The sequence below is a fragment of the Nyctibius grandis genome, chromosome 5, assembly GCF_013368605.1.
Source record: "Nyctibius grandis isolate bNycGra1 chromosome 5, bNycGra1.pri, whole genome shotgun sequence".
Classification (NCBI taxonomy): Eukaryota; Metazoa; Chordata; class Aves; order Nyctibiiformes; family Nyctibiidae; genus Nyctibius; species Nyctibius grandis.
The window spans coordinates 64,673,397-64,795,292 of NC_090662.1; the positions used below are offsets into that span (position 1 = coordinate 64,673,397).

Genomic DNA, 121,896 nt, shown 5'->3' on the forward strand with positions numbered 1-121,896 from the left:
GGGCAGTGGAGAACGATGCCCCATAGATTCTTCCACAGCAAGAGGAATGCTCCAGTAAGTTACTTAGCGGGTGCCTCACTTTGGTCCTCAAGGTCCTCCTCAAAAAGGAGATGGTGTTTTCTAACTGCAAACTACTCATTCCTGGGAAGAGCTTTGTCTCTACAGATGCTGGTCTACACCCTGCTGATGTACCTCACCTTGCATGGGAGGTCTTAGTACCACTGCAGTGGTATTAGCTGTGGTGTGGTTGAAGGTGGACAAAAGGACATTTGATTTTTATTCATCCCCCAGCAGGGTAATATGGAGTTTCCTTGCTTCTCATTTCTCACCAAGAAGGGGACTTTAACGACTTTTTAATTTACATCCGCACCACTGAGAACTGGCCCCTGGTCCAGCCTTTAGAAGAGTTACGCTGCAGCTGGAGAAGTAACTGGGTGATTCCAGACCACCCAAGAGCAGCACAGGCAGCATTGCCACCTTGTTTCAGTTCAACGAATGCATGCCAAACACGTAACATTAATTAAGACATACTGTACCTCCAGCTGTTTGGATCTTGATATGTTTATGTCTTTCTATTCTTAATTAGAAAATAAAAGGTGAAGATGGTTAAAACATTGTAACATACAACTGATTTAGAACACCATTTAAAAAAAACATGCAACAAAGGTACTACTGTTCCAAAACCAGCTATTATTATTATGGCTAATAGTGTTATTTTTCTTCATTTCTTTTGTTTTGCAGCAAATTTTGGAAGCACCAGTGAGTGACTAAACTCTGTGGTGTACATATGTGACAGCAGTATTTTGTTGTATTAAATCCAAACATTTATTACATGATTTTATAAATATATGTTTATGTCTTGTCTATTAAGTACCTAGAAACCTAACGCTTTTTCCCACAGTTCGAAAACATCACATGGAAAAGGAACAGTTTGCACTGGGTTTCATATAAGAACAGGAATAAACCTGAAAGCAAGCACTTACTAACTGTTATTACTGGAATTTACCACAATGCAAGTAAACACCTTCAAAACCAAAAACAGCGCTGAGGCTCTGCAAGTGCATCTATCACAGCCTCTTAGTCCTCACAGGGTTTTGTTTCCTTTGAATTCGCAGAGCACTCAGAGTGTGGAGAAGCTGCTCAGAAGACAATGTACCACATTGTCAGCATCTGCTCTAGGATCCTTCTGCAAAAGTAAGTGTGTTAAAATTTAAATAAATGGGAACAATCACTTTAACTATTATAAATGGCCCCACTGCCTTAAGAGGCTCCAAGGCTAGCAGGTCTGTCTGAAATAATTGATTTTTAAAGGAAATACATCCTACTAGATAAAATTAAACTGAGAAAGCAGGAGAAATGCAATACGCAACTTTCCGATACCTTTTGGTGCAGCTTTTGTCTGACTGGAAACCACGGCAGCCGCGTCCGACGGCAGGCCAACATACACACCGCCATAGTTCCTGATTTAAAGAAACAATTAAAGAGACATCACAGTTTAATTGAAACACTTCTCCCTATAACGTCAACATCACACAGCAGCACTACAAAGACCATAGATGGTCAGAGAGGAGGGCACCTCAGCATGAGCATCTGCAGAGGAGCCCTCCTTTCCCATGGCTATGGCAAAAGCACCTATTAAATGCCACCTGCTTGCTAATACAGTGCCAGGCAAAAAACCCTTGAGGCTAGCTGTTACTCTTAAGTGGGACCCAAGCCTGTGAAAGGAGCTATTCTTCACTCCAGTTCCTAATATTTTTCACTAAATCCCAGCTGTGTTGCGACAATAAAACCCACCTGCCCAACTTCTTCTAGACATTGAATATAGCCAACTGAGGACAGAGCCAATCTGATAGTAATGTTCAACACTGAGACAACTGAAGCACCTCACTTCAAACAACACACACCAATTAAACAGCACTTTGACCTCTCCTTGTTAATAAATAGGACTTGCATCCTCCTGCTTAGGGCCACACTTGGAGAAAACTGTTACTAGGAAGGTGCATGAGGGTATTAAGTACTTTCATAGCCCAACTCTCTCCCCTTCATGGCCTTGCAGAGCATATTTTCTGGCTCCAATGCCTATATAAAAAGCTGGGACTGATGCAAGGATGTGAAAAACTGGGTCCTTAAAGAGCCTCTGCCATGCCTGGAGCTACTTGCAGAGATTCGTGACAAATTAATCACACCTCCTCCAGCCCCCAGAGCTCTGAGTTGATTTCTGATTTGTTTGATGATAGTCACACTTCCTTTGATTTCCAGCCCAGCAGAGATCTCCCACAAGTACTAATGTCATCTTCTGTGAGATAATATGCTCTTCTTGCCACAAAGTTCCTCTCTCCCCAACTCACTAACGGAGTGGGTGGACTCATCAATACTGAGCTCTGTGAGAGATTTCCTACTCTCTTTTCTTTTTTTTTTTTATTTCCTCTCTGCTTTGGTGGTGTTGGTGGCAAGTAGGAGGAGGAAAGGAAGGATGTGCATCTCATGGTAGAACTCACTGCAGCCTGCTGCAAATAAAGCCAGTCCCAGTGGAGCACCTACCTCCTTTTGTCATCATCTGATACAGATTCTTCTGCTCTGTAACATCAAAAGATATAAAGCACATTAGCAGATTATTTCCTTCAGATACTCTGTCACCATCTGGGTAGATTCAGGAGCAAGGGAAGAAGGGAATTATTACTGATCCCAGTTTAATTCAGTTCATCCACAATTCAATAAAGTATTCACACAGGCACAAAAAGAGTGACAATTTTCCAATCTAACGTACAGAAGAAATAAAAGGATTGAGAATAGATGCAGCTTACTTTTCATGACCCCTGCCAGGAATGCCTGAAAGTAGGTTTGGGAGCTGAAACAGGTAAATTAACAAGTTTCCTGAGTGAGTTCCCACACTGCTCCACACGTAAGAGGAACATAAAGGCTCTGCATGTAACAGGAATGAGTCTGGGCTGCTATTCCACCAGAAGAGGACTGGAAGGGACTGGACATCCACACTAGCATGGGAATGAGGATGAAGAAAGATTTCACAGCAGTTGTGCCAAAAGACGTTACAGAGCCTGTCTGCAAAATGAGGTACTGCAATTCCTGAAATCAGAGCTGTTTGCAAACCAAATAACTGTTACTAATCCTTTATAAACGGGCAATTACTTCTCTTTTCCCTTTAGGGTAAAATCACAGGTCAGTCTGTAGGTCGACAGGGAGTCACTGAGGTTTGACTGTCCGGTGTAGCAGGGGGTAAAGTAATTGGCATCGATGTGAAGGCAAATGTAGTATGGAAAAGATAAAAACTTTACTCTTAATCCTGGAGGGTATAGTGCCTGTGCTGCAGTGTCAGTCTGTGGCCCAGCGTCAGTCTTCACACAAATCACTCACCCACCTTTGATTAAATATTTGGACTTTGAGCTCTGCTTGCGTGGCTGGGTATGGGTCAGGGCAGCAGTCGCACTTTAGCTCGGTCTGCAACCTACCCACCTAGCAGTAAAAATAGAGGCAAGATCTCTTGAGTGCTGTTAAATCCACAGACATCTTTCACCCCTTCCCTGGGGGGCAACTGTGACAAATGCCTGAGAAGGAGTCCCGCACCGCAGCTGCTCAGGAGGCCGTGAGATACGGCCACAGCAGTGCTCGGGGAAGGCTGCAAACAGCAAATGGGGCACCACGACCCAAGGAGGGCTCCGCTGAAATGTTCATGCACAGGCTGTTCACCCAGATATCCTCACCTGAATATTCCCACTGAAAGACCAATTGCCTGGACTATGGGGGCAATGCAAAGATGCTCCCCATCCTGAGCTGATCCATGAATTCCTGATCTGCTCCCTAGGTGATAAAACTGAGAGCCGGCCTTTACCCAGTGTTAGAGCTAAATCCATTCTGTAGCTTTGAAAGACATTTCTGAACTATGATATTTCACAATAATATATGACATTTCTTATTGTAATTTATTTATTCTAAGAGGTAGATGTGCCTACTGCTTAATCATCAGGGCTTTATACCATTACTGACCCCTGAAGTCAATGGCATTTTGGCCCAAAGTGCAGAGAGCTCATAGCAAGATGCAGCCTTAAACACAAGAAAACGCCCCTTAAACCTCAGTCTGCACTCTCCTGGGAGGGTAGCAAACGCCTTAAAAATACTGCTACAAGTTGGAAATTATCTTACACTTATATTCTTTCTAAGTGGTAGAACATTACAAACTATGCTTTCTGCGTCACCACAGTGAATAAGGGTACACAGGTCCTTTTAATACTGGAGGTTTGGGGTGAATGTAAGTATGCTGCAGTTTTGCTAAATGATATTCACGCAGGGCACAGCACTGAGAGGGGTGAGCCTCCTCATCTGCTGCCTTTGCCTACATTTTACCACTCAGGAAAGATGGAGCAATCAACTCATTCTCTGTACCTCCTACCATTCCTCCTTGGAGGAGCTAGTGTCATTTCAGAAGGCATCTCCCATCTCCTCTGACCCCACGTAGCCTAAGCCACCTCGCAGTCCTCACGCACGCGGCCAGAGCTGCTCTGTCCTAATGTGGGCCAATTCCAGCTGAAGAAAAGTGAAAAGCCTGTGTATATCAATCAGTGGAAATGAGCCCTGTATTTTTAGCAAAAAAATTGACAACACTTTAAGAAAGGGTCTTTGGGTGCCGAAAGATCACAAACAATCTTTTCTGTTGAACCAACTGAATGTGTCACAGGATTGATTTTCTCAAACAACGGGAAACACTTACTATAATCCAGATTAACCATTATCCAGAGAAAAGAATCCTTTAAGAGCATGGGCAACTTCATGTACAGCTCAAAGCCTCTAAAATGGAGCTGTAAGAATAATAATCAATATTGTCCAACAGGAAATTAATGTTAATGTTTAAAAAAAAAAAAGAAGCCTCTACTAGGCAACAGGGCTATTTTCTTCTGTTCTAGAAACGTTTTGTAACGGGGCATCACTGGACCATTACTGTCATTCTCTCACCAAAACAAATTATCCAGGTCTATGATTAAGCAGACTAGGGTTTTTTTAAAAACATTTGGCTTTCTCCCTTTCCTCTTAATAGCTACAAATCAAAGTCTAATTTTGCAATACCTTTTCCCTTAAATGCATAACAGGAAATACAATCTGGGATTGTACAGGCCCCAGATGGGGCTGGGTGATTGTAGAGGGGTTTTTGGAGCAGAATGGTCATGTAATGAGCCAGAAGTATGAGAGTATGGAGTGAAGGCCTAGCTGCGTGAGAAGATTCATGTAGCTAGTGTCAACAAGCCGACCTTCGAGAGATGAGGAAAAACAGCAGCTGAGCAAACAAGAATTGAGGGAGTAGCCGGTGGGAGCCGAACACGGAGGAGAAGAAACAAGAACTGATGGAGCCAATTAAGGAAGGACCAGTGGCAGAGCAGTGACCAATCAACACATCAAAGAAGAGTATGTTTAGTAATATTAACGAATAGCAATGCACATGCTTACAGCTAGGGAAAGTACAAAATGTATAAAAGGGACAGCTTATGCTTAATAAATGTCTTCACTTTGATTCACATTGGATTTTGTGGAGGCGTGTTCCTTCTCCTCAGGTGATGACTGGGTGCAATCTGTTGTAGTCCTGCTAGGAAACAGGAGGTGAGCAGAGACAGGAGGAATGTGGAAGCATGAGAGGGGAAAAAAAAAAAAAAAAAAAAAGAAAAATTCTGGTGATGCACTTAAGGAAAAAGCCATTTTCCACCCCTTTCTGAGGACTCCTTTCTAAGCAGCATGGGAAGCAGTGCTGCTCCAGTTTATGCATTACGCACATTCAGATACCTCTTGCCTTCACACACTGTCGCTTAAGGCCCCATTTTGAAAGGTGCCCACTAATTTCACACGTTCAGATTCCCAGCTGAGCCATTGCAGCAGGTGCTTGCTTGTGTGCCCAGGCTGGGTGAACACCGGTGGCTCCAGGAAGCAGGGCTGCAACAGCAACGCTCGACAGCGTGGAAATGAGAATGGAAAGAAGCTCCTTTGGTTTCGGCAGTGCTCCCATTGCCACATCTCCCAGACTCACAGAGAGGGTATGGCGATATGGGAGTCCAGTACATCCTTTCTCTCTCCATCTCTACCTCCAATGTGTCTCTAGCTTCTTCTTATGTCAGCGATGAAGAACCTTGTGATACCAGATGGTTTAGTAAAAGCAGGCCTCAAAGTAGGCCCTAAAAGGCCTACTCTGTGTAACCTTTGGACAGAATCAACTTTTCTTTCAGCAATTTTCCTTACAGCTATAATAACGGTACATTCTGAAGCTAACGGCATGTTTTGAAGACAGGGTCTGCTTCTGGGACTGATAACACTTAAGAGTTATAGTCATCACCGATTCTTGCTTGCGCTTAGTCTCAGAGAATCCAAGGTCTCTTTTAAATTCCTCACTAATTACAAAGAAAGGCCAGAGATATGCAAGACTGTGAACAACATCTTTGTAGTGTCTTAAATGACTTGATTCATAGCTCTGGCACCAGGAGTAGAGATAAATCCTGTAAGAATCAGAACAATTTCTTCTCCTTGGAGCCACCTGCATGTGTCAACAAAAAGGCCTCAACCACGCTTGCACAGAAGCAGGGTTATACAGCGGACAGCATCACTATGGGGGGATTACGACCACTAGAGATCACCAGAGCCCACACAAGACCCCTTCCCTAATTCAGTAGCATGCGCAAAGACAATTACATAATATATTAGCATATGCATAAGGTTTCTTGGAATAGGTGGGCTTTACTCGGAATTGTATGAATATTCATTTTTCTATAATGTATATAATGAGTGTGCTTTTGTCCCTCGGTGTGCATGCTAGGAGGAGAGATCCACCGTGCAGCCAGCGCTGCAATAAACCAATGTCGGCTTTCTAAACTATCATTTGGTTTAGAGAGTTTTCTTGGTTACTATTTTCCAGTAACACTAGCATAAAACAAAGCTTTAAATATCTCCATTTACAGAGTCCTCCAGGAAAAGCAAGATAGGATAAGCTTTTCTGCACCAGGAATAGACAGCAAAAGGAATTTAGCAGTCCAATGCTCTTTGTACTGATCTGCTGCCACGTCATTGTACCTTCCCTCAGATGCTGTGGACATCTACTGCAGAGGAACGGAGCGCACATTTTCCAGCAGGCTACCTGGTGGAAAGCATAGGTGGAGTCCTGTAGCCAGTAAGCGGATTTAACAGCAAATCCACGTAACAGTATTCTATTTTCAGCTAGAATAAATGTTTCTTTTGGTAAGGATTTGTCTGTCCCAAGAGGCTTTCTGTCACCCTCCTAAGTCTGAAAAATATACTTGATTCAACTGTCAGTTTTTACATCCATCAGTCCTATGTCCGTTTGATGGTAAAAGAAGCTCCCATTTTTCACACAATATTTTAAGTATCAAATGACAGGCATTCACATTAATTCATTCCATCCATATTTTTCTTACCTCAGCTTTTATGATTCTATTCGTGCAGAGCATTATACAGGCTCTTTCTAGCCGTGCTCAGTAGTCCCACCAGAAATGATTCACTAAACTTTGCACAAGTGACAGACTACTTCTCCTCAGTTTCTCAGCTTTTCTTGGGAACAAGGGCCTGTCATTTGTATTTGATGGATTTCTTCCCACTATTTTGAAACAGGCTTGAACTGCTGTGTCCTTTCCTTCCTACTGTTACTAATCTTCCTCTGAACTTAGCCACATTCTGAATATCACAGGCATCACATTATTTTCTAGTGTATACTTTACCCCTCCTGCATCTAAGCTTTTCCAGTTAGCAGTGATGTGCTTCTCTTTATTCGTGGGGCAGGAGCATTGGCTGAAGCTGGCCAACAGATTCAACATTGATTTGAGGGTTGGAGTACACAGGGAGAAATCACATTCCCAGACCATACGTCCTTCTTGTTGCTGCGCAGCCCTCAGTCTCACAGCACTTTGCAGAGGAAGATCATATCATCATCCCTATCTTACTGGTGGAGAAATTCAAGGCCTAGGGCAAAGCAGCTTCCCTGTGGTCACCCAGGAGGGCTCAGAGCAGGATCCAGACCTCCCTCCTTCCACCTGGCTGCTCACTCCAGGCGATGCTGGTGCCTTGGCAATGAGTTGCAGTCAAGAAATGAGAAATCTCTTGAGTTAGAATAACCAGATTCTGTATCAAAAAGTATGTTGTAAGTAAGGACACACCTAAATGCTTTTTTGGACCAGAACTGAAGTGACTGAAATTTGACAGCAAAAAAAATGTGGGTTTTTTAAAGAGAAGTTTTTAATATTTAGCTGATAAAAGTGAAAAGGTGTAAAATCAAAGCTTGTGTGGATCTATAATGTTAGTTAATATAAATCTGCTTTGTTCATTTTCCATGAAACTAAAATAGTTTTTCTGGTATTTTACTTGCTTTGTAAAAACCTGCTGTTAAATATTAGGGTGATTGATTTCGGACTTTTCAGGTCATCACTGCCGTTCCTCATTAACGGATCTGTGTTTCTAATGTCTGACAAGAAGGCTCAACCATGCTATTACTCACACAGGCTGTTCGGCTGGCTCCACTATACTTATCTGAATGAGTAATGGTTCCAGGACTGACCCTTTCACTTTGTTGAAGTCTGCACTAGTAATTCGTTTTTTCTAAGTTATCCCGATACTTTTTTGAAACATGACAGGTGATCCAACACTAATAAATAGGATGTTCCCAGTTTAACTCTTAAAGCCTGGCCCTACAAATACTTACACACACATAAACACAGTTCTCCATATACCCATACCTTTAAGCACAGAAACGTGCCTACTAAATTCATAATTTAACAGTGCTTGCAATTTTGAAATTTAAAACTACCGAAGAGCAAAGAGAGAGATGCAGTTCTAAGTCAGTCACTTAAATTATCTAAATTGAACAACAAAAAAGGCCCTAATATAAATAAAAAACAGTGGGTTTGTATATATAGAAGTACTGAGGGCATGGATGCTGCAGGCTGTATCAAGAAGAGGTTCCTCATAAGCTTTCCTTCTGTAATTTATTTATTGTCTGACACTGCAAACCCAGAAAACAGACTACACAGATAACACAGATCTCAAGAGTATCTGTGACAACAGTGTTCATCTGCCAAGTGAGACCTGTCGTTAGTACTCAGCTGTGCTCTGTAATAGCAAGGACAAGCCTGTTGTTAAGCTCTTGTCTACTTGTTTATCTAACTTGACAGCCTTCATTTCTACACCAGGATTCCTCCGTCTAATTAGAGTAGTTATTCTAAATGAGGTAAATAAAACTGAATGTTCCTATTGCATAACATGAAAATCTTTCCCAGGTCCCTCAGTCTCAAACTCTAGTGGCAAATACCAATTATATGAAATAGAATGCAGCAAGACCTGGGGGGACTTCTTTAGTGTTTCCTTTGATAGGAAAATAAATTTATGGCTGAATAAAGCTGTTCCTGCACATTTCTGCATCAGCAAATGAAAACTGGGCTGAGAAAGGCTGGTCTTTTGCTGCTGCTTTTCTGAAAACCAGAAGTTGGCAAGAGGCAACAGGACAATAGAGGTTCAGACCTTCCACATTTAGAGAAAAACAGGATGGGTAGGGCTGACCTCTGCTACTCAGTGTCAAAGATAAGGGAGCGAAAGAGGAGCTGATAGTATCTATCAACTTCAATGCAGACTAGAGAAGGTGGGTACTTTGAAAAGGAAGTCTGGATGGGTTACCGGGTCTCTTGCAAAGAGGGGAAACGTGCCTCAGTGGCTCTTTAAATCTCTCATAGGGCTTGGTGGAAATTTATGTGGTTGCTTCTCTACAATGACAAGGCCCTTTGACAGGGAAGAGCAATCTGAAGTAACATGACCACTTCTGGGACACAACTCTCTCAACAGAAGCAGAGAAAAGACATTTCTGTTAGAGAAATAACAAGGGAAGGAATCTGTAGAAAAGTAAACAAGACATGAAGTTGTTTTGTGGAGATGGAAGCTGTCACTAAAGACAATAAACATCTGGTGGTGTTGATTATACGTTAGGAGCCAGATGAATCATGTATGACTAAATCTAGTATAAGGCTAGTAGGACTGAAGATAAGTCCAGGGTTACATATTTGAAAGAGTTAGTACTTACACATCTTTAGTAGTCCCTGTGGCACCTAGAATGAAAAAAAAAAAGTCCATGTTTACAAGATAATGGCATAATCTTCTAAACCAACTGATAGTACAGTAAGCATTTTTCTGCCTTTCTGTCCTAAACAATGCAGAAATAGCAACGGGAGTTTTCTATTGTCAGAGAACAGGTTTCTCAAGATTGTCTAGCTTATCCTTAATGATTATCTATATTATCCCTTAAGTCTCTCACGCTTAGAACTGGGCCAGATTCTCAGTGGGTGAAAATGATGCTGCTGTGGAACAGTGCCCAGGTGCAATCACTCTGGCTGAGAGCAACATAAGATAAAATTAATCCTTCTGAATTTTATATGCTTCACTTTGCTCAGTCTTCTGTTAGTTTTGCCTACTACAAAGTCGCTGCAACTAACCAAGCAGTTACTCCTGAATGCTTGTTTATTTTGCCTTTTGATTCAGTTGTAGACTTGGCAAAATGCTGCTCCAGTCTTCCTGCCAGATCAACAAAGTTCTATAAAACAACTAGACAGAACTAATATAAACATTGGGACACAATCCATCCAAAGCCCCAGACATCTAAAAAGATCAACCACCCCTTAATTCGTCTTGCTGTTTAACAAAAAAGCAAAAAGACAAAAGCTACCACCTGGCTGCCTGATCTCAGTGATCAATTTTTTTTTTTTTTGGCAACTCAGATGCTTCATGCTGGGAGAGGAACGTTCACTCAAGTACAAACTCCTTCCTGTCCCTCCCAAGTTATTAATGCCATGTTGCTATTGCTGGTACATCATTCAGCTGAGTAACCAGCAAATTATCCCTTCTATTAATTACACAAGCTAGGGTAGACATTAGAAAACCTTTCACACCTCCTTTTCATCTTCCTCCCAGTATTTAGCTGGAAGAGGTTATCTGAGCTCACTCTGAAGAAACTACAGTTGTCAATCCAAAAGATTTTATGGGTTTGGAGGTAGGTTGGGTTTTTTTCAGCCATGCCACTTCATTTCTTAAAAAACTTTATTTTTGCTGCTGAAAAATATCCACAAATAGCAAATAACTTTCGTCTCACTCTGATATGTAAGAATATACCTTCTGCATCCTTATTTTAAATGCAGAGAGGAAGAAACAGTCCTGCAAGGCCTTCCAGCACTGTCTACCTGAATGGATGGCTTGCATAGCAGGAAACACCTCCCTTTACAGCTAACTTGAACATAATATCACTCCGAATTCCTGTGACTTGACTATCCCTCCTTTTCCCAGCAGCAACGCTGACTAGACTTGTATAAGACTGTACACATTTCTTTCGTTAGTATTGCTTCCAGAGTCAGCAAAATCTCAGTACAGCTACATATATCAGTAGAAACTCTTAATTAAGCTGGAGGGAGTACCTCTATGCACAATAAGCTCAGGTCCTCGCATTAAAACTTTATTCTACCACGCAGCTTTCTGAGACTTTTTGGTTTTATAGGCACATCTACATAGTACTATATATAAACCCTCCAAATTAATTGTGTCCAGGTGGAAGGCTGGCATTGCAGTGTTGCATGCAAGCTCGATCCCAGCCAATGTAGGGAGACGTTTTTTGCTACCAAGGTTAGTTCATCCAGAGTCAGCTCAGCTATGTACCTTCAGGGCACCACCCTGCACACCTAGACAACGCCTAGGCATCGGCAACACCTCGACAACATACATTTTTTAAAGCCTAGCTCCATTGCTGTAGCTAGTAGGATTTATTTTTTTTTCCCAGAAGAAACTATTCCCTTGCTGTGCCTGTTCTGCACCAGAACCACGACTTTCTCATTTTCTCAACCCAAGCTCACTGCAAACAAACTCAGTTTCTCCAGAAAGGTTCATGGTCCTTTGTGAGGCCTTTGCCAAGCCTTTTCTGAGTCTGAGCTGAGGTCTCAGCGCTTTGGATCCTCATTTGAAAAACCAATGCCTTCTTTGCAGGAAGTATACCAAAAGTGTTTAATATACAAACTGAAACCTCAGCCGAGTGAGAACTGTGTGCCTACAGCACCGCTACATTTCCCAGTGGAGATACTCATGTTCCAGTCAATCACCAGGCACATGTCAATGCCCTGCCCACATTCAGTGCCATACCTGTCTTCAATGCATTATGGTACACACCCATTTGCACTCTGGGGACAGGAGCTGTCTCTCAGACCCATCAACTTGGGCTTCGTGTAGAGCGATACAGCTATGAACCTGTGTCTGAGAATGGAGATGTGCCACCAGCACTCACCCCTTGCAGCACTTGTTTCCTTTGAATATTAGGGAGGGTACCACTGCTGAAAAATCACTGCAGCATTTTGAAATGCACCTCACACAAAAACATTGAGAATGAAGTATGATAAGAATAAATTCACTTTTTAAGAGATAATATGTACTATTTATAATAAATAAATACATATAATAAACAAACAAATACTTTGTTTTCTATTGTTTCTATAAGCACAATGAACCAGGTTATCCTCACTTCCATTGATGTGATTCCATTGATTTCAGTGCTGTTATTTCTCATTTTCACTAGCAAAAGTGACCAAGAGTTTGGTCCAAATTCACTTGAGTATCACTGAAGTACCTGAATATAGATCTGAAAGTATTTCCAGTTCACAAAGCAGTTTTCTCCCTGGAAGACTTCCAAGCTTGCAAATGAACATCACTTCAGTTAGGTGGCCCATAAGTATCTCTATGTAAAAGCTCATTAGGTTTTCTTCATTAAGGAGCCTGAACACTCCTTATACATAGATTTTATTTCACAAGGAATCCAACATCTCAGTTTGTACAGACATGTTTGTTTTTAAAGTCCAATCCATTCATCCTCACTCCTGTTACTTCACTAACCTATTTCTCTAACTCTTCCATGTTTAGTGAGTGACACATTACTTTATAGTTACTCAAGTTCCTCCTGCCAGAAGTTCAGCCAAAGAACCTTATTTACTACCAATTCGCAAACAGTGTATAGCTGTTCCACAGCTGCAAAGCTTAGTGCTCTTGTAGCCGTGATGTTTTAGATATATGACTTGAAAAAACCTCACATATTTGAAAGCTTGCCCATTTTCTCCCCAGTATATCAGCTTGGCCTAAAAAAAAGGCAGCACTTGACCCTACAAACCTTGTGTTGATAGGCCCATGTTGGTTTGGTTTTCCAAAACCTGCCTATCCTCAGTAACAGACTGAGGGGTAGCCAGGAAACTGCATCCACAAAAAGCAGGCAGTACTGGATTCTCCTGAATGACCTCTCTGCTCACACCATCTACTTAGTAGGACCATGGGTGCATTTTGGCATTTTAGAGCTGCAGGAGGAGAAGGAAGGGTACAGCCTGCAGAATAAACCAGGCCCATTCAGCCATACGTCACTCTGAGCCCAAGGGATTGCAGAAGAAAAACATTCTGTCTAGAGTAGTGGAGCTGTGACCCCTCAAAAAAACCCCACAGCATTTCAACAGTCACAAATGAAGGAGGACAAGAACGTATCCCAAAGCATCTTCCATTTGGTGAGAGGGGGTTTTGCACCTTCAAAACAACAGCAGCTTGTTACTGGCGACTCTGCAGGATTTCAGTAAATGCAGGACAAGTGCAAAAGATGGTTGAAAGAAATTGATAGCTACAGCTGATAGTCCTCTGTGCAGAGAAATGCATCATGAGTGAACACAGAAGACAAAAACTTCAGAAAAACATAAAAAGGACGAGAGGCAACCGCTTACATGAATAAAAACATGGATACCAAAAATTCCAGTATCTGACTCCAGAGCAGATTAGGAAACATTTTTCCATTAGTTTTTAATGAACAACTTCCTACAATATTTTCTTGCAAACACTTGAAATTGTTACAAAAAGCAAATAAAACCTCAAAATTACACATATATGCATGCAACAGTTAAAGATTACGAATGAGTTTTCTATTGTAAGCTCCTTTCTGATTTGCTCCAAAAGACAGCAATATGGAACCAAGTCCTAACATCAATGAATTTATTCTATTTATACCCCAGTGTAACAGAGGACAGAATTATATCAATTTACTTCAAATTGATTACTTCTTCAACTCTTCAGGTGGCAGTTCTGTACATAGTCTTGACCTGATCAAACATTAATTCTAAAAATTAGTTGGATTTTAAATAGAACCGCAGGATGGTTTCCTGGGCATTCCACCAAACTTGAAGTTAATAATCTGTTTAAATTTGGTGTGGAAGTTCTCCTTCAGCATAATTTGGCTGTCTTTGAAGCTCTCCACAGACTAACAGCTTCTCTGTATATTTAAATTAAAGCTAGACTGCCAGCCTCCACTGAATACCATAATTTAAGGTGCTGTCATTGCTACTACAATTGATACAGAAATGAGAAGGCAGTTAAAAATTGTTAGTGAAGCAACACTAGAATGAAGGGAAATGCCTTAACTCAGAAAAAAACGTAAATTAATGTTTAAGGGCATATTTTTAAAAGACAAAAAAATAAGAGCTATTTTTGAGCTTCTAAAACACCAAGAAATAACATGAAACAAGGATATGTAAAATGAGGTAACAAAACATCAGGAAAATAGCAACTTGTTAATATAACTTTCTATGGGTAATGGGAAATTTTAAAAATAAGTATAATCTATAGTTAACACATCAAATAGCTAGGTGATTTAAGAAGGATATGTATACATCAGTTTACTTGGATAACAGAAGTTGCCATTTCTCACTTGAGGTGCCTTTTGCCAGTGTCTGATGCTCTGGAAAGAAAATTTAAACTGTGAGTTATATTGGTGTTCTGGAGTACTGCACTACAGCCAGAAATGTTATTCTAGATCACGTCTATTAGTTTAGATCTCACAGACCATGGGGCTGATAGCTCCTCTGATATCATTCTAGCCATGCAACAGAAGATAATAGCATTAGCTGACCTATCACTACATATACGTCTGCTTAGGAAAAATCGAGTTAGGCTACAATAGAAATTTTACCAGAGCAAGAAAACAGGGAATAGCGTAACACATCTAATGTAGTCTGTGAAGTATGCTACAATATTATCCTTAGTCATACAACATGACAGAGAGTGTTACAGGTTAATTATATGTTATGTGCCTCTAGCTTTGACATTACTGACTGTAGAATAGTCATAACTTTAGCATTAAAGTTGTAGCCGTGCTGTGCAAGCCACAAAATTAATTTGTATTTACACGGTATTCACGTCTTTTGGGAAAATATTGAGTTACACTTTCCTTAAGAGCTCTAGAATTCCAATTAAAAATGGTACGTCTTCTCCTTCCCCTACGTAAAATAATTTTATTTTTATTGGACACATTTTGTAAGGAATGCTAGATGGAAAAAAAATAGTAGACATCTGACTTCTTTTATTACCAGTTGTTGGTTATTACAACACCATAGACTGCACAGAATTATTCCTAACTGACAGTGGTGAAAGTGAGAAGAGCACAGGACCTTTCAGAGCTGTATTTGCTTTGGAAAGGTCTATCAGGGCAACAGTAATAATTCCATTATATTAATTATGTGGTTTAAATGGCGTTGTTTTTCACCTGCACTAAGCCATTGGATATCTGTGGACTATTTCTAAAGAGTATGCAAAAGACTGCCACAAAACGCAAGTTCAAATGTATTATGAATAACAGTACAGGTAAGTTAAACTACCGAAGGGGCCGTACCTTCAGTAAAAATAATTTAAGAATCTACAAGCCAAAACCTGTTGAAAATAGCTGCCTTTAACTCAACAGTGGACACATTTATTTAAACAAACAAACTTTTAGTTCAACATAATTCACTAAATACTACCACTGTCAGAGTTAGTCTATTTGTCATTTACCCATTTGCATCCTGGTACAAGTTCCACAGGGTGGCCAGATCAACATTAATCAAGCTATCACAAAGGGACTAATAACCAACTCGAAATTTTCCTCTGAAAATCTCTGATACTTGCTCTGATGCTTTTAGTCCGGCAAACCGAAATGGGATGTGAACAAGCATCACCTCAGCAGTATGAAGCTACGTTGGCCATACACTGAAACAACTTCCAGTCACAGCAATGCAGGAATCAACTAAGCGGAGAGAATTAATGTGTGCAAACAGGAGAGCTCTAATAAGAGTGCTGGAAGTTGAAGCAAATTCATACAGTGCGTTCTTTATAGATGAGAGAGGCCTCTGATAGATACACATGATACTTAAAACCTAATTTATAATCATTTAATGGAAATCAAGTAAGCAATAATGGCAGAAAAGCCATTTAGTGGGTAAACCAGCAGCACACCACACAAACATACACACATACATACAACTTGGAGAAGGCATCATCAATCACACTTTGATGCTCAAAGGCATCAAATTCACACATCATTCACATCATCATTCAAAGATACGCCCAGGTCTTCAAATTGGGACTAGCACCACCCGAGGCACCACTGAAGCCCTGGATAAAGTAAGTCAAAACAGTAAGAGATGGAGACCCAGTAATTCTAACTGGTCCAGCCACCACTTTGCTGGGTATTTTCATGAGGTTACAAAGCTAACAAGTGCATCTGAAAGACAACACTGGTGCTGAAACAGGTGGCAATGTTTGCCAAGTGCAGTTAGGGTGAAAAACGACTGAGAAATGCTCATATTTATAATTACATGGTGAAGGTCCACTTATCAATTTCCATATACTTTCCTTTTTGCGGGGGCTGGGAGGAGGACGGGCACAACAGCATCATCTTCCCAGATCTTATCTCTTTTGAAAGTAAGAATGAACAAATAAGGGAGGCAGCTGGACGCACCAGCCAGCCGCACCCATTAACATGCAAGAAACCTCAGTCTTGGAATATCCTCCAACTTCTCCGGCAAGCAGAGAAGAAGTGGCACAATTTCATTTCAGAAGTGGCATTCGTGGCCTGACAGGGAAGCGGAGAGGATGGAGCTTACAGCCCCGGCGGGATCCTTACGGCCAGCTCCTGGCCTGGGCTCGCCGTGCCCAGGACGGCCACTGCTGGAGGAGGGGACCCTACCGACAGCCCGGCCGCCCGAAAGCCCCCGGTGCCCCCCGGCCGGCCACATCACCTTCCCTCCCGTGGGCAAGAGGAGAGGGTGATCAGCCTCGGGAAGGGAAGATGCTCCTGCAGGAGCGCGGGCAGCGATTCCCGCCGCTCGGACGGGCACCCCCAGAGCGGGGGGGATGCAGCCCTGCCGGGGGTGGGTGTGCGCCCACCGTCGCCCCCGCCCCGCCGCCCCCCGGCAGGGCTGCCCGCGGGGATGCCCATAGCACCGCTCACCCGGCCCGGCCCGCCGCGCGCCGCCGCCGCCGCCCTACCTCGCCCGCCCGCGCCGCTGGCCGTGGAGTTGCCGCAGCCCATGGGCGCTGCCCTGCCCGGCACTGAGCCCGGCCCTGCGGAGCGGAGCGAAGCGGCGAGGGGAGGCAGCCGGCGGCGGGCGGAGCCGGGTGGGAGATAAAGCCGCGGGGACCCTTCCTCCTCCACCTCTTCCTCCTCCTCCTCCTCCTCTCCCCACCCATCGCCCGGGAAACCGCCGGCCCCGAGCGCCGCCGCCCGGCACCGGCCCCGGCCCCGGCCCCTCACGGCACCCCCGTCCGTCCCCGAGGAAAGCCACCCCCCGCCTTCCCGGGCTTTTCCCCTGTCCCCCCGGGCTGGAGCTGGGAAGCCGCGATGAGGTTCAGCACAGGCATGAGCCCGCAGGACCCCTGAGGACCCCCCACGCCGGCATAGCTCGGAGCTTCCCCGGGCAGTGAAGATGCCCCTTGCTCCAAGCGTTTCACGGCAGCTTTGGGACACCCTCATTCACCGCGGGGAGACCGGTGTAACCGCAGGTGCAGGCTGCGAACCCCTACATCTGCGGTCAATAACATCCAGTTCGCTATTTTAAGTAAATATTTATTGGTTGCTTTCAGTATTTCTATTCTTATACAAACGTTATGACAAAACTGAAGACCCCCTGAGTTGGTAAGAGCTACAGATTTGCTTTTCCCAATTAATATCAACAGCACAGAGATATATGCAAGATGAGTTTACGAAGTCTGCAAGCAATCTTTTTTTTTATTCAACATTTGTATCATTCCCCAAAAAGAATTTGACATTCGGCTTATTTTCTGTTAACCCCAACCTTTCATCCACACAGAGAATTAAAATATTTCCAAACCTTGTTGGCTTACTCTTGCTCAGTCCTCTCAAATGACAAGGGAGCCGAATCCCAATGGATACAACTGGATACAACCACAAATACTCTAGCTAGATAAATTTTACCGCTACAACAAATCTGTTTAAGGGCTCAGAAAGACCTTTTAGGAGTGTCATATAAACACCAGTATGAGCATTGCATATGCACATGACTGATAACTGTCTTTACTACAAAAAGACCAGATATAAAAAGCTGCTTCCTGATCTTTCGGTCTATTCAGAGAGGGGAAAGACATCACAGTTCTCTTACAGACTTCCCAAAAGGCACATATTAAAACAAGCAGCTCCATAAGCAGCAGAGTCAATGATGTCCAGTCTCCTATGGATTTACGCCCTGGGGAGGCACACCTGCACGGGCTCGCTGATGTCTAACCAGCAATGAGCACACCTTGGAGCAGGGTGGACATTTGTAGGACCTGCCTACTCTGGCTGGACATTTGTAGAAAGTCAATATTTTTAGGGTCTTCGCCTGTACCTTCCTCACAAATTGCCTGAACCTGAACAATCAGTTCAAAATTCAACAAGGCAGGGCTAGCGGGCACATATGCATGCCCACACGCCTCCTTCACCACCACCAGCTCCCAAGCACACAGGCAGCACGACTGCATGCATTTTGCTTCAGGAAAAAAATCTCACAAAGGTTCACAGCCGCATCTTTTTGATGGCAAACTTCCTGAAAACCACATAGAGAAAAATAAATCTTCAGGCTGAGCTTGCTAGTGCCAAGCATCAGCCCAAAGTGAATTTTTTAACAGCAGAGTTTAAGAAGGAAGAAAGGGTGCTAGGAAAGCAAGGCTGAAAGACGTGCTGCTTAAGATTGCATATGGTTTTCTAATACAAAAACAAAAAATCCCAGCAACCCACACTGACCATAGACTTGCCACTCTGTGGAATGATCTATGAACATGGTTTTAATATATAATTTACCTGGGAGGAAGCAGTTGTGGTGAGCACAGAATCCAAGCCATCTCCTTACATATTAGAAGAGGTGGCTGTGAGGCAAAAATCCCTGGAGATGCGTTCACACCGAGCCATTGCCCTCGCCACAAGGAGAAGATACGCGACTGGTTCAGAAACCTGCAACAGTACTAAGGATACCAGAAGGATGCTGTCACTCCCTTCTAAGCGCTCCCACTCCTCACAGAATCACAGAATCACAGAATCACAGAATGTTAGGCATTGGAAGGGACCTCGAAAGATCATCTAGTCCAATCCCCCTGCCGGGGCAGGATTGCCTAGACCATATCACACAGGAACGCGTCCAGGCGGGTTTTGAATGTCTCCAGAGAAGGAGACTCCACAACCTCTCTGGGCAGCCCGTTCCAGTGTTCGGTCACCCTCACCATAAAGAAGTTTTTCCTCATATTTAAGTGGAACCTCCTGTGTTCCAGTTTGCACCCATTGCCCCTTGTCCTGTCAAGGGATGTCACTGAGAAGAGCCTGGCTCCATCCTCATGACACTTGCCCTTTACATATTTATAAACATTAATGAGGTCACCCCTCAGTCTCCTCTTCTCTAAGCTAAAGAGACCCAGCTCCCTCAGCCTCTCCTCATAAGGGAGATGTTCCACTCCCTTAATCTCTTCTAAGTTTGGTGTATCGTACACAAGCTGAGCGCCCTGTGTGCACAAACTAAGGGCTGCATTGAGTTCAACAAGGCAAGAAACTTCCAGCAAACCCATCCAAAGCTGGAGCTAGTAGGGGTTCCAGGGGACTTAGGACAAAGGGAATGTGATATACTGTCTATATACTGTCAGCCCCTCCTGAACCTTTTAAAAGAAGGGCCCTGAGGCAAACTTTATCTGTTGGCAGCTGTATTGTAGGTGCCTCCTATTTCAAATAAGAAGACATGCTTTAGTTTCAATTTTACCTGTGTTCTACACAAACTGAGTATTTCACTTTATTACTGAAAATAACTGGTAGCAAAATACAGTTGCATAAGTTAAGTTAATTAAATGAATGCTTTACATTACAGAAATGGAGTCCTCAGAGCAGTACGTTCCCTGCCTTAAAGAACTTTTGGTGTCTGCTCTCACGCACTTGGTATACTCCATCTCCTCTGAGAAAGATTGGGAGATGTATGGACGTGAGCTTCTGTAAGTATTTCAGGAGGTGTAGTGAGAAAGGACTTTGTTATTCTTTCCCTAAATCAACCTAAAATTTACCCAGCTGGGAAAACAGGTTAGTTAATGGGATTATCCAAATCTGAAATTCCAGTGATTTTCTCTTTTTGGACATTTTTGCTAGTCTGAGTGTTTGAAAGCCAAACAATCTACTTCTGTCTGTCAAGCTGGTATGCAGGTCCATGGGGAAGGACTTTTACTTCTGGGTATTAGGAAGCAGCCCATATTTGTACAAGAATGTATACTTTTCCGAATTCTTTTTTATCTAAGCATCCACATAGAAACCTTATTCACCCATGATTTTTTTCTGACAAAATACTTGCTTCCAAAGGCTTGTATCTCAGCTCATGCAAGTATAGGAAAAAAAAAAGATAGTGCTAATTACCATCTTCTGGGTATTTTATTTTGAAGAATGTCTTTTAGATATGGATGTTCTCAAAAACACAAGTGTCCCAAAGAAAATCTAACTTTTTAATCAGCAGTTAGCATCCAGAGATTAAATTTTTTCAAATTTGCAACACAATTCAATTTAGACCAAACTTTCCCACTTTAAGAGTTGCACTACAAATCAGTTGTCAGAGTTAAACAACACAACCACTTTGTTCATGGTGCATTCTCAATTCCAGTGTTTTCAAGTTCAAATTTCAGTGTTTTCAGGCTACTGTGTATTATGTTTCTTCCTGGACAGTTTTACAGTCTTACTACAGCACTGTTGTTTTATAGCTAGCAACCCAAGCTAGTCATTTCCACTGACTTGTTCAAATATTATGGTGCTGCACAGATGGTGGTTGTGATCCCTTATCCACCAAAGGTCAACCAGTTACTCCCCAATTTTCCAGTAAACCTGCAAGGATGATTCTGCTTGAAAAATTCGTTAGTCCAAGCCCCAGTCTACCATGGACAAACACACTCTTGGGTCAACTCACGGTTGTTTGCTTTTACATGTCAGTAAACAAAGCCCAATGCATCAAGATATTCAACTATTTTCATCGATACAAAGAGGGGGAAAAAAAACCAACCCAGATCAAGAACTTATTAGAAAAAGCTACCATGATTCCACAACCGTTGAAGGTGCCCACTAAGTGGCAGTGGGAAATGCTTCATAATTTTATATACAGAGATGACCTCTGCATTGCTGTGAACATTTTCAGAAAACCCATTGCATTCTTAACAAAAAGTGTTAACAAATTTGATTTGGGGAACAGAAGCCAAACAACAATTATAACAAAACCTGTAGGCCGACAAAAAGAAAAAAACTTACAACGCCCATGTTTCTATAGTATTTCTCAGTAATGCTTACACTGTGATAGCACTTAACGGTCACATCAGCCTGACCTCACCTGTGCAAGGTACCATCTGGACATATAATGAATTTCCATCTTTAATGGGCAGTGAGAAAGACAAGAAATAGCTGATGGGTGAGATAACAGAGAAGACAAAGTAGGAAGCAGTGGGATAGGATTACTATTTAAAAAAAGGTTGTGCCTAACAAGAACATAAAAAAAGCTGTATCAGAGCAAAGATCCACGTTGCTCAGGATCCTGTCTCTGATAGCAGCTGAAAGAACAGAGAAAACTCATATGATGTCTCTCCCCCAAACTCTCCCATCTTCCAGCATTTGCAGTTAAGTGTCTTCCTGAGACATGTGGTTGCTATATATTTAGCAACCCTTAACACATTTCTCTTCTACGACCTGTCCTGCCCACCCTTGAAACCACATAAACCCTCATCACCCAAAGCATCCTGTGTTCCACTTCTCAGCCACACATGAAGAACCTCCTTTTGTTTGCTTTGAGCCTGGCTCCTGCCCACTTTAGCTGTTAACAGTTTGTTCCTTGTATCAGGATAAACATTGAAGAATCAATCTCCCGCTCCATGCCATTCATGATTTTTGTTCTTCATGGTAGAATAATCAGCAGAGAATCGATATGCCATATCCCCTATACTAATCTTTAGTTAGCAGCAGCGATGGTAAGCTGTCATTTCCTGGCAGCTGTATCAATAGGTAGTTAAAATACTTCAAAAAGAGATTTTCTGTGAAAGGATTTAAAAACCCCATTCTACAAACTAAATTGTGCTAGTAATACCAAGCTTACACAAGAAGCATTGCAGGGACCCCGCACAGAGGGAGCAGCCAAATTGCTTTGCCCATCATAGACTTGCTATAATCCACGCAGTGTGTCCCTCTTTGCGCTCCTTGTTAGCAATGAGAAAATATGGATAAAGAGCTTTCTATACCATCCCCCTCTCTTCCTTCTTCTGGCTGCTTGGGAGCCCCACACTTGCTGTTGGAGCTTCTCGGCACCAACCCCACACTCCTCTGAGCCCTGAGCTGTTCTCGCCTCACCTTGAGCCCACTGCTGAAGTGACCAGCCCAAAGATGGACCAGCTACTAGCTAGCCTTAAATCATCCATGCAACACTATTTATCATGGCAACACAGTGAAGAACAGAATCAAACTGCAAGAATTTAAGAGGAAAAGCAATTTCCTTTTCCTTGCAGAGACAGCGGAAAAATTGACTTGAGTGTTTCTTTTAAAGCAAAATGATGACTCTCTTTAAAAAACAAAACCCAGTAGAACGTGTTGGTTTATAATGGTCCATGGAAGCCAACTTAAAAAATTATCATTTAAACTCCTCAGTTTAAAGAAAAAAATAGGTTTTGCCAAGACCAAGGGTTTTTTTCTTCCTAAGGCAAGAAGATTTTCATTCACCTATCTGTTCCTGCTCTCATAGAAGTCACAAATAAAATTGTCTTTATTGGGCCAAATCAGACATGGATTGGGACAAAATCAATTACATCCATGAAACTGCAGCATCCCCTGCAACACCTGGCAAGAAATGAACAAGGAACCCACTGGTCAGCCAGGGAGAAACACCAAGCGTATCACTGAGTAGAGGGCAAATAAGTGCCAAAGAAACGTGAAGATTCTGTTAGTGGATATACCAGCTTTACAAAAAATCCCCCCCCAAATCTCTGACAGAATAAATAGTAATTAATTTTGCAATAATCTTTCTGAATGTGATTATTGTGCATAGTCATTAAATCCCCTTTGTTTTTAAAAGCTAGCAGTCCAGGGCATATGATTCTTAGCTGATTCACAAGGTAGAAATAGAGTTCAGGAGTAAAACTTTCAAAGGTAAATTCATGGGGAAGAAATAAGTCATAATTCAGTGCTACCATGTTCACATCAGTGTCACATCTGTTCCTAAAAATGCCTAGATTTTAGCACACAGCCCTGCACAGAGTTTTTGAAGCATTTGCTCCTGAGCTCAGCTGTTCAGTTTTGGGCCGTGTAACCAAGCATTCTCTGAGCACACAGGATCCCTGTCTGAGTGAGGATTACTATATCAATCTCCAAGCTGATTCAGAAGGTATATTTTATCAGTGTCCTTAAACAGCTGCATTCATATCAGTGGCAGTGAAATACAGTTTCAACGTCTGCAGCATGTTCAGGCCTAGGAGAGTGAATTACCAGCTTTCAAGAAATGGTTACCTTTGAGACTTCAGAGTCCTCCCTGGGAAAGGCAGAGGAAAACAAGAAAACCTTCCTGGAGATCTTTACCCAAATGCAAATTCAGACCTTACACGTCTTATTTCTTCAGAATCAGTTAGGTAACTACCTCGCCTTTTCCCTTTCCAGATACAAATAGAGGATCCCAGCGACTTTTAGTTAACAAAATTCTAAATTCGTGGGCACATTTTCCTTAATTCCCCTCCCTTCCATTTGAAAAAGATGCTTGGCTTAGTATTGGTGAATTTGCTGCTACAATCCAAGGTAGGTGCCCTCGAAAATAACAAATGGCCAAATGCTTACATTGTATATTCAGAAACAGTTTGGAATCGTTTCTGTGCCCAAAAGGTTGATATATATGCTGTATTAGATCCTTCTGTTAGAGGTCTTATAAAAATATAGAAGATACATAACAGTGCTTTCTACCCCTGAGGTCACTCAACCTTCATTTTACTATTGCTGATAACAGTCTCCCAAAGCTCTATTCTGGAGCAGAAAAGCACCTTACTGTCTTTTAATATGCAATGCAAACAGAGTAATCTCTTTCCCCTGACTCTCACTACATAAATTAATTTGGAAGACGCAGCTAAATCAGCTTTTACAAACAAAGAAGGGATCACAAAAATGAAAAGATAAAAAAAATGGCAAAATGTTAGAGAAAGGACCTTTACACTGAGATGTCATTGAGATGCCAGCGCAGCAGTGCATCCCTTCGAAACAAAGCATGGGCTTCACCTCAGGCATATGCTTAATCCCACCGATGTGTACTTAACACACACTTGCACTGTTTGATAAGCCTAAACTAGTACTCAAGTAGTGTAAGACAACCTGATCTAGATCCCTGGGAGAAAACTCTCCTTGCCTCAAAACTGTGTACGAGAAAAGGCACGTGTCTCAGGAGATGGTCCTCTGCACAATATACTCATCTGTCTTATGGAGTGCCACGCTTTTATTTCAGGAGAGGCCCTTCTGCACACAAGGCTCTTATTTGCTCAGTATCGTGGGAAGATGGTATCCCTGCTTTATTTTCTTTTCATTTCCATACACTTTTTCAGATGTAAATTCTTCCTCTATTGTTGATTTAGATTTTCATCACAGTTTTCCACACATAGTAATTGCTTTTGCCTTATATTGGTAATGAAGCCAAAGAGTACAGTCACTGCCTCATTTTTGTATGCAGAGTACATGCAGATTGTAGAAACAGGAGATACATCCTCATGACAAAAAATGTCCTTATCAAATCTGCATATTTATCCACCTCTGACTATTTAACACCTTATCTTTTGGAAACTTAGGTAGGCTACATATAATTCACTCTGGATGGGACTTTCATAACTTGCATGTGCCATTTCATTGAAAAAATGGAATTCTGCTTCAGCAAACACCAGCCAGGTTAAAAAAGAGAACAACTCCATGTTCATCAAAACAGCACCTCTTTATCTAAATATACATTTAATACGAGATGATGCTAATAATTTTAATTGAAACTTCTGTCATACTAGGCATACGGTAAACAGAAGTTGTTCAGACAATTAGCAACGTGGAAGCCGTGTGTGTTAGGTTATTCAAAAAAGACACCCACGTATGCCAATTATATTATTTTGCATTGACAAAGAGCACAAGTATGTTTTTAACACTGAATTTTTATCAGAATGTGACTTTTGACAGATAAAACACTAGTAATTTTTAAGCACTTAGAGAAGGCTTTTGTATACATCATTTGAAATATTTGTAGGAGCAGAATATTTGTACACACAGAATAAAACAAACTGTAAGCAATCAGTATGTGTAGTTACATTACGTTCTCATAGGAGAGATCCTTTTAGTACCTATATGAAGGTTACAATCTCCTCTCACTTATATTAATAAAGATGAAGCAATTCACCTTTGTTCTAACATGGAAGTCAGCTTCTGGATCCACAAGTAGAGGCAAAGGGTAGAGAGAAACACAGAAATGGACCAAGTTTGGGAATCTCTGAATTGAACACTTTATCTAGTTTCATTTAATCCAGGTTTAACAACATAATGCACCAAAACCCAAGAGCAGCTTTTCCTCAATATATCCATGGCACTACTCCCAAAACACTAGTATTTTGTTTACTAGCATTTGCATCTGTAAATGCATCCAAAAATCATGACTTGGGGCTCTTAAAATGCATGGGATTGTGTAAAAATCATGAACTTAGCTTAAAATAATTGCTGTGGTGATTTACTACTTTGATTTCTGATTAGTCAGCATTTAGGATTTGAGGACTTGCATTTGCTCTTTCCTCCACAATAATAAGGACTAGCCCTTTTCCAGCAAAACCAAAATTTCTCTCATCTCATAACAAGAAGCACAAGTCACTCGAGGAAGTGCTGACGGGGAGATGACAGCCTCGGTAGCCCCTCACAGCAAACCTGCCCCAGAAGGCTGTGACAGGGTGAAACCACACATGCCAGCAGCACCGATCCAAATGTACAATGGTGTAAATGAGAAGAGCTCTGGACTCAAACCTAACGATAACCAGAGCGCTTCTTTGAAATGAAGCTGCTCTGCCTCGATGTAGTTATCAACGTACCGAACATTGTTCCTTTTGGCAATGCTGCGACACAGTGTAAATCAGATGTCACAAGACCTCCGAAGGACTGTATGCACAAGCAGTCTGTTCGGGCAAGGGCTGAAAAATTCTGCAGATTTTTCTTTTGTTATGGATTTCTTTCGAAGCAATTAAGTTAGCTTAAATGCTGACGAGAACATTTTCCATCGCATTATTATTCATGTTCTCCCAGTCGCAGATATACATTACTATTCTGCTTAGGGCTTTTTTCTTCTTGCTATTTCACACAGGTTTGATCTGAAAGGGTGAAAAACTAATTAGGAACCTCTGGTCCCTTCTAAGAAAAACCCATGTATATTATTAGAACATATTGGCTCTGACCGCTGTACATGTTGTCTGCACGCTTCATGATTTTCACAAAGACAGATGCTTGCTGACCTAGGATCTTGTCAGCACTTAGTTTACAGAGTATTTAAAGATAATGACTGTATGTGACCCTTGAACTAAATGTTCTGTTTTTCAAAAAGTGAAAGAAAAACAAAGATAAGCAATGTGTTACCATAAATGAATTTGAAAGAACTGGAAAACTATTTACTGAGCCAGCCAACATTTATATGCTTGATTAATCTCTAGGAATTTGACAGGCTAAACACAAGTTTACATGTTTGCACGACTGGAGCCAGACAGTCAAATGCACAGGTATCATACGGCATCGTTACAGATGTTACAAAACATCTGCTGCTAACAGTGGCAGTCTGGACCTGCTGCCAGCCTTCCTAGGGGCCATGTCCTGCAGCCTTCCTAGGGGCTCTGCTCCTATCCATGTTGTAAGACCAGCACATCTCTGACAAGACACTCTTAAGAGCTACAACACTCGGAAAGGCATTAACAATACGTGGCTTGCGACCTCTACTATAATCATTCAAATCTCTGCTTGTCCTCCTGACTGGCCCCCACAAAAGCAAGTCACCAGCGTGCCAGGCTGACAATCCTGCCACCAGCAGCAATGCTGGATGGAGCGTCTCAGTGCACACACTTCACAGTCCTGGCTTTCTGGCAAGCCCTGCATTTACAATAGCAGGTCCAGTCATATGACAGGAAAGGGTTTCCAGTATTTCACAGAATCACAGAATCAACCAGGTTGGAAGAGACCTCAGGGATCATCGAGTCCAACCGCTGCCCTGACACCACCCTGTCAACTAGACCATGGCACTAAGTGCCATGTCCAGTCTTTTCTTAAACACATCCAGAGATGGTGACTCCACCACCTCCCTGGGCAGCCCATTCCAATGTCTAATAACCCTTTCTGAAAAGAAATTCTTCCTAATGTCCAACCTGAACCTCCCCTGGCGAAGCTTGAGGCTGTGTCCTCTTGTCCTATCGCTAGTTGCCTGGGAGAAGAGGCCGACTGCCACTTCACTACAACCTCCCTTCAGGTAGTTGTAGACTGCAATAAGGTCACCTCGGAGCCTCCTCTTCTCCAGGCTAAACAACCCCAGCTCCCTCAGCCGTTCCTCGTAGGACAGACCCTCCAGACCCTTCACCAGCTTGGTCGCCCTCCTCTGGACTCGCTCCAACACCTCAACATCCTTCTTGAAGTGCGGGGCCCAGAACTGGACACAATATTCAAGGTGCGGCCTCACCAGTGCCGAGTACAGAGGGACGATCACTTCCCTAGACCGGCTGGCTACACTATTCCTAATAGAGGCCAGGATGCCATTGGCCTTCTTGGCCACCTGGGCACACTGCTGGCTCATGTTTAGCCGGCTGTCGATCAGCACCCCCAGGTCTCTTTCCGCCAGGCCGTTTTCTAACCACTCTTCCCCCACCCTGTAGCGCTGCATGGGGTTGTTGTGGCCAAAGTGTAAGACCCGGCACTTGTTCTTGTTGAACCTCATGCTGTTGGTCTCGGTCCATCTATCTAACCTATCCAGATCCCTCTGTAGGGCCTTCCTACCCTCCAGCAGATCGACACTCCCACCCAGCTTGGTGTCATCTGCAAATTTACTGAGGGTGCACTCAATCCTTACGTCTAGATCATCTGTAAAGATATTGAACAGCACCGGCCCCAGAACTGAGCCCTGGGGAACACCGCTAGTGACCGGCCACCAGTTGGACTTTGCCCCATTCACCACCACTCTCTGGGCTCGGACATCCAGACAGTTTTTAACCCACCGAAGAGTCCACCCATCCAAGCCCCGGGCAGCCAGTTTGTCCAGGAGGATGCTCTGGGAGACAGTGTCGAATGCCTTACTGAAGTCTAGATAGACTACATCCACAGCCCTGCCCTCATCTACTAAGCAGGTCACTTGGTCATAGAAGGAGACCAGGTTGGTCAAGCAGGACCTGCCTTTCATGAATCCATGTTGGCTGGCCCCAATGCCTGATTGTCCTGCATGTGCCGTGTAATGGCACTCAGGATGATCTGTTCCATCACCTTGGCTGGCACCGAGGTCAGGCTGACAGGCCTATAGTTCCCTGGATCGTCCTTCCGACCCTTCTTGTAGATGGGCATTACATTTGCTAATTTCCAGTCAGCTGGAACTTCTCCAGTTAACCAGGACAGCCGGTAGATAATAGAGAGTGGTTTGGCAAGTTCATTTGCCAGTTCCTTCATTACTCTGGGGTGAATCCCATCCGGGCCCATAGCCTTGTGTGTGTCCAACTGGCACAGCAGGTCACTAACTGTCTCCTCCTGGTATTTGGCTTTCTCCAGACAGGAGAAGAACCTCTAAGTGGCCATCACAGGAAGAAAAATTGGAAACCTCTGATCTCATGAAGCTGGAAGCATGTGAGTACTGTGGAGGAACACAGAGCTCAGTGAGATGGTTCCTGCTGAGCTAGATGAGGTGTGACCAAACCTCCTGCCTGGGCAGCCATGCAGCAGCTTACCTTCCTGGTATGCCAGCCCTTGCTTGTGTATGTGTGTTCCCGACGTTGCCTTGGTAGCCTGCCCGGAGGAGTCACTCCCCTTCAGGAAACAAACAGATTGTGATATCAGTGCCCATTTGCGCACTGCCCTGAGTTTCCTTACGGATTTCTGCCTCATCCGCTGGCTTTTCTGCTGTTTCTCTAAAAACACAAAACGACACCCTGTTACACCACCACATCCTGTTCTGCCTTTGCCTTGGGCAGTGCAGGCAGTCTCCACCCAAGGGGGGAGCAACCAGGAGAGTTGTTTGGGGCCTCTGTAATCTGCAGTAGCCTCAAGTTATGGGTCAGGACACCCTTTGTACACAGAACAAAACAAGCCCAAACAGCAAGCAGGATATAATAATGCTAGCAGACTTTTGTGGACTTCTAATAGGCCTTAGGATATGTTCTACTATATGTAAGTGTTATGACTTTATCTTTCAGCTTTTTTAGCCCAAGAAGCCATAGAAAGATGCCAAGGGAATGTGAATCAAAGGGAGTGATCAAAGTTAAGACAACATGAACTTTTCAATTCTGTTGTTCAGAAGCAAACACAAGAGTGCAGGGCCTGGTTGGTTCAGGTGATCTCACTAAATTGACAATCCTACCTGCAGATCCAACCTGCATTTGCAACATGGTAGTCTCACCTTTGGTAACCTTTATACCTAACAGGTTACTTATTAGCATTTTGTAAAACAATTATATGCCAGGCATTAGGTGTCTTTTATTTTAATCTATAGAATCATACCACATGTGCATCTCTTTGATGAAGCACTTGCATTATTCTTTCTGTTACTTATTGTATTTCACAGTAAGATTTTCCACTGTACCTCAGATACCTCCAAACTTCACTGGACCATCACCTGAAACAGAGGAAGTATCTGCTAGGCTAGTTTAGAGAGCAACATACGTTATAAGAAGCACAGCTAAAAGGAGAAAAGAGCCTGTATCTTAGCATTTGCCCAAGCACTGCAAAAACTGTAGGCAAAAGGTAATAATATTAGCTTAATTATTTCAATACGTCTCCCCACCAGTGAGCCACCCATTCTCTGCTCGCTCCTGTTCCTCGCAAAGCAAATGCAAACTGTTAAATCAGATGGCCTTCACCAGGCAGGCTCCCAAACAAAGCGTCGTGCCAACAGGACTGGAGACCACGCACGGCAGGGCAGAGGCAGGTGAGGGGAAGTGGTGGCAATACTTCTAGCCGGTGTTGCCATCAGAGACTCCAGCTTTTGAAACCATATTCTTATTCTGGATCTAGATGGAGGCTGCTGTACTTGGTCACATGAGGGAACTTAATTGTCCTTAAATTACATGAAATTAAAGATTGTAGTTACACCCTTCACCTTCAAAGAGATTTTAATTCGATCCATCCCACTAGCAAGTGTATCTCTACATATCCATTCTGGCATATTACTAATGTGTTTAATGGAAATAAACAAAGCCATGTGTTTTACATTAAAACAAAGAGCATGAGATCTTGGTTACATGGCAATTAATAATTTCAATGGAATTTTATTTCAGCCTGGTATTATCTTGTGGGTCATACATAAAATCACAAGATACTCCATTTCTATGTGTCCAAGAGCCCTCCTGTATATTAGATGCCCTATTATTAATTTAACCAGTAATTTATTCAGATACTGTTAAAAAATTGTTTTGGGATGCTTCTGGTAGCGAGAGTAGTGAGATTCTTTTTCAAATCTTTCACCTGTAAGAATTAATTTGAAGTGATTTATTGCTGCTATCATTTAATATGCGCTCTATATTATGCAGGACAGCTGCACAACTTAGGGTAAATTATTACACCTCAAAAGTCATTCGTAGTTCAAAGATTTCTTTGTCACTGAGTACAAAGAAGAATATTAGACGCTGTGTTAAATGCATAAATAGACTCAGCTGACTCAGCAAACATGTGACTAGCACACTACTGCTCAGAAATTTCTTGTAAAGTATAAGGTATGAAGCCAAAAAGGAAGTATAATGCAATATGTTCTTCAAAGTTATAATGGAACATATGAGAAAGAAAGAAAACTCAATGCAATATGACTTACTCTGTAACTAGTCTAACCAGAAAAAAATAATTATAGTCAGCTCTCCATTAATACTGGGTGGATTATCAAATTTGGAAATAAATTATGCTAAGGATGCACAACAGCTGCCTTGTTTCCAAACAGGCCAATTAAAGCTGGCAGGGCTTATTAACTCACGCATGGCACCATTCAGGTTCAGCACTTCTGCTTCCAGCCCTGAGCTGGCGCTGGGCAGTCAGGGGAAAAAGCACTGGGGCAAACCTGGAAGCATGGCACTGACACCCTCCAGTCCTGCAGAAGGCACAGTCCCCAGCTGCCATTTCACACTATGGTCCCTTCTGTCACATGAGCAAAGGCAGTCTGGGGAGGACCACACTTGACTGGCTGGGTACCAAGGGATATTCCTGATCAGCCTCAAATGGAACAAGACTGTCACACGCAAAACCCCAAATTCAAGTTTGAAGATGAACTAATTTCTGTGAAACTGCAGTAGATTTTACATCACTGTGCCAAGACATTTATATAGCAGACAAATCTTGAGCTCACAGATCAATCCAAACTTTCTTATTCCCTTTAAAATTGTTCATTCTCTCAACTATGAGATTTTTGGGCTACATTCAGGCTTTTGCTGGAAGGAAGCACTATCTTTTCTTAGAAACAGTACAATTAGTTCATGTAATGAATTACTTCATAGTCAATGCTCAATTATTTATTGATTTTATTTGATACTATTAATTCTTATTAGTTTTATAAGCTGTATGTATCAATTTAATTTTGCCCATTAAGGTTTTTACCTTAATTTTTCACATTCCCAGAGGCATTTATCTTGAGATAATCAAGTCAGCTGTGGGTTACAGAATATACACATAAGAATTAATTGGACTGCTTACTGCAAGTGTTCTCCAGCTCAGTTCATACTGTCATGACAGGTTTTTTGAACATTGAGGTGATTGATTCTAGGTATTGTGTCTGCTGTTTCCCTGTTCTCTTTCCATACGTACAATGTTCCCATTAAATTTGACTTTGAAGAATAGCTACGAGAGTGCTTTTTCACTAGCAAGACTTTTCGTAGTAACTGAGTATTGCATTCAATACCTGGATTTAGAAGACGGGGCTGAAGTGTTAGTCCGCTGCTAGCACTGCCCAGGGCAGTGAGCAGCTCCTGGACCACACGACAAGATAAATGCTGCTTCTCTTCCAGACAGGGATAAAATACTGTACAATGTAAAGCTACTGAAACAGCTCTGAAGAAGCTACCTTGGGTACCAGAGTGCCCCAGAAGCATGCTACCTGGAGGTGAGCTGGCCAGGCTGCTTCCAACACACTGCCTAGGCCTGGCAGCCCAGCCCTGCAGCACTGGGGCCGTGCACGGAAACCCGTGAAACACAGAGACAGCGTCTTCTCGCGTCAAAGGCTTAGACACCCCCTACCCAAAGGTCTGCCTGTACACAAACGTACCTGATTTTTTTATAATATCATTACTGTTGTATAAATAAATTGTTTAAATGTTTGGTGGTAGTACTATGGGTTATTTTAGTTATTTTAGAAATATTATTTGGAGTTATCAAGACTGAAGAATAATTCTTGAGACGTAATACAACTAGGTGACTGGAAAATTAATTTCAATTATCAGTAATCCAAGGAAAAAGTAATTTCAATTATTAATATGCAAGATTTTTTTTAAAATTCAAAAACACTTGGGCTATATTGGGACAGTTTAATAAAAATGTTTTCATCACTATAAATAAGCAATCCACCAAGTTTATAGCTGTGTAAGGAATTATGCAAAAAAGAATGACAGGTAGTAAAAGCATCACCCTTCAGTAGTTATTGCAGTGCTTTTTATTTAAATAAAACTAGTAGAACCTGTTCTGCAAATAGCTATCCTCAATTTTGGAATGACAACAGGCTTCCACACTTGAACCTTAGACTGAACAAAGCCATCAAGAGGAACAAGATAAGAACTTAAAGGTTATAGTTCTTGGGAGGGAAGACAATGTGAAATAAAAATGCAAACCATGCCAATGTTTTCTCGGTGAAGGAAATACTTCAACCCAATGGGGAAAAACTGTTGCTGAACTATTTCAAGACTAGGGGGGGAAAGAAAAGGGCAGAGTTATAACAGAAGTATTTGAGAAATATTAAAAAATGCCCTGAAGCTACTTTAACAGATACAGAATATCTGATAAAGCATGATCTTCTCTTCCTCAGTGAATTTCAAATGATGTTTTCAAAATCTCTGAAGAAAGAAAAATAAGACTTTAGCACAGACTGACAACATTGGCTCAGAAGCGTCCAAGGATTCTTAAGTCTAATGCCTAACTAGTGCCTTACTTCACATTCTGTTGGCAAAAAAAAAAAATTCTGATCTCTTTCCACCATTCTAAAATTCTCTGAGACAACATTGTTATGATAAAGCCATATCTATTTTTGTTTTCTCATTATGTAAATATATACTGTCATACTTGGTATTTTTGGTATTAGCTAGTGATTTTTATTATGGCTCAGTGTTTTTATTCAGGCAGGAAAAGTGGACTGAATGTGAGAATTCTGTTCTTACTCAAGGGCCTGGAACAGGGAGTCCAGCTGCAGGACCGGTGAGCAGAGTCATTCCAAGGCACGCTTGGCACATTGGGTTAAAGGTCCTATCACGAGCTTCAGAAGCAATACCAATCAATGTCAGACCCACAGAAATATCTTAGCCAAAATTACAGGGTTCAATGATCATTTCTCATACATAATTAAAGCAAACAATCATCCAGCTGATCTGCAAAACTTTCCTAAGGCCACCTACTTGTGTGCAGTCTTTTAATCAGAAATAAAACCCTGTATTAGCAATCACCTTTCTCGCCATATAAAGTGTTCGCTACTGCTTAAGAATGAGAGAAGTGGAAAAATCCACCGGGACTTAGATGCAAAGAGCAGACACTTACCATAATGGCAAAGCAGGCCAATGCTAATGCTTGGAGTTCTTTTAGAACCCAAGCTGCATTTTTTAAAAATCATTTTTCTTCTTAAAAGAGGGCAGCAACATGAGTTACCTGAAGACTGTGAAATTTCTTCTAAGTGGGTAACATCTTATCATTTTACAGCCAGTATTTGTTTGCATATTCTGTTTAATTGGCAGGATTCTTCCTAAACTCTTCAGAAATGTTTTTTTCTTAAATGGGATTCTGGTTTTGAGTATCTCCATTTTGTCTTGAGTCACACTGGAACAACAAAAGCTACAGCTGAAAAGCACAGAGCAACTAATCTGCAGATCAGTAACTCTGGACTTTCAGAGAAGCTGAGGCATCCAAAAGCAGTGGCCACCCTTCAAAAACGTGAACATAATGAAATACTGATGGATCAAGCAAGACTCTGCTTGCTTTGAAAACACTAGCTTTGTTCAACTAAGCATCTGAATCAATGTCCAAACGCTGAAGTTACCCAACGCAATTAAAACACCATTCAAAAGATAATAAAAACATGGCTTCGTATATGATGGACCAGTAACTTAAAACGCATCCCCTCCAACCACGCCAAGTGTAGGGATACGGCTGAGGGGGGATCAACCTGTCAGGAGCACTCTGTGGTGCCCCAGTTTCGCTTAGTTGTCCATAAACACGAACACATGCAGACACCACAAATGAGAGCTGCCTGTAAGCAGGCCCATGTTAGCAAGCAGCTGCACTGGTCCTGGAACGTGGCCAAGGTGCTGGGGTGCTTCTCTGAGCCACCCAGGGCTCCCGTAGCCTGGCTGACCCTGCCTGCAGCCCTCAGCCCTGCGGTTGCCCCTGAGGAGAGTCAGGACGCTCCGAGGGGCACAGCATTGGGCTCACTCACAGCTGGAAGTCCTTCAGCCCCACAAGCCTAGGCTGGAGGATGCCATCTTCCCCTTGTTTCCATCACACTCACGCACCCTCACAGCCAGGGCGATCTCCCTCAGCTGAGAAGGGATCCCACTGCCCCGCAGCATCCCCCTTCCTGCCACCCGACTGTCCAGGGGTCAGAGCCAAGAGCGGGGCTGCAGGAGGCGACTCCAGCCTCCATCTGGGCCCTCCGTCCTCACGGGCGGTACGGCCGCGGCGCCGGCCAGGCCCAAGTAGTTAATGGCGGCAGGAAGCCACCCCCGCCTACCGCACTCCCTCCTGCCGCCGGCCCTCCCCGTGACTCGCTTCCTCTGGCCGACGGGAACTGGGAGGAGTGATCAGCCTCGGGCGGCCGCCCCCATCCCGCCAGCGGAGCCAGCCAGCCAGCCGCCGTGCCCCGCTGCCCGCGGAGAGCCGCGGCCGCCCCCGCGGGGAGGGACGCCGCCGAGCCCCGCCGCCGGGGCGTGCCAGCGGGCGTCCGACGCCGCCGCGCAGCCAGCTCCCCGTGCCCAGCCGCCCCGCCGCGCCAACATGCCCGCCGTCGGTAAACTCCTCCTGGAAGAGGCTTTGCAGGACAGCCCGCAGGTAGCGGCCCGCTGCCAGGGTCGAAGCTGGGGCGGGGGGCGCAGCCGCGCCGCGGCCGCTGCCGGGGAAGAAGCCGGCCGCCCACTCGCTGGCGTGACGTACCCCAGCTGGCGGTGCCGGCGTGCAGCCCGCTGGGTCCGGCCGGGGTGGTGCGGGGGGCTGGCACCTCCGGCGGGCCGGGGAGCAGCCGTCCCGCGGCGGGGAGAGGGGGTCGGCGGGCGGTGCAGGAGGGCAGGGCGGCGGGGCAGCAGGGCGGGCTCCCGACGGGCGGAGAAGGGGCTGAGGGTGACTTCGCCTGTCGGAGCCGTCGGGGAGCGGGGATGCTGTGAAGCAGGTAAACGGCACCCATGTGGCGTCGGGGGAAGGTTTTGGCCTCCTACGGGGCATCTGTCAGGGAAAAACAGTCTGTGTCTGCTCCTGGGGGCCTCTGGAGAGGAGGGCTGCACCCCAGCGCGGAGGGGCAGGGTGTGAGGGGGCTGGGGCACGGCGCCCGCTTGCCTCACCTCCCCCGGAGAAACCCCTCCTGTGGCTTTTTCCTCTCGCTGTCCCATCTGGATGTGCGCTCGCTGGCTGTAAGGGTTGCCCTGAAGAGGTGGTGTGTGTTGGGGAAGGATAGGTGGGTATGGCATAGCTTCCTGGGAGGTCCCTGGAGGAAAGGGAGACTTCTGCACCGAGTCACCTGGCCCCAGTGACAAAAGTGGGCTGAAGGAATGTCACCAGCAGTGTGCCTGCTCCTCCCTGCTCAAGGGTGCTAGTTCAGATACAGGACCTTCCCGTGAGGATAGATGAGGTGAGGTGGATCCCACCGAAGATCACCTCCTTCTGAAGGAGTCCAAGAAATGAGGACAGCCAGTTGCCGCCCTTTCCTTTCCAACCCCTGCAGACAGGGTAGGACATTTCTCCCCTTGCCCCCATGCTATGCCCTGTGCCACAGTGCTGGGAACCATGATGTGACACAGCTGCAGAAGTGACCCCTGAGGATTGTGGAAACCCCACAACGAAGAACATGCCATGTTGTGATGTTTTCAGGAGGGAGAGAGGTGTGAGGCCTGGAGAGCTGAGGAACGAGGATGGAAGGAGGGAAGTTTGGGTAGAAGAGAGAAGTAAGGAAAAGGGGAAAGAGTGGAAATTTCACAGAGGGCTGGGGAAGGTGCGCTTGAGGACAAAGTGTGGTACAGACAGAGATACTTGGTGAAGCAGGAAAAGATGAAAGGAGGGCAGGGTGGATCAGCATGGATCCTGTTCCCAGGTAGCCCTGTGTTGTAATCCTGACTCATCTGCTGATGGATCAGGAGGAGGAATGAATAGGTAAGCTGTGGAGCAGATTGCTGAAAGGTGTTAGAGTCTGTCATGAGATGTTTTGAAGGAAAGGTTGGACATGCACCCGTCAGGACTTAATGAGTCTTGGGGCTCATCATGATCACCTCTTCTTATCCTGTTTTCCTGTGATTCCATGAAATCCTATCTTAGTAAGAATGATTTTCATCATCTGTTTGATACGGTATATGTGGAATCTCCATCCTTGGAGATTTTTCAAAACTCAACTGGTAAAAGTGTTAAGTAACCTGATGTAATGTCAGAGTCAGCCCTGCTTTGAGCAGGGGTTTGGACAAGGTGACCTGCAGAGTTCCTCACTAGCTGGAATTGTTCTATGTTCCACAGTTTACCAAAATGTGCTAGATTTATTATAAGCAGTTATTAACATCTTTAGCATTAACCTCCCCAGTGCATTCTGGAGCTGAAGAACTTGACATGTAGGATAAGTGAACTCATTTACTTCTTCAGTCAACACTTTCTTCAATGATTAAAAATGTAACACTGACTGAAAGCAGCTGAACAATGCCCTGAATTGAATTTGTAGGTTTTCATCTTTCTTCTGACCTGAAATGAGGGTTCTTAACATCTCCTTTTCAATTATTGGAAATACCAGGCTGTGCATAAACCTGAGTGTTAGCAGGATGTTTTGGCTTGATTTGGTCATTACTTTTTGTTCAAGTCCTATAACTTTGGGAGGGAGTGGCATCGTTTAATTTTTTCATAACGACCCAGTGTGGCTAAAATCTATTTTTTCATGTGAGGAAACAGATCTTTTCCATGTCTCTTTATTACTTTTTTATTGGGGAGAGCTTTAGATCCACAGCACAACAGGGCACCTCTGTGAGCTGGGTGCTACAAAATCAAAGCAAAAAGGCAGTCTCTGTCCCACAGAGCTTACAGTATGGCAGCTTATATGATCATTTACTTCTGCATAAAGTGACTTGGTCCTCCTCTGCCCTGTGCAGTCACTTACAGCAATGCAGAGAGGTGGTAAAATGAGGATGTGAACTCACTTTGTGTAAACTGTATGAAGTATGTAAATTACATGCCAGATAGAAGACAATTAGGCCAAAGTTATTTCTTCATTCGCTGAAAATTGATTTCTCTCTCTGCAACAGTATAGGACTTTTGTCTTTATTTGTCTCCAAGCACTGGCTGAAAACGGCTGTAAGAAGTGTCTTAAATTTTGAAGTGTTTGGCCACCAAATAAGAGAGAAATTTACGCAAGCAGTCATGCTAAAACTGGGGGAAATACGTGAAAGTAGAAATTTTTTCCGGTGTTTCCAGAAGTCAAGATAATGGTGCTATTAATGAGGCCTCCTAAATGTTAGCTTAATATTTGGATTACTGGGTTATTTCAGCAGCGTCAGCTGCTATGCCAGAATTTGTCAAAACAGCAACAACAAAGATATACACATGCTCATATTTTGTTGCAGTGATTTAAAATGGTGTTCTTAAATATAAACTTTTCCAAGGATAACTTCCAAACTGCTTGAATCATTTATTGTTTTTATTATTTTTGAACAATGTGCTAATAACTGAGGCCAAGACATTCAGAAGTTATTTCCCAGAGCTGTTCTACCTCAACCCATATATAGACATCTGAAAAACTAAACCTGCAAAAATTCGGTAAGATTTAGGAATCTGGCTGACATTCCTGTGTTTGGAAACCTTTTCCAGGATGCAGAAACATGTGATTTGTAGCCTACTTCAGGCAATTTCTTTTTAAATTTTGGGTCTTGGCTTGAGATTTGTCTTGATAAACGTTGTTTTATCATTTTTATCTTCCCTAGATTTATTGTTTAACCATCTTCATACCCTATGCGTTTCATGTGCTGTTGTAACACAAAACAAGGAAGATGAATGCGGTATAGATAGAAGATAGTTTGTTGGCATTAGTTTTGCTTGTTTCAATGCATCATTGAAGATAAAACATTTAAAACCAGATATTTTTGAAAAGCAATATGTTTTCAATTACTGAAATAGCTTAGTGTGGAAAACTCAAAATCATGCTACTGTCCTTGTAGGGAAGTTCTGCACAAAGGTCCTTTGTAAGTTTGGGCTCTCGGTATCCATTTAATTGACTTGACCTTCTCTCCATTCTTTGGTTTTTATGTTCTCTTTATTTGAAAACAGTACTTTGTATTACGTGTCTCCTTACATGTTAAGATCTCAAACTAGTTTCCCAAATGCATTGACTGCCTGTCTCTCTAAGGTAGGAAGTACTGTAGCAGCTTAGCACATTAGCACACTGAAATATTGAGAGCTTTAGAGTTACTCACAGTGTGGAAGTACTCACCTGCAATGTCTAGAAGAGAACCCAAGGACTGACTCCAAAGTCATGTACTTTAACTGCTGAACAATGCTGATTTCTGGCTTAGATACTTCTCAGCGGAGATGAAATGATAGTTAGTCTTAGGCCAGGGTTCTTGAAGGATGCTGATTTCGAGTTTTTCAAGACAAACATAAAGTCTAGGCAGAGGGTTTTGCAGAGAAGAGTAAATGCCTTGGGGAAGTACATGTGCCTGGATACTTCAGGTACATTAGAGTTTACTCTACTAGGAGGACAGGTGAAGCACTTGCTCTGTTACAGGACTGATGTGATTATTAAAGTACTGGAGTTTGTGTGCCCCTCACATAAGCAGATGAAACTAATTAATGTCATAAATTAGCTGCACAGATGGAAAGGCATTGCCAGTTAGCATCAAAGAGTTTGGATTTACCAAAGTTAAGACTAAGGATGGATCATGACTTTGTTAAAGGGACAGCCTTCCCTCTTTGATAATTGTCTTGATCTAGCAAATTCTGGAGCTCGGCATTATTCTGAGATATCTTTGTTTCCCATCTCAGGAGTTGTGTCAGCAGCATAATTCTTTGTTCCTGATGATTCCACCAAAACAAACCAAGAGAATTCAAGATAGCACAAGTCATTATGCTTGGGTTTTCCCCCCATTTGCTGACAAGGATGAGCTAGCAGGATGGAGAAAGCATGGTGTGTCTCTGAGTGGGTGTATGCTTCTGTGCCTGTTGTTGTAGATGAACACTAAGTTTTTTGGTCCGATTACGTCAGCCAGCTTTGGCAGTGGCCCTTTAAGAGTTGCTCAAGACAGTTGAGAGTGAACATTACTCTGTAAATTATATCATGGAAGGGGTGCTCTTAAAGCAGTCTGACATTACAGAAGTAAAGTGAGCAAGCAGTGGTGTTTGACCCAGAGTCCTTAACGTGGTTTGGATTACTGTAGTCAGCAGGCAGATATTCAGGATTTTTTACATTCCTGATTATGTTGGAAGGAATGTCTGTTAGTTAGAGCAAGAGACTGGAAGTCAGGGTTTGGCCATAGCCTTTTATCACTTTGCTTCCTTAGGCCTCAGTTTACCTATCCATAATAGAAGGACTAATCTCTATATGCTTTGAGATTCTGAATAAACAGAATAATGCAAAATTAAAGGCTTATTATTTCTGATTGATTTGTACTTTTTGCTACCATTTATTTACAGTCACTTATGATTCTTTTTAATATTTTCACTTGGGACTAAAACCCCTTGCTTTTTTTCTTTTATTGAAGACTCGGTCTTTGCTCAGTGTATTTGAAGAAGATGCAGGAACCCTTACTGAATATACAAACCAGTTACTTCAGGCAATGCAACGAGTCTACGGTGCTCAGGTAATTTTCCATTTGTGTTTCTTTTGTTTGATGTGCAGTAGAAGATAAATTGCTATTATGATGCTGTTATTTACATGAAAGTTGCCAAGTACCTGCACCTCTTGTGGTTTAAGAGGAGTTGTGGGTGTTTTCCATCTGATATCTCAGCCCCTTAGTGCCTTGATGTTCAGAAGTCATATGCATGAAAAAAATCTTATCTGCTTTGTCTGTCTCCAGACAATTAATAAAAGAAAAATTGTGGTATGTCCTTACCTTATGGTACATTGGAAGCCCAGTGTTGACAAAATTGCTTGCCTAAATGTAGACAAAATACACAGATAATTATTCACACTGACTTTAGGCATCTAACTTAGATGCTGTGACTGACCATTTGGAAGGAAGTGTCTTATGTCCATTGATAACAGAGAGAATGTACCCTTTGGGTCATACTGAAGTTGAGCACCTAAAGTCATCAGTGTGAAAAATGTGGGAGCAGGAGCAGAAAAAAATAGCACTTTCTAGAGCGCTTACATGACGTAGATGACTAAATCCCTTTGAAAGTAAAATTTGTGAGGTAAGTTCTATCCAGTGCTTTGGAAAATATTATTATAAATCTGAGTGATTTTCAGTGAAGCTAGGATTCCCATATGCATAAAACTAGATATTTCAAAATACTGTATCTAGGTCTTCAAAGACATACACAGTATCTCATGGAACTTTTGCAAGTATTATGTAGGTTAGATACTTGAGTTCCTTAGAAACAACAGGTTTTCTATTCTTAAAACGGTAAATCAGAGGACACAGGTCAGGAGATTGGAGGTATTTTTAATTTACTGGAAGACGGAGTGCTTGATTCTTATGTTACCAGGAGTCAGTTCAGCTATAAAACTACTGCAAGTGTATGTCCCTTTGGTGGGATTGCTCTTTTGGGTGACTGATAGTATGACTTGGAAGAAAGAGCTGTCTGGCCAGGATCTAGCTACCTACACCTGGAAGACCTGGCTTTGGAGAGCTTCAAAGTCTTCAAGTCCTGGATCCTGTGCAAATGCAGAGCAATCAGAGGCTTACAGCACAGCTCAGATACTTAGCAAACAATACAGCACGTAGCCAGAGGCTGGAGAGGTGACGTGAAATCGGCACTGAAAGTCGATGATGGGCATTTTGGTAGAGTCACTGAGCTTTAAGAGTAGCAAGAGTGTGGGCACGTTGGATGGTAGAAATCTGAGACCAAAGAGCAAGTAGGATTGAAATAGGTGAAAGAAGAAAATCAGAGGATAAATATGGCTTGATTGTTAAGTGTCCGGCTTGTGGACTACATGTCCCTTTGCCTGGCTGATGACTTTTCAGGATGGCATTTTAGGAAGTGGTTACTCTGGCCTGTGATACATGAAAAAAATGCTTTGTCTGCTTTTGTTGACCCTTCCTTTCCCTCTCGGTTTTTAGCCTTCTCCATTTCTGTTGCCCCACAGTTATGACATTTCCTCTTTCTTCTCACTGTCTCAGTGCATTTACCCATCTGTACTTTGCAGTACTACTGAATCTTCTTCATTTTCCCAGCACTTCTTGGCCGCTTTCTTCCTGCATGCTTCCTCCTGCTTTAGTTTGATCTAAATATTCAGTCACTTGTGAACATTGGATGTGTTTGTTCCTTGAAATACCTCATCAGATGTTTGATGCCATTTTGAGGCAGGAGGTGCATAGCAGTTGTTTAAAGTCAAGCTTCGTAAGGATGTGGAGGAGGGGACGCTACACTACCATTGACTTCAGAAAAGTCAGGTTTAGTGGCCAGTATTAGGGACTTTACCAAGGACATTGGCTCAACATTTAGTGCTCTTAGTGTTGCTGCTTCTGCCATTTAATTCCTTGGGAATCACTGTGTGTTTTGATTTCAGTTTGGGTTTGTGTTTTCTCGGAATCCAGTAGCGGCAAAAAAATGACATTGCACTAACAACAAAGGATAAGTAGATCATAGTAATTACGTAAGTGGAGAAGAAAACTGAAACTTTGTGGGGTTATTTTTCTACATACACTTTAAAAAGTCTTGATATTTTTGCGTAAGACCTAAAAGAATACATTGAAATTGAGGCAAAATGCTGTTCTTTAAATAAAAATTAATGGAAATAATTCAGCCATATAGGGTGATTAATTTCCAAGAGAATGTTAGCGTTTTATAGGCTAACATTGATTTCTGACTAATTTCCTGAGCTTTGCAAATGTCAGTATATCCTTTTAAGGTGCTGTTTCTGTATATTTCAAAGGAAGACACGCTTTCTGACTGAACTCGCCCTCAATTTTTGAGAGGCATATGCCTTACTACAAAACTTCTATGATTTCACTTGCCATAAAGAGAAGTGTAATGCTGAATTGCCCACTAAACATAAATGAACAGTTAAGAAAAATCTGTGCATGATATTTCTTTGCTGCCTAATACAACTTGAGAGGAAATCAGCTTTTGCTGATGCATTGTTAGGAGACACATTGGGCCTCACTAGCAACACATTAGGAAGTGCTACCAACCCTTTTCATTTTGAGAGGGAATGACATTTAGTAGAGAAAGTGTAAAAGTTGACAGTAGTGTGAAGCTAGGTTCTGAATTTGCCTTTTTATTTTCCTGATTTTTTTTGTCTTTGCAAAGTCATTGTCATCCCCTGCTCTAATTTCCTTATCTGTAAAATAGGAATTACGGTTACTGACCTACTTTGAAGCAATGACACAAGTTCTGTTTGCACAGCCATAAAAATGGCTGAAATCACAGTCATGGCAGTCAGACAAAACAGCAGTGGGTTGTGTCAGTCCACGGTATTGAAAAATCGGGGTTTAAGCCCCCTCAAAACAGTTATGACAGTTTAAAAAATGTTAATCTTGTTTTCTTCCTAACTACATACTGAACTTTAAAATTTCCAAGATGTCTCAACCATATTTTCAAGATTTTCTGGAGTAGTTTAGTAGAAGTTTGGTGTTTCTTATGATGAAAACTCAGATTTTCATCCCACTGTGGCTTGTGATCAAATAACAATAGTTAATGGTTCTGAATGGACGCAGTGCAAAGTCTCAGGGGAGTAGCAATTAGTACCAACTGCAATCTGTTAATTATCCATGTGGTTATATGCATATATTTGTCCCAAAACACTGCTTTGTGTGCAGAGCAGCAGTAAATTTGTCAGTTGACAGCTCAAGCTGCTCTAAACACTTGGATCCGTGCGTTTGAAAGGAATGTGAGAAAGAGCAGTATTTGCCCAGAGCTTTTTAAAACACTTAGGACCTAAGTAGGATTCTTTTTGAACGTTCTTCTTTTTTGCCCCCCTTTTTTAAGCTACAGATTTCTGCTAGGTGCTGGAGACCTATTTTTTCAGCCTTGTATGTATTCAAGCGGGACTTCGTTTTTCATGCCTTTAACTTTTCTAATGACAGTAGAGCAATTGTTGGGATGGGTGGATTCATTGGGATGGACTTCAGTAAACGATGTAGGTGGACCTTTGAAATGGCTTGCAACTGCTTTTGTCCCAAGAGTGGAAGGAAGGAAGGATGTGCAGCATCCTATCGCAGGGTGGAGGCGTTGCAGGGTGTAGCAGTGGATATGCAGCCTAGGTACCTGGAGCCACTTGATGTGGAAGGGCTGATCACACTAGGCTGCAGCTGAGTGATGTATTGCTAGCAGATTGCATTTGGGTGCAAGGCCCTCGATGTGTAACAAGCCCCTGGTTGCTGTGCAGGATCAGGACAGTGCTCTCACCCCTTCAGGCACCCACACCAGCTGTGATGGGGTGGTGACTATTTCGCACACGGAGTTGTTGAGTGAAAAAGAGACTGCGGTGCTACAAGGCAGATGCAGTGTATGATGCCGTGATTAAGGAGAAGTCACAAGAACTAAATGTATGAGCTGTGCTCAAGGAGTGAGGTTTGGTTGATATGGCAAGCCCATGTGTGTAAATATAGTGAAGCATTTTTATATTTCTTCATCAAATAAACCACATCCGTGTGAGTACATATTGTACTTCCTGCTGTAGTTCTCCCATCTGTGCTATGGTACCCTGAAGTAATTATCACGTTAGTGGTCTTATAGAGGAAATCTTCCTTACAGAGTTTATTCCTGTAGTTCTTCCTCCTTGCAAGCAAGCCCTGATGCTGCATCCGGCGTTACTGCTGTCAATGTGGTGTTCATCATTCTGGATATTTTATTACCTGAGCAATATGTAATGCAACAAGCAGGGAGTGTTAGAAACCTTCATTTACTTAAGTTGCATGCTGAGGCTCTTGCAATGGTGTATGAGCAAAGTGTGCCCAGTCTACATTCCTGACTTCCCGCTGCCATAGTAAATTATTTTCAGAGCTTTACTGTCATCTCCACTTCATCATACCATAGAAATGGCTCAGCTGGGATCTTCACTTGAAACAAAATGCCATTTAGAAAGTCAGGAGACTGTTGTGTCTCTACTGACTATTAGAAGGGATAAACAGTTAAGCAGGTTAGAGGAAAGTAAGATGCAGTATTTTGTTATTGGAAAGAGGTTTAATCTCATTATTCCTGACAAATCTGTCTGGATACTAAGAGCAGTGATGGCAGAAGAGGAATAAAAAGGAACCCATGTTGTCTTTATCAATATATGCAGAGAGAGAACAGCATGGGAATTGTGAAGTGTAATTCTGCTCAGCATCTGTGTCTCTGTGAGCAGTCTTGTGATTCCAGAGTCACATGGGCAAAGCAGCAACAACCTCTTGGGTTCACTGCCTTTTTATGTGCAGACTTTTAAGGAAACTCTTGACCATTATGGAATAGTCTTGGGTTATGTGTACCACATTACATGGGTATCAGGAGAGCTTGTATCTGTCCAGGTCTATTTTATGTAATGCTTTATACCAGTGTTATTTCTTTCCTCAAATTCATGACACCTCATGTCTGCATTTTTCAACAGTGCTGCTTGTTTCATCTTCCTATGTATCGACTTGCCTAGGTTATAACTCAGTGGATAGGTGTCAAACTCTCTAGGGTATGCATGGATTTTCATATTTCTTATGTTGCATAGCTGACCCCAAGTATTCAGAATTCTTAAATTAGTTCTTACTAAACTATCAAGTAAGCACTGATACAGTTTTTCTTTTAATTGCTTTCTTTTCATGTCTGGGGGAACAATTCTGTTGCCTTTTCAAACAATAAGACTTTTTTTCCCAAAACCTTTTGAAACGATTAAGTTAGCATTTTGTAAACTTTCAGTGCCACATAGAGAAGCTTCAATAGAGTATTAGATAGGACAAACACTTGCAATAGATTACAGTTGTCAGCACTGACTTCTGTGAAATACCGTATATATTATTGTTCCATATTCATTGTAAGCTTGTATCATATACCTCTGCACTTCCTGAGGCATATTCACCATATGTTGCTAACAGAGGTAAGCTGAGCAGTATCACGTGAAAACTAATGTATTTACAAAGCCATGGGAGTTGGTTTTAATACTGCCTGTGAAGTTGGAGTTGTCACCATGCCTGCACGCAAGTTAACGTTGTGCTAAGCAGGATCTGGAGATTTGAGTACTACAAGGATGTGTAAAGGTATGGATGCCCTGCTGATAGTAATTGTTTTGTAAGAAACTGAAGAGATTCTTTCCCTACTAAACTAGCCATCCTACTGTAGCTGCTTTCACTGTTTTACAACAGAGTTTTGACTAGTATCTTCTATTTATGAAACTATTAGATGATTTTTTGCTGAACTGTTCACGTTTGTGAGGACTGAATGCCATGCTGTGAATCGGCAGCAGGGCAAGCCGTATGTTCGCCTGATCTTGTAAAGTGCTGGCGGCCTGAGCACACTGGTGAGGCTTAGCTTCTCTCAACCTTGGGTTCATGTTTCCAAGCCATTTAATATGCAAACCTAAGCCTGTAGGACTGTAACATTTACTAGATTGCTCGAGGATTCTATTTTGTAGGAAGATGATGTGCACATATAGACAGAGCTGCATAAAGCTGTTGTATCAAGACCCAGTTCTTTCTGTGCTGTGCCTGGTTTTGAAGGTAAATGTGTTCCCTAGTTCTGAAAGGATGAGGAGGGTGCAACTGCCTCATGGACTGCCTCCTTCAACCACCTACCTGGTATTTTTTTTTCATTTATGAGGCGTTAAGCTTTCCCAAATGTAAGCCAAATTTTATTACGTGTCATTCTGCACGTACAGGGTGCATGAATAAATATCTTTACCAGTATCTTGCTTGTTTACGTGAAGAAGCCTTTGGCAGTTGTGTGTGCTGGTTACTTGCAAAGTTTTAAAAATGCCGGCTTTAGCTGGAGTAGGAAAGGAGCTTTGCTGAAAGCTTCATTATGTTGGGATTGGAATTGGACATGCTGGAATAGTTCTCTGTCTTTAGAAGTTAATTTATAGCTTAACTTAATCCTTTACGTGCCCTCAAATCTGGAGTCTGTTAGAGGACTGTCTACAGAAATATCTTCGGACTTGAATGTATTGGCCCTCAGAGTTTATTTTGGAAAAATACGAAAAGAGACCCTAAAAAGGGATGGACTGCCTCACTGATAAATGCTTAACAGCATGAAGATTTTATTACAAACAGGTTACAGAAAAATCATGCTGTCTTCTGATGATATGAACAGCTTGGTGAGTAAAGGTGATGATAAAGAAGGTGGAATCAACCCAGAAAAATCACATGCCTTTGCTTCGGCACTAGATCAGAAAATAACAGTTGGACATTTTCTTGCTGACTTATTTGAAGGCAGGGTGAGTTACTGAAATAACTTGAGAATTAAACAATGTTTTTTTAATCTGTTGTTTTTTCAGTTCCGGTAGATTAATGCTAGATTCAAGACACCACTTCCATTACCTTATCTATGCGAATGGGTGTTAGTGAACTTTATAAAAATCTATTCCTAGGGCTAGTTTGCTCTAGCATGCCAGCCAAGGTTAAAAAAGAAAAAGAAAAAAAGTCAGCACATCTGTAATCTCTGGTTGCTTGATACCTATTTGCATACAATCTGTCCTTCCTTCCTTCCTTCTAGTATACTTTTTTTACATTAATGCTGCAATGATGTTTTCACTGTTAAGTACATTATCATCTAATGAAAATGAATGTATTTGCAAGGCCCAGTAGTGGTTAATTTTGCCTTCATTTAGAATACTTGGATTTCTGTTCAGGATTTTATTGACTTCCTGCCTGATACATCATCTCCTCAATAGCTCTCCCACTCCATAAATGCTTGATGAATTCTAAAATGTCAAGGTAATGTGGAAGAGACGTGGAACAGGCAGTCAGGATTGTATTGTAGCTTTTCTTTTGCTGTGGTATACTGAACTTCAGTCACTTAAAGATAAAAGAAGTGAATGTTGGTGTATTCCATAGGAAAATGTCCTGGCAATAGATTAAAACCTGTTGTAATAATTTGCCTGGATTTAGTGGATCTGTCAATTGAAGCAATGCAAATAACTTTTACGTCTTGAGACTGACTAGTACTGGGGGAGAGGAGGGGGAGGAGGCTGGTTAGGAAGAAATGGGAGGAGGATTAAACCAAACTTTCCCAGATAGTATGTGCTTAGCAATGCAGTATTACCACTAGGTGAGCAGAGCATTTTGCCTGCTTCCTGTTCCTCCTGCAATGTGGCTGTGTTTCAGTTTGCTAGCTTAATTTGATTTGTTTACAACTGTTTGGGGTGTGGGTGTGTGTTTGGTGGTTGTGGTTTTTTTTTCCCTAGTGATATAATAAATTTTGTACCTCTAATAGGAACAAAGTCTGGCAGAGGTTGAGAGAGAGGATGAAGGACCCAGGATTAACTCTTCCACCTGGGCAGGGATTGAGTAACAAGTTTGTTTGTGTGTGACGTTCTGACACAAAGAACCGATCCTATAAATGAAAAATGTCACCGGCTGGCAACAATAGGATAACAGTGAGGTGTGGAACTGTTGTCCCAAAATCCAGAAGTAAATTTTATGTGAGGCTCTTCCACTAATTTGTTCTGTACCTGGAGTAGCCTGCCATGAATGTCTGCTTGGGGTCTATATGTGACTTGTCACCTGATCATATACTTGATATGATGTTGTTAACTTACACCCCTTGGAGACCCTTGGGGTTTATGTATTCCCCCATTATCCTGTCACATACTGGAGACCACTCTTAAGGTGTGGTGATCACTGGAAGATATTTCTTCCACGCACCTCTTCGCATTGCCCAACCTCAAACTGTCCCACGCAGATGAGTAATGACACTCTTTGGATATTGGGTGAGGAAACTGAGGATCTGGTAGTCTTTAAACTGGTAGAAGCTTTGAGGATGGCTAACGCAAAGGAATAGGATGCCTTTGGTGTCAGCCCATTATTCTGAAGCTTCTTTTAGTGTTAGCAAGTTTAAGCCAGAAGCATTTATTTTCCAAACTCAGAACAGACCACACAGTTGCAGACTTTGCAGGAATAAGTGAACTGAAACAAAAAAGGGAAAAAAAGAGGTATGTTTCTAATAGTTTATTTCTCTCACTCTGACCCAGCTGTACAACTGTCAGATGGCATCACAGTTGCTGTGTGAGGACTTAGTCTTCTTGCAGTTCTTACTCAGCCCTATCTTTGAGGTTGTGCTTATGAAAAAGATTCCAGGCCTGAGAACCTCTGCTTCTTTTTGTAATCTTAAATTCATTTTCGGGCTCCACCCACATGCATACAAACAAACTCTTTCAATGTCATCAGTGCACATGCAAGGAGTCTCATCCTTCCTGTCATCAAGTCATTGCTTGCTAGCTCCCACTTTGAAGGTGGTGAAGTCTCTCAAGTGTTCTTACAGCTTGGGGGCAGATAGTTAATGCTGATTTCTGTCCTTGCCTGAGCTCTTAACAAGGTTTTGTTAACGTATTATAAGGCATGACATCCTTTTCCATCCACTGGCTTGGGAAATACTTAAATGTCAAGTGTTTGTGTAAAGCTTTTTCATATTAAAAATTACACAATCTGCATAATCAACCTGCAGATCTTACATGAATCCTTGGCATTATTATTGTATGAAAGTGTAATGCTCATTACTAATTGGTCTGAGACAAAAAACAAGACTAGTCCATCACTGTGAGGTGAAAATAGTCATGGGGTGCACATGATCTGAGTTTGGACCCAGATTAACTCAGTTCTGAGCCCTTGTTTGTACCTTGGAAAGCCTCTGTTCTCCCACCTCCAGCCACCTGTGACTATTATCACCATTGTGTTTTAAGCTGGTCAGAATTAGCTCACCTGTCTTTTTCTGCCTTGTGTTTACATACAGCTGCTGTTACCTAGGCTGGGGGCTACGTCTCTTTGTTCTTTCTGAGCACTTGGGCACGCTTAAGACTCTGGGTAAATGTTTGGGCCTCGCTGTCCCTATTAACCCTCCTTCCTGGCATACCAAGGTGGTTCAGAAGCACCAGGCTGTAACGCAATATGTCAGAGGTGGCATCAGGCCAAAGTAAAGGGTGTTTCAGAATCTCTGGCCCAGATAGTTAACTGTGCCAAGGTCTGTATGCTCAGGATGACAAGGGGGAAGAAGAGAGCACACAAACTCTGTCCCAGTTTTAATGGTTTTCTGTACCAGCCCCAGCATAAAGGGTGCTATTAAAGCAGTTCAGAGGTTGCTCTGAGTTTTACAAACTCTCTATGGCCTTATGTATTTGAAGAGAGGAATAGATTATGTTAAGGTTTAAAATTAAATTAAATTAAAAGTGATTCGTTTTCTGACTTACTGAGGAAGAGGAGGATCTGACAGAGGTTAAAACAGATCCCAGTTCCTCCCTTCACTTTTTTCTTTTATTCCAGTTTTAAGTTATTGTTAACAAATCGGGCGCCGAGCAGTTGATATACTAGTGTTAGGAATACATTGATTAAAGATGGACATGTCCAAATGCTTGTCTGTTTTTTCCAGCTATCAAGCAAAATTATACACCCTCCCTACAAGTCTTGCTTTGTATAAGCACATCTTGAGGATCCATGTACTTTCACTGGCTGGTTTAGCTATAAGAATACAGAACTGTGTGCTGTTTTGTACTCCTGTATCAGCTTAAAGCACTGTAGTTACATCAGTACATTCTCTGAGCATGGATGCGTTATGTGAAGGCACATCTGCTGGTTCTCTCTATTGCTGTAGATTTTGGGGAAAGACGATTAACGAATATGAAACATTCTTATGCTGGTATGACAGCTTACATGTTTGAGGTTCTAGTTTTCTTATTTTGGGGGGTGGGAGGGAACCCAAACCCAAAACTAAACCCCAAATCCTCCCTCTATCCAAAAGTAGTTAAACAAACTGTGTATTCATTAGGTCTGAAGTGTACCTGTTATTACAGCTTCTCTATGCAGGTATTTTGGGACTGGTTGTTTACACACAACTGAATGTTTGTGTAAGTAGTTGCAGATTCAGTCAAGAAGCTGGTAACAAAGTAGTAGTAACAGCAGAGCTAAAGACCTTTCATTATTTCTATTAACATGTCACTTTTGTTTGTAGAATGAAATGTGCCTTGCTACACAACAGCTTTCAAAGCAGCTCCTTGCCTATGAAAAGCAGGTATGTTTAACATATGCTTATGATTTCTTTTCAGCCTCATCACTTGCAAAGCATTCCGTGTAAAGAGTGTTATTTCCAGAAGTGCTTAGGGTATTGGCTTTACTTGATTTCATGTGAAGGCTGTTGTAAAATTCCCCAGGATGTTCAAGGGAGTTAGGTCACTTCTGAGAATCTTTTTAAAGAAAAAAAAAGTGCAAAATGTGAGTTAATAAATTTATGAAGGTGCAAACCAGTTTGTTCCTACTGGATGACTATATCTTTAAAACTAGTATAATAAGCATTAATTATATGTTGTCCAAAATCCATTCACCTAAAACCAAGAGGAGCTGGGTAAAAGAATATGTATTAATGAGTTACTGTTTTTTTCCATTTAGTTTCATCTTTTATTGCATTTTGTAGGAGTATTCATTATCTTTGTGGTAAAACACAGTTGTATTTTATATTCACCTTTATTGATTTATGGACCAAATGTGTGTGTTTATTTTCAGCATTTTGCCTTAGGTAAAGGAGATGAAGAAGTGATATCCACCCTTCATTACTTTTCAAAAGTTGTGGATGAGGTAATTTGAATTGCCAATATTCTATTTTTACAATACAGAATCTTGGTGGTCTTTCTTTTGGTCTTTGCCCTTTGATTCTGAGCCTTCCCACTGAAGGCTAGATTGTGTCTGTATTTTATAGAATTATTTAATTGTGGGGGGGGGGAAAGAAGTGTAATATCACCCTTCTGCAGTGGCCTCTTTAGCTCTGAAGAGTGCTAGAGCTGTTTCTGTGGCTTCATCCCATGTGCTGTCCTCAGAGCAAAGCTGAACTTCCTAAATAGGGGAATTATAAAAGACACTGAAACAGGACATGTTTGAGCTAGACTGGGGGCATTTTTAATTTCATTACATTTTAAAAATGACATTTACATTTTTAAACTTTAAACACTGCAATCTGAGCCAAAACTTGCCAGGGGTGGATACAGGGCAACTGTGAGTTAGTAAAGTTCAAGTTTAGTTGCTGTGAGATCACGCAGAATCCAGAGGCGTCTGGGTGAGGCTGCAGAAATGCCTGCTGAAGGCAGGTTAGGTACTACAGCTGCGTGCGCTGAACACTTGTACTCTTTGTAGGTTGCTGCGAAGTACTGGGAGTCTTTCTAGGTGCTTTTGTTAGACTTCCCCATATAACAGTTCAATATAATCCTAGTATCTAGGTCCTTATTGCTTAAGTGTCATTTGTCACATTACTCTTTCTGTTGTGAGCAGGGCTGTGCCATCAGAAAAGTGTTACTCTTCTTGTTACTCTACTTTCAGCTTTCATTAAGAAGGCAAAAGACTGTACTGAGGTCTGCTTTTTGGGAGAGGAGAGGAGATAGGAGGGTTGTGGGGTAAAAAAGTAGTTTAAAATTTTAGAGCCTGTGTATAACTCTTAACAATATAGTGAGAGGAATCCCAAAAGTTAACTTTTCCCTTAGACATCTCACACTGCACGTGTGCTCTCGGGATACTTGAAAGGAGCATTTGTTGTTACAAGTCTTGTACTTGTCTATGTGAACTAGAAAGAAATCAAAACAAGAACTTTGCCCTTCCCAGGTACAAGAGAACCATCCTGTTTGGGAGCAGAAAGCTGAGAGCCTCTCTGTTCAGTTCTGTCAGTCACGTTTTCCCTCACAAGAACCTTCTCCTTTCCTCAGCTTACTTTTCTGTGTGTTAGCTACCCCCTGTACCCATTTCTCAGTTGTCTGTTCTACAGGCATGGAATTGCCCTGGTTTAGTTTTGTATTGTCTAGTGGGAAATACTGACTTCATCCTTACCTGCATAACCCCACCTAGAAGCCTCTGGGATACTGTGAGTGAGCGGGCAGAATACCATGTGAGCACGTGGCACACTCCTAGTTCTTAGTATTAGGCACTCTAGCAGTGTGATTGATTGTCATCCTACCTGAACCCATCTAATACTCTTGGAATGCCACTGCTGACATGAGAGCCTTGCCTTCATCCTAAACAGTCACATGAGTGCTTTAAAATATGTCTCAAGGTGCTGAATTTTAGAGAAACACTTACAAAAACAGGAATGGGAAACTGCTCTGAAGGTAAAATATTTGAATGGGACCTTTCATTGTGGTTGCCCCCTGTTGTGATTGTGTCCTGGGTAGCCCTTGTGAACGGAAAGAGATTCTAGTCATGGCAGTGGGAATGTAACTCTGTGGTGTACAGACTAACAAAAACTGGTTAATAAGGGCTAATTACAGATTAAATCCTGTTGGGTTAAGCGTTAGAATTAATGGTCAAGTGAACTGCACTAATACAGTATGTGGGAACTGAAAAGTTCTTCGGTCTTTGGAAAACACCAGGCAGGAATTAAGCATTTAGAGGAAAATCCCCATGTGTCTCACCTATCTTGAGAAATGTATTCTAAGCACTGAAGTACATTGAAGTACATTATATCCCTTTTTTTTTTTTTTTTGTCTTTTGGGCACAAATGTCAGGTGGTAGAGTACTATTTTTTTTCTTTTTTTTATTTACACTTCCTCTGTTTTCTTTCAGCTCAATATTCTTCATTCTGAACTGGCAAAACAGCTTGCAGATACAATGGTTCTCCCAATAATACAATTTCGGGAAAAGGATCTCACAGGTAAATTTTATTGTAAGTTTTAATTTTCCTCGTGCGTTCCTTCTTGTTTATCTCATAAAAAACTGAGACATAATGCCATGTAATACTTTATTCTTTGATGATTCACAGAAAAGTTTTTTTGTGTGATTTTTTTTTTTTCTTTTTTTTTCTGCTACAGAATTTCATTGACAGGTGCATGCTTTTACTCAGCCATAAACAGTGCAACTTCACCACATAACATTTTATGCACCATATGGTGCAAGTTTGAAAATACACAGCTTTGTTCTTTGCCGGGTCACTCTGCTTTTACACTAGTGTAATTTCACTGAAGTCATTGATGATATAATTGCCTAAAGAAGGGAAATTTAGCAGTGAATCTGGCTTGCAAACACTATTTATCCCATTTCAGAAGTTTGAGCTTGTTTGAAAAACACAAGCAAGAATGGTTTTTAAACTTCAGAGTGTAGTATATTCCCTCCCTTTTAAGGAATCAGTCCTCTTCAAATCCTTGCCATCCAAAGGTAGTTGCAAGTAACCTGGTTCCACAAACTTGGAAATTCATTACTTAAACAGCAAAGCAATAATGCAAACCTTTATAGTGTCATTTCAAACGAAACAAGTTCATATTCAAGGTCAAGGACACTCTAACTTACTCATGCAACAGAAACGTGAGTTTTTACTGCACTGTTTTCATGGTTTTTTAAAAGCCCGCTTCTCGTGTCACTAATCTCAGTCCTGTTTATGTACTTTTTAAAGACATGGTTTCGATGGGAGACAAAACAACTGCAGCAAAATAATGACTGGTTTAGGTTCCTTATGTCACAGCATCTCATTTGAAATTGTGAAGACATCAAGGTGTCTATATTAATGGATATGTTGCTTATTGTATAATGTGAAATATAAAGCAGTATTTGAATGGTAAGATTGTGGTTCCGTAAACACTTTCCCACCCCTAATGTGGCTTCACTGATACAGTGATTCTGCTTCCATCTTCATGGATTCTGGCCCCTGGTTCATAAAAGAAGACAGAAAATGCAAGTGAAGCCTGCAGCCAAAGCCTCAGCTGCTTCATGACAAAAAATGAAAGTTCCTTCAGCTTCCCTGGATGTAAAAATCTTTTCTGTTCTATCTGTCCATCACAACCTCCATTTTTCTCTGACGCAGTCTGTAGAACAGCGTTTTTAGTAGAGGCCTGCCGTATTGAAATGTCATCGTAGGATTAAACAAGGAAGGAAGGAAGATGAACTGTGTTCTTGTTTTTACTTTTGATCTTGTTATGTCTATGTATTGAATGCTGTAGAAACCTCTAGGTACAGGTTAGTCACACCTGGGAAGAATTTCTGTCTTTCTGCATCAGAGTCATGAGGAAGTGTTCTGGGGAGAACAAGGTGGCGTGAAGCTGATTAATGAGTAGGTTGTTACAAATAATCAGAGACCATGATGACATCCTGCAATTTCCCTTATTCTTTTCACAGTTGCATAATGTCTGTTCTTGTGAATGTGCTTTCTTGGTAGCTTTTTGAGAAGGGTTTTGCCAGTTGCAGCATTCATTGGTATTAACACTGAGAGTAGCTTGTGCCCAGCACTTGTGAAAGGTGAATCGCCTGTTTAGTTTCCCCTCCTTCTACCTGTATCAGAAACTCGTGGCCAGTGTTTGTTATGCAGGCATCGTAGCCAGCAGTCAGATGTGTTAGATACATATTTCTTTTCATAGAGAAACTTAGCAAAAAATGTTCCACATTGATGAAGATTCATGTACAGGAAAGGGGGTTAGTTCATACGTCTCTGGGACTTAGATTTCTCAGTATCACATAAGCATTGTCAGGAAGTTGTTCAGAACTGTGGATCTTTTATGATAGTGGCGGGCCTTTTTGTCATAACAAGCATACTGAAGTGGTGCTTCTTTGGGTAAGTTACACTGGCCGATAAGGAATCTTTTTCATGGTGATAACTTGCTCAATCAAGTAAACTCACTCAACTCTTAATTTGCTATCTGCCTGTTCATTTCTCTAGCAGCTGATGTGGTTTATCATTTTCAAGACAGGCACAACTTATGCATCTCTGCTTTGCAAGGATTGGAGTGACTTAGGCATTAAATGTGCCATAAATGGTCTCAATTGAACAAAGTGTTTACAGCTGTTTTTACTTTGAATGTTTGATTTCTCTTTTCCAGAAGTAAGCACGTTGAAGGATCTTTTTGGCCTTGCTAGCAATGGTATGTTTCCCTGTTTTGTTTGTTTCTAATTGGGTGCACCTGTTATATCACAGAAGACATGTTTAATCTACACATACACACATCACATTTCTAAAAAAAATAATATTCCTTGTCTACAGAACATGACGTGTCCATGGCAAAGTATAGCAGGTTACCGAAAAGGAAAGAAAATGAAAAGGTAACGAACGTGAAAGGGAAAAGGAAAACTTTTCATCAGCTGTTCTGTCTGCATCGTTGTTCACTTAGGAGATTTGGAGAGTTCACTGGTTAAATTCACAGTAGCTCAAGAGTACTTGTGATTTTGTTTCTAAGCAGACACAAAGCTTTTAAACATCAATTCATCAAAGTTGTACCTGTTTTCGCCAAGTTAGGCAAGTGATCAAGGATTGTGCTGAACTAGAGCCCTTCAGATCCAGGGGAGCTCTTCAGACAGAGGCAATCCAAATGGCTATAAATAGATTTGTATAGGCCTATTATTGTACAGCTGATGTGATGGTGCTGTATCACTGGGTACAATTCATGATGAACTATCATGAAGCCTTGTGTCTGCTGTTCATAAAGCATTCCATTTTTTCGCATCCTCTTTCCTGCTAAATTTCTCTGTATGGATTGTCATTCCACTTAGAGTACACATAACACTGTTGGTGGGATTGTTTGACATTTCTTCTTCTTTGCTCACTGGACCACTATTTCAAAATACATCCGTGTATGCCAAAAAGTGTGTGATTGGCCCTGTCCTAAGAGTGCATCAGTTCTACAGGATGGTCCTTTAAAGGAAATGCATTACAGAACACAATGTGATGTAGCATGTTGTGAATTACTCATTTCTGAATTCTGCACTTGCAGGCTTGTGTTGTGATCTTAGCTGCAAATAAATCTCTCGCACTGCGATCAGATCCAGAATGTTAGTTGTGGTAGTTACGTGGTTTATAGCCACAGGGGCTCCCCAAATGCTTAAGTATCTTGCCAGAGAAGGGCTTGAAGTACTTGCTTTGGGTTTTGGATTTGCTTTCTTAGTTTTTCATCCTTCATTTTAATGTGGAGAAGTTCTATAATGAGAATTGTTTAAAGATAACTCAAAAAATAATCAGTAAATATATCCATATGCACAGTAACACTTTGTCAATCTCTTTATCAATTTTTATTCAGCTTAAGGCAGAAGTGACAAAAGAAGTGGCAAATGCAAGAAGAAAGCAGCACCTTTCATCTCTGCAATATTACTGTGCCCTGAATGCTCTGCAGTACAGGAAGAGAGTGGCAATGATGGAACCTATGCTAGGATATACACGAGGACAGGTATGGAGAGTAAAGCATCTATATATCCTGCATGTGGGTCGGGGCAATCCCAAGCACAAATACAGGTATTGGGACCGGTCCTGTTTAACATCTTTGTCGGCGCCATGGACAGTGGGATTGAGTGCACCCTCAGCAAGTTTGCCGATGACACCAAGCTGTGCAGTGTGGTCAACACACTGGAGGGAAGGGATGCCATCCAGAGGGACCTTGGCAGGCTTGAGAGCTGGGCCTGTGCAAACCGCATGAAGTTCAACAAGGCCAAGTGCAAGGTCCTGCATGTGGATCAGGGCAATCCCAAGCACAAATACAGGCTGGGCAGAGAATGGATTGAGATCAGCCCTGAAGAGAAGGACTTGGGGGTGATGGTTGATGAGAAGCTCAACATGAGCCGCCAGTGTGTGCTTGCAGCCCAGAAGGCCAACCGTATTCTGGGTTGCATCAAAAGTAGCGTGGCCAGCAGGTCGAGGGAGGTGATTCTGCCCCTCTACTCTGCTCTCGTGAGACCCCACCTGGAGTACTGTGTTCAGCTCTGGGGCCCCCAGCATAAGAAGGACACGGAGCTGTTGGAACAAGTCCAGAGGAGGGCCACAAAGATGACCAGAGGGCTGGAGCACCTCTCCTGTGAAGAGAGGCTGAGAGACTTGGGGCTCTTCAGCCTGGAGAAGAGAAGGCTCCAGGGAGACCTTATAGCAGCCTTCCAGTATCTGAAGGGGGCCTACAGGAAAGTGGGAGAGGGCCTTTTTACATGGGCATGTAGTGATAGGGCGAGGGGGAATGGTTTTAAACTGAAAGAGGGTAGATTTAGATTAGATATTAGGAAGAAATTCTTTACTGTGAGGGTGGTGAGACACTGGAACAGGTTGCCCAGAGAAGCTGTGGCTGCCCTCTCCCTGGAAGTATTCAAGGCCAGGTTGGATGGGGCTTTGAGCAACCTGGTCTAGTGGAAGGTGTCCCTGCCTGTGGCAGTGGGGTTAGAACTAGATGATCTTTAAGGTCCCTTCCAACCCAAACCATTCTATGATTCTGTTCTATGATTCTATGATTCTATATCACTTAGGCGCATCCCTGGGAAAAGTAAAACATTGTAGCTTTTTTTTTTTTTTTAAGAACTGACAAATTATAACAGGAGGGGGAAGAGGTGGAACTTCTGTACAGCTTGCCTAGATTTTAACAACTGATTTTGATTTATATATTCAGGAAAGCACACCAATGAAAGAAAAAATCCAATACACTCATATGCAAAATCAGTCTGGGGTTAATTTTTTCACGGCTAAGCTATCAGTGCAGCAGCATTTACTTCCACTGTTTACTCTGTCTGCACAAACTCTCCTATGTAGCAGTTCTCTTCCTGGCACATAATGTTCAGCATACTGATGAGGAGTGTACACGACAGGAAACAAGAGCATGCACTGGAGAACTAGAAGGACAGAACAGTGGAGTGGATTGAGCATAAGGCTGGCAAATCCTCTCTCTAATCTCTATTCTACCAACAATTTGATGGAGCATTTCTCAGGACTGTAAAATGCGGTAGTAATACTGATAATCTGACTCTCCAGGATGTTGGGAGAATCAACAAACTAGTATTTTCACAGCACTTGATTCTCATTACCACCCATTTTAAGGGTCTGTTGTGCTTTGACATTGATGAAAGCAAGCATTGAGAAAATGAGATTGGGCTGTGAAAACAGAAAAAATGGATGTAGTGCTCTGTTTGAGATTGTAGTGTGGATCATCATCTCCATTGTCCTGTGTCTTTTGCGGATCATGTGCCCCATATAAAATAGGTAATAATTGAGAATTCAGTCACTTTCCCCACCACGGGAGTTCAAAGTGCTTCTCTGCTGTAATTATACTAAGTGAAAGAACTGCATGGGTTTCCCTTACTGGACGCCAAACAGAACTTTCTTTCCCTGTATTTTATCTGGCAAAACTGCCATATCTCAGTGCTTTATACAGGAAAGTCTTAGGTTGTCATGGGAATGACTGAGTCAGAAGCCAGTTGATATTGATGCTTAAATACTGTGAACCGCCCTTCAGCCCAAGTATATATTTTCTTTATTAATTACTCAAAATGTGTCTCATGTTTCACATTTCCAATGAATGAGCAGACCATAAGGAATTTTTGGAAGAAGCAGTGGCTAATACAGGGTTTATTTGATGAAAACTGACATCAACATCTAAGCTAGGCATGTCAGTCTCTCATTATCAGTGGAATTCAGAGCTCTTCCCTCCTGAAGTAGGCTTCTGAAATAGAATAGGTGAATCATTCTTTTAAGAGCGCGTGCTTTCTTTCCTTTGTCTGTAAAGGGAGTATGTGGTCAATAACATGGTTGCAGAAATCTGAGTTACAGGCAAGAGGAATCCCATGGCCCAAGGTTAGGGAAAAGGAGTGGAATCACAAGTAAAATTGGATGAAATAGCTAATAAGTTGCTTAACAGCCAAGAATTTGATCTTACATTTGTTTCTGGAGTTCACTGATTTTATTTTTTTAAAAAAGATAATTAATTGCACACGCATGCTAGCCATGTCCATGTTTCACACAGTTGCCAGTAGGCCCTAACGATGACTGTGCCCCACAGCAGGTAATCCAAGGTCAAGTCTACACTGAGTGCTTTGCTGCTGTTTGCATGCCTGCTGAGCCATACCAGCTAAGTGAATTCATCTTCAGTCTCAAAATGTGCACTTTGGCCTTCATAGCTTTTTTAAACTCCTTCAGTAGAACAAAATCCATGGTAAATCTGTAGTTGATATAACTGATTGCCCTGGAGGTATCTGCTAGCACAGCTACACTTCATTGCTTTCCTGACTGACTTTGCTATAGCAGTTTAAAAATTTCCAGGTTGGAGTTGGTAGTCCAGGTTGGGCTACTAAATCTAATGGATGATTTGTGTCCTGTTCCTTTTGATATGATGGCATTGCATGCAGTGGCTCATAACACCACTAGACCCAATGCTGCACAGGGCTGGTATGGGAGAAGGCTACGTGTTCCCTTATTTCAGTCATTTAGCAAGTTCATTGGAACCATACTGGTCAGCAGCCAGTAGCTTATGTGTGTGTGAAAGGGTGGAAAGTTGCAAAAGTGAGAAATACAAAGAAAGGCAACGCGGCTGTTTTTGACCATGTGTTTGATCGCCAGCCAAAAGTATCAGTCATAATGGGATCGCTGTTAGCACAGTCCCCACAATCTGTTATTTGTCCTCCAAAGCCAAGATAACTTCCAGTGTCCGTTGTTTTGTTTAATTTTATTTTTCAGATCAACTTTTTTAAGCAAGGAGCAGAGATGTTTTCCAAAAGAATGGACAGCTTTTTGTCGTCTGTTTCAGACATGATTCAAAGGTAACACAATACTTTAGTGCTGTAACCTTCAGCACATGACAGAGTGTGCTTCTGTTTCTTTCTCATGAGAGTCCTTCCATGCTTGCATTGCATTGTTGGGCATATTTTGTTAAAGCAGCAGGTGGAAAGGAGGTTTGTTTGTACATGTAAAGGAAAATGCTGTCAGTGCACTGCAGAGAGTATTTTTACAGTATAGCCAGGAACTATATACTGTAAAGTGTTCACGTGCTTTCTTACATCCCTGGGTCTTTTCATGGACACAAAGCATGGAAACTGGGCTTGAAATGGGTTAACAGAATGAATAGAATAGAGCTAAAGTGCATTCTGAATTAGAGGTATTTATACTTGCTGGGTCTTCTGTAATAATACTGTAACAATAACCCATTAACCTCCCAAATAAGGATTTAGGGCCTATAGTGTTTGGTGTTGTAGCTGCACAAGGCAAACATAACTCCTCACCCTAGAGAACATATTCATTGCATCCAGTATAGGCTGTATCGGTCCACTGAGTTCAACCTGCTTTGGCTAAGTCCTTATTTGAATAAACTGCCTCACTTTTGTACTCTTAATTTTGTGATTATTTTTCTCCCCCCTTCCCCCCCCCCCTCCACTTGTAGTGAAGATTGACATTTTCTTTATAATTAAGTCCCTGCAAATGTAAACTTTACATTTAAAATGTAATCATATTAGAGAGAACATGAATAATGTATTTTAAATCAGCTAGAATGCTAAACTGAGTCCTTCACTTTATTGCTTCATACCTTTCATATCGGACTGTATCCAAATCATTATTTATTCTGACTCTGGTGGCATTTTAAATAATGCATACTTGTTAATTTGAGAACAGTGTTCTAAATACTCTCCTTGTATAGTAGATTCTTTCACTAAATGATTCTTTACTTCCTGTACCTCTATACTTGTTTATATATCTTTTCATACTCACTTCTGAAATAAATTCCTCCGCAGTCTACATAGCATTTGTACAGACTGGAGGACAGATTTTAAACTCCCTTGAGATAGTGCCCTTTATTTAGTAAGGCTAGAGCACCTTGCTTGTGTCTTGTAGGTGCAGTGAGGATCCTGCCATTGGATCCTCACCATAGAATAAGCCCTTTGTTTTCCAAAGTCTGACGGATTTGAATCCTGGATAGTACACAGTAGTAAATGGAAGCAAAAATAGGCTGCTCAATTGGTTTGCCGAGTCTGGGTTTTGTGTTTTAAGTCTGTCACACAGGAAAGCTTGAAAGTACAACTCAAATGTAACTAGTCCAGAGTGTGACGTCTTTGGAAAAATGAAAAGAGAAGCTTGCAGAATTCTGAATGACACTGTGCAGCTTAGCAATTACTGACACAGGACATGGTTTCATGACTTAAGATTACACAGCCACTGAAAACTGTGCTGCCCACTCCTTTCCTTCTTTAGTGATGGGGATCACAAGGCCTCAGTGAGTCAGATCTACTTGCTAATCAAGCTAAAAGCTTTTCATTTGTCAGATTTGTTTTCTTGGAACAACAAGCCGACAAGACCCATTGTGCAGCTACAGAATTTCAGCACTGATGTAGTCATGCATCTGTTTAAGCTGACTGAAACTGAGTCTTCATGTTTAAAAGTATTTTCATTTTTATACCATTGCTAATGGTGTAAAAACACAGAAGACAGATCACTAAAATATTCTCAGTAACCAACTGGTCTAATTGCCACAAATGCATGTAGCTTCAGAATTGTCAGTTTCTCTCTCCTTTCTACCTTGGAGATAGGAGAAACATGCCTTAGGAAGAGGAATCCAGTCTTGGGAACCATGAAGATGCCAGGGCAGTTTTGTTAGAAGCAATTTGTGGTGCAACAAAAATGACTGATCAAAAGATTCATTGAAGTAGTGCTTATGTAAAAACTGACAGCACTGTTCCATTTTATTTCAAAATGGAATTTAAATAATTCTTATTCTGACATGTAGTGATAATGTTGAAAGGCACTGGCTTGCAAAATACGGTCTAATTTAATTCAGATCTGATGATATTACTCAGCCTTTACAACTCAGCCTCTCATATGACTTGGCTAGGTGGTAAGATGCACACAGCCGATCTCATTTTGGAGGTGATGTGGGAGCTTGGGAAGTCTCAGATTTCTAAAGATGTGGAAAAGATGGAAATAAGCTAACATGAAACAGGTTGACACCATTATGCAAGAGTGACTCTTCATCTGGCCAGTCAGATACTGCTTATTGCTGACTTAAATGCAGCACTTTGTCTCTAGATTACTTCAAAAGTTACAGGATATCACCAACTTCTACAAAAGACTGGGGAGGAGAATGAGAGAAGATTCATACATACTTGCCTTGTACTTTTCCACAGGCTTTTTGCTACTGTCAGAGGCAGGATAGTGCTTGTGTTACGTGCTCATGTTCTCCAAAAGATGTAACCACTTGAGCAGGAGTTAGGGAGAAAGTTGCTTATTGCATAGGTGCAGGTAATAATGACTTGTATGCAATGACAAGTATTTTTATGTTCCCACCCCATGAGTTTTCCTAGTAGCCTGGATACAGTTACTAACTCCTCAAGTTTGGAAAAGTTAATAAAGAAATCAAATATTTGCTAGCATTGTTTCTCTGAAAGTCAAAGAATAGTTGCTGCAGTATGGACCTCAAGAGGACATGTAGTCCGCTCTCCTGCTGAGAGCAGGGTCAGCTAGAGCAGAGTGCTCAGCACTGTGTCCAGTCAAATTTTGAGCATATCTCTCTTTCACACAATGCACACCCAGTAGCTGGTTACAGCTTGTGTCCATTGTCTCTCATCCTATCACTGTACACCTCCAAAAAGGGTCTAGCTCCATCTGCTGTATACCCTCCCATCAGGTAGTTAAGCTAGCGGTAAGATCCCCCCCTTAGCCTTCATTTCATAAGACTGAAAAACAACTCTTGCAGCTTCTTATGTCACATGTTCTGGCCCCCGACCATCTTGGTGGCTTTTCACTTTGTCTTTCGTGTGCTGGGGCACCAAAACTCGACACAGTAGTCCTGTTGGAGTCTCACAAGTGCTGAACAGACAGGAATAATTACTTCCGTTGACCTGCTGGCTATACTCTTGCTCATGCAGACCAGGATGTGACTGTCCTTTTTTTTGCCACAAGGAACATGAGCCAGCCCCATGCCAGCTTGTCCTCTAGGATCCCCAGGTCCTTTGCTGAAGGTTGCTTTCTGTCCAGATGCCTCCCATCCTTTACAGCTGTATGCGGTTATTCCGTTGCAGGCAGGACTTTGTATTTGTCTTTGCTGAACTTCAAGAGGTTCCTGTCTGTCCATTTCTGCAGCATGTCAAAGTCCCTCTGAACAGCAGCCCTTCACTCTACCGTATCTGTCAATCAGTCTTCCCAATTTGGTGTCATCTGCTCCTATGGGCTGTCCAGCTCCTATTAAGGACTGTAAACCTGTAAGCCTCAGTGTTGACCCATGAGGAACATCACTAATAGGCTGGGTACTAGTTGGGCTTTGTCTCACTGATGACAACCATTTGAGCTCAGTAGTCCAGCCATGTTTTCTACCCATCTTGTAGTCAACTCCTGCAGTTTGTATTTCACCAGTTTGGCTGTAAGGATACTATGGGAGACCCTGTGAAAGGTCTTGCTGAAGTCAAGTGAAACAGTATCCACCACTCTCCTCCTATCCACCAAGCTAGTCCTTGCATCACAGAAGGCAATCAGGATGGTCAGGAATGATTTGCCCGTGGTAGATCTGTGCTGGCTGTTCCCAGTTGCCTTCTTGGCCTTTGTGTGCTTGAAAATGGGCAGAGAATTTGCTCCACAACTTTCCCGGGGACTGAGGTATGGCTGACTGGCTCGTAGTTCCCCAGATTGTTTTTCTTGCCCGTCTCAAAGGCAGGTGTGACACTTGGCTTTTTTTTCAGTCATTAGGAACCTTCCCTGACTGCAGTGAACTTTTGAAGATGATAGAGACCGGCCTTGCAGGGACATCAGTCAGCTCTCTCAGGACCTCAATTCACAGACACGTAGCCAGACCTCAGGTTCACAGAAGGGCAGTGTAAACCCATTTTCTACTTCCTTGTCCACAGGTGCACTAAATAGTGCTTGCAGCTGACATGGATGTCTAAGCCCTTTTATGTATCGTTTATCTAATAGGGTTTATTTTTTAATTACAGTATTAATTATGTCACATTTTCAAAATGGCAGGCCTTTAGTTGCTTTCTGATTATGCCCGTTGTGTTGATGTGTATTGATCAGAAGAGTCTGCAAGTGAAACACAGACTTACTGAGGTTGATGGAAACAAGGCAGGTTTATTGGTGTGATGGGACTGTCAAGTGGTCTGTGGGAACTTCTGAAAATTAAGTGACTCCCAACGATTGTCTGACAGTAGGGCTGAAAAAAAAAAATGAAGAAGGTAAGGTATTTCACTGGCATATGATGATGACTCTGACCTCTCTTTGCTTGCTTGTTCCAGTAAAATGGCTGCTTTGTTTTCCCCTTTAGGCCAAATGTGTCTTAGAGGAAGATTATGAATACATATATATTCAGCATATATCTGTATGATGCTTCTGCAATGGATTATCAGTTAATTTCTGAGTTAAATTTTGCACTCAGACACCTCTTCACAGTTACCACTTTCAGCAAACTGGATTTTTACAGATACGTTCAAAAAGACTTCAGTTTTGCCAGCCTGCACCAAGGATGTTTTCTGAATCGCACCAGAGTGGAAGACTATTATAAACAAAAGTTAAAGCTAAAATGAGACCTGAGCTATAGATTTTGTTATTGTATTCTTCTGAATTCAGGGAAAACTTACTGTTGAAAATCCATGATCAGATAATAGGTGGTCTCATGGCAGGAATTCCTGCGTGTTATACAGTTGCAGGAATTAGACAAAGTTCTGTGAAAGCCAAGAGATACTGTAGTAAAGTGTACTTCGAACTGTGCCACTATACTAGGGCAACATCTGTATGTTCAGCAGCAAAATTATTCAGACAAGCATAGCTTTTAGAAAGCTGTCTCAAAAAATAAACTTAACTCTTCACTCTCAACACTTAAGCATTTCTCCTGTGCTCGTGTCAGTCTTACAGAACAATCTCATAATTCTGATCATTATCTCTATATATTTCTCTGGGGAAGGAAGATATGTTTAGTACAAATTGCAAAAAAGAAAGCATAGCTACTGTATGAGACATACTGGGAGTGACATCTTCAAGCTGGGCTTTGCTGCCAGCCTGCCAAAGATAACCCTATTTTCCTTAAACCATTGTTAATACCTATAGAGCACGTACATCTTGACTCTTTAGGCTCAGATGACATTTTCTGGGAGCAGTTCCCTATTGTATGCCTCTTCCTTCCATTCTTTCCTAACTGCACTGATTTTTCTAATCCTTAGAGAAAGCCTTGGACATGTAGTTTTACATTATATTTCCTATAAATTCTATTCTAGAAATAGTCTTTATCTTTGCACTACTCTCCAATATAATCTCAACTGGTATTTTTGTTCCTTTTGGGTTACAGATGTTAGCTATATCCTGGTATAAATTGACTAATGATGGCTTTGGGTTTCTTGTTGGGTTGTCTTTTTTTCCAGCATACAGGGAGAGCTGGATGCTGAAGCTGAAAAAATGAGGATCTCCCAGCAGGACTTAATTGCAGTTAATGAATCTGTTTACACCCCAGATTCTGATGTCACTTCACCTGCTATCAACAGAAATCTCATCCAGAAGGCTGGCTACCTTAATCTTAGAAAGTAAGAAGACTGTTGCTACCCGCTGGTTTGTTTAATTGCTGACTAGTTGCTACTTTTTTTTTTTTTTAAGGTCATAAAGACTCATCAGGTAATGATGTTTGAGACTCCTGAATCAGTGGTAGCTGTACCCTTCAGCTCCAAAGTATCTCTGTCATCTTTGGAAATATGTTTTAGAAGGTTAAATCAAATTAGTGGCATTTGAGACTGTTTTCCTGAAAACAGAAGTTTACTTCTGGTTGAATTCACCTCCAGGGATGATTTTCTGCATTCAAGTGGCTAAAAATTAGAAACTGAAAACATAGTGTTTACAAAAATAAACAGCTCTATTTTGTAGTTAATACATGTTTTCATAAATGACCTCCTTTACATAAATAGAAGCTTTACGGACAATGCAAGTGCATAACTTTGATTATATACCATACATAGAGTTACCTCTGCAGCTTTTCCAAGTAAAATCTTCCAGCAACTTCCACAGGAGCTATGTATATTGGTGGCATATAGTAACCTTGTTTATGTGATTGATTTAATATCAGTTTATTTCTGTTTGACTAGTAATTTTTTTTTGTGAGTTGACATTTATTAATTTCTTGTAGCATTCTAAGAGCTGGATTACAATACAATAGGACTCCGTAGTTAGGGAGAGGATGGACTCTGAGGTACTACTTGCAGAAGATACTTTTTAAAATGATGATTCTTTGTGCTGAAATTGTTCATGCTGCTCTTCAGCTTGAAAATACTTTTTTTTTTTAATCCAGTTTAGTAGTTTTGCATGTCAGTTACTCAATACTCTTATTCCTTAACTAGGACATACTGCAGAGAATGTTTTTAACTTGGGATGTTTGGAATTAGTTTAATTCTTCAGCTTTCATTAAGGATTAGTCTCTGCTTTTACTTCTTAACAGAGACTCATCATAAAATTTCCAGGGTTGAACATAAAGTTCAGATTAGCATCAGGATACGTTTGCAGTTTCATCTATGTTTGGAGTAATTTCTAAATCGTAATGAGTCTTTGTCACTGCATCTTCTCTTTAGTAAAACAGGTCTGGTGTCTACAACTTGGGAAAGAGTGTATTTCTTCACTCAAGGTGGCAACTTGATGTGTCAGCCAAGGGGAGCAGTAGCTGGAGGATTGATTCAGGACCTGGACAACTGCTCTGTTATGGCTGTAGACTGCGAAGACAGAAGATACTGCTTTCAGATCACTAGTCCTACAGGCAAAGCGTATGAGACAGGTTTTATTTGAGGACAGCCAGTCACACCTACCCTTTCAGATGCTGTTCATGTAAAACATGCTTGCTATAATAGTAAGCCTTTCTGGGTTTCCAGAAGGGGGTTTCCAGATTAATAGCATGTTCCTTCCCATCTTCCCCCACAACTGCCTGAACAGCACATGTGATATACTTTAGCTGCCGTTTATTTGTGATCTTTGTTCCTTTGATGGCTAATAGATACAAAGTTTGGTGACATAAGACCTGGAGTCAAACAGTCCACTGTTAGCACTGATACACTATGCTTATATTTTAGGGCTATAATCCTTCAAGCAGAAAGCAAGAAAGAATACGAGGAGGTAAAAATATTTTCTTAATGTTGTTGTTCTTGTATACAAGTGAGCTTGAAGAGCTCAATTTCATTTTTCCCTTCCAGTGGATATGTGCCATCAACAACATCTCCAGACAGATCTATCTCACTGACAATCCAGAGGTGGGAGCTTGTTTCCATCTTCCAGTCCGTTCCTTCCAACTTGCTTTCCCATTGTTTTTTACATGGCCATGTAAAGTATATGTGTAAAAGAGCTGTTCTGTCTTGTTTTTGTAGGCAGCTGCAATCAAGTTAAATCAGACAGCCCTACAAGCAGTGACTCCCGTTACCAGCTTTGGGAAAAAACACGAAGTTCACCCCCCCAGGTAACGTTCTCACTTGCACAGACTAGAGGCTGTTCAGTCATGCTCTTTTTACAGGGCAACAGTCGCCAGGGAGAAAGCCCTGTCTAGGCCCTGGCGTTACAAGCCTGTGTGTTGCAGCAAATTCCTCTACTTCTGATGTTTCCCTCCAAAAGCCATACAGGAAGGAAACATCAGAAGTAGAGGAATTTGCTGGAACGCTAAATGTTCAGGGTAATGCTTATTGGTCCACATCACAGCTTTGAGCTTTGAAGCTCCTCACAGTTGCCATTGGGATTTTGCTTCTTCAGAAAAAAACACAATGCTTTATTTGTAAGTGCTTTGCTATAAGGGAGTGACTTGTAATGTGGGTAGTACAGCAGAGTCCCCAGTATACATTGAAGTAAGTATATTCTTGCATATTACCTCAAGCAGTTCCTGTCAGTTTGTCACAGGAATATGCCTTACACTGGTGTCTGAATAATTACTGTTCTCTTGTGATCATTCAGGTCAGTCAATAAAGCTCCTCTCCTTCAAAAATAATGTTCTAGGATATGCTTATATTCAAAATACATATTTTATGTAGTTTCTTTGTGTCCACATGATCCTAGCATCTTGCCCAGTGGGAATTCTTCGGACTTCATCATCAGAGTTGGCTTTCAAGCCCAGTGCTGGACTGAAATCCTGCTTTCAGAAGCAGTGTGATAAATAAAATAGGGCAAGTTTGTGTTGTGCTGACTTCAACATAAAGAGACTTCTCTGCAAGTTTTGTCAGCACATTGTAAATTCTGACTCACATATTTACTTGTAGAAATTCAAACCTTTTCCAGATCTTCTGCCTCTCAGGCCAGTGCCTTTGTTATGATTTATGATTCCCTTTATTATGATTGCTTACAGATTCCAAAGAGTCCCTATAGCCATAGGGAATGCCAGTCAATTTCTAATTTTATTCACAGTACACTTTGATTACAGATTTATAAATAGAAGAGTATTGCCATCTATTTCACTGGGCAAAGGAAACGGCTATTTCATTGACAGCTAATCACCCAAGTCACTTTTACATCTGTATGCAATGAGAAAACTTTCTAGAAATAGAAGATGCTGCTAGTAAACGCAGTGTACCATAGGTAGTGATGTGTATAGTTACAACTTCTGTAGCTGTGGGAAACTTAGCATTTCCATCTCTTCGAGAAAAGGTGCAGGAAGAAATCTAACCCAGTGTGTAACATTTCTTCTTAACTATCACATTGCAACAAGCCTGTGGCCAAGTAAGATCTGAAAAAGATGTCAGGATTGCCATTGACACCTTCAGAAGCAAGTCCCGGTCTCTGCTGTTTGAACTGATAATGTGGCTGTAAATACGGCCACGAGAGGGCAGGGAGGCAAACAGCAACCTGTTGCTGGAAGTCTGCCCACACTCAAGAGTTGCTCTGCATTCAGGTTTAATGTACCAACATTTACTTTGTTCCTAAATAATTTTAGGTACAAAAAATAAAACAGATTTTATTAGTGTCCTCAGTGACAGGTAAATAGGAAAATATTTATGTATGCTACTAGTTCAATCCCACTTTGGATTTTTGAATAATCTTGTCTCCCTTCCAGAGGAAAGATAGGGTGTCATTGACTGATTGAAACCTTTTTTTTTTTCCATTATCATTTTAGCCAGAATGTAAAGAATATGGAAAATGATAAAATAGTTCCCAATGAATCAACTGGCATTCATGAGTCCAGACAACTCATTGCTCCTGGAACACCGATTCAATTCGATATTGTACTGCCTGCCACAGAATTCCTGGACCAGAACAGAGGTGGCAGGTATGGCCAAAGACAGCGATCAGTCACTTTAACAGAGTGATTTCAGGGGAGAAAATCAGGTATTACAGCATTTGGGTGTGGTGACCAGAATCTGTAATTAAGAGTTTTTATTCTTATTTCGTAGGCGTGCTAACCCCTTTGGGGAATCTGAAGACAGCAGCAAAGATGAGGAGGAAGGTCAGTGCTTCGTTTTGCCAGATAAAATTAGTCATGATTTTAGGCCTAATTCAGCTGTCAGCTAGCCAGTGTCTCTTAGTGAAAGCACCTGACACCATGGAGCAGCGGTAACAGGCCCATAGTACAGTCGAAGGTAGTTACCTTTCAGAAGCCGGTCTTTTAAACATCACTACATGTGAAAACAAACACCTTTTTCCTTGACAGTCCAAGCTGTATTCCAGATTAGGTTTATTTCAAATGCTTAAAGGCAAAAGATTTGGTTTGCTTGGTTTTTGTCTTTCATTCTTTTTCTTTCTTTTTTTTTTTTAAGTAGCTGTTGACTTCTTTAGAAACAGTTTGATGGGACTGTATTATTCTGCTCAAGTTTGACGCTGCTTAGTAGCCATTTCTTACCCACGTGTACTCTGAAATTCACAATCTAAATCTCAACGGAGGCCCAGGATGTAGCTAGCAGCAGCAACGTGTCTCAGCAAAAGGAGTTTCTTACTGCTGCCCCCTTTCCCTCCTCCCAGTGATGTGCCAGTAAAAGTCAGCAGTTCTGGCCTGCCTCTGCCAGCACACGGAGGGCTCAGACCCCCGCTGTACTCCTCTTCCTCTGTGCCAGTTACAGCTGCTGCCTGGAACCAACAGCCCCTGTCAGAAAACTGCTCACAGAACCAAAGCAGAGCCTACTGATTTGAACGCTCTGGCTTGCATGTGCTGTCCCATTGCAAGGTAGGACAGTTGCAAGCTGCCTGACAGCAGAGCAGCCATGACAAGCAGGCACCTCCGCGCTGGCAGCAGCAGCACCCGGCTCCACTGCAGCGCAGAGAAGAGAGTACAGCGCTTAAGGGACTGCCTTGCATCTCAGACTGCACAAGCGGATCTGCATAGTTCAGCTCAGACTGATGCTTAACAATCTTTGTGGTGTCTTGTGCAATGTAGCTGCACAGCTGTTGCACATTTGTTGTGGCATTTGAGCAGGCACATGCAGCAGGACTCATCCCGCTCTACCTTGCTCACCACCAACCATAAAGGGAGCCTGATCAAATCGTTGCTTTGTCGCATAATGACTACTTAGTTGTGAAGAGGAATCTTATGGTGATAGTCAATGAGCAGCACGGAAGGATTTCACGAAAACCTCATTGGAACCAGCTGCATGGAAGGTCAGAAGGACATAGAAGAACATGAGGAATGTACAAGGTTTAAAGATAAGAGTTAATTTGATGGAAGCCAAGGCTTGTGCGCGATCATAAATTTATCACAGTGTATGCGCACCTGATAACAAGATAGGCAAGTGATAACAAGATAGGCGAGTAATGCAAGTGATTACTACCTAATCAAATGAGGCATAAAGGACCAGTTACGCTTCTAAAGCTTCCAAGCAACTGTGATTTTTCCCCCCCCCACTTGCTGCCAGTTCAACCACTGTCTAAAACTGGGTCAGAGCACTGCCAGGCTCCTAGCAGGAAGTCACCACCCCTGCTGTCACTACCCACAGGTTTATTGTTGAATTTCAAAAGTGAAAAAAATAATTCCACTGATAATTTCAGCTACTGGAAAACTAAGTAGCACAGTGAAGGACATCGTGCCTTTTTATCTTCCAGATTCCCTCTTGCAGCAGATGTTCGTAGTTCGGTTTTTAGGATCTATGGCTGTTCAATCAGATGACACAAGTGAGGTGATTTATGAAGCTATGAGACAAGTGTTAGCTGCTCGTGCCATTCACAACATATTCCGTATGACTGAATCCCATCTCATGGTCACCAGCAAGAACTTGAGGTACTGTAAAATCTTCAATTTGTCAACATTCTTCATACAACTTCATACAACTTTGGACTAGTAAAGTATTTTTGTTTTGTTTTTCAAAGAAATACACCCTGTGAGGGAAAAAGATCCTGAGATTCACGTTACTTACTAAAAAATGTCCCTTTTCTTACTCTGCAGTATCTAGAAATCATCCTCCTGACTAAGTTGGAAGAACATTCTACCAAAATTTAGAGGATGCAGTGGGTCTATAAGGCCCTGCAAAGATACAGAAAAGGATGAAAAAAAATGCACTGGGAGATTCCCTTTTCTTATGTGTAGTAACAGAAAGACAGCCATCACTGTCCTGTTGTCAGTATTGTCACTGTAGAGTATGTTGATACAAGACATTCGCTTTAGTTGGAGTGCATTTATGTCCATATGTGTATTAGTGTATCAGCCCCTACACTCAGGATATTTACCACATTAGTGATTCAGACAGATACTATGACTATACGTGTCCAGCACCTGAGAGGCAGCGTCTGGAGTTGAACCTTGCCATCGAAGGACTTGAAATCACAGATAAAGGATTTCATTCTGTGCATATGTTTCCTCATCTGTAAAATTGCGATAGTGATTGCCTTACTATTATAAAGCACCTGGAAATTACTAAGAATCACTCTAAAATAATTTACTTTTTTTTTTCCCCTACACATAACTGCAGGTTAATAGATCCTCAAACACAAGTTACGCGAACAAGTGTAAGTAACTTTTGTTTTGAATCTGGTTTTTGACCACAGCATTGAATACTCAGTCACAGGAACTTGAGCTCTTGACCAAGCTAACCAGATGCTGGTTAAAAAAAAAAAAAAAATTTTTTTATTTTACTTTTCCAGTTTGAACTCACCACTGTGACACAGTTTGCTGCTCATCAGGAGAACAGGCGACTGATTGGCTTTGTGGTCCATCTCAGAGAGACTCTGGGAGAAGAATCCATGAGCGCATATGTTTTTGAGAGCAACACAGAAGGGGAAAAGGTTTGCATAACATTCAATAAAAAAAAGAAAACAGGTCTTAGGCTTCTTGGCATGCACATCCAGGAAACAGTGCTATAGAAGCAAGAGCAGCTCAGTTCCTTGCCAGGAAGACATGCCTTAACACCCAAGCCTTTGATGGCTTAGGTCTAAAAAGGACCAGATTATTATAGACAATGAAGCAGCATGTACAACAAGAAGGAAAGGATGTGATTGCTAGTACCAACATTAAGAGAGAGGGGAGAGTGTGTGTGTCTAGCACCAGCACTAACAAAAATTAATGTCAGCCATGTTGAGACATGTACATCTGTAAAGCTTTTGAAGACAAGACAGCCATACTGTGTTAATACCACTGGGTGCTTGCTGCATATGATAATAACAGGCTATTAAAAACAAGGAATGTGCTGAAGAATTTTTGTCTTAGAAAACAATAACTCTCTCACATGCACTGGAAAAGATCCCCCAGGTCTGGATATAAAGTTTGGCGAACAAAACTAATGGAGTCGAGTACAAAGATTTATTAGCCTGAGTGAGCTTTGAAGCAGAACCCAAGATAGTTTTATTTTTACGTAGTTACCATGGTGAGTTAATGTTCTACTTCTGTGTCTTAAATACAGGTCTAAACTAAGTTTGCATTGACACTTCTGTGTTTTAGTCCCAATTAAGGAACAAAAAAACAAAACAAAACTGAACTTTACATATATTTCTTTTTTTTTAGATTTGCTATGCCATTAGCTTGGGAAAAGAAATCATTGAGGCACAGAAGGTAAGTTTGTTTCATTCTCCATGTCTGTGTTCTGATGCATCATATTCTGCTTTTGGTTGCAGTGTCCAGGTACCTCTGGTGCACGTGAGAACAAGGAACTGCTGCTCTCCCTAATGCCAAAGTTTTGCAGACATTATTTAACGCAGCCCCTGAATAGTTCATACAAAAATAAATCCTGTTTGACTTTGCAGTAGCTTGATTTGAGGTAAAATTTGTCACCCCAAATCAAATTCAGAACTCTACAAATCCAGTTGTTCATGTTTGGAAGGAAGCCATGAGCAGTTGTGAAAAAAACCCCTTTGGATGAAGTATAAATTGCACCCATTGCTGTTCCACCTTTAGAAACTCGTATTCTTTCTGCCCTTAGTGAGGAAAAAACCACCAAGCTTTTCCACTTAAAATGAATGGCAAAGTTACCTAGCCCATTGTAGATAAATTTATCTATATAAAGATGTGACACTAATACATTAATATTTGCTGTAGACTTTTGCTGCTACAATTTCAGAACAAGTTGGGGGAATGAGCTTTTAGTCACAGGCAGTAAGCACAAGTGTAATCAATAATTTATTTAGATGATTGATAGTTATTTCTCTCCTTGTTTTTCAGTAATTGTATCAATGCCAGATAAGAACAGTAAAATAAAGGCTCAAAAGGAATGGCTTTTTTTTTTTTTTCTTCTTATATACCCAAGGGGTGGGTTTACTGAACCAAAGGGGATTATTTGTTTCAAAACTTTAGGCCAGGCTTATTCACATTCAAACCTTTAGAGTAAATGTTGTCATAAAAAAAAGTTGCAAAACCTTAACAAGAAGTACTGGGAACACTGTGTGCTCCTCTGGAAAATTGCTGCAGCCTCCCGCACTCTTGTTTGTTTTTTCCTCAGGACCCAGAAGCATTAGCTCAGCTAATGAAGTCTGTGCCATTAACAAATGATGGAAAGTTCATGCTTCTGAATGATCAGTCAGAAGAGGATGGAACCATACATGAAGAAGGGGAGGAATCAGAAGCATAAAACAAACTCTTGTCATTCCCTGCAGCCTGTGTGGGAGCAGGATAAGCAGGGGGTCGTTTTTTGCAAGAATCCCTGGTTTTCAGTCATCTGTGCGCACATGACGCCAGCTTCTGCCTTCCTGCTGGAGAGAGCGTGGCATCTTGGCGGTGGAGTTGCCTCTGAATTTACAATGAGGCAACAGCAGGACTTGGCTGCTGAGGCTTTTTGCATTTGTGAATGTGTCGTGCATAGGTAGGTCGGGGAAGCTTACAATCCTGGGGAATGTTTCAGCGTTAGCCCCTTGCTGCTGGTAGTTAGGACAGCACAGCTCGCAGCCACAAAGGGTTAATGTCATTTCTTCGGATTTACGTGGCTGGCAGCCTACAGTTCTGCTGAAATTAGCGCAAGCTGTAAGCTGTCAGCTCCTTTTACGAATATCAGGCCTCAAATTTCCTACCATAGTCAGTTTTCATAGTTTGTATGATTATGTGCATCTCAATGAAGGTTAAAAATGCACTATTTACTTTTAATTTCAGATGAAGTTATTTTTAGTCTAGTCTAAGTGTAACAAGATTTATCTTTTGTGCTAGCCTATTTACAAAACAATTTGTTAAACACTAAATTTTTCCTATTAATACAATCTATTTTTATATTGCATCTAGAATAAGCTTACAAAACAAATCTAAGTGCCTATTCTTGCCTTCATGGGGACCGCACTCACACACTCTGTAATTAAATAATGGACATAATGTACCTCCTTGATTTATTATTCTCAATACCACTGATGTGCAAACAGCAGAAGCAGTCAACAAATGGGGCATGTCAGTTTTGTGCAGTTTTTCTATAAGTTGCCAGAGATGAGAATTGTAGGACAAATAAGTACTTTTATAATAAGAATTCTCTGTATATTTAACATTATGGTGACAAACAACAGCTGAGTTTACCAGCAATCTTTGGTTTTAGGAAACTGAGCAATAAAACGCTAGATTATAAGACTACAATGTATTGACTAGTCTCATAGTACCTTCCTGAAATTAGATACTAGATATATTTGGCTAACAAGTTAAATTTTTTCTCTCCCAGTTTAACCTGAACACATGAGAAAGTGTACTTCACAAGAACAAACAAATAAAAGGTAGTTATTGGGGGGTGGGCATAATCTGTGGCATTGTATTAATCAAGATAAGAAAACTGGAACAACAAATGGCTGAAATTCCTCAATTTAACTCTTCTCAAGCACTTACAAGGAAACTAGATTTTCTGTAAGCAGCATCTGTGCTACAGCGTCTGAAGGATCCCAGTTTGCAAGCGTTTGACATGGAATAAATTCAGTTTAGCTGGTTGTTGAACATTTAAAAGAACCATGGAAGAGAACTGTTAGTAACTGACACAAACACTTCTTCATAAATAAAAGTTGAAGCTGTCTTATTAAAAAAATTAAAACCTACTGAGTTGATGTTACTGAAGACACTAAGAATGAGGTTCTCAAAATTACATTTATTAACACAGTTCTATGTACATCATGTTCTCTACTCACAAACCAAAGAGACTGAGGTAACTACCTTTTGTACAATGAGTTAGCAAACATTAAGTGTTACATTTGGTCCTTTGTACCTGAGAAGCTGAAAACAGCTGTTGTTGATGGACACCAGATGAAAACTCAAATTTAGTTCTGAATACAGACCCCCTTAGGACCTCCAGAATCTACCCTTCAGCAGCAGCAGCACTCTAGTTCCTAGTGAAGCACACACCAGTTGGGTGCTGCTGGGGCCATCACTTCTCACCAGTCAATGCAAACAACCTTTTCTCCTTGGGGCTGAAAGTGAGCAAGCTACCAGCTGTGCTCTGCCCCACCCCTCCCAATGCTGCAAGGAGGAAGGGCAAGGCAGCCCCATGGCCTCTGGCAGAAAAGGGCACAGCACCAGATCAGAAGCAGGCTGTGAGACCTCTGGAAGAGCTGCTGCTACCACTTCTCCATGCAACAGCCTTGTCACAAGACTGAGCACACGAGGGCGGGGGTGGTACCTGCCTTCTCAGGGACAGAGACTGGCCTTCAGGGACATAGGCCTCATTCTGTTCTGCCCCCAACTTGAAGGAAAAAAACCCCTAGAGATCTGTTTTATGTCCCTGCAGCAAACGCATCAGCCTCACTTTCCTTTTATCACCTCTGGGAATTTTGAGTGAGCAGGTTGTTTAGTTTTGGGGATTTTTTTGTTTTAGCTCCCATCGTCTCCTCTCCAGACAACCAGTTAGGGTCCAGTTTGTTCCTATAATTGGAACAGGGGCGGGGGAGGGCAAAAGCACTGAAAGTAGTAGCACCAGAGCGACAATTTTGCACCCCTTCCAGAGCCTTGCAGGGGGAAAAAGGGTTTAATGTGACTTTCACTGAGAGAGAGGAGTGTGTGACATCCACATCCAGGACCCACCTGGTATTTCAGATGATAAAAGCTTTCTGCATGTATATGCTGCTACATGACAAAAAGGAAGAAGAAAATATAAACTACAATCCTGTATTAGCAAGAACAGCTCATTATCCCTGTACATATTTGTGTGTATGTATATATTTTTGCCATATATAGTGTACATTCAGGTCTCCCAGATTAAACAGGGTTCTATAAAAATAGGCTTATGTCTTTCCTGTAGAATTTCTATCACCAGAACCATGTGAATTTGTTCACCACCACACGTTAAGAAAATGCACAGTTCCATTTATGTTCAGCTGCAAAGTATTACCTATCCGAGATAGTGTCTTTCCAAAAAAATAGGAGAAGGGAAAATACAAGTGCAGATTTTATTAGAGCGTGGATAATGTCTTGACTGTACATAGCTACCCAGCAACTCCATCCTGGGGGAAGCGAACACCATCTCTACGTGATTCTGCAGTTGCTACGGAAGAAGGAAATTTAGTGCTTGGCCACTCCAAGCCAAGAACTTAGTGACTTCAGATGAGACAGGAATATGGAAATACGTACACTGCAATTGCGACACCATGGAAATGAGCGCAGCAAGAATGCTGATCTCAGCAGCACAACTGAGTGTTCAGTGCGGGCACAATTTGGTCAAAAGAAGTGTACACAAATGATGAAAAAAACCCCCCTGTATCAAAATTAAAAGGAAAAAATAGAAATCAAGTAATGCAGCATTTTTAGGGCAGTCTCTGCAGTTACAATGAATTAAAAATAAAAACTTTAACAAGCCCAGTGGATTTAAACAGTCCATGAAGCTTCTGTGTCATGTGTTCAGAACTAAGGAAAGGACTTTCATATCAGCCTGGTCTTTGCAGTTGCAACAAAACATTTGTCCCAGCTTTCTGAATGTTGAAGTGACTGGCATGAAAGGGCAAATCAGAAGTACATCAGGAATTGTCTTAACCAGTGACCCAAGGGTGGGTGGAACGATGTGAACCATTAAAACGTTACCTTCATTGTAATTAGAAGAGATGAAAGAAGCTGGCAAGTATGGTCTAAAAATAGTTAAGGGTGCCAGAAAAAAAAAACAACCCAAAAAGTAACTCTCAGTTGGACTGACTAGACTAGTTTATTCTAGTTAGTAAGACCTAGAAGTGTTTTATGTTCTGGGAGATGAAAACACAACTATATCTTTTAATGAAAGTGCTGTTTACTTTTAAGCTAAGCCTAGCTACTTGCTTAAGTCAGGAATCTGAGTAACTCTTGCACAATCTAGAACCTCTCCTTGCGGGCATGAGTGGACGTTGTATTTAAACAGAGTTCTCACAGTGTTCAGCAGCTTCTGAAGCCTGCAGTGCAATTATTGTTAATAATCAGGCATGTAAGACTCTATGAACAACACAGACGGTACAATAGACCTACAAAGGCGAGGAAATATAGAATTGAGGCTGAAACTTGCAATTAGGCACAACATATTCATGAAGTGTAAGATCACTTAACAGTTACAGACACCCATCACACAGTGTCTGGTCATAAAAGGAAGAGCTGATTGTGGTTCTGTCTTGGCTCTGGATTTCCTTACTTCTGTGGATGCAAATCAGACCTTTGGTATGAAATGAGAAGTAATTTATTATGGTAACTTTTCTAGTTTTCCCATTCTCTGACATGGGGGAAAAACAGCAGGGGAAAATAAATGCCTGACAGAATCCTAAGGTCCCACAGTGCAAATACTACCTATAGTAATAGTAAGGGTTTGTGGAATAAAACATCAATAAGGATTTCTATTTTGTGCAATAGCTTTAACATACATTCACAACATACGCTGTCACACCTCCAGTGTAATCTGTGACTGCATTAAGTACAACAGGACTGAATAAAAAACATGTCTGAATTATTTTTTGGACAACAGATATGCACAATATCTTGATTGAATTTTTTTTCTGGTTGAATTGATGCACCACTTCAAATCTTAGACCAATGGTCTATGAGTCTTTTTTTTTTTAAATGCTATGTTAGAGATGCAAGAACGCATCTAAAAATTAGTAAGACTTTTTTTTGATCTGCACATCTGTACTTTAACTACCTCTGAGCTCAACATCTTATATAATTATTTTCAATCTAAAGAAAGTGCTATAAATAATATAACCTCCTGAAAAATAGGAGTTTCTACAGGAAATATAGACAGACACAGACCTAGCCTCACTGGATGCTAGTATACTACTGTACATCTTCTCTTGGGTTTAACAGAGCAAGTACATCAAATCTAGAGCTTTTACCCCTACAGAGTGTTACTGATAATGACAAGAACATTAATTATTTGAGTAAGTAATCATCACCCATACCAGCCATATCACTTCACAACAGGATCTGCAGGTGTAGAGTTGGAAAGATCTCCGTTGCTTGCTTTAACAGATTCTTCTACAAAAATAAAAAATGAAGACATGGATCACGTTTAACATTTTATTCAAGGCAGTAAAAACAAAGCCTTAGCATATATATTATGCTGATGTCGTAACACACTTGATACGGCATACCAAGCTTTTCTCACCACAAAACACATTTTTCAGAGAACTGAACACATAGCACAACAGTGAGTATTTAACCTAAAATATAATTAACTGCTGTCCTACAGAATGCTCTCCTTTAGAAGCCAGGGTAATATGTCTATTCTTACTCGTCACAATGCTTGTAGATGTTTTTTTGAGCTGAACAATTATTTGAGCAACTTCTCTGAATATGATCAAATACAAATTCATGCTAAAAGACTTCCTTCTTTGCGAATTGTTTTCCTAGCGCAGAATAAAACTGACCTTTGGCTCAGTGACTGTAATCTCACGGGTCACTCATGTCTTTGCCAGAACTACAGCGGAAAATTAATATACTGCTACCTGAGTTTCTAAGTAACTTGTGACTGAACTGCACTTCTGTGTCTTAGTCCTTGGGAGCACTCTCATTTCTTTGAAAAGATTTTCCCCATACCCACAAGAATCTTCCAGGATTCATGAGGAAGAATATATAAACGTGAATATTAAACACAAAATACCCATGTTACCTATTCAAGAGACCATAACACCAATTAAGATCTTACTCTTTGAATATAATTAAATGGTATACCAGAACATCTCATAAACATCTGAAAGTCACATACAGCATCTGCATCATCTGCCTACAGAAGCTGAAAAACAGCTGCTAAACAGGTGAAAAACAACAGTTTATTTCACACCAGCCAAGGCTGTACAGAAAGGCTGTCACTGTCAAAACCAGTAACTGAGAGGGTAAGTATGATGCTGAAATTACTGAATTTAAGATTACTGGAAGTATGCAATTCTCCCTGTCCTGGATTTTTTTGGGTTGGTCGTTTTTTTTTTGTGGTGCTGGGCTTTTTTGGGGGCCACTGTGAGCTGTCCTTGACTCCTCAATCACCCTTGACCCCATAAAACTCTTTCTGGAATACTGAATTAACCCACTAGCAAGCAAGCAGCTATAGGGAAAAGAAAAAGCACTTCCCCTACTAAGGCGCACTCTCTCCTGAGCCAAAATGTTCTACGCCTAGCATTCACTCACCTTCTTTTTCTTTCTTTTCCTGGTTTTCTTCTGCTGCAGTTTTATCTGCTCTGAAAAAAATTCTTGCACTACTTAGCGAGAAATAAAGGAGTTCAAATTCCTAAGGGAAAAGATACAGAAGAGGAGTGTCAGTGTATCACAAGAATAAATTTGTAGACAGATATAAATGGGATTTTTCAGCAGCATCTAAGGCAACTAGATTTCAATATGTATAACACTTAAATGCCTTTGAAAATCTTCCTCCATTCATACCTTGTTCACATGCATTTTACAAAGCAAATGTCAGCCAAAAACTTTAAAGGATAATTCAAGTAAAGCAGCATCAGTGCAATAAATCTGTCACTAATCCACTGAGACTGAAATATGAAGTTTGTAGCAGCAGTGAGAATTTGGAGCAACTTGCCTATGGAAAATCATGCAGGCCAATAATTTAAATGACCACAAGCTTGATCAGTTTTTGAACAAGGTTCAGTGATGTGTTTTTTGTAACAGCATAGGACCAAACACAGTGCACACTCGTGGGAGTCAGGAGGACCTGCAGGGCTTTATCTGTTTCAACAACAACCGATGTGCTTTTACAGAATGTAACCACGGGCTATTTATAAATAGCCAGATCTGTCCTATAGCTCACTCAAATCAAAAGGGGGGGTGGGGGAGGGTGGGTAGAGAGAGGGAGTGTGTGTGCATTTACACCACAGATGACACCTGAACTGCTATGCTTCAAAATTCAAATGCATCTTTCCTCTATTTGACAGCTGGTTCATCATTCAATTTAGCAACTCCCTATTAACACCCAAGCAACTCTGAGGGTTCACAATGTTATGTAAAGTCTTTGTTATAAGAAATTTAAGGAAAAAGCTACCTCTCCTATTTAAGCATTTAGGTTTTAGTTGCATTGGATTTCAAACTCCATGGGACAAAGACTTCCAATCAACCCAGTCAAATTCCTGACTCACTCAAATATTACAAACACTTAAAACATCCCCTTCAGATCATACACCTCAAGTCTTTATATGCTTTTTGCATTATTGCTGTAGACAACGCTCTGTTTTTTGCTCTTGAAAAGCTCTGTCAGCAAACAGATACTGAATTGTGATGGTTAAGTGCAGAACTCAATACAGAACAGATAACTAGACCCATGCTATACCTGTAAACAAACTTCCAGTCGCTTGTGGGTAAGGTTCATAGTTTGTAGTAGTTTTTCATCTTGATTAGTAGACTGCACATTCTGTTGCTTAGCCACTGCTCTTATTTCCTTCACATACTTCTCTCTAACAGACTGGAACCAGTGTAGAGAATCAAACTCCTGGTACTGATCCAAAAGCTTCAGAATGTAAGCCACACCTATAGTCATTAACAAACCGTGTACCAAAGTCAATATGTAATTTGTAAAACGTTTTGTGAATGTCTTTAATGGATCAGCCTAAATTGATAATCCCACACAATTAAAATTTAAATTGCAATTAATTTAAAATTAAATCTAACAAGAAAAAAATCTTAATAAAGAACAAGCTTCATTTTTTGAAAACCTCATAACTTATCCAAAGATGTGCACACCTTCTCATCTGCTGAGATCTGCAAGCATTGAAAGAAACTGGGGAGCACCAACATACGACAAAACTGTCTGCTCCCATACTCAGCTATTCCGTGCTCAGGAGATTCTGAACAAAACAATAGCCCTCAAATCCATTTTGCTGAAGCCAAGACGACACAAATTTAAATTATGGGATTTTTAATTATGGGAACACACAAAATATAAACAAAACTTTTCTTGCAAATATCCATTACGTTGGCTTACCCAAAGACTAGTCAGCATGCTGAAACTTACCCATGGCAAACCCATCATCAGTGAAAGCTGCTCCACTTTTGTTCTTCTTATTCAATTTCTCCTTACAACTGATTGAATGCTCTACAAAATTGAGGGTCTGAAAGAGTGAAAAGCTGTCTTGGAATCATCAGAAGAAACTTACAAATTTTAAAAGGTATTTACATGCATGCTGTTACCTATGAATATAATTCCACACCCAAAACTATGCTAATTGTGTCTCCCATCTTTAGTCATTTTTGTACGAAAACTTGTCTTTTTTCTAGATTTTTTGGGAAGAAAGTAAGTTAAGCTTTGGAAAACATTTGCATATGCATAAGTAAAAAACCAAAGGTACATCTTCATCTTCGCTGTTCTTCTCAGACCCTATTACTTCACATTCTCTTAGTGATTACTAAAGGTAAACATGTAAAGGATAATTAAAATAACCCAGGTTCCTGGAAAGATTAAAGGTACCAGTATTTTAAAGCTACACTGTGTTATTTCACTCTATTTAGAAAACAATAAAAATATTTCAATAGTCTTACATTTATGACATTGAACAACAGATCCAGGTAGCAATATTGAGCAATGGGTATTTGTCCTGTCCTACTCTTGAGACATGGAAATGTTTGTACATTAACAACTTCTTGAAAACCTATAACACTTTCAAATTTAACTACCTTTTTAAAACTAAAATGGGTGGTATATTCCTGAAACTGTATTTATCAGAAAAAAACTCCACAAATGGGAAGGAAAAAGAACAAACGTATTTGTCATGAGCCTTCGCTTTCCCTCACTTCTATCACCATGACATACCTGTCCTCTCACATCTTAAGTTTATGGCTCATCGACATTCCAAAATTAGTTTCTAAAATGGAATGTTACACATATATCTGTTTAGATCGTTTAGGCCTTCAAACTGAACTTCCAAATGCCCAAAATGCTGCACTCAAGCATGCATCACCTCAACTCAGTTGGACTCTTTCTAAACAAAACTCATTATCAAAAGCAGGTCCAATTGCAATAGAGAGGGCCCCAATTTTACTGCATTAGAACAGGACATTAAAAGAGCCTAAAGATACCTAACATAATGTGGAAAGAGCACACACGAGACAGCTGAAGAACATGGTTTTAAACTCCTTCCATCTTTGCTGTTTCCATTTCCTCCTTTTCATCTTGGCTTCTCCAAATTTGATTCAAACAGGAGAAGTAGTTTTTAAAGTTATCTTTTGAGTGCTAGTGCATGAATTGATGTAAACAAAGAAAAACGTGGCTTTGGACAACTATCAGCAAAGCCACGCTCAAAGCAATCTCACTCATAATCAGGGAAGAAAGTAGAATATGATCATCAACAGCCTAATACAAAATACTTAAAACACAAACCTGATCTGCCGAATTTTTTAAAATGAGTACTGCTACACACAATGCAAATACTAACCAGTGGGGGAACAATTATATAGAAGTTCCGCAAATGCATATTCTTCGGACTGCGGAATTCGGGAGCAAATACATCCACAAGCATTTTGAAGTACTCCGTTCCTTCTGCGAAGTTACGTGTGAGGTCACTGAGGACAGAGTCCAACTGCCTGCAAAGAATAAGCATTGTGTTACCTGGTTTCTGCTAGTTTCCTTGCTTACTCACCCTTCAGAGTAGCAACCCTCTCTTCACTCATTGGCTGCACCTACAATCCAGTATTCGGACCAGAGTGTCCAAGATTACACCCTACCTCTACAGCCACCTTGAATCATGTTTCTTGACTTAATTTCCTCAAAAAAGATTTATGAATACTTTCCTAAGGCCCTGAACATCCTAAAAGTAGATGTCAGACACATGGTGAGGAAAACTTGTTAGCCTTTAAACCACAGGGATTTTATCAAGAAACCAGGTTCACAATTCTATGATTAGTACAAATCATAGAATATCTCAAGTTGGAAGTGACCCATAAAGATCATCAAATCCAACTCCCTGCTCCTCACAGGGCTATCTAAAAGTAAACCACATGACTAAGAGCATCATCCAGACACTCCTTGAACTCTGACAGCGTTGGTGCCATGACCACTTCCCTGGGGAGCCTGTTCCAGTGACCGACCACCCTCTCAGTGAAGAGCCTTTTCCTAATGTCCAGTCTGAACTTCCTGGAATGCCACTTTGCATTCAGCATTTTTAAAACAACTGCTTCTATTTTCTCTGCTTTTAAGAAAAGCAAATATTTTTACGTAAAATCAGTTGAACTTTTAACACATGCACACATAAAAATGCAACTAACAACTGCATTTACAACTTTAAAGTTACAATTCTCTCATCCCTGCCCCAGACCTCAAAAGCATGATGTTAGGGTACCTTGCTGCTTTTTGTGTTTCTTCCGAGAGTCCTTCTTCTTTCACCAGCTCTTCAAAGTTAACGATATCTTCCAGATCAGGAACAAACCTGAAAACTTACTGTTTGTTACTATTATGTTCAACTGCCCACGTTCACTGAAGTATCGACCATAACTTATAATTTAGTTAATTTAGTCTTCTGGGCTTGAACTACTTAAAGTTGTATCTCCTCTCTCTAGCACTTGCTGCACTTGATAACTGTTTACTATTACTTGCAAGAAAATCAAGTATTTCTTTGTATGTAAAAGTCACTATGTTTTAACAACCTTAGTTCAACACAGACAATCATCCATACAGAAAGAAGTATCAAAGAAATGTTTTTTCCAAGTTCCTCAAGGCTTGTACTGTTTTTCCTCAATGCACCCTCTCAAAGTGATTAACATCAGGAATTACCAACTTAATTAAGGACCAATGACTTAGATGCACATTCTATTAACTCTTTTGCAGTGTTTTTCCATAGAATTTGTTTGATTTTTGGTGGTTTATGGCAATGATTGTACACTTCTGAATTCCAGCACTGTTTTTGATAATTCCACTTCAATGAAAGCATAAAAATGGACCTTTTTTAATCAAAATTTATGGGGAATAGATAAGAACCTAAGGAATATCAGCATGAACAGGGAGCAAAGGAATGAGAAGGAGGAAACAGAAGAATGAAATATTTGTGGAAGTACCTAATTGCACTACTACAGCAGTGAAGTCCACCAGATCTTATCATTCGTACATAACCCATAGCGTTGCCTTTAAAAAAAAAACCAACAAAAACCAAGTAAGTAATTAGTAATTATTTAAATATATACACACACACACACATTCTTCATAACTCCTATAAACCCTGAAATGTACATTAAAGTTGCCATACAGTTTTGGCAAACAAACTGTTCTGCAAGCCAAGTTAAAAAAGCTACGTTGAACCCTGGTATCAAAAGTCTATGTAGAGAAATAAAACACAAATGCATCATCTAGCAAGGTTGTGATCACTTTCATGATAGCATAAGGGCCAAACAGTACAAACTCTCTTCACTGCACATTAAACATTTGCAAGTTCAGCTCAGTCCTGCAACTCTACAGCATCAATGGCTGAAAATACCATTGTAATGTCATGCATCACTCAAAGTTAGTACAGCTGGATATATGGCCTTTATCTGAAACACATGAACTTAACAGTACTATTTTTTCACTGGGAAATACACTCAAAGTGACTTTCTTAACATAAAGAAAAGATTAACTTAAAAGGGAACAAGCATCTATGCAAACTGTAGCTATATTTTACATGAAGACATGTAAGGGTCATTTCTGTGTAATTAGATGAGAGTATTTATTTCACATGGGCTACAAGTGAAGTACTTTCCATCTGAGTAGAGTTAAATCTAGTTTTAGCCTGAGCTAAAAGTTCAGTTACGAGACTATGAAGACCTACTTCATTTAATAACATTTATAACATTGTCTTAGAAAGCATTTCATACCAATCTGACTTATAAGTTGTCTGAACTGGTCAAGATAGCTCTGGCCATCCGGGGTTATTCCAAGTTTTCTGATGCCACGGTTGAATTTATCTGCTCTTTCAAAGGGATACTGGAAAAATATTTTAGAATCATTTGCAAGAATAATTACCTACCCTTAAAAAAATTAAATGATTTCATCATGTCAGTACAATTCTATTTGCAGTTTATTTTTTTTATAAATTATACACCTGACTGTCTATACTCGTTTGCAAAAGTCATTTGGTTAAGTCACTTCTGCAAGCTGAAAAGTGAAATAAAAGTCTTACTGTGAACAAGAACGTATTCCTAAAAGAAATAAGTACTTGACATAGAAGAACCTGGCAGCCTATTTTACTAAATACATTGTGTCTCATATTTTTGAGAAATCAGTTTTCTAGTATGGAAAATAATCAAACCCTAGTCCCCACATTTTGACATACTGGAATAAATGCTACATATTCACATAATTTTGGATTCAATTTGAATAATCTTATTATTCAAAACTGACAACAACTGTTAAAGCATGGTTTGGACCAGAAGTTTAGAACCTCCAGTAGACCATGACTCCATCAAATCATGGTTTTCAGGTCACTGAGAGAATGATTTTAGCCAAGCCCATATTTACAGAGCAGCCAGAATGAAACAAAGCCATACAGACATTTGTAACACTGCATTTGGCTAGGACAAAAGGTGCCATTTTGTCTGGAGATACACGTTTAAATAACAGGAATGTTATGATTTGGTGCCCCCTCAGTCACATGAAAAAGTACTTCTTTTAGCCAAGTTACTCTCAATCCTTCAAAGATTACCATACCTTGTGATCATTTTGATCCTTGACTTCCCTGAAGAATCTGATGTCTTTGATAAGTCTGGATTTGATATGTTCATCATACATGAACTGGCTGAAAATATAAAACTTCTTCCTCAAAAATTGGTAAGTGAAGTTCACCTAGAAGAAAAAAAACACAGTCAAATCAAGAAAGTTAGTAAAGTAACAAGTGTATCTCGCAACCCATTTCCAGTATATTCGAGTAACTTGTATTTGTGATGATGTAACTTCCACAAATGGAACCTTCTACTCAGTTTACTTTAATTTGTTATTCTCAACTTATCTTTTTAATTTCACTGGTTTAAAAGAATAAAGAAAACCCTTCTCCTGGAAGGCCCACTCTCTTTCAGGAAGGGCAGAGGGACCAAGGGACAAGTTAGCTATTTCAGCTCGATGACCTGCCCTACACAGCCTTTAGTTTATGTCTGGAATACCCTGTAACTGTCCTTTTGCAGCAATACAAACATTTCAAGTTGAAAAGGGCAGACAAGCTCAGCTTCCTCAGTGAAGCTGTGGAATCTGCATAACATCCTGACACATCTTTTCACTTCCTCAAAGTTTTCTAAAACACTCTCCCATAAGGCAGAAGCACACTTCTACCCTACACATCTCAATTACTTCTCGTGTCTGCATAAACAACTTTACTCACAACCTGAAGTGAATAAATCTGCATCACCAGGAAATAATGCAAGTAACAGCATTTTTTTTGAGTAACTGAAGTCCCCAATATTAACTATTCCAGTAACAAGAAAATCATTCTCAGAAGAATAGTGCAAGAGAAGTTCTTTCCAAAAGTGCAAGAAAGCACGAAAACCTTATTTTTCTAATCATTTCCACTTTTTCAAGCAATGACTTCAGAGCGCATTCAACATTTCAGGAATTTCCTTTTTTTTTTGATAGGGCCAGAAGAATGGCAATAAGAAAACAGCAAAGGGGTAGAAAGAAGTTGAGCAGTGGATTGGAAAGCACCAACCTGAAAATACCTTTGGCACTGTATCCAAACCTGAGAACCACAATGATAATTCGTGCTGCAGTAGGCATGCCACAGAAAGTGCCCTTATCTACCTTGCAAAGAGGTAAATGCCTTCTGCTGAAAATGACCATTTACATCTTCTTTGATGTGTTTTTAGATCTCTTCATTAACTTTATGTAAGAACTGGAGGTGGCATAACTCCCAAGAGTTTGTGATACTGATTTGTGTCATATCCAAGAACTGATTTGTTTTATTAACACACACAGAATGTTATCATTGCATTACTAAAACTGCACAACCAAATAAACCATTAGGAGATGCAAGAGTTTGGAGGCTTTTATGCACTATTAAAAAAAAAAAATCCAACAACGGTACAAAAGATACTCACTGTTGTGTTCATGATTCCTGTTCCATGAGTTCGAATTGAATTAGCAATGTGTCGGATATTGATAGTGTTCAAGTGTTTGTTATTACTTGTTCTTTCAATGAAGATCTGGGAGGCAGGGGGGGAAAAATAAAATTATTTAAGCAAAACCAACTTGATAGCCTTTTATGAGGACATAACCCGGTGGATAGATGATGGTAAAGCTGTGGATGTGGTCTATCTTGATTTCAGTAAAGCGTTTGACACGGTCTCCCACAGCATCCTCGCAGCTAAACTGAGGAAGTGTGGTCTGGATGATCGGGTAGTGAGGTGGATTGTGAACTGCCTGAAGGAAAGAAGCCAGAGAGTGGTGGTCAATGGGACAGAGTCCAGTTGGAGGCCTGTGTCTAGCGGACTCCCTCAAGGGTCGGTACTGGGACCAGTTCTATTCAATATATTCATTAATGACTTGGATGAGGGAATAGAGTGCACTGTCAGCAAGTTCGCTGATGACACAAAACTGGGAGGAGTGGCTGACACGCCGGAAGGCTGCGCAGCCATTCAGAGGGACCTGGACAGGCTGGAGAGTTGGGCGGGGAGAAATTTAATGAAATATAACAAGGGCAAGTGTAGAGTCCTGCATCTGGGCAAGAACAACCCCATGTACCAGTACAAGTTGGGGGCAGAGCTGTTGGAGACCAGCGTAGGGGAAAAGGACCTGGGGGTCCTAGGGGACAGCCGGATGACCATGAGCCAGCAACGTGCCCTTGTGGCCAAGAAGGCCAATGGCATCCTGGGGTGTATTAGAAGGGGTGTGGTTAGCAGGTCAAGAGAGGTTCTCCTCCCTCTCTACTCTGCCCTGGTGAGGCCGCATCTGGAATATTGTGTCCAGTTCTGGGCCCCTCAGTTCAAGAAGGACAGGGAACTGCTAGAGAGAGTCCAGCGCAGAGCCACGAAGATGATTAAGGGAGTGGAACATCTCCCTTATGAGGAGAGGCTGAGGGAGCTGGGTCTCTTTAGCTTAGAGAAGAGGAGACTGAGGGGTGACCTCATTAATGTTTATAAATATGTAAAGGGCAAGTGTCATGAGGATGGAGCCAGGCTCTTCTCAGTGACATCCCTTGACAGGACAAGGGGCAATGGGTGCAAGCTAGAACACAGGAGGTTCCACATAAATATGAGGAAAAACTTCTTTACGGTGAGGGTGACCGAACACTGGAACAGGCTGCCCAGAGAGGTTGTGGAGTCTCCTTCTCTGGAGACATTCAAAACCCGCCTGGACGCGTTTCTGTGTGATATGGTCTAGGCAATCCTGCCCCGGCAGGGGGATTGGACTAGATGATCTTTCGAGGTCCCTTCCAATCCCTAACATTCTGTGATTCTGCGAAAACTGATTCTGTGAAAAAATTATCAGTCTAGGTAGCCCATATCGTATTTCTGAGAGCAGCTAACAACTGGTGATTAGGGAAAGAATCAAGAAAATACAGCATGCATACAATAAACTATCTGGTAGGTTCTTCCTATTTCTGCAAAGTGGTGATTCAACAATTCCAAGGCAGATGTTCTACCCAAACTTTCATATTTATTGAGACTATACCCTACATTAATTGGTCTAAACTCTTCTGGCACCTGTTTGTACTTTTGGCCACACTATATACCATGGCAATGAGTTCCACTGCTGAATTATGTGCTATGAGAAAAAGTACTTCCTTTTCTTTAAGGAAGCTGCCCGTTTGTGAGAAACCACAAAGGGATGTTCCCTGTATATGTTCTCCATGTCATTCACTGCTTCATGTCTCTAATAATCCATTTTCAAATACCCTGTTTTCAAGTTGAAAAATCACCTACTTAGTATGTCCTTATATAGCAGCCAATATTCCTTGCTGCCTTCTCCTAGCTTCACTGGAATATTCGACATGGAGTGATCCTGCTGACACACCGTACTCAAAATATGCTTAGAGGACATTCTCTGAGACTTATCTACAGCACCTCCAAAGATCTTTTTCTAGAGTAGCAATAACGATTTTACAGCTTGTTACTATGTATGTTTAGCTTGGTTTTTTCTTACATGTATACTACTCTGCATTTCTTAATCCCTTCAAATCACAGCTAAATCCAGGGAAAAAAGTATGGGATATACCTTACCTGATTATTCAGATTGTAGAGGTAGCGGGATACAAAAACATGAATATTTCTCATGATTTCCAAAACATCCAGACCCTGAAACAATAATGAGAATTATTATGATAAAAGTTCTCAAGAATTACTGATGTGGCTAACCACTAAGGTGCGCAAATACTATTTCTTTAGTTACTTGAAAGCATTTTAGAAAGCAATGTTTTTGCTTTGCAAAATGAAGAATCTTTTAACAATTTTTGTTCAGTGACTGTAAGATAATGCTTAGAGGAGAAAAAAGAAGCTCAGTTCACGTTTTAACATTCACACTTCTGCCTCATTTTTTCCAACTTCCCCTGAAAGTGAGGAATCCTTCAGTCTATTCCACAAGCCCCAATTAAAAAAAAAAAAAAAAATTGAGATTAGGCTGTTCTCAGATTCCAGAAAATGTAATCTTGCCTTAGAGATTTCTATAGACACATAGCTTTCTACAGAGACATAAGCAACTAGCTACTTTTTGATATTGTTTTGTCCAATCTGTCTAGAAGACTGAAGTTTTGTATTTACAATATAAGTTTTACAATTGTTTTGCTTGAAGGAGTCCCTTTAGTATCACTGTGCATAGAGAAGATGCTATTTAACCTATACACTCTATTTCCAGTTGTGCCAAGGATTTATCAGGATTTTGCTGGGGCTGAATGAAGTGTGGCATGTCTTTGTTTTGAAGTAAAGCTCATACCAGAATGAATGTTATGAAATTAATAGATGAGTAGATTAGTAGATGAGGGCAGGGCTGTGGATGTAGTCTATCTAGACTTCAGTAAGGCATTTGACACTGTCTCCCAGAGCATCCTCCTAGACAAACTGGCTGCCCGGGGCTTGGATGGGTGGTCTCTTAAATGGGTTAGAAACTGGCTGGATGGCCGAACCCAGAGAGTGGTGGTGAATGGAGCAAAGTCCAGCTGGCGGCCGGTCACTAGCGGTGTTCCCCAGGGCTCCGTTCTGGGGCTGGTGCTGTTCAATATCTTTATAGATGATCTAGACGTAGGGATTGAGGGCACCCTCAGCAAATTTGCAGATGACACCAAGCCGGGTGGGAGTGTCGATCTGCTGGAGGGTAGGAAGGCCCTACAGAGGGATCTGGATAGGTTAGATAGATGGGCCGAGACCAACGGCATGAGGTTCAACAAGAACAAGTGCCGGGTCTTACACTTTGGCCACAACAACCCCATGCAGTGCTACAGGCTGGGGGAAGAGTAGCTAGAAAGCGGCCCGGCGGAAAGAGACCTGGGGGTGCTGATCGACAGCCGGCTAAACATGAGCCAGCAGTGTGCCCAGGTGGCCAAGAAGGCCAATGGCATCCTGGCCTCTATTAAGAATAGTGTAGCCAGCCGGTCTAGGGAAGTGATCGCCCTCTGTACTCAGCAATGGTGAGGCCGCACCTTGAATACTGTGTCCAGTTCTGAGTCCAGAGGAGGGCGACCAAGCTGGTGAAGGGTCTGGAGGGTCTGACCTATGAGGAATGGCTGAGGGAGCTGGAGTTGTTTAGCCTGGAGAAGAGGAGGCTCAGAGGTGACCTTATTGCAGTCTACAACTACCTGAAGGGAGGTTGTAGCGGAGTGGGAGTCGGCCTCTTCTCCCAGGCAACTAGCAATAGGACAAGACGACATAGCCTCAAGCTTCGCCAGGGGAGGTTCAGGTTGGACATTAGGAAGAATTTCTTTTCAGAAAGGGTCCTTAAACATTGGAACGGGCTTGCCCAGGGAGGTGGTGGAGTCACCATCTCTGGATGTGTTTAAGAAAAGACTGGACATGGCACTTAGTGCCATGGTCTAGTTGACATGGTGGTGTCAGGGCAATGGTTGGACTTGATGATCCCAGAGGTCTCTTCCAACCTGATTGATTCTGTGACTCTGTGAAATCAATGTTGTGAAATGATTTAATTCATTATAACAATGTGATGGCCAAATATTGCCAATACAAAGCCAAAGCCAGAAACAAGAAACTAATCCACAGCACTTGTGCCAAAAAGCAGCTAGAGGTCTTAGTTCTATGCCCTCTTTCAACTTAGGAAGACATAACCATCATGAACATTAGAAAAAAAAAAAGAGGCTGTATTTCTAATAGCTTTCACCAACATGCTAACCCAAATGAGGGACTGAAGCTAACTGCCAAAAATATTCAAGATACTATAACTCTTGAAGAAAAGTCTTCAGAAATATGCAAGTTGTATTTCTTTTGCACCAACCCTATAACAGTGAATACCTTCACCATTAACCTGATGGAACTACAACTTTACTCTATATGTTACCACGTTTAGCAGTTTCTAGGAGGCTCTGAGTCACTCTCCTATTAAGCTAAGCATGGGTGTCCCAAAGTCCTGATGTCCAGCCTGTGAAACAGTTTCTCTTGATGATCACTAAGCAGAACCTGCTGAGAAGCAAGCAATAAACCAGGGAACAGACCCTCCATTCAAAGGTCATTCCAGACTCATGACAGTTGTATTCCAGATGTATTGCTTGCCCAATTGCTGATACTGAATTTTCATGAAAACATTCTCTGACTTTGTATACCCAATTTCATTTTATTAAATCTTATGTTAAAAAATGAATTCTAAAAGTCCAACATGAAATTAAGTGATATCGGTATCATCTCCAAAGGTAGATAAAGATCCTGTCTCAGAAGTCAACAAGAAATTAGCAGTCACTTTTTTCCAAACAGTTCTCTAATCTTGGGTACTTTCATTTTAATGACTCAGTCCTTTGAATAGCTAGCTAGTCTGACAGTGTAATGGGACAAATTATATTCATATCCTGTGGGCACTGTACCTGTTCCAGAGTCTGGCTAGGAAGATGTGCTTCAGTCATACTTAAACCATAGCGTTGAGTTGCTAGGTTTCTCATTTCACTGTAGGTGGCCCAGTCATGAAGAGCTACAGTCGTTAAGTTGTAGAAGGTCTTGTCCAAATAGTGAGTTACATAAGCTGTAAACACATAAAAGGATGAACTAAAATACTACTACCTATTTAGTTAGAGAAGTGTGGAAAGAAGTGAAAAAATATACTAAGCCGAAGCATAACAGAGATGAAAGTAATGGAATCAAGAAAATGTGTAACTCCTCACCTTTTATGTCAATGAACCGATTGAAAAAACGTATTGGGTTCAGAAAGAAGAAGTGAGCTAGATCCTTCATACCAACTCTGAAGGGGTTTCTGTCATCCAGCTTTAGGTGTGTATGAACTGATAAGCGCAGGTCCTTTTCTATCTCTTTACATAATTTGTCCAGTAAGTGCTATTCAGGGAAGTTAAAAAAAAAAAAAAAAAAAAAAAGTCATGTTCACTGTCTGGTTACAATGCTCTGTTAGCAGAACTAACATCTCTCTCCAGAGATATGTAGAAGACTGATTAAACTAGTGAAGACAGGTTTGCTTTGGCAGGGCCACACAAGTCAAAGTGAATCAATACTTGGGAACCAGAAGGGTATTTAATTCCTGTGTTCTTGTTCTAGTACACAACAGCAAGAAAAAGCTACACAGCCCAAAAAGGTAAAGGTTTAGCCACCTAATGCCATTCTGTACATGATTAAAACTTCCACATAGGAGTTTAACACAATTTAAACTTAAGTATTCTCACTTCTCATCTTAAGGGGAACCAGGCTTAGGGTTATCTACCTAGATAGTAAGATGACCTAACTCAGTGAGGAAGAGTCTTGCAATAAGCAATTTGGCCTGATTTCCTGCAGAATATGTAATGTTTGGTTTTGCACTAGTCAAACAAAAAGACTGGTTCAGAGGTTAAAACTTAGGACTTGGGAAATCTGAACTCCCATTTTCTCTCTGTCAAACATCCTTTGTAATTCTAGACAATAATTCACTAAAGAGGCCACCTACATTTACAAAGCCTTCACTACTAAAAGCCATGCGTACATAACTAAGAACAGCAGTACTTATTTTAGGCATTCATACAAGCAGAAGCTAATCTGACAAAAAGCACTCCTCTGTCTATATAGTCAAATCTGTAACTGAGGTTTTGCCAACTTATGTAATTTGGAGTGCAGTATTTTCATGTTCCCAGCCAATGCAGATACCATTAACAACAGGTTTTAACCGAAATCATCAGTGAACATTTCTTATTTATTAAGACACTTCACACCAATCTCAAAGATCTCTGTGCTATTTCTATAGATCATATCAGCTTTGGTACAATAGATGGTGGCCTAAAAGATATTCCAAGTATAGTGTTGCCTTTAATTTTCATTCACAACAAATTACCTCATTGAGCACTTCCATGATTTCTTTGTCATAGCATTCCAGAAGCACCTCGTAAGATTCCAAGTGTCTTGAATGCATCATAGCAGGTACACAGTCCCGCAGTGCACTAAACATATACTGAAAAAAAGAAACTATTGTGTTTAACCAACAGATTGACAGACATGTCAACAGCATCTCAAATAGTGTTCAAAGTTAACAAACAAATCAAAATCACTAATCTTCCCGCTTTTATTAAAAATAGACTTCATAAACCCTACTGAAGTTTCCTGTCCTTAATGTGTTCAGCTGAAGTATTTAGTTGCTACTGATCCGTTTACTGGAAGGTCATAAATACTAGCTATTTCATCTGAAATTATTTGCACTATATTCATTTTTGTACTGTAATTGACCATGGCATGTAGACTACTGAAAAAGATGATTGATTTTTATAAGGATTAGCATGCCAAAGCATGATCCACTTCTGCAGCACATACTTGTTACTTTAAAGAGGGGAGGAGAGATGGCGGGTGAAAAAAGCTACTGGACAACTATCCCACACAGCACCACTGAACATAGTGATATGTGCTTTAGAAATACATAACCACAATGTGGAACAAATGTTTTTAATGTTCAAGTCTAGCAAAAGGTGTTCATTTCAAATCAGAATGAATGAAGAGAGGAACAGAGAGACAGACAGAGACCCAGAGTTAACAATAGCAACCTGAGATTTTTAGAGCAATCTAACAGATATACTTTAATTAGACTTAGAACAAAGATTGCTTTTATATCCTCCAGACTGAGAAGAAATTTCTGAATTTCTGCTTCAGGAGTAACTCTTGCCTGGGTTTTACCTTTTTTTTTTTTTTTGAGCTTTTTCCTTAAGAGTTTCAGTCTAAGCTTTATCCTCTCCTCTGAATACCTCCCACTGTAGTGGCTTGTAAAACTAAGTTACTAACATTATTACTTACATGCAGTCTAGCAGAATCAACTGCATTTTCGTACACATCATCTAAATAGATTGGAAAGACTGCTCGATGCCAGTATAAGAAACAACAGTCACATTGTGCTCGAACTCTAGAATAGAGATTACTTATTAGACACAGAATTGGAAGAAGCCATTCTTCTAACACAGTGATTTTATTTTAGTGTGTTTAAACTAAAGACAACTGCTTTTCAAGCCTAAGTTTTACAAAGTTACTTTAATGTTCCAGATGCATTGTCATGCAAAATAAAGTTCTTTACTAAAGAACTTTTTATTTCTTATTTTCCAGTACTCTATTTATAAATAAAAGGTACCTGCTTTAGGAAAAAAAGGTTTAATCCGTTTCTGAAATAATTAAACCTTACATTACAGCAAAATCCTAAATAACTGTTTTCTTATTGCATGCAATTAGTAGCCGAGAGGTCAAACATCTATTCTAAGTTTCTCCTGTAAGCCAAAAAAGAGAAACAGGCCTCTCCTGATACAACCTGTGTACAACACTTATCCCAGGAATTTATCCCATGAGTCATCCACCAAAGGTGTTTGCCTCCCTCCATAAAGTATGCATGGAACCCAGATATTCACCTGGCTTTCAGATGGCCAACATTATGTAACTTGAGTGTCCACTGAAACTACAACAGCAGTAAAACATGGTGTCAACATGTGAACTAACAACCTGATCTCCCAAACAGACTGGTATTAACTCATAACTTTTGGGTTTGGGTTAAGAGGAAGAATTTAGCTTAACATAAAGCCAAGTCATCCAAGAAAGTGACAGGATTTCTAAACTATCAGAGAAACGGATTACCTAATTGGCCACAGCTAGGTAAAATATGACTTGCCCAAAGACCAGCGAGCTTCAGGCTTAGCTCTGGAATTCTTTCTGTCCATCCCTGGTCTACAATACATGCAAAAATCACACCACCAGCATGCAGCTACCAGATTTTGCAATTTGCACAGTGAAGATCCAGCTCCCCCAGTGGCACTACACTGCCTTCTATATATATATATATCACATGCCACTGCTTACCGCTCTGTAAGTTCACTGATCAAGTCTAGTTTTTTCAGAACTAACTGAAGGGGATTAAGTTCTTCATCTTTGAAAGTTTTCTGAGCAAATGAAGGAAAAAAAAAAGAAAAAAAGGACAAAATTATATTTCTTTATAAGATATTACATCAAACAAGTAAAGGTCTGGAACAGTCATGGCACTTACCATCTGTGTTCCCACACTCAGTGCAAGGGAAACAATTAGTCGCCTCTGTCTTGTACTTGGCCCATTGAGGGTGTTCTCAGCCAACACCAAAGCAGAGAGGACATCCAGGCGTTGCTCACTGTACTTTTTATCAGAAATGACTCTTTTCTTGATAACAGAAAGACACAGAAATTCAGAGAAAAGTTACCTAAGCTCAAAAGCAATAGCTTACCTCTTCTTCCCAAAGCTTATGGACTTGTCATAAATTATTTCTGCAAACAATATGTTTTGTGAACAGAGCTGACTGAATCCAGATTCACCCTGTCAATTCAGTGGTATTATTAATACACTTGGAATATGTGTAGTTCAGCATGAGCATGGGTCATGTCATACAGTATAAAAATACTGTGCAAGCTGCATGTGACTGCATGCCAATTTTAGTTCTAAGGTACATCTAATTTAGATTTTTTAATTATTTTTTCAGGAGTGACTCCCTGATGTTGGTAACAAAATTCAGTTTACAGCTGAACAGCCAGAAGACCTATAAACATGGTAATAATGATAACTTGCCATTTCCTACAAATTCTAATTTATCAGAAAGATTAAGTGCAGAAATATTTCTGTGAAAAGAACCAAGTCTTCTGGCTAAGAAGCTGAATTCACAGACGTATTTGTGAGTAGCAGCGTAACTCGGAAGAGGTACAGTTTCACGAAAGAGTTAAAGAAAACCTCTTCTGATTCTAAGAAAGTATGTTCAACGTAAAGCTCCTAATCTTACATGCTAAAGCTATGTTAGGTATATACCTTAGACCTTACACCACTTAGAAACAAAGCAGAGCAGACAAAAAAAGCTTAGTACTAATGAAGTCTTCTATTTACCAGCATTTGCCTCTTACATATTTTCTGAGAAGTAGTTAAAATATCAAGAACTGTTCACAGACTTGTTTTCTTTGATAGCCATTCAATACACAAGTCTCAGCATATTTCTATGCATTTAGAAGTAATTTGTAATAGAATGTAATTACAGATATCATTTGAGAAGGTTATGAAAGTTATTTACATATATGTGAACTGTTTATTTGAAGATATACAGTTTTTCTTAGTAGCTCTGAAGCTGGGAACTTCTTCAGTTCATGCTACTCCTGATACATATCTCTCTCTCTCTATAGATGTATCTATCTCAGGTTTTTAGAAGCACAACTATTTATTTTTTTTGCTTACGCTAGAAAATGCGGAGATGGCAGATATATAAATTGAAATTACTATCAAATTTCAAACATATCAAACTTTCAAAATACAGAAGTCTACTGTTAAAACTGTAATTAATTTACATGAGCATGGTCAAACAAAAAAATATTAATTAAATTAATATTTATTATTAATAAATTTTTAAAAAGGAAAATTTAATAGCTACACTGATATCGATAGCATAACTCCTTTGAAATTCTGCTACTGAATGTGATGAAAGAATAAAACAACCACTAATATATCAGAACAGATATACTAAAATCTCATTTTCCCATTGGCCCTGAATTCAGAATTCAAGATTTGATAAGCAAAATGTGCAGTGAACTGATCTTGTTTATAGAAATATATAATATGTAGATACTAGTGTCTCACCGTCAGAAGCCATTTTACCCCACAGCAAAATAGTGCATTTATGCCTGCGTTAGACTCCTGTCAGCCATCATGTATCAACCACTGCTATTTTGCCAAGCAGACAAAGATTTAAATAAATAACAGCCTGTTTGCTTAGACCTGTAACAGATTGTTTATCTGTAACAGATAAGCTTAGACCTGTAACAGATCAGTTTATGAAAATCACTAGAAACAAAAACTAAAAAGAACACAAGAGGAACAGGACAAGATGCAGCAGTTTACAGGCAGAGAGGACCTATTCTTGATCAAAAACAGATAGCCATCTATGCTGTACAGTTTCTAGTGCAAAGCTCTGACCTACTGGAAAGCTTATGTATCTGTCGATTATGATAGAGCAACACTACAGATTTTGCAAAAGTAAGAAAAATACTTTAATTTTAAATTAAGATGTTTTTTAAAGACAGCGAGGAAGATTAATTATGAGAACTTGGATTACATACCTTGGCTACAGAAATAGAGTGAAGAGCCTGATACTGCAGATGCTGAGCGATGTGCGTCACAGAATCTGCCACGACCATACTTCTTCGGTAAAACATGTGTTCTATTGCCTAAAGTCAATGCCAAAACACAATAGTTCATGTAGTTACCAAAATTGTTGCCTTTAGAATTCGGCTTTATGCTGGTGGACTCATTCACGCTGCAAATACAGACTCTTTCCACTTTGTAATGTACTCTTAGTAGCAGTTGCAATTAACCCTTAGAAACTCAGACAATCAAATCATTCAGGAGTGTAAAAAAGTTTCAAGACTGTGATATAAGTTTTGTTGGGTTTTTTGGTTTGTTTTTTTTAACAATCCAGCTCTGCTCCACATTGCTTTCTGAAATTATCTCAAAACAGAGTATTTTCCTTTTGAAAAAAATACCAGCAGAAGTGCAAAGTCCTGCAGCTGGGGAGAAACAAGCCCATACACCAACATATATATCCTGGGAGCCATCCAGCTGGAAAGCAGCTTGTCAGAAAAGGACCTAGGGGTCTTGGTGGACACCAAGTTGAACGCGAGCCAGCAGTGTGCCCTTGCCGCAAAGAAGGCTAATGGTACCCTTGGCTGCACTAGACAAAGTATTGCCGGCAGGTTGAGGGAAGTGACCCTTCCCTTCTACTCCGCACTAGTAAGGCCACACCTGGAGTACTGTGTCTTGTTCTGGGCTCCTCAGTACAAGACAGTCATGAACACACTGGAGAGAGTCCAGCCAAGGGCCATGAAGATAATTAAGGGACCGGAGCATCTCACATATGAGGAAAAGCTGAGAGAGCTGGGACTGTTCAGCCTGGAGAAGAGAAGGCTTGGTGGGAAGAATCTTATCAATGTATATAAATACCTGAAGGTAGGATGCAACGAAGATGTAGCCAGGCTCTTTTCAGAGGTGCCCAGTGACAGGACACGAGTCAATGGGCACAAACTGAAACACAGGAGGTTGCCTCTGAACATCAGGAAACACTTTCTTACTGTGAGGGTGACCAAGCAGAGGCACAGGCCGATTGCCCAGGGAGGCTGTGGATTCTCCATCCTTGGACATATCCTGGGTGACTGGCTCCAGGTGGCCACACTTGAGAAGGGGGAGGTTGGACCAGATGACCTCTGGAGGTCCCTTCCAACCTCAGTCATTCTGTGATACCAACTAAGGCAGGCAGTTAAGAAGTTAAATAAACCAGTTCTAGCCTCCCAAATCTCCTGTTCTCTAACCAAATTCAGTCTTCAACAAGCCGCCATGCAAAAACATGTCCCCACTCAGCTGTAGGTTTTTTTGCAGGTTTGGGGGGTTTTTTCGAGGGGGGGGAGGTGCATGGGGTGGTGTTAATATGTGATATTTGATCAATGTTCCCTGTAAAGGCCTACATGAAATAAACAGTTTTTATTCAGTGACCTACCTTCAGAAGTTCTACAAGTCTGCACAGAGCTTTCACCGAGGTTTTAGTCATAGGTTTTTGCATTGACATGTAGAGATTCATTGTTGTTTTAATGATGGTGCTAAGACTGTATGCATAAAGAAAACCCTAAAAATAAAATGAGTAAGGGGAGGGGGAAAAAAAAATTTTTTCACAACATATCAATCAAGTCCTCTCTGTTTTCTTTCATACATGACAAAACTAACTTTTGCCTCTTCACACTAGAGAACCTACCACTCCACCTAATAATCAAGCCTGAGATCCCAAAGCTGAATGAGACCCTTTTATTGGGCAGACATTATGAAACTGCCTATGATTCATTAGATTAGCTGATCATTAACCTCTTCTAATTAAACATAGGTCAGTGACTTAATCAATTGCACAGCCTCAAAGGTCTAATAATTTCAGACCTATTGTAAACCAACCCACCAAACAACTGCCATCCCCAAAAAAACCCAGTGTATCACAAAAAACAAAAACTTCCAGATTCTGTGGAACAAATACACTGACAGTATTTACATAGTTCTACATTGTCTAAATAGAACTGTCCATGCCACAATAAAAAAGCAATCATTTCTAAATCAATGTATCTAAGCTTTTAAATATAATGTTGATTACATACAGCATGACAAAAAAAATGTCATTCAACTTACTTCAAAGGAAAATTAGTAACAATAAAAAAAGAGACTAGGAAAAGTCAGCAAGTGGTCTTGGAAACTCAATTTCCTACAAAGCAAAATTTACCTAAGTTCACTGCAAATAATTCTAATATAAAAGCCACAGATCCTAGTACATGTATGTCTTTAGATATGGAAGATTCAGGATCATGGTTCTATCACACACCTATTCTCATCAGTTTTCTGTCAGGCAGATAGATACATATCAAAACTAGCAAAAAATAAATTCAGAAATAAGATGCATCTTACATTAAGACTACATGCTGTTAGTAGGCCAAAAGAAAACCAGCTGCCTCGGAACGTAGTAAGATTCTTGCAAAGTACCATCACTAGGCAAAGCACAATGAAACAACACAAAACCTTTACTGGAAGTATGTACTGTGCTAAATAAAACTAAATTAGACACTGGTTCAGTCCAACTTATGTACCTCATGACTGACTCAAAAGGAAAAAATCCCAAAACCTTTACTACAGAGGAAATGAAGCTTTCTTGATTTCCTAAGTCAAGAGAAAAATTCAAAAACTTAATCACTGAATATTTAGTCAGATTCGCTTCCCCCACACACTTTATGGAAGTACCTTTTACAGTATTACTCAGAAGAGCATCTACTGGGCATTTAAAGTTTTAGAAGAATTCCCACATTGTAAAAAAAACCACACCGATGATCACAGAACCTCTGTGATTTCTTTTTATGTTCAACTTGTACCAAAACATCAATTTGCTGCATCATTTGCTGTATCACCATATTAAAAGACTGCACACCTGGATGAAGACATTGCAGCGGTTAGAAAGATCTTCTGCAAACTTATTCACGCGTTGCTCCTTTGACAAGACAGATTCCATTTTTGTCATCCACGAGCTCACAAAAACATAATATGACTGCATATCTCTGGAGAAGGAAGGAAACAATGTTGCTCACTTCAAATAACGAAGAGTATGAGGATTTTCTTTTCTCTTTCCAAAGCTTAAATCCTTCCAAGCCAAATATGTTAAATCTTCAGTCCCCAAAGTAATAACCCTCCATTCCCAAAAGTATCAGAACCTCATACTCATTTACATTTTAATTCTGTATTGCTAAGGATTAGACTGCCAATTATATCTGTACAAACATACCCCAAAGAGTCAAAATCATCTGTCTTTCAAGAGAGCAAATGGCCCTCTTAGCAGTACATATACTACATTTTTAAAAATTAAAACAGTAGATAAAACTGCTAGAAAATGTTTTTTAAAAGTCCTACACTTATGTTAATTTTTTTCCTCCAAGTTTGAATTTTTGATTTTTATATATATATATATATGTATATATATAAAACCTTGTCATTACATCAATGCCAAACTGGACTGTTCTTAAATAACATAATTCTCCAGAAGTTAATCTGCTTGGATTACACTAGTTGTAATAAAAGTGAACTCTGTTTAAACATTTAAAAACTGCTATTTATTCCATGCTACAGAATTGTGACTCTGCAATACTACTTCTTGTAGCAATTATACCAGGAATGTATTCAGGTCATTGACTGAGACACAAAAAAATACACTTTAAAGAGTACTCATATTTAAGGCAACAGTCCAATTAACAAAGGCAATGCAAGAACTTGCAAAAAAGCAAGAAAAGGTTATTGGCAGAATTCAAATCAGCAGATGCAAAATCTGCATTGTATTACAATATCTCCAAAATGTCAGTGAACACCCATATCTTTTACAACCTTTTCCTAATCTTAACAGCTGCCAAGACATGACTTGTACTACTGGCCACAACCAAAAGCAAAGCAGCAGTGCAATTATGCTCCATCCAGGAATTAAAGCCCAGGAAAGAATTCAGTTAGAGTTCTTGACTCTTCCTGTGGATCTAGAAGGTAAACCAGTAAGAGGTGGACTGAAGCAGGATCAGGGCAGTAGTGAAAATAATCTGCCAGAGGATCATGTAGGCATGGAGCTGCTTTCCCTCCTCCCTCTCCTCTCTAACCCAGTTCTGCCAGCTTGCACACAGGGCTGGAAGACAACTTGCAAAATATAAGTTTTTACTTCTATTCCACAGACTTAATTTTCCACCTTCTTGTTTTGGTCTGCAACATAACCAGAAGTCTTAGCCCTGTTCTCTCCCTATGCAGTGCAGCACACTTGTTCATAAGACTGATAGCTAAAAAAAAAAAAAAAAAAATCTCATCTTTTAAAGTATTTTAGAAAGAACTTGAGAAGGAAGTGACCTGCAAACTACATGCAGCGCACAAAAGAACAGAAGCCTTTTCAAATATAGATAATATCAAAGACCATTAAACAAACAATTGAAACAGTCATGAAGAAAGAAATGCTTGCAAATAAAGTATCATCACCGAGCAGAGAAAAAACCCTCTATGAGCCTACTAGCAACTTACCTCCATAAACACAAAGAAAGCAGAGAACCCTAACAGAAAACAGAGCAGTTCAGGTTACCAGACACTAGTTTAAATAAAATTGAAAGTTGAAAGTCTGTAAGTAGAAATAACGGAAACAATCTAATATTTAGAACTTCCAGGAACTTTGTTATTTTGGTGACGTAATACACATTTTTCTGAAAGCATGACATGAAAAAAGCTTCGTTTTGACCAACGCTTTTTTTCAGCAACACTAACACACACATATTGCTGCAGCGAAATGGAAAAGTTGTTTAATACCACTGAGCAACCCTACACAACATGCTAGTACACTGAATGAGGAAACCCACGCATTAAAAACCATTTGCCAAACATCACCATGAAGCAATATTTGGGAAGCATACTTGGTAAGTGACTGTGCCTTCTGCTGTAGAAAGTTCTCCCTTTGCGTTTTAACTGTATGAATACTTTTCTTGTCCAGAAGTTTGGCAGCAGCTGGTATCTTCTGAATCAGAAAGTTGTCAGCAAACCAGATAATGTTAGCAGTTAATGTGATGGCTGGTATCTGGGGAAAAAAAAAAGAAAATAAAGGGGAAAAATACTACAAGTAGCAATAAACATAAGTAACTACAACAAATACTACGCCACCATGCATGTTTCTTATGCCTTTTTTGAGCCATAACACACAATTCCCTTTACTTCTATATAACTGGTTTATACAAAGTATTACGTTCACATTAAAAAAAGGTTTCTCCCCTACAAGTCCACTAAGGACACCACAGGCAAAGTTATTACCACTCTCAGTGACTCTACACAGCATTAAAAAATTAATAATTTCTTAATACCACCTGATATGAAAAAGCCCCAATCACCTTTGGACTTAGAGATCTTTCAAAATACATGTTTATAGCCAAGGTCCAAACGCAAAGCATTTATTCAGTCCCAAAAATACCCATAATTCAAACAATGTTTTGTCCTCGGTGACACATTAATCTTGAGAAGAAAGATTTTAATGGTAATTTCAAGTTATTTTACCTTGCCGCTAAGTGAGTGGACAGGTTTTAGAGCATTTTTAAAAGAAAATGGGGTTGGAAGGAAATTATTAAAAGTAGAAAAATCTTAATTCTGCTTTCTGACTTGTTTTGGTAAATTGTGCATTCTTTCTTTTCCCAAGTCTTTGCCATGCTATACAACTAAGAAAATAATCTATGTCATTACTGAAGTTTCCCCCCCCCCCGCTCTTAATTACTGACAAAAGAATAAAGCATTCACCTTTTTACAGATGTCCAACAGTGACTTGTAAAATTTCTTGTCTATGGTCCGAAAAATCTGAAAATGCAGTACAAAGAGGCCACAGATGCCCACATATTTATCTCTCTGGTCAATTTCTGAAGGTTCACCTGCAGAAATACACCAAAAAAATCCCCTTTTGAATTTTACTCCCAGACAAGCAAAACAAACGCTTTCAGAAACAGTGAACCTGGCAGGAGAAGCATGAGCTTGCATTACCAAGTTTGGCTTCAACATTTGCAAAAGTTGTACGAAGAGTATGAGCAAATTCTTCAGCAAATGTGCTGTTCTTCGACACTGACACACCACCATTTACAGAATCAAACTGTTGCTCTATACAGGCCTGAGAAGAAGGAAAAAAAAGCATAATGATAATGCCATGAATTTTGGACCTTAAAAGAGTATTGATTTTCCAAGAGAAGAATGCTGCAAAAGCACGTTGATTTATGTCATACAGCACTAACCTGAAGTTAAGTCTTAAACTTCACAACATACAGATTTTTTTTAATTATGCTTAAATTATTTAGTATAATAGAAAATGTCAAAAACCTCTCTTATACCTAATATCCAAAAAAACCCATTTCATTTACTTATTTAACATTTTTGTTAAGGGGCATTTTTAAAGAAAGCACATGATGTGCTAGTGATAAGAAACTAGATGCGTATTTGCATTATTACATTATAATACATTACCAACTGTCCATTAACTAAACAAAATTATCACGCAAGTCGGCTGTAGGATGTGGTTCATGAACTTGTAGCATAAAACCCCCATACCACTGGTGGTTGTTTAAAAAAAATACCAAAAAACAAATACCAAACACAATAGAAAAAAAAAACAGAGAGACTCTTCAGATTTTCTAAAGATATTACAAAATGTTTTAATGGAATTGTATTTGAGAATATTTTTCATGTGTTTTTGTTAGGAAGGGGTGTTGGCAGGATAGGAAGGGAAACATCCTGAATGAATACCAGACAAATCCCACTGATGTCTCAAACATATAATGAATTCTTTGTACTAATGCAACATACAAGATGAAAAATGGATAGCTGGTAGCAATGTCCTTTGAAAGAATAAGCCAAATTGTGTTTAATCATCTACAATTTCCCTTTTGGAGGCTTTCACAGAACAAAACCTTCTCCCCTATGCCATTAAAGGTGTGATTCCTGGCTCACTGGTTGTCTTCTCAGTCTGGTTTGTGACCATGATGGAGAACACCCTCTTACAATGGCAGCCTTTCCCCCACTCTGAAAAATCTCTTCCAGCACTGGCAATAAAAAGGGTCTTTACTCCTGCTTCTCTCATCCGATCGTGGTTTGGTGCTAAAATTGTAGACAGGACTTTATGTATTTCTTACCAGATGCCAATAAGAAACTTGAACAGAACTGTCTCTGTTTTCTTCTCTGTCTTAACATCTTTAATTGTTCCCAACGTTTGCATTGTTTATGGTTTTGTTTTGGCTTTGTCTGGTGCATATGGTTGGACTCCATGATCTTAAGGGTCCTTTCCAACCAAAACAATTCTATGATTCTATGTAACAGTAAGAAATGAGCAACAGTCCTGTTCAACTGACTCTGCTGTGACCAGATTCAGCAACGCTATCCACTGTCCACCATGCCACACTGAAATCAGTCTCAAATACACACTTTTCTAAAAAAAGATGGCTTCTTGTATGAACACATTTAAATTAACTGTATTGAAAAAGTAGTATCTTTCTCATCTACCTGTACACTTGTATATTGCAGGGGTATACACCACTGAAGTGGTACCTCATGATAGCTACCTGCCTAATATGCTAGGAATGAGACAAAATACATAACAAGAGGTCACATTTAACATACTTTCAAAGATTACTCAGGAGACTTTAACTTACAGCTAAAATAAAGTGGACCTATGCTATGTAAGCCTGACCACTATTAAAATTTCTGGTGAAAAAAACAGACTCCCTGTCTTAATGCCAAGTTGTCAGCGTTACTTCAATTCTGCAAAACAGTAAGCATTAACTGCTACCATTCAAAGCCTGGCACAGTTCTAGCACGTGAGAAGAGCAAGGAAGGATCTTACAATAGAGCCTTTTTTTTTTTTTTCATGCACAGATGCAAGAGCCAGATTCACACATCACCATATCCGGAACAAAACAAAATAAAACCAACCAAACACTACATTCTAAAGAGAGTCTCGCTTTAATGTAAGCGTTTCCCCTATCCTACTGGGGAACATTAATTTCATTACCTGAAATATCATTCCATCAAGTAACTGGCATTCCAGTTTTAACAGCAGCTTTTCAAATGGCTTCAGTTTATCTTCTTGAATCCCAAACTTAGAAGGGTTGTGATGGACAGATTTTAGCAGCCTGTAAGGAGCAGGCATGGAACACATACATACAACAATTAAAACATGGTAACGGTTTTATCATATCCTGTACTATTTTTGAGAATAGGTTTTAATTGCTCACATCCGTGCCCAGCAGCAACTCCAAAATTAAAAACAAAACAAAACAAAAACCTACTAGGTCTTTATAAGCCATATGCATTTGAATAACTCCCATTTATTGAGGTTTCCAATGAAACAGTTATTATTCCACTAATTTACCTACCTTTATAATTGTTGACTCTTCAGATTTTACTTAAGACAGTGTTCTTTCTTAAATCTGTATGCCCATCCCCATGATCAATATGGATAGGGGTAGTCTTAGATCAGTTCTTTGCAAAATTACATTTCTTACTGCATATATTTTAAACCCCACCAACCATTACTGTTTGTCAGGATGCTTACCATGTTTTATAAATGTAACATTCAGCACTTTAAAAACTTACTGATGCTGTTAAGGACAAATTAGGAGCTTAGCCCTGCTCTTCACTGCAATTTCTGGAAAACTTCCAGGGCTACCGAAATCCATGTTCTCACACTGACTTTCTTGGAACAAAGACATATGCACATGCTTTTATCTTTTATGTTGTGGAAGTATTTTTCACACCTTCAGAGACACACCTCTTATACATGGTCCAGTGATCTTTCAGAGTGGCATGATTGTCAATTATTTCATCCAGAGTGATTAAGACTGTGAGCAACTCTCCCAGATGCTCATACATTGCCTGTTTTGTTTTTTTTTTCAAAAAGAAGGAAAAAAAAAAAAGGACTGTAGTTATTGAAAAGATTATTGCAGTTATGCATGGCATATAAAATTTCAGTACCTTTAAATATATTATCAGTCAACAAGACATCAGCTAGAGAGTTAAATCAGAGATTTCGTGGTTTGGTAGCCTAAAGATTTAGGAACATTACAAGGAACATTAGTTTGCATGTAGGCACTGCTTTAAGCTCACTGATCTAATTTGACATTGAAGGTAGGATTTTTAAAATTGTCTACATGCAGAAATACATATTGCAGACAATAACGGAGCATGCAAACACCTTTCAACTAAGAAAGCTAGAATATGACAGACATGGAGATACCAGCCCTTTCCACATAAAGGACAGAAAAAGCTAATTAACAAAATAAAACCTTTAAAGGAGATCCCAGATTGAAAGTTGTACTTGAAACTCACTTTCTTGCTGCTTTTCACAGGATTAATGATCAAGACATACATATATTAAAATAAGCAAATGGGCTCCAAATCATTCCCACCTGAAAATGAACTCCAGATGTCTCTATAATTTTAGGTGCATTCCTGTAAATAAAATAAATATTTTAATGCCTTTTTAATCCTTAGAGCATATTTATCAATTCTGTATCACAGTGTGCTCTTTGTTTCTTGGAGTACATTTTTCTTCATTAACATAGTAACGTCAAAAAAAAACCCCAAACCTCAAAATTTGATTAGAAGTATATGCTATGCAAAATCTGTGTGCTATGATCAAATTTAATATTGCATTTTTGAACATACAGCATAAGACTGGTTCAAACCATTGATTTCATTCAGTGCACATATATATCAGCAATTCCCAGTTTAGTTATGCTAACAGCGAGTAGCCTTGTTACATACAGCCTTGTGGCCCAAAAGTACAAAAATCACTTTACTTATTTAATCAAGCCATGTCCAAGCTACACATCTGGCCTTGTTCATTCAGCACCCTACAGAGTCTACCTTGTGCTGCAATGTAAGACAAAAATGAAAACAACAAAAAAACCTGAGAAGAATAAAGGTCTCTTTATCTGGAAGGCAGGGGAGGAGGGGGGCAGAAATCAAGAGCCCTGCAGTTATATTCAGAGCTAAACCCAACAATTCTATTTGGAGCTAAGCCCTCCTCAGAGTTTTCAGAGGAGCTAAACCCAACAGCCCTTACTAAGCTCAACGTCAGGTGTTAAAACCATGGTTATTCTGTGAGTAAAACAAACTGTGGAAGTGATCTGATTTTTAAGCTTCTGAAGCTCTTGTATTCACTGTATCAGTCAACAGAAGGAATCTCTCTCTCAAACACAGCAAGGATGAAAGAATAATAACTCTACCAAAAAACGGCAAAAAAGTAAAATTCTTGCATTTCATTACATAAAAGCACTGTCTTTTCTGAAAAATAAAAGAAATCCACTTTCATAACTGGGCTTATGAATCCCAAACTTGCACAGCAAAGCACTCTCCAGATCTCTAGACAACAATATTCCAAAAACGACCATGCCTTAGGTAGAACATTCATATTTTATACATTTGTTTAACTATATAAAAACAATATAGCGTTTTAGTGAATAATTACTTGTTGCTGGTATAGAGAGCAGCCAACTGATGCACTACATTCACCACCACTTCGTAACATCGGGTAACAAAGCAAGACAGCTCCTGAAATGCAAGAAAATAAAATGCATATATATGTATAGAGCCTCCTCATACACCAGTTGTCATTACATCCAAAACACTGAACACAAACCACTGAACTTGCAGCCCAAGCTCCAACTATATTCCTAGTCCAAGTTAGTGGACAGACCTACAGTAGGATAGAAAACATCATCCTAGTAACTAACAGCTCAGAAAAAGGATCTGGGACTCAGCTAAGAAGCTACCAAACACAAGTTTCCAGTACAGCTTGGACTATTTATACTATTAGTTCAATTTATCAAAGACAGTAAGAATTGACTTGACAACAGCACCCAAGTACTTCCAGAGAGAATATCCCTGATAGCAAAGGCTGTGCCTTTTCCCACTAGATTCAAGAGTCATGCTCTGGGAGCTGGTGATAGCTGAATTCAAATTAGAAATTAACACAGAAGCCTGCACCTACGGTAAGAGTGATTAGCCACAGAATATTGCTTTCAAAAAAACAAGACAATGTCTTTGAGAGGTATGTTTGACTAAAGCAGAACTGGAGCTCAGTTACATAGTACCAAATTAATAAGAATAGGTCAACTCTGACCACGTAAAGTACTATCTTAATTTCTATAATGGATTTTAACAAGGCATTCCTTGAGCAATAGGGTAAATAAATCTGAATGTTCCTTAACTGCAATAATATTTGCTCATTAATGCACCCTTGTAGTCCCATCAGGGAAAAATCAGCATGTGATGAGTCCAGCCAGTCAGCACACAGATGGTTCACAGCAGACAGCCCACGCTGGCTAACCAGCCAGCCTGCTGCTGCTGCCAGAAGGCTGGCTAACAGCTGAATTCTGTCTTTCTCTCCATCAAAAATAGATCTTATTTGGGCTTCTGCCTTCTATTAGTCACCAGTTTTCACAAAACATAAAAGTGTCATTACTTCTTATACTTGTATTGCTCTATCAAATGCAGCTGAAACAAGCCAACAGATTCCAGAGGAACGGATTAATAGACAATTGAGATCATGTTTCCTGTGGAAGAGGCACCAGTTGCCATTTTAAAACTTCCAGGAAACGGTCCAATTTAACAGCACATGCATATTAGCAGCTACATAATACAGACGAAATTATAGTTTTATCAGAGTTCTTCAAATACACTGTCTTCTGCAGAATCAAGAGCACCTACCTAGTGTTTCACAGCACTATTTTGATAATTTTTTTTAAAAAGTGTTTTGACATTGCAAATTTGAGGCTATTACATCTAGTTAATCAAGAAATCCTGAACTCAGAAGAGCCAATAAACCAACTGGTGGACATTAGCTCTGTGAAAGCAACATTTCACTTATTTTGTCATCTTCATTCATATTTTCACACCGCCCTGGGAGATATGCTTATAACATTGACCAGAACAGCATTTCCCAGTTTATGGATACAGACTACTACTGAGTGGATTTAGGGGAACACAGCAGTTGAAAAAGAAAAACTCAACAAGGAAAAAGTCTTCCTCACAGCTTTACCCAAAGCAATACACACCTGTTAGCACTGTAACCTTCCCCTTGGGGCAACATCCTGCCACCTCCCTTCTTTCCCAAGTTGCTCAACAATCAGCAAGCCATCGTAGCGTACATACAAAGTGGGCTCACAAGCAGTACAGCTACATTTTTGTATACTGTTTACCCTATAAATATACACATCAGCATATACCCATAAATAAACATAAATTGTTCTACAGAGTGGGTTTGCAAAGCACATAGATATCCAGACAGCCAGTCACCCTGCTCTCAACTTCCCAACTTCCACCTGGACAGAGTATCCTGGTAGGAAAAAAAAAAAAAAAAAAAGGAGGGGGAAAAAAGTCTGGAAAAACACAAGTGTACAGTAGCCCCATTTCAGAACACTAAAAGGTCTCAAACATCTACTCAGTAAGAAATAGAAGATGAAGGAAGAAACTGACAAAATTGATAGGACAAAAAGCTTGAAAAATGGGGAAAAAAAACCCAGTACATCCTACTAACTAACTGCTCTTGGACATGGTAAAGGAGGTTGAGAAACAACTTCCTATAGCATTCAACCTGTTATAACTCAGTAAATGACTACTGCCATGCTAGTATACAGCAAGAACAGGTATTTTAACCTTTGTTAAACTAGAATTTGTTTAAACATTCTGGAAGCTTCCTGTATATTCTTTACTTCAACATAGATATTTCATTACAAGCAACATTGCACAAAAATAAAAACATTTTTGGGAACAGGACAGTTACTTAAGCTATACTGAAGACAAAAAAATTCCACAGTAGACTGAAACCCAAGAGCACAGGAAATCCTCAGAAGAAACACAGATCCTGTTTTCATGCAAAGGACCCTGATAACAACTAAACTGTCTAAGAAATTAGTGTTCTTCCCTGAAAGTTTGAGTGAGGCACAAGCAATTTTTTTCCAGGTACATGTTTTAATTTTGCTTTCTTCTATGAGCTAAAAAAAGATATATAAACAATTAATCCATTCCCAACGTTCAAAGAAAACTAAAGCTTGCTAATCAAAACTCCATAAAAATAGGTATCTTTAACTTTACCATCAAATGAAACAACCTCAATTTATCTTCTTACTGAAATTTTCTTAAGTAAATTCTAATTTCTTTGAACAATGATTACACAAACTGTAATTTCTTCTCTCAATAGCCTTTCAGAGTTTTAGATAAGTATAAAACCAACTCAAAACAATGTGTGATACATCAGCTGGTTGTGACAGGTCTGCAGACAAAACATAGTAACCTATCAAATTACTGTAATGCCTTTCAGCAAGATGCAAGCAGGATACTGCAGACTGTTAAATCCACTTTTCAAGTAAAATTAAGATCATAATTGATGTAAAAAAAAAATCAAAACATACTCTACCTGCAAGAAAGAAACAAATCTTCCCATCTGTATTTGGCAATCTCCCTCCACCATGCTGGAATCTGCGGCTGGAAAGATAAACATTTGTCACTGCTTTCAAAAGCCTGTGTTAGACCTGTTAACTCAACATTGAAGCTTGCCCTCCAAGCCATTTGTTTGTCACACAAGTGGAGTGCACTGTTATAAGCATACTGATGGAGCCTTAAAAACTTAATTTTGCTTTCCTAAGCTGGACTTGTTTTTGAAGTTTCTTTCTCATTAAGAATTACATTGTTTATAAGTTAGACACAAAGCAGGGAAAAGTCTCCATCACCTGAAAGAAAATAAAGTATATGAACGTAATTCTTCAAAGGCATATTTATTATGTAACTTAACATAAAAGTCTCCTTTTTAAAAAGTTTGTATGAAAACACTCGGTATTTATATTGCAAGGAACATCCTTGGTAGTTATTTACTGAAAGAATATACTACATCATTAATCAGAAGAAAAAGCTGTGTAGCACACAATTTCCTCAAGAAACTGATTTTCTTTCTCCTACATATCATCCTGCACAAAAGAACCGGCTCACCATCACAGCGTCAAAGCATTACCCGTATGACAAAGTACACTAACAGGATAATATTAAATACAATAATTACATCACCAATGCCAAATTGTTTCAGTCAGCTGGAGCAGTTGTAATACTACCTGACAAAATACAGTCTTTTTAGTGTGATGACAAATTAATGGTCTGAACTTGAGATTTCTCTATTGGGCCACTCTGAGCAAAAACGGCTTACAGTTGCAGGTTTACTTGCATAAGAAATGCAGCTCTTATTGCTTCATAAAACATGTTCTTTTAGAGCAGTCACCAGAGACTAAAGGAGTCTCCATACTTCTGTAAGATGGAGCTATGGGACAAGATTATAAATATTGCATGCTTCCCCTTTACAGATTTTATGTAACCTTCACTCTGTTTAGTGTATGTCCCAAAAAACCCGATCCAACTATTTAAAGTTCCTAGATTAGCCCTAGCCACTCCAAGGACAAGAGGAAAAAAATGTTTCTTTATACAGAAGGAAAAGGACAGCACAGTATTTGTTTCACTTCAGCCATCCTTGAGCCAGTAACTTTGCCAGCTGTTCTAAATAAGTAAGCTTGCTGTTATCAAAGCAGATGCTACAAGGAGGAATATGGAAGCGGAGAACGTAATTTCTGCATCCCTATCTAACCCACAGAAGGCTGGCCTCTCAGTTCCTTCCATTCTCAAGCATTCCCTGCAGAACACCCATCAGGAACAAACTGCTGCTGTGACATGGTAATCTGCAACAGTCTGACTTTTTTCGTGCTCGAAACGTGGAGAAGTTTTGAGGGATCCCCTAGTATCATTTTGGCAGCATATCACTTTCTTTTAAGATATTTAAAACTACGTCTGATAAGGAGTGAGAATCTGCTGAGAAGAAAAACAACAAAACCCACACTTCTTCATTTTCCTTAACTGAACCACAGCAGTCATCTTACATAGCACTTAAAAGAATTATAAACAGTCCCTATCTCAAAGATTTCACATTCCTCAGTATTTCTGTCACAGTCGAGGCTCTTGAAAAGCTTTAAAAAAGCCCTTTCACAAGACCACTATGAAAGGGCCTTCCTTTTCTCTCAGATTTCTGAAATAGCAGACAAAGTTAGGTGGTATGTCTCTAAATTAACTCAGTAATATATTCATTCCTCAGGACCAAGAACTGTGCTTATTCCCAGACTAGCATCTTTTAAGGCAGAAGCTTAAGACCAACCCTTCCAAGGAGTTACCAGTTTAATTCCAAGACAAAGAGCAGGGTCTCATGATTTGTCAACTGAATTGACTTACAATCACTTGTGCTCCTGTATTATGTCATGATCTGAACAGTAGTACAAGTACTATTACCTGCACTTGAAGGGCAGATGACATTAACACACTGCAACTTCTCTTGGAACAACTATGATTGCATAAGTCAAGTGTGCAGGACTTGGTCCAAGTCATTTATTAATGGTTTCATTGTTTTATTACAATCAAATTACAGATTTATTGTTTTACTACAACCAGTGTAAAATCTAGTCCCAACAGGAAATACGTTGGTTTAGGATGCGTTTACACGTGAAAAACAGGTTTTCAATGCCATACTTTGAAAAAGAGCTGCTATAAGCTCAGGTTTCTATATGTTATACATGAAATACAACCTCAACAGCCATACTCACTACTTCTTACGTAAATCAGGCTGCAATAAAACCTGCTGTTAAGGTAACACATAAATCTTATTATCTTAAGCTAACTCAGGACAGTTACAAGACACTAACATATATCCCTATAACCTCAAAGTCCATTATTTGGTGTTCAGCAGTCAAAGACACAGAGAAAACATGTATTCATATTATAAAATTACACTTACAGTAGCGTTGAACATAACCTGAAGCAATAACATAAAACTACAAATTTTTACAGTAAAGGGAGCTACTTACCTCCTTCTCCATAGAACAAGAGGCCATTATAAAATTTAGTTTCTGCCTAACAACAAAAGCAGAAATTTGTTTTTTATTAAATAGGATATATGAAATCATGCTATAAAAATTTAGACATTATATCTTGTTTCTTTACTGCTAAAGAATAAATTTATATATCAGCTTGCCAATCTGCAAACATTTTCATACACAGTAATAAATGACAGCTGAATTTACCTCATATTTTAACTTCTTGATTTCACAGCAAAGGGCAGCATACACAGTTATTACTTTGTTTAGAACCTAGACTCAAAGGGGAAAAAAACACACAGATTATAAATAGATTCATGTTTAGAGAGCTTGGTTTTAGCTAGAATAACTCTATTTATTTTCCTATTTTTTTTTTCTTTTAAGCATAAAGTGCTTACCTTGTTTTCTGTCTTTATGAGCTCCAGTAGGGAGGACTGTTCATATGGCAAAAGCTAAAATCAAAAAAAAAAAAAATACAACAAATGAACAACTTTAGAAAATATTAGTCAAAAATACATTTATCCAACTAGGTAAGTAATTTTTTTCCCCCGGTTTAATCTCAAATAAGGTCAGTAATAAGAAAGCAATAATTGCACATTACTGGCAACCTACGCTGCAGAAAACCTTCACTCTTCACATTTACATGGAAATACCTTTCCTTTCACTCTAGGCAAAAAAGGTAAATAACTAGCTATACTATATAGCATTTGCAAAAATTTACTTACAAAACCTGGAAAGCAAAAGCATGGTCATTATGGTTTATGCAGAAAAAACAGCTCAGGAAACGTAAAACGTGAATTACGAATCCCAAATGCTGGAAATAGGATGCATAGCGTATATCTGTATGCAGGCACTGACATTTTGTACTGAAGTCAGCCATGATTTTGACTAGTTCATATACATACAGCACTGTGCTGGCCCTACACATAATTTATTCAAATCATTCAGACAGATGATTACTTGAGTGCAACTTCTGCACAGACAAGTTCCATTTGGTAACAAAAGCACTTCTAAATTATGTCTGCAAATTCAGTGAAAAGAAAAAAAAATAAAGCTCCACAAAGCACAGAGAACTTATGACCAAGGAAATAACCACCTCTGGAAGACAGAAAATACTGTACCAAGGCCATTAACTCAAAACACAACTATAAATACACACACAGTTCGCTCTGCAGTTATACAACTATTAGTGAGCTCTTCTGGAACCCCAAACCCCAGATAAAAAACACCAACACCCACAGGGAAGAAGTATGCTGGAATTTGCCTTCCCAACACATGAAGTATAAATTCATTTAGCTTCCACTGGTATCCAAAAGACTAGAAAATAATAATATGAAAACATCTTCTTTTATGATATGCACCAATGCATTAATTACTTGATAATTAAAACAGTATTGGATAGGTTTCTCAAACACAGTAGACAACATTTTAAGAGTACAAATGCATCATGCTTTTACTTCTCAGGTTTTGAAGGGAAGGAGGAACTGGGAAAATAACAGTTGCAACACATTAAATATATGAAGACCTTTAATGCAATGGGATCAAGACTGAAGTCCCAAACATCTCCAACAGAGTCATCCAAAGCATCTTCAGTTCTCTTCAACTGAGACGTATATTCCTCAAGAAATTTTCCGTAGTTCTTCAACTGCACTTCAGCATGGATTTCTGAGGATTGACAACATTTATACAGTTTTATAGACTATTCAGTAAACTGCAATATCAAAAAATGTATAAGAAAATATTTAATCTGTTGCTATTCAGCTTGTAGTATTCTATTCCTCATTTTGCCGCAGCATTTTTCCTTAATAAAACTGTATCTTTAATCCAAAGTTCTTGTTTGTTTAAAAACAATCCTATGACTCAGTGTCAGTTTAAAAGAAATCTAACTGCTACTTAAAAGAATACCAAACATCGAAGCAGCTTGCAGAAAATTATTTTTTAAATTTGTATATATTTTCAAACTAAGATCTTAACAAACCTGACCTAGTCACATCAAGATGCTGAGCAAAGAAATGACTGTAGAAATCGTAACATGGCAGGTGATTCTACCCATCGGCTGAACCAGTACATATGCAATTATATCAGAACTTTGAGTCAATGGGTCTAATCATTTTGGCCTGAGTAGTTGTGTTAGTAGCAATCCCCCTTCCACTCTCTCCCTGCTACCTCTCAGGAAGTCATTTGGGCATTACATGGGAAGTGTTTCTGCTTTTAATCAGTCCCCCTACTTGCAAATTCACCATCTTCAAGCAGAACTTTTCTTCTGCTTAGCACCTGGACATTGAAATGCACAGCTGTCCTGTTACTGCTCAAAGCAAGTATGTTATTATGTTCAAAAGGTAACATTCAGCTGGTCAAACACCAAGAACAGTGGCATTAATTAGCAAAGTAAGTCTAAAGATAATTGGTCCACAGAAGTTTCATTCACTGATCTTTTTTCTTCCCACATTAAGACACCACCCCACCTCCTCAATTATACACAATTACTGACTTAATTGCATAATCTGAACTACGGAGTGAATGATTACAGATCAAGGATTCCATGCTCAGTAAGGAAGTACAATCCTTTTTCATGTGAAGACTAAAGTGTTTTCCCCATAATTAGATAACAAATATAATAGCTTGTGATCTTCTGCCATTTGTTGAAAACAGGATTATCTAAAAAACTTAGAGAATATAAATCAGCTGAATAACTGAACTTTTCCTAAACAAGAAGTCAACTTTCATGTAGCTTTATATGTGCCCTTTTCACATTTCTGCCAAGCGGGCTGCTCTAGAAAGTTAAAAAACTTGTATCCTTTTATTCTGTAAAGGTGTATGTTTCACCTCTTACTCATCCACATTGCCAATAACTGAGCCACATGGTAGTTGATGGCTACTTCAGAGGAAGACCACTGCTGAATCAATTATCACTCAGACATTTTTTGGAGAAAGAAAGTATTTTACTAGAGACCGTGCACTACGCATAAGGGGAGGAATGAATAACGGCAAATTAATAAGATGAGAAGGACTATGCACAGGAAGGTTGAGACTGAGAAGGAGACAGGACTGCAATGAAGTCCTGAACTAATTGGAAGCTACTACTTTGAAGCCAGCAGCAATGCCAGCCATAAGGGCACAGGGACTGCAAAGCCTATCCAAGCAGCACAGTAAACTCTCCCACACTAAGTTCTGCATTAGTGCCATTGGATTCTACCTGTACCTGCAGCCTAGACAGTGCACAGACACTGTCAAAATAAGGAGACTGAATTTCATGTGAACAGCTAAGAAGCAAGTGAACAAAAAACTCTCCATCAGCAGTATACACTCCAGACAGTGATGTGCACCCCTGGAGTTGTATCATATTATTCTATTCCATCAAATTAATCTCATGTTTCAGGTTCCTTCCAGTACAACTTCTGGAAGCTCTGCTGCAAAAAAAACCAGTAGAAGATCAATGGATGCAGAGCCCTGCAGAAGGGAGTTTAACTAGCCACCATGTCAGCTTCAGTACTTTATGGCTGGAAAATCTGGAGTATGGAGACGTTATTATAGAGGTATGCTGCAGTATTCCCCCAATCCTATCTCCTCCCTTCGCACAAAAGACTAAAAGAGCAGAGAAACTGACAGAGATATTGGGGCTTTATAGGAAGAACAGAAAAAGCTTCCAAGTCATACAAGAGCAGGAAATTGGCACTGCTGTTCAAATCAATCCCCTACAAAACAGGCAGCTTTCTCAAACTAAATCTCGCAGCAGCAGCGCTCTGCTAGAGATTCACAAGCCCTCCCCTTTCCAGCAGCCAAATGATGGATTGGAACAATGCTATAGCTCAATATAACTGATATTAAATATTTCTGAATACTTAACTACTGATAGCCATCAATTTGCCACCTTGTACGGAACATATATAAAATGAGACAGGTGTGAATAATTTCTCACTATTTTAGAGAGATGAGAGTGAAAGCTAGTAGCTAGCCAGATATACGCACGGTTAAACTGATAAAAAATGACTTGGAAATAGGGGAAGCTTTTTAAGATGCAGAAAAGTATTCCTAAATAAACTGGCTCACATGGAGAAAAAGAAACCACAGAAAGCAGATATTTTCTTTTTCTTCAGAGCAGCAGACATACTTCACAAGGTATAATCTGTTTACAATAGTTTGAATTAGTTTTCCTCAGGTGAAAAAATGAAAGCATTACAATTGGAAAATGTGAGAGACGTACTCAGCAGTACAGATTCCCCGACTTAATCTTATCTTCTATGAAGATAACATCAGCAATATCAATATTCAATGGACTTACTGCCACAGCAGGATTTGCAAGTGCTATGTCCATAAATATCTGGGATGGAGACACAACAAACCAGACTTATTTAGTATATTGTGTACTCAGTTGAGAACATTATAATTGCTAAAGGTTAGCAATACAGTTATTAAGTGACAGTAGACAATAACAACAAAAAATGTTTTTCAAGTCACAAGATTTTTCTTTGGTTTTTCCCTAGAAGAACAGCGTGTTCTCAACGGAAGATCAGCCTGTTTGTTCACGGTCAAGATGGTGGTAACGGAGCATATTATGTCATGTAAAGTTCTCATAGCCGCACTCAATGTCACAGGGAAACTAGTGGAGATCTGGCATTTTGAGTAAAAGCTACATTTTTCATTCTGCAGCTAAGAGAACTGGTAAAAACCTCAGCTCAGGGCAGCTTCCATTTCCACTGAAATTTTTACAAGGACAAGGAGTGACAGGACGAGGGGGAATGGTTTTAAACTGAAAGAGGGTAGATTTAGATTAGATATTAGGAAGAAATTCTTTACTGTGAGGGTGGTGAGACACTGGAACAGGTTGACCAGAGAAGTTGTGGATGCCCCCTCCCTGGCAGCGTTTAAGGCCAGGTTGGATGAGGCTTTGAGCAACCTGGTCTAGAGGAAAGGTGTCCATGGCAGGGGGGTTGGAACTAGATGGTCTTTAAGGTCCCTTCCAACCCAAACCATTCTGTGATTCTATGAAATCCAGATTGAACGAATATGGCATAAACAGTATCGTCCCTTGGGATAACATTATATGTGAAACAGTTGGTCCACGAGTGCCATATTTCCACAGCAACACCTGGTGCAATTAATTTGGCACAGTTCAATTTACAGTGTGTACTACAGTGTGACAAGCATATATGTTCCCTGTTTAGAAAGTAGGTCACCTCCACAGGCTGAGAAAAACGTGGATTTTGACAGGCGCACAAACCCACTGTCAAAGACTTCAGCATCACAAGGTCTTATTTAATTATTTTTTAAAGGTGAAACCGCAAGTGACTGCCCAACTCCGTGCCAGAAAGCCTCTGCCGACGGAAGCCGCACACAACTCACTTGTCTCGGTGTGACTTCTCTGGGTAACCGAGGAAGCAACTACAGAAATTTGTGAGCCACGAGAAACGATCGGGAAGGAACGAAACACCATCCCCAGGACGAGCATCTGTCCCTCCCGCCCGGTTCGTGCAAGAAAAAGCCTCGCAAGGCTGCCTGCCCCCTCCCTGACGCGCTGGGGGCCTGGAGACGACTCCCCTGGGGGAGTGTGAAGGATGAAGGGCGAGGGGTTCGAATTGCCACTCGCCCACCCCAAACAACCCCCGACAACTACGGGGAGGGTGATGGGAAGATAAAAAGGTCACCGCGACAGGCCACCCCCGCAGGCCCGACCGCAGGAGGAGCAGCCCTCGGCTGGCGGCTGGGGGAAGGGGCGCGGCGGGCGCCCGGCTCCCCGCACAGGGCAGGGTCCGTGGGGGAAGCTGGGGAGGGTGAACCTCGCTCAGCTCCCACGACTGAGCTTCCTCCTCCCTCCCTCCCGTTCCCAGCGGGGGTGCAGCGGCGAGCGGGGCCGGGAGAGGATGAGGGTCTCCTCAGCCCGCGCCTTCCCCCCGCACTCTGTGGCGACTACCGCCGCAGCCGCGCTCGCCTCGCTTCGCGCCGGCCCCTCCCTCCGCGCGCCCTCACTCTGCGAGCCGTCGTCGAGGCGGTCGAACTCCCAGTCCGGGGACAGGGTCTCCAGCGCCATCGCCAGCGCCCGGCAGCGGCTCCCCCGGCTCCCCCGCCTCCCCTGACTCAGGCGCACGAGACTTCCTGCCCCGCTCCCGCGCCGCACTCTGGGAAATGGAGGCGGAGGGGGGCGCTGGGACTCCGGGAGGAGGCGGGACGGCGAAGGCGGCGGAGGCGGCGGCGGGGCGGGCAGCAGCGCCCCCGCGAGCACGGCCGCTGCATACCACCACCGCCCCCCTTCCCCCGCCGGCGCCCCGGAGGCGATGGCGGGCGGCCCGCCCCGCCCCGCCGCGTGCCTTGCGCGGTTGCGGGCCATTGGCTCCCTCAGGGCTCGGCGGGCCGGTGCTTGAGTGTGGCGCTGCCGAGGTTCCTGCGGGGCGGGCAGGGGTGCCTCGGGGGTGCGGTGGGGCAGGGCAGCCCTCTCTCTCAGCCCTCTTTCCTCTGGCCCCCCTGCATCTGTGCGCTGATCGTTACGGTGAAGCAGGGCCTGTCTCTGAGGTACCAGGCCTTTGGGAGCTTGTCTGGTTTTCCCCTGGTGTACAGGGCCCCGGCCCGAGTCCCTCTCACAGCGACCCCACACCTCTGTCACGTTGCTGAGAAGAGGGGAGGCTCTGTCGGGTAAAGTCGACAGTGTGACTCCCCTCCCCGCACTTCCCCTTTCTGGTGCTGGGGGAAGGAAGCGGTGGGAGGAACTACCCCAGCTCTGGGGGAGGGTCTGGAGCTCAGAGGCAGCTCC

General features: G+C 40.7%; 3 protein-coding genes across 6 annotated transcripts in view; 1 reads left to right on the plus strand and 2 right to left on the minus strand.

The window, feature by feature from the left end:
- Window positions 1–17,383, minus strand: part of C5H12orf75 (chromosome 5 C12orf75 homolog) — an 18,682-nt gene extending 1,299 nt beyond the window's left edge. The window contains exons 1-6 of the mRNA XM_068401757.1: window positions 17,303–17,383; window positions 14,719–14,776; window positions 10,067–10,091; window positions 2,542–2,577; window positions 1,381–1,460; window positions 537–577 (exon numbers count right to left, since the gene is read on the minus strand). Of these exons, the coding sequence (XP_068257858.1) occupies window positions 573–577; window positions 1,381–1,460; window positions 2,542–2,577; window positions 10,067–10,091; window positions 14,719–14,776; window positions 17,303–17,383 (285 nt within the window). The 3' untranslated portion in view covers window positions 537–572. The remainder of the gene's footprint in view (window positions 1–536; window positions 578–1,380; window positions 1,461–2,541; window positions 2,578–10,066; window positions 10,092–14,718; window positions 14,777–17,302) is intronic.
- Window positions 17,384–35,648: 18,265 nt separating this feature from the next.
- On the plus strand, window positions 35,649–76,251 carry APPL2 (adaptor protein, phosphotyrosine interacting with PH domain and leucine zipper 2). The gene is made up of 21 exons (XM_068402519.1): window positions 35,649–35,779; window positions 40,663–40,761; window positions 51,188–51,247; window positions 51,736–51,807; window positions 53,776–53,863; window positions 56,016–56,057; window positions 56,177–56,235; window positions 57,207–57,353; window positions 60,608–60,690; window positions 66,262–66,420; window positions 67,453–67,641; window positions 67,945–67,987; window positions 68,065–68,121; window positions 68,236–68,324; window positions 69,963–70,115; window positions 70,240–70,292; window positions 71,879–72,053; window positions 72,742–72,778; window positions 72,914–73,054; window positions 73,770–73,817; window positions 74,701–76,251. Exons 1-21 carry the CDS (start codon window positions 35,726–35,728, stop codon window positions 74,827–74,829), a joined length of 1,977 nt encoding a protein of 658 aa, XP_068258620.1. The 5' UTR covers window positions 35,649–35,725; the 3' UTR covers window positions 74,830–76,251.
- WASHC4 (WASH complex subunit 4) lies at window positions 64,880–121,208 on the minus strand. Of its 4 annotated transcripts, none has more exons than XM_068402515.1 (34): window positions 121,119–121,208; window positions 116,677–116,816; window positions 115,550–115,603; window positions 115,359–115,424; window positions 115,143–115,188; window positions 112,667–112,734; window positions 109,718–109,800; window positions 108,654–108,696; window positions 108,017–108,120; window positions 107,258–107,378; window positions 105,244–105,367; window positions 105,007–105,134; window positions 104,139–104,299; window positions 102,143–102,269; window positions 100,685–100,810; window positions 99,255–99,362; window positions 97,177–97,323; window positions 96,993–97,072; window positions 95,949–96,054; window positions 95,002–95,118; window positions 93,854–94,022; window positions 93,560–93,714; window positions 90,762–90,836; window positions 88,641–88,745; window positions 87,265–87,399; window positions 86,433–86,541; window positions 85,641–85,707; window positions 84,929–85,015; window positions 84,026–84,173; window positions 82,609–82,705; window positions 81,928–82,124; window positions 80,781–80,880; window positions 79,559–79,634; window positions 64,880–65,060 (listed from the first exon to the last, which is right to left on the minus strand). In XM_068402515.1, the coding sequence occupies exons 1-33, from the start codon at window positions 121,177–121,179 to the stop codon at window positions 79,567–79,569; spliced, it is 3,522 nt and encodes a 1,173-aa protein (XP_068258616.1). In that variant the 5' UTR covers window positions 121,180–121,208; the 3' UTR covers window positions 64,880–65,060; window positions 79,559–79,566. The 4 variants fall into 4 exon arrangements, with proteins under 4 accessions (XP_068258616.1, XP_068258617.1, XP_068258618.1 ...); XM_068402516.1 differs by lacking the exon at window positions 64,880–65,060 and adding an exon at window positions 73,839–73,927; XM_068402517.1 differs by lacking the exon at window positions 64,880–65,060 and adding an exon at window positions 76,286–77,904.
- Between the last annotated feature and the right edge of the window lie 688 nt (window positions 121,209–121,896).

What these genes read in the sequence shown, in the direction of transcription:
- WASHC4 (XM_068402515.1), bottom strand. Translation starts at nt 121,179, where the DNA reads ATGGCGCTGGAGACCCTGTCCCCGGACTGGGAGTTCGACCGCCTCGAC. An exon ending in CCTCGACGACGGCTCGCAGA is followed by an intron (nt 116,817 to 121,118) that starts GTGAGGGCGCGC and finishes GTCAATCCTCAG; the next exon opens with AAATCCATGCTGAAGTGCAG. An exon ending in CTAGCCAGACTCTGGAACAG is followed by an intron (nt 90,837 to 93,559) that starts GTACAGTGCCCA and finishes TTATTGTTTCAG; the next exon opens with GGTCTGGATGTTTTGGAAAT.
- APPL2 (XM_068402519.1), top strand. Translation starts at nt 35,726, where the DNA reads ATGCCCGCCGTCGGTAAACTCCTCCTGGAAGAGGCTTTGCAGGACAGC. An exon ending in CACAAGTTACGCGAACAAGT is followed by an intron (nt 72,779 to 72,913) that starts GTAAGTAACTTT and finishes TTACTTTTCCAG; the next exon opens with TTTGAACTCACCACTGTGAC. An exon ending in GCAACACAGAAGGGGAAAAG is followed by an intron (nt 73,055 to 73,769) that starts GTTTGCATAACA and finishes CTTTTTTTTTAG; the next exon opens with ATTTGCTATGCCATTAGCTT.